Here is a 137,267-nt window from a genome sequence, read left to right as displayed (position 1 = left end):
GCAGAGCAGAACGCCTGCTTCTCTGCCGTGCCCCAATTTTGCAAACAATCCTCTCTCCGATCATTTTCCTTTTAAACCTGTAATTAGCTGGAGTCATTTGCTGCATGCAAATCCTAGCCCTTAATTGCTGGCACTAACCTTGTGCAGCTCTGGGGCTCCCGGCAGCCCCAGCGCCATCCCCATCCCTGGCCCCATGGCCATGACGGACCCCCTGGCATCCCCCAGCCCAGGTCTGGGGCTTGCACAGGGTAGGAGGGCTGCCGGGGCTCTTGGTCCCACCAAAAAGGTGTTGGGATCTCAGCGCTGTCAGCTGGTGACAGGCTCTGCGCCATCCTGCTAGCCCTGGGGAGAGCACATGGAACCTCGTGGTGGGGCATGAGCCCCCCAAAAAATAACCTGCCCTGATGTAGCACTGCTCTGCTCAGGACTTCATTTATAACTCCTGGGGGCTGATCCAGGCTAGCCCCCATGGGGAAGGCAGGGGGTGCTTGTCCAGCTGCAAGGACCCAGGGGAGCTGGAGTTGGGTAGCGGGGCATCGGTGCAGCTGCATGTCAGTGTGGCTGTGCATCAGGGCAACTGTGCATCAGCATGGCCATGTTTTGGGGCAGATGTGCATCAGTCCTGGGAGCTGCGTGCTGGCAGAGGGTGGCTGTGAGCACCCCAGGGCACCGTGAAGCCACGGCTCATCCCAGAGGTGTATTGACCACCATGGAGAGCACGGCATGGACTTTGGGAGGGGATGAACCCATGATCTACACGGCCCTGTGATGGGAGGGGAGGTTGCAGCAGGCTGGGCAGGGCTGAATCCATCCCCTCCACTGCCAGGGAAGGGGGAAGTTTCGCTGCGACTCAATTATAGGAGATTGTAAAATCGCATTAGGAAAGTTGGCATTTAAAGCTTGATGCGTTTGGACAGTGTGTCTCTCCCCGGCTCAGGGAAATCGATTATCCGTCAGAGGGCCAGGCGGGCTGGGGCGCGCTGCTCACACCACGCACACACCGCGCACCGCACAACGCACGCACAACGCACACAACGCGGACACCACGCACACCACGCGCCTCCTGCCAGCCACCACGTGCCTCCCACCAGCAGCTGGGCCCAGGCAGCCCTGGGACCCCCGGCTGGGGCAGGAGCTGGGGCCAGGGCTGTGGGGTCCCCTGGAGTGCCCAGGTCCAGTGTCCCCTGGGCAGGGGAGGGGTGCCTGTCCCGGGGCAGGTGGATGCCTGTGCCTCCGTGCTGGAGACTGGGGACCGGGGGATCCCGCAGGGCCGCTCCCATCCCCCCACAGCAGCAAGCAGCACGGCTCAGCGCTTTTTTATTTGATAGCCTTGATTGTGAATTCCTGTCCTGTTTGCTCACACGTGCGTGGCTCAGCTCGTGCTCCCGCCTGGGAGAGCCCATCTGCTGCCGAGAGACCCCGGCACCAACACCCGCCTCCCTCAGTGCCACCGGGTCTGTGCTGAGGCCGGGCCCACACTCAGTCCCCAACCCGGGTGTGGGGTGGGTGACACCATTAAGCATCACCTCCCCAGGATGACATGGGAAGTGTCACTTTGCCTTAGGCTCATTTCTTTCCACTCCACGTCCCACAACTCTCCCGGCACCTCGAGGCGGTCAGGATCTGGCCCTGATGCCATGTGGATGAGGATGCGCAGATCTGCGGGACAAGATTGCCATTATATTGGGGTGCCCTTTGAGGGCCCCTCTGATGGGTCAAAATCCCCCCCAGGCATAGGGAGAACACCGGGCATCTCTAGCACAGCTCCAGGAACCATTGGCAACGCTGGTCTGTGCCGCGTGCTGGCATTGCCCTTCCCACCCTGGCTGTCCCAGCTACCCGGTGAGCCCCTGATTAATTCCCTGAAACCTGCAGTGCGCAAATGAGTAATAATCCCAGCAAACGCTAATTGGTGAGCTGCATCCTGACAAATTGATTTGCCGGCGCGGTTGCGCAGCGGGGCTGTGTTAACATCGCACGCCCGGCCAGCCCCACACCCGCCACGCAGGGGGGTCACGCCAGCCTGTCAGGCGTGGATCCCCGGAGACGTAGGGTCAGACAGCTCCTTCTTTGCTGGCTCCTGCCTGCATTGGGGTGGCCAGAGACTGTGGGTGAAGCAAGAGAAGCACCAAAGCCCCGTGACTTCACCCCACTTGGGCTCAGAGATTGCTGTCCTCTGGAAAGCACAAGACTCCAACCACGGGAGCACCAGGCAGGGGTTGAAGGAGGCTGGGCCCAGGGATGCTGCAGGGATGCTGCAGGGATGCTCCAAGGGCTGCCAGTAGCCAGCACCACCACAACGCTCCTGTGCCACTGGCTCACACCAGGAGAGACCCGGAGGGAGCCAGGATGCTTGTAGCCAGGCTCAGTCTCAGTGTCTGAGAGCAGGATGAGTGGGGACAGTCCCTGCAGGGATGGGGACAGTCAGAGACAGTGTTGGGACAGGCAGTGTCTGGGATCCAGCACACTGTCCCTGCACCTCTCCTGTCTCCTGGGTGACATCCCCTGGGCTGGCAGCAAACCTCTCCAAATATGCCCTTGCCCTCCCAGCTCCATGGCAGGCAGAAGCAGCCTGGGGAGAAGCTGTCCCATCTCCCTAGTGCCTGGGCGACGGTGTAGCAGTGCTGGCCCCTGCCTCCCCACAGCTCTGCCTGAGCCCCTCCACTGCAGGGACAGGGTCCCTGCCCTCCTGGCGATTCTGGGAGAGGGACTACCCTGACTACCCTGACCACAGGTGGTTTTCTGGGGACAGGGGCTGCCTGGAGCAGGGACCCAGGGGGTTCAGAGTGGGGATGGGTCCCAACAAGAGACATAGGACCACATGGGGGGCACAGGTGGCCCTCAGACCCCCAACCCCCTGCAGGGTGCAGGGAGGGGGCTCAGGTGGGGTCAGCAGGGATGGAAACCTGGGAAGGAGCATCAGACCCCACCACCCTAGCTCAGCCTGGCTCTGGCACCCATGCGGCTCAGCCAGCCTCACCGGTGACTTGTTGCTGCCGAGCTCGGCAGGCAGGAGCTGGGCAGGAGCCTGGGGCTGCACCGCTGCTGCTCACTCTCGTCAATTCTTTATGGCACTGCATCTTTAATAGCTTTACAGAGCCCATTTAATGTGCTCCGAGACATGAAGTGCTGTCTAATCAGCACATTTAGGAGAATTGCCCACATCCTGGTCTCACTGCCATAAAACAGTGCCCACAGAAGCATCTGTAATTAATGCTTTTTTTCACTCGCTCCCTCTCTCTCCCACTGAATCAATTTATAAAGCGCGGACTTCCTCTGCGCTGGAGCTTTTAGGCTGTTTTACTCCAGCATCTGAGGTGACTAGGCAGCACTCATCAATTAAGCAGCTGTGTATAATGGATGCTTCAGAGTAAAAAACACAGTCTGATTCCCAGAAATGATCAATGCGCATTTTTCTCACAAAAACACGGGCTCACACGTACCCACTGGGCTCCGCTCACCCTCCCGGGGCTGAGTGAGGCCACCGAAAAGGAAAGGGGTTGGAAAAGAGCTTCCCTTTTCTCCTGCCTTTGGAAGGGAAAAGATAAAACAGGCTAAGAATTAGGGACAGAGCTAATTACTGTCACCAGCCTGGGCAGGGACATGCCTGCTGTCACCTGGACAGGGTGCGAGGTCCCTGGGGAAGGCACCGACCCCACATTGAGGGTCCTGTGCTGGGGAGAGCAGGGCAGTGTGGCCATGGAGTGTGGGAGGGAGCATGCCAAGACCCCCAGGGGGTCCTGTTCAGTACGGCCCCTGGCATGGCCCCCGGCACCCTGGCTGGGGCTCTCCAGGAACGTTTGCAGGTTTTATTACATGAGCCGGAGGTGACTCCTAATTGGGAACAAGGAAATAAAACGGGAGAGAAAGCAGGGCTGGTGGGGGACGGGCTGGCAGGGAAGGGCCAGCCGCCCCCTCTGTGCCCCTTGCTCCATTTTGGGAGACTTCAAAGCTTCCCAGCGCACAAAGGCGGCTGCCTTTGCTCTTTCGCTATGAGGATCAAAGCCCTGTGGTGGGGAGGACACCCACCAGCGTTCAGAAAGCTCAATAACGCGTGATGCTGCACAGCCCCCGGCCCCCCACCTCCTGGCAATGCCCAGCACCATTCAGCATTGCCGCCTCCTCCCTATTCCCACTGCCATGGGATGCAATGGGAGCCGAGCCCTCCCACGCCTTGTCCCAGCCATCGGCCCACTGCAAGTGTCCTCATGTGCCCCCAGCACCCTCCTGGCACCCCTGCGCCTCGCACCCCCTCCGGCTCCCTTCACCCCATGAGACCTGCTGCCCCACGGATGGGGACAGGGACAGCCCAAAGCAGGGCACCACCCTGGCACTCGACGCCATTGTAGCCACCAGGACATGGGGACACGGCCAAAATGCCTCTGCTCCCCTGCTCAAAGCGCTTTCTGCCTTTGCAGCAGCAACCTGCCATTTCCAAGGCGGCAAGTATGGGATGCTCCTGCAGTGCCAGCACGGCAAACAAGGGCCCATGCTGTCATGGGGGCTCAGGGGTGAGAAGCCACCCAGGGGTGTTGATGTAGGGTTGGGAGCAGCTTCCCCCAGGCAAGGGCAGCCATGGCATCCAGCAGCACCACTGGCACCCAGCCCCGAGCCGCCCTGCCCACTCTCTGGTGGGGAAAGCGGCTGTCTCCAGGTGGTGGCAGCTGATGGTAACCTGCTCCGAAATGAAAAACTTATAATGGTGTTTAAATTGTTTTTAAGCAAGGCCTAATTGGGACCATACACCTGGGCATCGTGCTAGTTTCCAAGCGATAATTGGCCTCATAAAGCTTGTGCCGGGGGGGTGGGGTGGGTGGCATGGCTGGGTTGTAGCAAAGGGGATGCTGGGAGTGGGATGCTGGCAGCAGGGTCCCAAAAGCAGGGTGCCAGGAGTGGGGTGCTGCCAGAGGTGGGATGGTCCTGCCAATCCGCTGGGCTCAGCAGCCCCTGGCTGGGAGCCCCACCAGGCTCTCGGCTCCAGCAAGCTTGCATCAAGTTATCCTGAAACAACAAGGCTCTTGCCCATGAGGGCTATGGCTTTTCCAGGAGGGATTTGAGGGCCAGCTCCACGTGGAGCCCAGCTCAGGGGCACACAGCACCTGATTTGCACGGTCTCAGCAGCACACAAAGGCTGAGTGGCGCCAGTGGTGATGGATGCTCTGGCTTGGTCACCGAGACTTGGCTGCTTCTTCCCCAGCCCCGCTGCGGCTCACACAGTGAGGATGGTCCCACGGGGACAATTGTAGCCCAAGCCGGGCTGATGATGCCTGATGCTGCTGGCTGGGCTGTCAGAGAAAAACAAGGTGCTGCAGAGAAAAAGGTTTTTGAAAAAAACAGGAGAAAAATCCTGGTTTAAATAAATTATCTGCCTTGGAGGCAATAGGCTTGGGAACACCCTGCTGAGGACATGGGCAGGTTTTGGTGCCAGGTAGCAGGGACAGCAAAGGAAGCAGAACCGGAGGCTGGGATGGCATGGATGGATGGCAGAGCCGTGGCACCACCAGCCGAGGTGTCTGATTTCTCTTTCCCCCTGCAATGTTCCAGCCAATGGCCGTGATGAGACTTTTTATTTCTCTCCTGCAAAAATATTGATTTAAATCATTATTACTGTGCCTCCCCGGGGCTCTTGCAGCCTTGTGCCTGCATCGTCCTGCTGAGACCCCAGGCAGCATCCCACAGGGATGGGACAAGCATTTCAGTGCCGTGGCTCAGCAGTGCCCTCAGCATCTCTGTCACATTGTCCCTGGCACCTGGTGAACCCGTGCCAAAGCAAGGGGTCTGACAGTCCAAATTGGAGCATCTTTGGGAGAGCAGGGGCCAGGGGGCCGGGGAAGGGGCTGCAGGGCCTGGGAAACCCCCCAGCATGGCCACAGCCCCCCCAGCCCTCCCCTAAGGTCTCCCCGCCAATGCAGGAGGCTTCCCACTCCTTTCACTTTGTTTCCAAATTCACACTAATAAATCTTCCTGGGAGCCAGAGCCCCCTAACAAATATCATTGGGAAAATCCAGGGAGACAGCAGGGCCATGGATCAATCCTGGCCTGCGCTGCTCCCGCGCCTGCCCCGCTGACCTCTGCTGCTCCGGAGCAGCCGGTGTTCCTGCCTCCTTCTGTCCTCGGCTCTACGGCTGAAACGCCGTAACCGGATTTACGGCTGCGGGCTGGAATTCATCATGTGGGGACGAAGCCGCTTGTACACTCTATATGTCTCCATTAATCTTCCCCGGGCACTGCGGGTCATCGGGCCCTGCTCCTCAGGAAGGGACCCACTGCTCCCAGGGGGAGAAGGGGCCGCAACCCTGCCAGGGGGCAGATGGGGTGGGAGGAGCAGAGCCAGGTGCCATGGCTGGGCTGGATGAGGTGGGACAGGCAGAGGTATGGGCAGGGGACTCCTGCCCATCACTTTGCCGGCGTGGTGCTTGTCCAGCTGCAGCGTTCACCTGGTTGTGGCACGATGCTGCCTTCATGGAGGTCGCAGCTCAGCTGTAATGCCTCACAATGCCTGAATGTGTTTGCCTGCATCAGTCTGCCGAAAATTAATATGCAGAGTGGGGGGGATCCTTCCCCCCCATGCGGGTGCCACGGCAGGAGCCGTTTGAGTGAGGGGAACATAAAGCCAAGCTGAGCATGCCTGCCACGGGAACCGTGCAGGAGACGATGCTCTTATCAGAAAGGCAACACCGACAACTGGGCTTTATACATTTTTAATAAATCATTTCAAATTCTTGACTGTCAGGAGGATTGAATCAGGTGCTTCCCTGGCTGAAAGGCTGAGGGGCTGTGCCGGCTCTCCCAGCAGCCCAGCACTGCTGCTGATGGGGTGCACAGGGGTTCCAGTCCCACCCTGCGGTATTGCTTGGGGCCACTGGGCATTGCTCGGTGCCATGGGCACTGGGCCATCCTGCTGCGGTGGGCTTGGGAATGCTTCGCCTTCCTCTTCTTTCCCGCAGTTGGTGCCCTCCGCCATGCCGGGGCCGCTGGCAGCCTGGCAGAGCTGTGCCGAGCTGGGAGCAGCACAGGGGAGAGGGGGAACTTGCTGAAACAAGCAAATTGCAGTGATTCCAAATGTCAGCAGATCTGGAGGGGAAAGAAGCAAATAAGTTAAAGGTGAAGATCTCCTGGGAATCTCCAGCTCGCTCCGATTTCACTCCCAGAGCCCAGCTCCCAGCACAGCTGCCCACAGACACACACTTCCCCTGGGCTGCACCCTTCGGCAGAGACCACCCTGTAATCCATGCTGACAGCACACGCCAGAACTACTCCATGAATGCAATTAAGCAGTGTAATCGAGTTGTTTGGGGGAGAAGGAAACTAGTTTCAGGGCAACAGAAGGGAAATTTAAAAAATACATGCAGGAGAGAGGTATGTAACACCGCCCACAAGGGATGGGGCAGGAGCAAACCCAGAAGCAGCATCACACCCGGCCCTGATCATCTGTTTCCAGGAACTGGTTGCTCAGAAAGCCAGAAGGCTTCAGCCAAGGAGCCAGTGAATCTCCTGTGATGGAGCTCTGACCCCTTGCCAAAGGAGGAGGCACCCCGGGCTCCGTTGGTCTCTGCGGGATCTGGGGCCGGGGGCCCATTGGGTAAGAGCTGACACCCCACCGGAGAGAGGGACAGTACCCAGCTGGAGGTGGCCATGACTGCCAACCCTCTCTGGGAGCGGAGCATTCGCTGCTCTGTGATGGCTGGGGTGCTGCCCGCTGCAGGTCCCCTCCACAGCTGGAGCCGCAGGGACCCCCGGAGCCCCCTTGGCTGTGACCCCTCCCAGTCCAGCAACACTACTGAGCACTCCTGCACAAAGAGGCTGCAAAACAGCCCCGTGCCGGATATTAAATGTTCCCAGGTGAGATAAAACCAAATCATCTGTCAGTCAGCCCCATATCTCTCATGGCATCAGAGGCTTGTGACTAATAGGGCTAGAAAATGCACCGCAGGCTGGAATCTGCTCTTCCTTGTGCTCCTGTCCCCGCTCATAAGGGCTTTCGCCCAAGCATTTGAGCAAGGTTGAATTTTTTCATAAAATACAAATGGGGAGAAGAGGAAAAGGCATGGGATCTGCTCCGTCGCTGGCAGGGCACTGAGTGCAGGGAGAGCAGAGAGGGAGGACGCGGTGACCCCGGGATGCTCCCTGGGTGCTGCTGGGATGCAGAGCTGGCACAGGGCTGTGCCAGGGCATGGTTGGGGCAGCTGCTCCATTGTGCCCCAGCCCCAGGAGCAGGTGGGTATTTCTTGCACCCCACAGGACAGGTGCTGTGACATCCCCTCTGTGCTTTTACAGGGTGGGAAGGGTTCAGGGGCTTCTCGCAGGAAGCCTGACTGCTCCTCGTCTCAGAGCTGGGAAGACCCTGGGGGAAGTCGCAGGAGCAATGATCCGTCATGTGCCAGTGACCCGGACTGGGATATTTTTAAGCAGGGAATAAAAATAGACTCTAGCTGACGGCAAGCACTCCCTCTTGGCACCACTGTCAAGGGGGCTGGGGGCTGTGCTGGGGGGCAGGGTGCACCCCAGCCCCTTGCACCCTGACCAGCCTGAACCCAAGCCCTGTATAGTTATTCTCCCACCATGGCCCATTGGTCCTGGCACACTCGTAGGGTGGCCCTCATGTCACTGCTTGCACCCTGAGGACCATCACCCTGCCGAGGCACACCCCTTCCTCCTGCAGCCTGCAAATGCCGGGCTGTTTGTGCTGGGCTGCTGATGCCCCCCTAGAAATCGTGCTGCCTAATGTATGGCTGCCTGTGAGATAATGCAGGCTGCTGCTGGCCCCAGGACCTGACTGAAACGGAGATTTGTTTCAGCTGAATAACTTGCTGAATCTATAAATAAACTGGGGTGGGGGGGAGGAAGCAACCACAGAGCACAGGAGCCTCTGCCTTCCTGACCTCTGCAGCACTCAAGGCAGCTGCCCCCAAATACTGCCCAGCTGTGCACTTCTGCCACCTCTCACGACAGCAGCACCCAGGGGGACAGCGAGAAGGATGCTCTTGGGACATGGCTCCTTGTCCAAATGGGAGCTTTCCATGATGGGACCAGTCACTTGCCCTCCGTGTCTCCCAGCTCCGGCTCTCCCAGGCCAGCCCTGGCACTTGGCGCATTTCTGGCCCCAGGGACCCCAGCAAGGAGCCATATGGGACCAGTTTCTTGCCTCGGGCTTCCCAGTGGGCAAACTCTGCTCTCAAACCAGTGAGATTTGGGATCCAGGAGTAAGCCCACATGCAGGCACAGGGCAAGGGGCAGCAGAGCCTTCATGCCATAGCAGCAGCTTGGAGAGACCCCCACTCCTGCCTTCCTTCCTCCTCCTCCTCCCCCTTCACGCCTGGCTGCCCATGGCCGTCTCACTCCCGCTCTCCATTTGCCTTCCCAACAGATGTTGGTGTCTCTCCTCTAACGAGCGTTTTAACGCCAGAATCTCTCTCACCCCCTTGACTGGGAAGCAAAAAGCTTGACATCTCCCATCAGCATCAAAGTCACTCGCCCAAACACCCCGCACCCCGCTGCGGCTGCTGGCGCCTCGCTCCTCCATGCCCACAGCCCGGTGCTGCTGGAGCTAACCCAGCATGGTGCTGAGAGCACCAGGAAGGGGCCCAATGTCCACCGCCCGCCACGTTCCTGGACCCCACATGCCCTGTCCTTGCCTGCAGGGAGTCGCCTCTCCATATCCCCATCCCAGCGGTGTCCCCTGGGGAGCCGCATTTGGAAATAGCCGGGAGCTGGGGAAAACTTCCTGGGATTCCCTGCGGAACAGGGACCGGGGTTGTTAGCTTAAAACTGGCTGCGGAAAGGCACGCAGCCACCTTCATTAGCACCAATAAACCCTCAGCCCCTCGCCATGCCAGGCTGTGGCCGGTGGTATTAATTATGGGCAGGAGCTGGCGGGGGGGTGAAGGAGCCATCACCCAACTGTGTCCTCCAGCATCTCTTTGTGTCCCCGTTGCCAACACGGGAGGGCTGCGAGCAGGGCAGGAGGCAGCGATCCTAAATATCGATGTCGGCCCCGATCAATGCTATCTCCTTTTTCCATGCCTATGAGCTCATTGATTTTTTTTTGTTGTTACCTCTCTGTTTATGTAATGTCTGAACTTTGCACAACTGAACCGTTTAATGTGCAGAAAAGAGCCCTGTTGCCATGAAAACGGACCTGCAAATGACAGCACGAATGCGGAGATATCCCTGTTTTATTGGGCCATACTGAATGTATTTTAACCTTGATAAGTCAATAACTTTTCGTACAAAAGGAACCAAAGCAGCTACGGCTTTCAGAGCCTTGAATGCATTTAAAGCGGAGAGTAATGGCCCGGTTTTAATCCCCTGGAAATCTTTCTCATTCTGAGGGCCAGTCATTTCCAGAGTAGACTGACATTTTGGTCAAAGAATTACAGCGTGCATTTGTCAGGATGAGAGATGAAAACGCTCAGCGCTCCAGATTGCTAGCGCCGGTCAAAAATAATGATATTAAATTAAAGGGACACCATCGTCTTAAAGATCAGCGGTTATGATCCCGCGTATCTCCGCTTTGTGAGCACAGTGGCGGGCAGCCGGCATGGAAAACTTTGGGTGGGCTCCCTGGTGCTGCAGGGGAAGGACTTCCCCGCTGCCACCCCGGATCCGGCCGATGCATTATTTATTTGTGCTAAAGCAGAAGGACTTTTAAAAATCTCTCTCCTCCAGCAGCGAGGGCTGCCCGCTTCCTTTTTGCAATTCAATCCCTCTGGATGTGGAAGTGGAGCTGGTCTCACTTTGCAGAGCTCATTCATGAGCAGATTAAGGCTTTCCTTGTGTTCCCAACATCGCTGGGTGAAATTTATGTTCCGGCAAAGTATTCACGGGTTCCCTGAATCACAAAAGTGTTTCTTCTCTGTAAAGTCTTAAAAAAAAAAAAAAAAAGGGATGTAAATGGGGAGGTCAGAAACGCTTAATAGTATCTTCTTGAAGGCAGTGCTGAAACACCCACCTTTTGAAGTTCGCTATTTCAAGATGGATCTCTTCCCCAGCAAAAACACCGTCACCCTTTCAAGTCCTTGTGAGTGACTTCAGGTGGTTAAAACAATTTCTGAGAAGAATGAGGGCTCCAGTTTTTTGTGCAGAATAAAAAGCAATCTTTCTTCCTGAATTACTAATAGCTTTGATTAAATTATCTTTGAAAAATCTAAGTGCTGTTCACAAATCTATAATGATTTTATTCTTATTGCTGGCCTACATTGCAACAGAGAGAGCAGATAAATAAGCTGCAGAGAACGTACAAAGCTCCACAAGAACCTGCCAGATATATGAGCTAAAAATGTTTGAACTGAAACAAATGAATAGTATGAATAGCCCTGCTCAAAGAAGGAATTTATTCAATATAATGTATTTTCACAGGGAGGATAATATGTATTATAATTACACAGAGGAATCGCTCTCCTGAAAGCATATCTAGCTATTATTTTAATTTCTCAACCTTCAGCATTTGCTGGATCAGAAGTGGTGACTGGAGCATCTCCCCGTGTTCGGAGATACCCAGCCCCCCGAAACAGCTCCTGGGTTTCAGCTCCCCTCCCGCACACCCAAGGCCCAGGATGCCTGGGGAGCTGCTGGGGGCTGCCTGGGACAGAGGAGCTGCTAAGGCCCCAAGAAGTAGCCAAATCATCCCAAAACTTCTCAAAGCCTTGTGGTGCAAGGCAGGAGCCGGGGAGGAGGGAGTGGGAAGGTGGCAAACCCCAGGATCACGTGCTGGGCTTCTTCGGGTGTGCTCGGCAGCGGGGAGCTGCATGTGCACGTGCATAGGGCTCCTCAGTGTCATTATGGGCAAGAGTGAACGGGCTGCTTCTCAAAGCCCTCTCTATCCATGGACGCTCGCGCTCCCACAGCCTATGGCAATGGTACGATGGATTTGGGGAAGGGATAAAGGGGCTCAGACTCGTGCGCGTGCGGGAAGACTCAGCGATGACAGCACTCGCTCTGATGACACAGCCCACGGGGGGCTCAGCGGTGGCTATAGCCATCGCCGCGGTCGGACGGGAACACTGCACTCCTCCAGCCCAGGTGTCACTCCCTGTTTGTCGCGGCTGTGGCACCGCGGGTGGCGGGGGGGACACGCCGCAGGGGACCCGTCCCCGTGCCGTCGGGAGCCCCGCGGGGGGGTCCCCCCGAGGGAAACCCTCCTTCGGCGCCGGGACTACAACTCCCATCAGGCCCCGCGGCGCCGAGCGGGGACATGGCGCGGCGGCGGCGCGCGGGGCACGCCGGGAACCGCAGTCCCGCGCCCTGCGCCGGTCGGTGCCGCCTGCCGGCCGCCCGTTCGAATTTTCCCGCGAAAGGGGCGCGTGCGGCGGGACGACCACGCCCCTCGCCTTCCCGCCCCTCCCCGCAGGACGCGCGGCGGCGTCCCCTTGGTAACGCGCCGGGGGCGGGGCCGAGCCGCGTGCGGCCGCCGGGCCCCGCGCGGGGCGCTTCAGTGTCGCCGCAGCCGCGCGCCGGGCGGGAGGCAGCGCTGAGGGGGCCGCGCCCCGCCACCGCCACCGCCACCGGGCCGCGGCCGCCGCCGCCACCGCCCCCCCCACCCCCCAGCCCCGCTGCGCCACGGGCCGGCGGACACCGATCGCCGCCGCACAAAGGAACCGGAGGACCCGCGGTGTGATGCCCCCGGGGGTCGCCGCGCCGCCTGAGCCCATCTGCGCCGGGTTTATTTTATTTTAATTTTTTTTTTCCTTTTTTCCCCCCGCCCCCCGGATATTTTTCCTCCCCGCCCCGGGGGCAGAGCGCCGGGAGCGCCGCACGCTGGCCGCGCACGGGGCGGGGCGGGCCGCCGGCGGGGCGCGGGGCCGGGCGGGCGCCGCCGCTGCTGCTGCGCGGCCCGGGGGGGGCGGCCCGGCGAGCCCCGCACCGCAGCGGCCGGAGCCGGCCCGGATCCAGCTCTGACGGTAACGGGGGGCCGGCGGCGGCGGGCACCGGGGAGGGGTGTGTGTGTGGGGGGTGTGTGTGTTACCGGCGCGGGAGGGGGTGGGCGCGGGGGACCGGGGGGCTCCGGCTCCCGGGGCGCATCAGGAGGCGGCGCCGCCGCATCGCGGTGCCCGGCGGTGCCCGGCTCTCCCCGGCCGCGCAGCCGCGGGGGAGGCACGGCGGGCACGGAGCCGCCGCCACCGGCTGGGGACCGGCTCGCCCGTCGCTACCGGAGAAGAACGAGAACAACTTTTGGTTTTGGGGTTTTTTTTTTTCTTTTTTTTTTTTAATTTTTTGTATGGCTTTTTGGGTCGCCTGACTCGTAAGTGGAAATAAAATATCCACGGGTGCCTCCACGAGGAAAGCTGAGACACTTCCAGCGTGAGCCGTCCGTGAGCTGCTGCCTTCTCCTGCCGACCCGGCTGCCCGCTTTCGTCTGGGGAAAAAAAAAAAGGGGGGGGGGGAGTTTTCTCCTCCGCCCGCCCGGAGGCGGCGGGGAGGCGCCCGACCCCCCTGGGACACCGGAGCGGGAGGTGGCCGAGCCAGGACACCCGCCGCCGACCCCGCGCCGGTGTGGATACCGCCGGTCACAAAGGAGACGAGAGGAAAAGGAACCACCCTGCGATGTTTTATTTAAAAGCCGGTCTCCCTGGCTGCCTCCCGCCGTGTCAGGTAGCTCTGCCGGAGGAGAGCTGTCTGCGGGCGACGTGCATCCCCCGAAACGAGCTCCGCTGCGGAGGGAGCAGCCCTGTGGCACCTTCTGGACCGTCGGCGCTGGGAATACGATTCACCGGGGACGAGGCGTCGTGGCCCCCGAGAGCCACCGGGCAGCACGGCTGGGCATCCGCCGAGGCCGCGACCAGCTCTGGCCGGGGGCGAGCGGGCTGTGCCGCCTCTCCGGCTCGGCCCCCAACAGAAAATGGGATGTTCCCAGTGCCAGCGGTGGCGGCTCAGCCCCAGCATCCGAATCCGGCTCTGGGGAGAGCCGTGAGATCGTGGGAATTTACTGGCTGGAGAGGCAGGGCCTGGACGCAGAGAGCCGGCAGCAGCTCGGCACAGCTCGCTGCAGGGCACCGCTGCTCCGGGTGAAACCCTGGCGCGGCTCCGGCCCTGCGGGGATATTTCTGAGCAGAGGCAGCGGCAAAGTTTTACAGCCGTGCTTGGTGTTTTCCGAGGGGTCAATTTGCGTGGCGTCGGGCAGTGGTGGTTTGCCTGGCTCTGGCCGTCAGGGCACAGATGTCTCTCTAGGGAGTTTTTGATGTATGTATGTGTGTGTATATATATGTGCACCCTCCTGATAGGGATGCCCTTGTTGAGAGGCTGCAGGCAGCTTGCCTGGGCGGGCGACGTGCTTTCACGGAGGGCAGAGCGCTAAGGGCGTGTGGCCGTGGGGGCAGAGCCACGTGGCCCCTCTCTCAATAAGGAGTGTCCCGTGTCTGGCTTGGGATGGTTTAGTGGGATTTGGCAGTTTTGTACCTTCCCGTGCCCCGGGTGTGGGGTTTTACCCTCCGGCGTGCCGGGCACATGCCACTGCTGCCTGGTCCGGGTGCCGCTCCAGTGGGACCCCGGCTGGCAAAGCCTTCGCACGTGGGCTCTGGTGCTGGTGGGTGAGGTGGGAAACGTCCCTGGCAGAGGGCACTTAGCATCCCGGGCCCTCGGGAGGGACTTTTCTTACTAAGGATCCATTCAAACTTTCAGGAGTGGATTCACAGGGGCTGACGGCCACGCTGGGGCGAGCCATGGTGTGAGCCATGTGCCGTTGGGTCAGGCTGCCTCAAAGCCGTAGCGGAAGGAGAGGGAAGCTCTCACCGTGGTGCCTTCCTCTGACCTTGTATGTAGAGCCGGGGAAGAGAAAGCCGTTCCCCGGCTGTGGGAGCCTGGCTTGTTCTCCCGGATTGAGGAACAGCTTTCCTGCTGGCTGAGTGGGTTGATACCGGTGGGGCGCGTTCTTTGTGCCGGAGTAGCGCCGGCTGCGAGACGGGCCCCGTTTCAGCTGACCTTATTAAAAATTGAAATATCTCGGTGTGAATGTTTATCCCCAGGCTGGAACAGAGAAGGCCGGGGAGGGAGGAGATGGGGTGGCTGCCGTGCCTTGCCCCAGGGGACAGAGCCCCTCCGGGGAAGCCACGTCACCTCATTTTTTTAAGCCTCTCTGGTTATCTGTTTTATTTGAGCCTGAAACATGCATCCATCCCTGAGCAGACTGCGGAGGAGCCTGTTCTCTCCTCGTGTTGTTTTTCAATTGCAGCCTGCTGCCCTGCCTGGGGAAGGGCTCCAGCTCCCAGGGCCGAGGGTCTCCCGGGTCCCACGACCCCGCGGTGGTGGTCCGAGCCGAGCGTGGTGCTCCACGCCGGCTGCCGTCCCCGAGCTGCGCCCGCACTCCCCGCCGTGCGTGCGGGATTAGTGCTGGGCGTTTGCATCCCTGCCAGACGGCAGAGTTAATTTTTGCCCGAAGTGGTTTTCCTGCGTGGCCTGAACTTGTGCAGGAAAACCTACAGTGAAGCCGGGCAGCCCCACTCCCCTCTCCGGCCTGATCCTGGCCCACCTGCGGCACAGGGAGCTACGGCCCCGTAGGTATTTCGTGAGAGCCAGCCCACCCTGCCATCCTCCCGCTATCGGGGTACCGAGGGCAGGGATGCGGGTCCCGCCGCTGAGCGTGGTGGGTGCCAGGGCGATGGGGCTAGTGGCGGGAGCCTCACGGCCCCGCGGCTCCTTTAGGGGACAGAGTGGGGTATCCTTTCCTGGCAGGGCAAGGTCCTTTGCTGGTGGCGTCTGATCCTCGGACGGGGACAGTCTGTGCGCCGTGACCCCCCCCACCCAAGGCTAGCTGGTGCCGCCCGCAGGGATGCTGCAGCTGGCGGGGTGGGCCGGGGGCTGCACCTGCCGGGACCCCGCTCCCAGCCCCGCCGGCATCTGTGCCGCCGCATGTCCGTCTGCAGCGGGCGCATGCATGCAAAAATAAGACATTTCTTCTTTCTCTTCTGCCTGCGCATTCCTCAAAAAGCTAATATTCATGAAAGGTAATTCAATCAAACCGCGATGCCTATCAGCTAATGCAGCAAAGCTGGCGCAGGGGTGAGAATGGGAGCCAGGAACACAAAAGCCCTGTTTTATTACCTCCTGCTTGCCTGAGAATTGCTTTTCTCCCTCGAGTGAGCCGGCTAAAGCTGGCTTTATTATGTTAACCTATTTGCGTGTCAAGAGCTATTGTGCCTCTCTTTATCTGTGTTTGTATTTGCTCGATGCAGGGAATAAAAGGACGAGGCGAAAATGGATGGCTGGTCAGTGCTTTGCACTCTGGGGGCACTGATTGGTTGCTAAGTGATTTGCATCCCCGGTAATCGCTTTTATCTCGGAAGGATGTCGTGTATAATTATAAGCCTACTGACATCTTTTGAAATCTGCCTAATGGGTGTTTTTAATTTACATGGGAAGCAGGGGCTATTTGTGTTGCTCTGATTACAGGTTGTGCGACTATATGGTTTAAAATATAGATATTTCCATAGACGTGGGGGACCGTGAGTGATGAGGCTGTGATTTTTGGTGAGTCCCTGCTCTCCCGGGGATGGGTGGAAGAGCAGAAGTCACTGTACATGAGTTTGGGGTTTAATCTCTTAGCTCACCACACAGCCTGGGGTGCTGCTGGACTGTGTGCTTGGCATGTGTATCAGCCGTTCCTGTAGCTGTCCCGTGATATGAAACGAGGTGGGCTCCTGGCTGCTGCAAGCCAGACCAGGCTGTGCTGCCCCTGGCTGTTTACCCCCAGGAGCTCCACTCCTCAGGCCTGGGATGAGGCATGGGGCAGGGGCCATGCCACCAAGCCCCCGCTCCGGGTATCCATGCCAGCGTGGGGCTGATGGTGCTGAGCAACCCCGCTGTGCTGCGGCTGTGCCGGTGCGAGCCCTGTGGCCAGGTGGAGAGGGGAGCTGGCTGTGCCAGTGAGAGGCAGCCCAGGCTCTGTCGTTCCTCGCTCAGCCTCCCCCCATGCAGAGTGCTGGGTGCTTCACTGGGCCGGGGGGGTAAATATTTAACCGGTGCCCGGTGCTCCAGCTGAGCCCTGCCAAATCGTGGTTCTCAGGAGCTGTGTGATCCTGCGTCTTTATTAGAGCTGCAGCTGGTGGGTTCGCATGGCTGCAGCGGAGCTGCCGTGTTTGCTTATGGCAAATAAAGCTTCTGATCACCTGCAGTCCCGCTGTCAGCTCTGGGCACCTGCACCCGGTGGGCTCTGAACCAGGGGGCACACCGGACCCTGCTGTGGCATTAATGGGGCTCAGGGTGTGCTTCTGGTGCTGGGGGCATTGACAGCGCCATGGGTACATCTCTTGAGCAGGTGGTGGAATGTGGGTGCTCTGAGACCATCCTGTGTGTGCTTGGGTGTGGAGGAGCCCCAGTGGGCAAAGCAGCCCAGCAGGAGCACGATGCCGTGCCAGCCATGCCAGTGGTGCTTTTGGCTTTCCTGCTTTCTGCCTCCACGCTGGTAAATCATTGCAGTGCCTTAGGGGCTGCCAGGGAAAGGTGGAGGTCTGAGGTGGAGGTCATGGTGAGATGAGGGGTGTTGGGGTTCCTCCTGGGGCTTTGTGCACCAGGGCTGGGACATCTCTCAAACATGTAGAGGCCCTGACATGAGGTTGGTGCTCACGATGGGTGCAGGGGTTGGGCTCCCTCTGCAGTGCGACCTGGGTTGGATGAGGGTGCAGGGCAGGTACTGGGGGCAGGTTACTGACGCAGGTAGCTCAGGCCAGCTGCCTTCCTTCTCTGGGAAGGACCACACCTGAACTGCAAGCATGCCCAAGCACATGCCCCGGCTCCCTCTGGCCATGCACAAGGTGACCCCATAGATTTGTGGGGCTGAGGTTGTTTCATGGCAAATGACACCGGAGGCAGCGCTGTTCCATCCTCTGCCGTGCCGGCTGGGGTGCCAGGCTGGTGGGAAACGCAGGGCCCGGGAAGAGTCAATATGGGCAGGGGCGAGTGCTGGACCCTGAGCTCCGGGGTGCTGCACCCTCCTGCGTGGGCAGCCCTGTCCCATCCCACCCCGTCCTGGCTGGCGAGCGGCAGGCACCGCTATTTATGGCTGACTGTAAACAAACTCCCAATGAAAGAAAGTTAATGACCTGAGACTGACAGGAGCCTGCTGGGAATTTTTATAGCCCCTGGGACTCCTTTCGCTAAAGAGAGAATACATCAGCGGTTTAACCCAAAACGGGCAAGTGTGTGGTGCAGGGGCCAGGGAACAGCCCTGATGTGGGGAGGTGTTTCAGAGGGGCTGGTCCTGGGCAAGGAGGGGGGTTTCAATGGGGTACCGGCAGGAGGACCGGGCTCCCAACCCTTTCCCTGTCACGCCATGTGGGACTGGGGTGTGCAGCCTCCTCCTTGACCTGGCAAAGGCAGGCATGTCCTGGGGTCTGGGGCTCTCCAATGCTTTCATCATCTGCCTCTTGTAGGTCATCTCTGCCGTGCTCCAGGCTAGAGCAAGGGTTGGCTTAGCGTTGCTGGTAACCACACAGTAATAAAGCCTTAATACCCTGCAGCGGGGAGATTTCACTATCAGAGATAAATATTCATATTGCTTTCAAATTCAGCCTTGGTTGCACGATGGGTGACGTGGGGGAGACAGGAATGCTCTGGTGTGGGGTGCTCTGCAGTCCCGCTGGCCTGCCTGCCCTGCCTGTGCCTGCCTGCTCTTCCCTGCCTGCCCAGCCATCACGTTTAATATCACATCCTGGCTAAATGCAGGGTATGAATATCGCTGTTGGTTCTCTTGGGGGACAGGATGGTGAGCACAGCGCAGGGTGCCCTGCTTGCTCTGCTTGCTGCCTGCTCCCTTCGCCGCCACCTTGCATGCGCAGCCTCCGTCTGTGTGTGACGCTTGATTTACCGAGAAGAGCTGGCAGTTAAACCTGACAAATTGAAGGCGGTTTTAAGTGGTTCAGGCTAATTAATAGTCAGGGAAGTATCAATTTTTTAAGGGATGCTCTTGGCTTGTGGGGAGAACTGAAGCTTGACTTTCCCTTTGGAAAGTAACGCCATCTGTGCGGTCTCCCAGGCAGGGGGACAGAGCTGAGCTCAGTGGCATTGCTCTTTGGTTTCTGACTCACAGCCTTGTATTTCTGCTTAAATTTCTCACCCTGTGTGGCTGGTGCCAAAGGAGGAGCCAGGACGGGGAGGGATGGGGCCATCTTGTGTGATCAGCTGCAGTGCCAAAGCCCCTCCGCTCCTCTTGGTGCCCTTCAGGGGTCCGGTTATCCTCTCTTTTTGCAATGACCTGCTGCTGCTGGGGTCTGTGCCATGGCAGCAGTGCCGTAGCGTACAGCTGTGCTGATCTGGTAACTGGAGGACTTTGGCCATAGCCACCTGTAGTGGAGCAGCTGGGTGGCCGCGTCATCCCTGCTCTCATGGGGAACCCGCAGGTGAGCACTGGCATTAATGGGACCATCAGGCTCCATCCTGAACTGGGACTGGGAGCTGATGCAGGTGAACTAGAGCAGCACCCACTCCCCTTGGTTCACATGCACGCGACCCAGATGCTCACATCTGCTCGTGTTTCCTGAGCTTGGGCTGTGGGAATGCCATCCAGGGTTCAGATTTTAAAAAATTCATAATGAAAGGACCTTAAACTTTCCTGTAAGAAGGAAAGGTAGAAAAGCAGCAGTGCCTGGTCTCTGGTTGTGTGCAGCACAGAAAGCCTCCGAGCTGAGTATGATAAAAACTTGATGGTACGGGGACCTGAGCAGTGTCTGCAGTGGTCTTGGCATGCTGATGCCGTGGGGTGCAGCAGAAGCGGGCACCTCCAGGCTCTCTCTTGGGGCTGTGTCCCAGCCCGGGTCCCGCAGCAGCACAAAGCCTTTGCTGGGCCACGTGCTCCATCTTTCTCAGCATAGATGGGGTGCGGGTGGAGGTGGTGGTTTTTCAGTAGCCCTAATGCTTGGGGATATGAGAGATTAAGGTTAGTGACCATTTTTTAACTCAATAAAGGGGAAGACAAGCTGGAGTCTGCAGTCCAGAGATATAATTAGTTCGCAGCAGTGGTGCTTTCTTGATTTAGCTTCAGAGAGCAGAACAAGACAAGGATGTTATACCCAATTAGCAATAACATACAGTCTGAGCCTCGCTAGGTAGATAACAAGCCATTTTTATAGCTCTTCTTCATGGACTTTTTTGGGGGGGAGGGGGGAAGGGGGAGAGGGACTGACTCTTTATTTCTTTTCATCTGGGAACAATTATTAGTGAGCTCAGAAAGCCCAAAGCCAAGTGACGCGTTGGCCAACACAGATGACAAAAAAAAAAAAAAAAGAGCTGAAGCATCCTGGAGCTGAGCTGAGGCTGTCTGTCCATCTGTCCCAGGAGGCTACGCAGTGGCCCCAGGGCAGCTGAGGGGAGACTGGGTGGCCTGGCAAGGACACGGGCAAGGGCCACCCACGCACCGTGGATGTGTCCTATCTGCTGCTGCAAGGGTTTATGGCACGTGGACTGGCAGCGCTGCTCGCTGCCCCAAGGGGCCTGGTGCATGCGGGGCCACTGTCGGTGCTGCTGGCAGCCCGGCTGTGCCCTGAGCCGTGTCCTGCAGTGGGCACACTGGCCCCCCAGCAATGTGACCCCCAGCTGTGTCCCCTGCACAGCACCAGCCAGATGCCAGCTGTCTGCCAGCACTGCGATCCTGCTTTATATTGCGGATCGATGGCCATTGATTTTTCCTCACATGTAAACCTGGACGGGTTGGGGCTGTGGAGAGTTTTCGTGCATGTCTGGCTCTGGCTCTGCTGTGGTCAGAGCATCCCGTGCTGGTCTCCACAGCCTGCCCACCCTCCCCCAAGCCTCTGTGCAGTGGTGAAACTCAAGGACATTCAAAAAACCAGCCTTGTAAAAAGTCTAGAAAACTCAGTATCATTAATCAGCTTTTAATAACAGGCTCTGCTGTTTATGTGGGTCATTTGCAGGCTGCTCTCCCCTTTCCTTGCTCCCCAGGCAGCATCACTGGCCTGGCCCCTCCTGCAGTGCCCAGTAAGGATGTGGCTGTGGGAACTGGTGGGGACCCGGCTGCATCTGGGGCACCCATGGGAGTAGGGCAGCCCAGCGCCTCCCTCTAGGTATGGCCAGTGTGGGGCATCCCTTGGGACACCCCTGCCCCAGAGGGGTCTCAGGGTGGGGGACTTTCTCCCTCCTGGTGTTGTCTCCCACCAGTCACCCCTCTGCCATGGGGCAAAGCCAGGAGATGGGGTGCAAGCTGTTCACACCCCTGGGAGGGCAGGGGGCTGCTGTCCCCTCCCCTGTCCTTCCCCTCCCCTTGCCAGAGTGTTTTACAGGTAGATGGGCAGTGTCCCTCCTGGGGTGGCTCTGGCCACATGGGACCGCTCGAGTCTGACAGGCCACACCCCCAGCCCACCCTGGGAAGCATCTCCCCTTGCACACTCAGGGCTGATGGGGACAGGGATGGGGACAGCCCAGCTCTCCTCCCTGCTGGGAGAAGCCACAGAGCCGCTCTCTGGACTATTAACACCCCACAATGATCATCAGCTCTCGTCGTAATCATTAAGACTATTAGAAAGAAATGTTGGCTTGCAGCTAATGTCAGACTTTCCGTTCTGCTTTGCAAACGCGCACAATTAATGCCAATCAGCCGGGGGAGGCAGCCAGCTCGCAATCACGGCTGCTCTGGCGCGGCTGTCAGCTCTTGCCATCCCGGCTTGTACATTTTCATACAATTGCTATAAACATCCGAGGGAAACTCCGTGTTCTTTGGCGGGCGTGGGTATTGTTCTCTGTTCCTTTTAATTACTCGGCATTCAGCAGCTCATCCGGCCTCAGATCGGTGGGGGAAAGTAGAGCTTTGTAAAACAAATACATAAATCTTGAGAGATGCCTTATTTTCTCCATTCGGTGGCTGCATTGGGTTGTCTACGGCTAAGTAAGAAAAGCCTGTTTAATTTTTCTATGGCTTTTTCTTCTTTACCCCTCTATGTGGTTTTCTCCCTGTGGGGACACAGGCTGGCCGTTCTCCCCCCGGGAACCCCAAAAGCAGGGCCAGCTTGGGAGAAGGGGGGCCAAGAGCTGGAATTACTTGACCGGACGGTGGTATAATCCTCGTTACAAAAGTACACATCAATTATAAGAATTCCTACAGTAATCTTAGAAATCTATCTTTTCTGCTGAACCAGCTCATTAAAGAGCACCATTCATTTCCATCTCTCCGGGTGAGAAGGGTTTAAATCTCCAGAGCTTTGTATTACAAAATAGACTTAGGGTGATGGACTCTCGTTAAATATTAAAAGAAAGAAGTGGATTTCCCCCCCCCTTTTTTCCCCTCTTTTCCCCCAGACTGGTGGCGCAGACGAAGCATAACGTAAGGAGGGGGGGGGGGGGGGGGCCCGGGGGGCTGGGGAGGCCCCCGCTGTGAATAGCTTCCCCATCTGTCAGCAGGGTGATGAGGGGCTGTGCTCAATGGGTGCCTTTGAGGACCCTGTGCCTCCCCTCGCCCGGGGACCCCAGCCAGCGCCAGGGGAGGAGGGAGGGAGGTGTCATCGGGCCACCCTGGCAAGCCCCTGAGCCTGTGCTGGCCAGGGCCGGTGGCACAGGCAGGGCTTTTGTCTGCTGGTGGGGCAGCAGCCGGCCGCAGGGCAAGGCACGGGCACAGAGCCCCTTTGTGTGCAGCTGCACCCTGAAGAGAGCAGGGGCAGCGGCGACGGAGCCGGCCGATGCGGGGATCGGGAGTGGTACCCAGGGATGGGGAGCGGGATGCAGGGATGGGGGGCAGCAGTGGGTATGGGGAGCAGGTACCCAAGGATGGGAGAGCAGCGGACAGCCGGGGTCGAGGGCGGCGCGGGGCAATGTGTGCGCTGCCGTGGAGGCTCTGTGCAAACACGTTAATTTGTTTTCTTTCTTGCCTCGCCTTTCAGGGTAATTGGTTGCATTTGAAGCCTTTGTGAAAGCCTTTGATTATAGTAATTTCAGCAGTGCGATCTACCCTGGATTCCTTCGTCAGATTCTTTCACAGCTCAGGCACTCAGGGCTGTAATTACTGAGCAGCGCGCGCCTGGCCGCTGTGCACGGTGAAGCTGGCCGGGCAGCTGGCCGGCCGAGGTGCCACGGTGCTGCCGTGCCAACCGTGGGAGCCCCAGGCCTGCACTCACTGTGGGGGCCAGTGAGCCCCTGGGATGGGGCAGGAGGAGCCATGCTGGGCACTGGGGAGCTTTGTTCTCTGCAGTACTGGGTCTCAGCTGGGGAAGTGGGTGCTGCATGCACCCAGGGGGCCAATTCCCATGCCAAGCTGGGCTCCTGGCTTGACAGGGTCTGGGGTGCTTTTAATTGCTCCTCTGGAGGCTTCCCTGGAGCTGCTTGGCTTTTCTGTTCTTTTGATTCCATATCTCTGCTGAGGCTGAGACCAAAAGTCCATGAGCATCCTAAGCATCCAGCTCTTGCTGACGGAGGTGGTGGGCAGCTTGGTGGGCTCATCACCCTGGACCCTCTCCCCAATCCGTGTGCAGGTTGGAGGCACAGTGTGACCATGTCGTATGAGTGAGGTTTCGTTCTGAGGGCCTGGTGGGGGCCCCCCCTGGGGCAGTGTGTCTCCCACTCCCCAGCACTGGGCATGTTCCCGCCGGGTACCAAATTGGGGAGGATAGGTACATACAGGCAGATCCTGCCTACGTGCTGCATGCTGGCCCTGCCCAGGACCCCCGTGCATGCAGCCAGGGCCGGGGTCTGCCAAAACACCAAAGGCATATGAGCAGGGCCCTGATCTTTGCTAACGGGGCCGCCTCCCCCTCGCTCCTGGCATTCCGTTCCCAGTTCCATGTAATGACCTTCTCAGCAGTGGCGTGCCAGCGTCTGCCACTTCCAATTACCCACGCCTGCTCAGCGCCGCAGCCGTTCCTCACCGGGCTGTGGCATGGGGGTTTCTTCCTCCCCAGCAGGATGGCAGCAGGTTGCGGGGGATGTTGCACTGGGGTCCCCACCCTCCCGGCTCGGGGACCCTCAGGGACCCACTGTTGCTGCCCAGGGCTCTGGCTATCCTGCCCCAGGGCACTGGAGATGCTTGGGTTTCCAGAATCATTATTAACCTGTTCGAGAGCTGTTCCCGCTTGCAGCTAAAATAGATCTTTAATCTCTGCCCAAAATAGCTCATTTGACGAGAGGCCTCCTTAAAGCTGACACATAAATTTAACCAGGCTGCCTGAGCCTTGCACAAGGATGTCTGCAAACACTCAACAGCACTTGAATTGTTGTGGTTTTTTTTTTTAATTCCATCGTTACGGGCACACCTGATACCTTATTTCTTCCATTGGGTCATTTGTATCAGTCAGGAGGCAATTTGCTTGTGTCCTCTGCTCCAGGCTGTGGCAGCCGTGACCCCATCCCAGTCTCCCCGGACCCACTAGCAAGCAAAAGGAGATTTTGTGGGTGCTTTTGATTTTCTGAATTTTCAGGGGTTTCTCCTTGGAGCCACCCTTGGAGCCCTGGTGCTGGGTGGGATGGGAGAGACCTCTCCTTGTTGCTGCCTTAGGGTACTGGCAGCGAGGGGACACTCTGTCCATGTGCTGGTGTGGCCTCGCAGGCATCGCTGCTGGCATCAGTGCCGCTCCTTCCCTGGCAGTGTGCCATGGCCGGTGAGCTCCTTGCTGTCCCAGGGTCATGGCAGCCCTGAAAAGGCACCATCCCACTGGCAGTGGGGCAGCAAAATGTTTACTCCATAAATTAAGGCAGGCTCTGGGGAAGTGGGAAATGGGAATGCTTGCCATGTCAGAGCAGCAGCCGCCCCCTGAGTTGGGGCTGAGATGGGGGTGCAGACAGTGCCTGGCCATGCCTGTCCCCATGTGTCTCCTGGTGTCCCAGTGCTGGAGGGGACTGTCCCGTCCCCATGCAGGGTGCACTTGGGAGAAGTTTGTGCACCCGCATCCCTGTTGGGGTATGCACCCTCTCCTCCGTGGGGTTCTCCCTGCAGGCTCAGTCTCCCAGGGTGAGGAATGATGGAGAAGTTGGGAGGCAAGGGACCCCCAGGTGCACAGCTGAGTGGCATCCAGCTGCCAGGGTTGGACCCTCATGCTGAGGGTGCAGCTCTGCTCAATGCCTTCCAGGTCCTGGGCTCACCCTGGGCACCGTCCCTCGTTCAGCTGGCACAGGTCACTCCCCCAGCCCCCCTGCAGTCCCCCCACTCCCCTGCCGCCCCAGCAAGATCCCAAGCAGCAAAATAATCACTTCCAGCATCATCATCTGCTGCAAACCCCAGCTTCCAATTTTAATCAGAGGAGCTGGTGTTGCTTTAAGATCTGCGGGTTTTAAAGATCACAAGAGGGGTTAGAGAAAATTACCCTTGACTCTTACATGCTAATGTAATCTCTAACCAGATCTGCAGCACTGCAGCTAAAATTGCTTTTTAGATTAACATTTAATTATTAACAGGGCCCCCTGAAAGGCCTGGGGCTGGAGCGTGCGGAGGGGACCGGATTAGCCGGGCGGGATGGAGCGGCGGCCAGGCGAGGGGAAGGTCGTGGCGCGGCCCGCGACACCATGCCATGCTTTATTGCAGCCCTCGGCATGGCAGCGTCAAACTTTCTGCTTTATTTTATCTGGTGCTCCCTGTGATTTACAGTGGGGTGACCTTTCCTGCGCTTGCCCATTGCAGGACTGAGCTGCAGTGTTGCTTGCTGAGCACCACGTCCCCCCCACCGCCTCAGCCAGGGGACCATAAATTTGCTGCTGGATGGGAGATGGGCATGAGCTGGCACGGCAGCTGCCTGCATCACTGCAGTGCCAGGCAGCAGCGCCAGCCAAAATCCCACTCACTCCTTTCTGTATGTGGAGGGGAAGCCTTCCTTCCCTGGCACCTCCTCACCCTCGCAGGAGGGATGCCACCTGATGGGAAACCAGTGTCCATGGGGACCAGGGATGGTGGCAGCAGCCATGCTGGCGCTGCTGTGGGGGTAGCACCAATGTCCCCAGAGCCAGCAGAGCGGGGGAGCTCCCCAGCAGGGCGGTGGGTTTCCCCTCGATCCCAGTGTGAAGGGATGAGGGACGGAGTTGTGACAGGTAGCCCCAGCACCATGGTGGGCAGGTTTGTTGCAATCAGCACGCTGGGGACCAGTGAGGGCTTTTGCCTAATTTATCAGTGCTGCCGGCTTTCAAGGGTTGCTGCCAGCCTTGGCCTTGCTTCCACACTGTCTGTCCGTCTGTCTGTCTGGCACTGTCAGAAGCCTGTTGCGCCTCTCCTAGCTGGGGTGACCTGATCACCTCCTGTCCTTGTGCCAAACCCAGCACTGTCTTTTAATAGCTGGGGGAGCCATGGCAGTGTGACTCAAACAGCTTTTCAGCATCCCTGTTCCTGACCCACTTCCTCTCCCAGACCTGAAAACTCAATTTTTATGGGCTTCCACCCCAGGTGGCCCTGATAGCACCTGGGGAAGGATGTGTACACATTGCACCAGAGCCCAGATGGTGTCCGAGACCTTGGCCCTTGCTTTTCCCAGCAAGAAGGCTGCTCCTGCCCAACCTGCTGCCCAGGGCTGCCCCCGCCCTTCTCACCACCCTTGTGCTGCCTGTCAGTGACACAGACCCGGTTCAAGCTGAGACTTTAAAAGTTCCCTTCCCCACCCCGGTCACATTTTCTTTTATCTAAATCCTCGCCTGTGAAAGCTTCTATCGACAGCTGCGCTGGCCTTATCTCTCAGGAGGGACCTTCGTGGGGCTCTCGGAGGAGATAAGCCCGACTTATCAGCCGCTGATGTCAGAGGAGGTGCCAAACCCTCCCGTCACGGGGGCTTTAGACATAGAGGGTTGTTTTTTTTTTTTTTTTATTAAAGTCACAAAGACCTTGGGCTTATAAATAGTGTGATGTAGAGATAGGGCGTCGAAATTAGCCAGCCCGGGGTAGGGGGTGGGAAGGAGTGGTTGGAGAGGAGCTGGAGAAGGCTGGAGTGGGATGATGCTAGGGCTGGGGACTGGTGCTGTGGGATGTGGGATTGGGGCTCCTGTGAGACCCTCTTCCTGGCATCCCCAAGGGACCCCACTCCTAGTGTTCCCTAGGGACCCCACTCCTGGCATGCCTGTGAGCAGGACACTTTCCCCATGTGCTGCGATGCTGGCGGTGCCACTGGCTGTGTGGTGGCTGGGCCATCGGTGCAGGCTGGGCAGAGGCCGTGTGGGCTTGGGGTGGTTTGGCAAAACTGCTGAGTGTTGTCTTTCCTGCCATGAAAGAGCCCGAGCAGCTTGAACTAAATCGGATTCTGCTGATTGGAATTAGTTCAAATGCAGATGGGGCTAACTAAGCTGGTGCTAAGCGTTTGGACAGCCCAGTGCCCAATTCCCATCAGCTGATTCAGGGGCTTTTCTGAGCGGCATTAACGAAATGCCACCATGGCACAGATGCCTGTTGTGTCACGCCACCCACCCTCTCACCTATGGGTGCTTTAGGGGGCTGGGGGGTGGCCAACATGGTGCCAGGACAGAGGGATCATGTCACGGCACGTGCGGCACTGGGGCCTTTGTGCCCATGAAGGTGGGGTGAAGCACAGCATAGCTGTCGGAAGAATTATTTCCACTGTGTGACACTGGGAGATGGGGGCAGAACTGGGATCTGAGAGTTAATCGTCGGCTTTGTTTAGTTTGGCATGTGGTTCCCATGTCCCCCAGCTGATGCCAATGATGCTCCCGCTGTGCACAGCCGAGGTCAGGACAGCTCCAGGAGGGTGCTGGGCTGTGCATGGGTGCTTGGCAGGGCCTGGAGAGCAGGAGCCGGGAAGCACCCGTGCCATCCTGGGGGAGCCCTCAGAGACCTGCACTGCTGGGTGTCCGGGACCGAGGGTGCCCGTGGCTCCTGTGACCAGCCACAAGCATCTGCCCTTCCATGGGGGCTCAGCCCTGGACTGGGACTGCATCCTCGCCCTTCCCCTGTCAGCACCTGGATTTTGTGCCCCAGGGGCAGCCGTATCCTGCCCCATGGGGGCTGGTTGGCCTCTCCACTCGCCCTGTGCCCCCTCTTTCCCTGGGTGCTTCCTCCTTGTTCTTAGCCCCGTTTTCCCTGGGGCCCAGCAGGAACCTGATGCGCATCCAGCAGTTGCACGAGCTGCCTGCGAAGCCCGTGCCCACCAGTGACTCGGGGCAGCGTCCCGGGGAGGAGCCGGCCTTCCTGCAGGGGAGGAGGCAACGTCTGCCTGCTGATCGGCCAGGCAATGACAGCCAGTGGGACGCCAGCCCCAAGGTCACTGCGTAAGTTGAGGCTCAGGTATGTCAGGAGCTGGTGCCTGGCGTGGCCACCCCCTGCATGCCCATGGGCACCCCAGCCCAGGGCCACCCTGTGGGGATGGGGTCGGTGTGGCAGCTCTCCCCGGCACGGATGCAGCCAAAGCTGAAGCCAGCTGGTGGGCACACACCAGCGTGTGCCGGGGGAGCCGAGGCGCGCTGGGAGCGGGGCTGCGTAATGAACCCCGAGTCCCGGCAGGGAGAGGCGAGCTCACTGGCAGTCAAGTGCGCTCAGCCTGTGAATAAGAAGCACTTCATTCTCTTTTCAAACTGTATAATTTCTGCCTGATTGTAATGGCATATTTTAAAATTACCAGAAATCGAAGCCAGAAAATGGATACGGCTGCTTTTACTGCGAGCTGCGTTAACAAAGGATATGTAATGCATGAAATAAAAACACCTCCCTGCCCCCCTCCTTTTTTTTTAAGACAGTAATAGGAGAAAATTGGTTTTGAAACTGAATAAAAGTCCCTTTCAGAGGAAATCATTTCTTTCAGGGTACCTTTGCTGAAAGTAAAATAGTGAATAATGAAAGGTGGTTACATGATTGTCTTTCATTTAGAGAGCGCGAGGACAGATGGAATCTGGGAGAAATGCACGATTGGAATAATTGCATGGTAACAAGGCGCTTGTTGTGAAATTAGTATCTTAAGAAAGTAGTGAAAAAGGCTTTTACTCATGAATACTTCATTATTAGGAGAAAACAGCACAATTTGGGTTCTCCAGACACCTGCTTGGTATTAGATGACTTCCTCCTCCCCTCCTGCTCGTCACACCTTTCGTTAACGAGTCTCTCCCTTCCCCAAGTTTGGAGCGTGGTGGCAGCAGGGGCGAAAGGGCGAGACCCCCAGCCCCCTCGGGCAGAGCGAGGCCATGACACTGACACCCCGTGTGGGTCCCACTGCCACTGCCGGCCATCCAGCCCAGGAATGAGCCCAGAGGCTGCGACCCCCCCGCCCCGGTGAGGAGGGGCACGGGGCAGGAGCAAGCAGCAAGCACGCAGGATCTGTTGTCTGTGCAGCCGTGGTGGCTGCGAAGGCGGAGCAAGGAGTGCCCTGGGCACAGCTTGGGGAGCATCCGTCCATGCTTTGCTGCCTGGTGGGTGATGGTCACAGACTCTGCCAGTGCGTGCCCGAGGCCACCACACAGCTCCCTCGCATGCCGACCCCTGCACCACTTGCCAACGTTGCCGGGGCATGCAGGAAACATTCTGGATGGGTGCAGGAGGGCATGATTCCTCCATGACGGAGCACGTGAAATGATGTACCCACCTGTGCCACCTGGCCATGACACCCAGCCATCAGTAAATGTTCAGCTGGGAGAGAATGGCTCAGAAGCTGTGACGCCGGAGGATGGGCACTGCTGCCTGCTTTTCTGCTGCTTCTGCCCACGTCTCCCTGCCCTCTCCAAGTGGGAATATTGCTCTCTGCGCCAGCCGGAGCAGTGGGAGGGTGTCAGCAGCAACTGGTTATAATTCATGCCCTCTGCGGCGGCTCGTGAAGGATGTACAATTAGCAGCGCGGTGGCGGCGATGACTTTGGCCTGACCCCTCCAGCTTTTGTTGAGCAGATTTTGATGCCAGCTGGGAGCTGGCGACGGATCCCAGGACCCCAAGCAGGATTTTAACGCCATCTTTCCCCAGCCTTGGCCGGAGCCGGCAGGGTTGCTCTCTGCTGGGAGGTGCTGGCTGGCACACTGGTGGGGTGGTCTGGCACTGCTGGGAGCACGGTGCCAGAGGGATGCCCCAGCTCTGCCCCATTCCCAGCAGGAAGGGCAGAAACCTTTGCAGGAAGCACAAAATCACCCACTGAGACCTTCATATTTATTTTATATACATTAGTATTTGTTTAAGGCTTTCAGAGTTATTTATTTATCTCCAAAGGAGCAAAGGGCTCTGAGCAGTGTGTGCCCGCAGTCAGCGCCAGGAGCTCACCGCCTCCAGCTCCTTTGCCCGGGGAGCAGCTGGGTGGGCAGGGGGGTGACGGGCAGTGGGGCGGGCAGGTCCCCTCGCCTGACTGGCATGTCTCTTCTCTCGCCAGGACACAGGCCAGCAGCGGGGGTGGCGCTGCCCGCCCAGAGGCCCGGACCATGCTGGCCTGCCTGCAGAGGACCCAGAACCCCCCAGCCCAGCACCTCGCCTGCCCCAACAAGGCGCTGGAGCCACGCAAGTGTAAGTGCCTGGGGGATCGCGTGCCCCCTTTGATGCTGCTTCTCTTATTGAAAAAGACATTTATTTAACTGATAATTAAAAAGACCAGGAGAAGCGGGGCAGGGGGTGGGGGGAGGAAGGAGACAAGATAAGCAAATTAAATTGGGTTGCTCTGGTTGATAAGTCAAACTTCAGAAAATGTTGCAGAGCTGTCTGGGAAGCGCGGCGGCGGTAGAGGATGCTGCCATCGCCTGCTCTGCAGCCCCCCAAACCTCCCAGGCCCTTCCCCCCCTAATTACTTTCCCCGTTTTGCTGCAGCTCGCCTTCCCCAGGAGCTGGCCTTTCAGATAAGCTGTAAACTAGTTACATTAAAATGGGATCCAAAAGGTCACTCCAGTAAAGCACCTGTCTCTCCCAGCCTTTGTCTCTCAATCCAAACCATGATTAAATGTATATTTAATGAGCCTGCTTTAGGCAGGCGTGTTTGACCTCCCCGGCTGGGAAAGACGCATTAAGATTCTCAAGTGATGAATGTGTGTTTTAAAGAGGGGAGTGGATATTTTTCTGCTGGTCTCAGTTGGATTTTTAAACATTGCCGGCTGAAGACAAATCAGCTGTAAAGCTCTGCTTGTTAGTCTGTGACAACCCCTGGGCATTTGTTTAATGATCTGTATTTTCCCAGAGATGTTTTTCCCCTCTACCAGGGTACCCCGACACAGCCGAGTGAGCTGGGCATGGGGTCTGGGTGATGCTCAGCCATCCGGGCAACCCCCAGCATTGTTCCGGCAGGGCTTGGGTTACACTGGCAGCCAGGAGGGTTATTTTTTGGGTGAAGCTCCCCAGGCTCCAGTGCAGCCTCGCTGCAGGGAGCAGGTCAGCCAGGCCAGAGGCAGGTTGATGGGCACCCATGCATCCCAGCATCATGGGCGGGGAAGCATTTGTGTGTGCATCAGCAATTGCGGGGGCAGGCAGGATCGGTGGCCCCCAAGCTGTTTGCACCTGGGCGCCCATTGGGGTGTCAGCTCTCAGGGTCTCGGCGAGTCTGCAAAATGGGTGGGTGCGTGTGTGGACCCCTGCACGCTTGTGCTGAATCAGAACTTGTGGTGCCACTTAGGTCTCCTTCTTATTAGTGTCTGGAAGGAAAACGGATGTTGCTCTTGTAAAATTATTCCTAATCCGTCACGCCTGAGCAGCGCAGAGCAGCGCAGAGCAGCGCAGGGCTGGTGCGAGGGTCTGGCTCCCGGCGCGCCTCATTGCCACGGGCTAATTAGTTCAGCCATGCCCACACGGTCTGAGACCTGCAGGTGGGCCGGGCCTGGCAGGGTTTTCAGGAGACCTAGCTGTGGCTCAGAGCTGGGTACCGTCTCAGCCCACAGGGATGGTGAGGAGCAGCACCTTGGCACGGGACCCAGGAGCACCCTCCTGCCAGGGGTTTGCTGCTCCTCAGTGTTTCCCACCCCACCAGAGACCCTCCTGGAGAAGGTGCTAAAACACTGGGGAGCTGGAGCCTGTGCGTGGTGTTGCTACACAGCAAGGCGCCCATCGGTGGGGAGACCTACTCATGGGTGCAGCCACCCATGTCCTGGGAGGGTCCCAGCCCCAGGGTGCCGGGGGGTCCCCAAGCTGCGCTGGTGGGAGGAGAGCAGGTTACAGAGGTCTGACCCCAAGCCAGACCCCGGCAGGCACGGGGGACTGGGGCGCTGGGGTTTTTGGCTGATAGCACTCCATCCCTTGGGGCAGGACAGCGCTCGCCTGGATATCTGAGGCTTCCCCCCAGGGCAGGCTGTGTGTGGCAGCAGCCGCACTCCCCGGCTGGACCCCTGCGCCGCGCTCACCGCCAGCCACTGCCAGCCAGGTCACCTTAATCAAAGTTTAGCTGCCCGTATGTTTCTGCTCATTATGGGCAAATCCAGCACGTCTCGCTCCTCTCTGCCTCCTGCTAGTGCAAATTAAATTGCAGGTGACATCCAGGGCCACGCATCTGGTTTGGAATACGATTTTCTCTTCTTTATTTATGGCACCTGCGGTAAGCGTGGCGCAGAGGGACTGGTGAGCCGACACGCGGGGCCGAGCCTCCTGCCACCTCCTAAATGCCTGCGTAGGTAATCGACAAAGATAGCGTTCTCTTAAAATGAGGCACAATTTAGAAGTGCCTCTGATTACTTAATTTGCTCCTGAGTATCTCAGTAATTATCTTTATGGGTCTTATTTCTGTCCTCTGGCATTGTTTCTGTCGATATTAAATGAGTCTGGCTCTCGGCACATTGGCCGTCTGGCCCAGCACTACTGTGAAATCCTATTATCCTGCCCGCGCCGCTGATTAATTTTTGTATTAATTTCACGTAAAAGGTGAGCTGACTAATTTTCCTGCCCATGCTGGGAGCTGACGGCCCCGGCGCCTTCACCCCCAGTTCTGCCCCTTGGTTCTCTTGCTATTGACCGTCCCCCTATCTTGGTGCCTCACGCACTGGTACAGCCACATCCCAGCAGATTTGCTTCATCCCACAAAATCCATCCCATTAAATGCCGTAGGTGACTTTGCCGCAGCGCTTGCCGTTGCTGGCTCATGGCTGGTAATCCCGGGGCTGCACCGTGGGCACCAGCCCGGCGTGGTGGCCTTGCATCCTCAAGGAGGATGCAGGGAGGCAGCAGGAGGGTGCCCAGAGCCCTGCCAGACCTGCCTGTGTCTGCCTACCTCCAGACGAGGAGCAGGAGCCTGCGAAGAAGCAGGAAAATATCACGTCCAATTAACTCCAGCAGCCTGGTCCCTTTTGATTTTATTCTGTGCGCATTACAGGAATCCTGAGCTTTATTTAAATTATAAATCAAATAATACCACTCTCGGCTTGGCCAAACTCTTTGCTGCTCTTGCTCTCTGCAGTAATGTAGCAGTGGCTTATATTTAATTAAATGTTACTTTCTATGTGCCCTCCTTCAGCCTGCACTGCTCTGCCGTCAGCCTGGGGCTGGGCGCATGGCTGGGGGGTGCAGGATGCATGCTTCCGTAATGGGGTGGGATCTGTATGGAGCTGGGAGTTATGGGGAGCTTCCCGAGCTCCCTCCATGCTAATGTCACGTTTCGCCATGCAAGCATCAACCACCACCTCTCACCGTGCACGTCCTTCTGACGTGGCTGGATCCGGAGCTCAGCCCCACTGGCCTCATGCTGGGGGTCCTGTGGGATCTTGCACCTCGGCCCCACGGGGACAGTGTAAGACATGGCTCTTAGGGGGTGGCGGGAGCCCTCCTGGGGCTGCAGCTGTATTATTAAAACACTAATGAGAGGTGAAGGCTGGGCTCAGAGAGCAGCAAAGCGCCAGGGACCCGGCTCCAGGGTCACCCCCACCTCTCCCCACTCGCCCATGGGGACTCTTATCAGTGATAAAACTGTTTAATTGCATGTGGGATAAAGCCCCATTTAATGGCTTCTCGTTACCCAATTCTACTTATTCCAAGGGCATTTTCATTAAAGTAGCTGCAGCAAGGCTCTGCTTTTGTACACACCCATAAAATATCATTTTAATTTCATGAGGGGTTACACATGAGTGAAATAAGATTAATTCTTTCATTTTCAGTTTCTGGAAGGGATCGGTTAATGATGGTTCTGTGTATTTATATACGTGCCATAAAAAGGAGTTCAATTAACTGCTGTGCCCAAAATGTGCTGTTGACTTGCACTTTCCCTGCCAGGAAACGCTGCAAAAACACTTTTCGATCGGTCACGTGCATAGTGGGAGATGGATGGGGGGGGGGGCTGCTCACCGCTGGGGCAGCCTCTCCAGGCGGGACCACCTCCCACCAGGTCAGAGCCCTGGTCTTTGGGTGGGCTTCACCGATTACGCCCCAGCAGATGAGGGGGTTTTAGTTTGTGTCCAAACTTTCCAGAAGTGCACTAAGTCCATGGCCGCGGGGCAGGTTCCTGGGCACTGGTGGCGCTGTGTGGGGCTGCAGACCCATTTCCTGCAGCCTGTGCCAGGGGTGCCCACCCTGCTCAACCCCACAGGGATGGGGTGCCATGGGAACTGGCAGCTGCGCTTGGTGTGGAAAGCCCGTGTCTTAAAGTTAATCAAATACTAATCTACTGTCGATGACAGAGCGGAGGGGCTGGGCTGAGCTGCGGGGCTGCCGGCCATGGTGGGATCCCTCCTGGTCTCAGGGTCCCCTCGGTGGCTGTGTGGTGGGGTGGCATCAGGGGGCCTTCGGGGTGGCTTCAGGGCTGGGTTGGGGCAGTGTTGGGTGTCAGAAGGGTGGCATCATGGCTGTATTGGCGTGGTACTGGGGTAGCATCAGGATGGCATTGGGACAGCACTGGGGTGGCACTGGGATGATGTTGGGATGGTATCAGGATGGCACTGGGGCTTGCGCTAGGGTGGCAATGGGGTGGCATCCTCATGGCCACGATGCTGCCCTCCCCGTGTGCCTCCTGCCCGGTGCCATTTGCCTTTGCCATGTCGGTGGACGCAGTGGCACAGTGCGCAGCGGCGCGCGGCACTAATACCTCGTGGAGGAGACAAATGGGAAGTGACACGTGTGTGTGTAGACGGGTATTTGTGGTGACGCTTTGACTGCAGATAATAAAGTGCTCGCCCTGAGGTGATCCAATTCAGCAGCCGCCTCGGCAGAGCCGCGCGCCGTCGAGGGGGAGAAGAAAGGGGAGGAAAAAAGGCCCGTCTGAAATGACATGTCAGCCTAAAAAGGGAACGTGTTAACGGATGAATATCTGGGGACGGCGAAGCCCGGCGCTTCCCTTTGTGCTTTGTCATGAATTTTGTTGTCTTTGCAGATTACGGCTCCTGCGTGGCTGCCGCACGGGGTTTGCCACCTACGTTTATTCAGACGGATTTTTCCCTCTATTATTTCTGTAGTTGGTTTTAATTTAAGCCCCCAAAGCCGGGGCGCGTATGTCTGCTCCTCATGACGAGGATGCTCTGCCAGAGGATGCTTTTGTCCTGGCTGCACGCCGGAAGCCGGGGTCCGGCGGGTCCGGCAATGGAGGGTCCTGCAAGCAGGGACGCAGCGTTTCTGGGGGCAGCCATGGTGCTGCCAAGGGTGCCGGGCATGGGTGGCTGCTGTCCCTGCCAGGGTTGTGCTCGCGGGGGACCAGGGACTGCGCTGGTACATGGGCCCCCCACCGCATCCGCCGTGGCGCGGTGGCCTCTGCACCACCCATCCTGGGGACACCGTCACCATAGAAACCACCGCACTTCGCAGGGTGGGAAAGCTGGTGCAATGTGACAGCAGCCCAACCTGCCTGGCGCAGAGTGAGCAGTGGGGATGGGGGCAGTACCGGCAGGCCCCTTCTGCCCGGTTGCACCCCAAAAAAGTGGCCTCCTGCAGCCACTATTACTGGGACTGGGAGCTGCACACCCCCATGTCCGCCCACAGGTCACCCTGGGTCTGGGCAGGGCAGCATCCCCCAGCGACCCCCACGGTTCTGCCTGGGAACCCCTGAGATTTGCTTTGCCCTTAGCAGGGGGGAGCTGGCTCCAGCATCCCGCTCCCCAGCCCTGGCCCCGCCACACAGGCAGGCCCTGCCCTCCAGCCCCGTGGGGTGGGCAGGGGGGTCCTGCCGGGAGCTACTGCCTGCAGGGCAGGGGCAGCCGGTTCCTGCCCAGGTAGCTTTGCCACTGGGGCTCAGACCCAAACTTCAAGGACTTTATTGATTTGTTAAATGCACCAGGTTTTGTTTGTTTTCTTCCAAGTGTTTTCCAAATATTTAGGTTTCTTCCGAGTGTTTTGCAAATATTTAGGGTTTAGCTCAAAATCTGTTCTCAGTGTTGCAGGCAGAGAAAAACAGGATTTTTGATGCGCTTTGAAGCTTGGAAGACGTTGGGATCTCCTTGCTGCAAGGGAAACAGGCAGCCTGGTCCCAAAGCCAGGGGATGAGCTCTCAGCTCTTAGAGTTTAATTCATTTGGAGGCTGCAGCACTATTATTTTTTAATATCAGCCATTGGCGCACCAATCACTGAGTGATGTCTCAGGTCCCCAGCGTCTCCTGCCTCTGCCCGGCACTCTCAGCGTCGCTCCCCCTCCCACCCCCTTCTGCCCCTGCGCAAATTAAAAATCCTGCCTAATAGCTGCCCTTTTGCCCCGCCGGTTCGGGGAGGCAGAGCAGGAGCAAAACACCAGCTCAGCGCTAGAAACACCAGCGCTTTCCTGTAAGAGGGGCAGGGCAGGATGGGGAGGGAAGGTGAGGTCTGGCAGGACGCTTGGCAGGGCAGGGCGACTCCCGGGAAATGCACCTTCCTCCTCGCGGGGAGCAAATGTGGCGACGGGACCAGGTGAAGCCAGGGTGGGCAGAGCAGCCAGGGCATCGCAGCGGGGTTCGAGGCAGAAAACCCAAGGCTGAGCCCTTGGGCGTTCCTCCCGAATGGCTGTCCGAGCAGCAGGCAGAGTGCCAGCCACTGCAGCCTGCCCGAGCATCCCTGGCAAACCCGCCTGGGTATGCCCGAGCCCATCTGTGGTGCCAAGCTGCAACCCTGCCCGGGCGCAGGACAACTCTGTGGGGACAGACGTGCCCGGAGCACCCAGCACACCGCAGCGTGGGGAGGAGGAGCTGGCATTGTCTCGGCCGTGCCGGCAGCGGGAAGCAGCCTGCTGCTACGAAGGTCCCGGCACGGACAGGCCAGATCCCCAGCACCAGTCTGGTCCCACTGGGTGGCTCTCACCATCTCACCCTCTCTGGGATGGGGTGACCCCCGAGGGAGGTGGGTGTCCTATTGACATTTTCCCTCTGTGGTGGAGCAGCCTGGATGTGCCCAGGGTTTGTCCACGGTCTGTGCCATGGCAGGAGGAGTGCGGCAGCTCAGCCCTGGCAGCAGCTCCTGTCTGAAAAGGGTGAAAATCTTCTCCTCTGGGGACGTGGGGAAGCAAGGTCTGAGCAAGACACCAGGTAGCTTCCAGGCACAGCTTTGCCCTCGGCAGCGTTACAAAGATTTACTGCCAAGATTACTTCTTTCATTTGTTGCAAAATATTTTAGTGCTTTCGATGTGTGAAAATAAGGTTTGTCCCATCTTATCTCACGGAGGAGCAAAGGAATGGAGGAGAGGGAGGGAGCTCATCTTGCCTGTCTGTGGCAGGCAGCGCATGTCTTTCATGCCGGCTGTTAACCAGTTAGCTGCCACATGCTGCTGCTGCATCCTCACTCAGCTTGTCCCCGCTGAGTCCTCGCTCAGGGCTGCAGTGCTGCGGACACTGATCCCCCATACCCCCACCGTGCACCCCAACATCCCACTTGCTCCCCCGTCCAGAGTGGGGCAACTGCCTGGGGAGCACAGTGTCTCTTGCAGCATCATGGCCTGAAAATTAAAGCTATAAATTGCTGGTGCATGAGCTCACCCTCCTCCAGGGAAGAGGGGGCCCAGCCAGGGATGCTGCTGCTGGCACCAGGCCGGGGGACACCCGGGGTAGCTGGGCTGTGGGAGCAGTGTGGAGCATCCCTCCTGGTGCCCAGCATCCTTCCCATTACTGAGCATCCTTCCTGGTCATGAACATCCTTCCTGGTACCAGGCACCCTTCCCCGTGTTGAGCATCCTTCCTGGTGCTGAGCATCTTTCCTGGCGCCGTTTTGATCTCACAACTGCTTTAACAGAGCAGACACTGATTGCCAGAGCCCCAGTGCTGCCACTCCTGTGCCGTCACTGAGCTCCTCGGGTGCTGAATTGTTCGCCTGACTGACAGCTGAGCAGCCCAGACAGGTCTATTATTTCTATGGGGCCTGGGCCCCGCGGGCCTGCAATTTAGGTCTGCGCTATTAACCCTGCCTTGTTCTCCACTTTGTAACTGCTTTAGAGTCTTTAAAAGTGTACAGTTAAAATCAGGGTTAATTAGGGGCCTGGCAGCTGGGCTTTGCCTGCACCCATTGTGTCCCAGCGGAGCAGGGGCCAGGGGTAATTGGGGACTGTTGTGGGTTTTTACCAGCTGACTCCTGCACAGCACAAGCCCTGGACCGTTGGCCTCTGGTTAGCCTTGGTCTCTCCTGCCATAAGGATGGATTTGGTTAGCTTCCCTCCCCTTCTTTCTCCCCATCTTTCCTTCTTCCTCGGCCCTTGCAGGCTGTTGCTGCAGCTGGGCACAGCATGGGGACCTCCGGGACGCCAGGGATGCGGGGATGAAGGAGATGCAGGGGATGCAGGAGATACCAGATGCCAGGGGTGCAGGAGATGCCAGGGATGCAGGGGATGCTGGGCATCCCCATCCCTGTCGGACATTTTGCACAGACCCAGCTGCTCAGGGCACGGCGGGGCTGCAGCTCCCCCCCACATAGACCGAGATTTATTCTGGATCGCGGCACCAGTGGGGTCTGGGATTTACATCTGTGTCTCGAACCGGGTTTGGTGGCCAATTTGCTAAAGTAAAAAGTTGTTTAGCTGGAGGCGTAATCTTATAAGCCTGTGCTGCCATTATAATGGCTTCTCGTTTCTGCCTGGCTTTCCAATAATGCTTTGAGCAGAAGCTCGGAGTAATATAAAAAGCCATCGGATTATTACTGCGGGCGATGCATTTTCCATTTACAGTAATAAAATACTGAAGAAACAAAACAATTTAAAATTCCAATAAAATTCAAAACAAATCTTTGGCTGCTGAGCAGATTCAATTATTTAGCTGTTATTGAGTGCAGGCTGGAAAAATAGAGCAGGTCAGGGAGGGAGGGGGAGCCCGGAGCTGGGGATGTGCCGGCCGCATCCAGTGGGAATGCCAGGGAGGGAGGGAGCCAGGAGCCAGCAAAACATGTGGGAGAAGCGGCTGTTGATGGGTGCCTGTCCCTGGGCTGGCATGCTGCCGGCAGCTGAATTTGGTTTAGGGGTAGCGAGAGCTGAGGCTGCTCGTGGTGGCGGGCCTGGCTGAGCCTGCCCATGTGTCAGCAGCCGGTGGAGGTAAACCGCGCCGGCCGGGGGTCTGTGGTGCATCCCACCCAGCCCCGGTGTGATGGCTCTGATGGTTCAGGCTTAAGAGGAGGGGGCAAAGCTGGCGGCGAGCGACTGGTGTCAGGGCTGCCTGCGCCTGACGGGTGACGGCAGTGGTTCGGAGAGTTTGCATCTCACAGTAATTACAGCCCGTTAGAAAGCAGTAATTACTGCGGAGAGGGGGAGCGGCGGAGCCGCACAGCCGCCAGCACGCCGGGAACCACCAGGAAATCGGTCGCTCTGTAATTTTCCTGGCGGGGGTTCGGTGCGTCACCCTGATATGTGACAACACACCGAATTGGTGGCTTGTCACATCCAACCCATCTGGCTCAAAGAGGCGACAAAGGCAGCTCCTGGCTCCCCCCCGGCCGGCTTGCAGTCGGCTGTGGCACTCCCTGGGCCCACGCTGGCACCGGGGTTCATGGGTGGGAGGCCCACAGCCAAGGTCAGCTCACTTGGGCGGGCAGCGCTGCCCGTCCCGCAGCAGTGGGCAGCTCCAGAAGGGCTGCATGGGGCTGTACAAAAGCGTCACCCACAGACTGGTACTCGGGGAACGGGCTTTTGGTGACTCATGCCGGGGAGCCATGGTGCCCGCTGGTGATGCTACCTCCCTCCCTCCAGCAATGGCCCCTTCTTTTATTATTATTTTTACTTGGAAAGGAGCGCTTCTGTGCAATGGGCTCATTAGGGATTCTGCAAGTGTCACCAGCTAATTAGTGTCATGTTAATTGAGTATTCACGATGCTGCTACCTCCAAGGACAGCAGTGCCGGCATGAAGGGGAATGCAGATGTGCATGGCTCGCGGTGCCGGCAGGCCGCGGTGCCGGGCAGTGTGCGGTGCCGCTGGGCAGACGGGGTCCTGCCCGCAGCCCCCTGCACCCACCGGCCCCCAGCGTGCACGCTCGCCTGCGCCTGTGCTGCTCGCTGGCTGCTCTGCAGGTGCCACCCAGGGCTCGGGAGCTTTACAGAGGTTGGGCGATCGATGCCCGGGACGTGCCTGGCAGGGCTGGCAGCACAGCCTGGGACGCTGTGCGCCTGCCCGTGTCCCGCTGTAGGGAAACTGCTGATGCCGTGCCTCCTGCCTCCCAGCAGCTACATTAAATCCTACTCAAAGGCCCTAGTTTTAATTGGCTTAATATACTCGTTAGTAACAATGTCTATTTAAGACACCTGTAAAAAGCCCATAACATTAGCTTAATGGGAGGAATGGCTGGTGAACACTCTGCTGTTCTGCCTGTTAAATTACTGCTGCACCGCTCTGATGGAGAGGATGGAGGGTGGCCATGGCCTCGCTCCTGTGTCTCCCTGAATGTCGTGCTGCTGCCCGGGGGGGTGACATAGAGTCCTGCAGCTGCCAGCGCCCCAGCCTCCCCCTGAATCCTGGTTTTAACGCCGTGCCTGGTTCTTCCAGGCACACCTGTGTGTGCAGGCAGCTGCAGGCACCACACCGGGGCATTGCTCGGAGCAGGACTGAGACAGGCATTGTGGACAAATTAACAATTTCGTTAGGTGTGCTGAATGCACCTGACAGCGCAGGTCTTCCATAGAGACATGGCCATGCAGGACATGGTGGCATCAGGAAGTGCAGGTCCCGGTGGCACCTGGAGCAAAGCGTTCCCCAGCATCCCTGCAGGATGCTCAGCACCTGCAGTCCCCTCCCCCCGGGTGCCGTGGGGCTGTGCTGCCTGGGAACCTCCAAAATTGCCTGGCAGCAGAGGAAGGGGCCCTGGGAGGGCTGGGGCTCCTCGGTGGGCAGTACCAGCCCCCAAACCCCCCGATTTGGCCATCTCTCCCTTGCAAATCCTGGCTCCTGGCAGGCACTGGGTCCAGCATCCCCCGGGTGCTGCAGATGTCCCCCCGCAGGGCCAGAGGTTTTGGGACCAGCTCGGGAGTAAACATCGCCCCCCCATGTGCTGGTGTGTGTATGCATGCACCTGTGTGTGTGTGTGTGTGTGTGTGTGGAGATTTTAAACACCTAATTTATTCCATCTATTAGATAGATTTTGTAGATTTAATCATTTTCACAGTTGGTGGCTCATTGGATACTCAAGATAAACTCCAAATGAAAGTATAATGGGTACGACAAATGAGTTTTCACACCAGAATGGCAGAAACTTGCTCGGGAAAGAGTTTGAAAGGAGCAAAAATATATACATATATAATTTTTTTTTTCTGCAGTGGCTTTTGCTGACTCCAGTAGGTTACCACAGTTAATTTCACCAGTTTTGTTCATCTGTAAAATTGCATAAAAGTGACATTTTTGTGCTCATTATAGGAACTGCTGATTTATGGCTGGTAAATGCAATGCTTTTCCATTTTTGGTGAGGTTCTCGTAGCAGCGCAAAGCACCCATGAAATTGCTTGTATAATGTACTTTAAATCCAATCTCAGAGAAAGATTCCCCCGTTGGGTAAAGTGACATTTCCATTCTCCACACTGAGTTTATTTTAGGCCACTTAGAAGTGACTCCGTCAGTGGGAGGGTGCAGGTTGGTGCCCTGACCTGCTTTCTGCCGGGTGCGGGTGGGAGCCGGGGGGGGGCGGGCCGATGGGTGCTGGAGGACCAGGTCCCCCTCCTCCCAGCAGCACCGGATTCACCCTACACTTTGCTCCCACAGGTGAGACAGCAGCACCCATGCATTCCCCGCGCTACCCCAGCCCCGCCGAGCTGGACGCCTACGCACAGAAGGTGGCCAACAGCCCGCTGACCATCAAGATCTTCCCCACCAACATCAGGGTCCCCCAGCACAAGCACCTTAACCGGACGGTCAATGGCTACGACACCACGGGGCAGCGCTACAGCCCCTACCCCCTGCATGCCAGCGGCTACCAGGGTCTCCTGGCCATTGTCAAAGCCTCCGGTAAAAGCGTGGTGAAGAACTCGGAGGGGAAGCGGACTAAGCTGTCACCCGCCCAGGTCGGCGTCGCTCCCTACCCTGCGTCAAGCACTTTAGCTCAAGGTCCCTCCTGCGCCGGGCAGCTGAGCTACCACGGCGCCCAGAAGCAGCTGGAGGGTCCCGTGCCCCCCAACGTGACGGTGGCAGCCTCTGTGCTGCCGCTGGCGGGCAGGAGCCTGGCCCTGCCGCCGTCCAACCTGCCCTCCATCCAGAGCATCATCTACCAGATCAATCAGCAGTGCCAGGCGCAGGGTGCCCAGCCGGGCTGCCCGGCCGTCGTGGCCACCAACCCCAGCCCGGCCAAGCACGGCGCCTTCCCCGGTGCCGCCGCGTATACCGGCGCTGTCCTGCCGGAGTGCCGCAAGGGTGCCGAGCTGGCGCTGGGCTCCAACCCAGCTGTGGCCCTGGGACCCAAGGCGGGCGTCTACCCTGAGGGCATGGACTACCTGGTCTGGCAGCAGAAGCAGCAGCAGCAACACCTGCGAATGTACAGCGGGGGCAGCGGCGGCGGGGGGGCCCTCAGCAAGTCCCCTGAGACGTGCGCGGGTGCCTCACGCCCTTACGCCCTGGGCAGCGCGGCCGAGAAAGTGAGCTCGTCCCCCTTGAACTGCATGCATGGCAACTTCTCGGTGGGGCAGTACTTCGCCCCTCCCTGGAACAGCATCTTGGTGACCCCCAACAGCGACTGTTACAACCCACCGGAGCTGGGGGCCGGGCCCCGCGAGCTGGGAGTGCCCCCCACTGAGGGGCTCCCCAGCAAGACGCTCTGCAATACCTCCATCCTCAGCAGCAGCCTCCAGTCCCTGGAGTATCTCATCAATGACATCCACCCACCCTGCATCAAGGAGCAGATGCTGGGCAAGGGCTACGAGACCGTCTCTGTGCCAAGGCTCTTGGACCACCAGCATGCCCACATCCGCCTGCCCGTCTACAGATAAGGAACCGATGCTGCTTTTTCCCAAACCCAGGGCGAGGACTTTGGCACGAGCCGTGCTCCCCTCCGGCACCGTGCGGGTACCGGACCGTGGCAGCGAGGGCAGGGGGGACAGGGAGGGGGACGTGGGGTCGGCTGCCAAAAGGGCTCCCGGGACACTGGCATTTCACTGGGGTCCCCAGACTGGATACACCCGCAACCCGCTGGAAGCTGAGGACGAAGGACCGCTTGTCTATATAGCTCAGAAATCATTTTATCTCCACGAATGTGAACAGGGAATCGCTATGAGTTGCTGCTATCCAGGGAGAGGAGGCTCCGCTCTGTGCGCCTGCGGGCGCCCGGCTGGATCCGTGCAGGGCAGAGCCCCGTGCCGCGGCCGGCTGGGAGGCTCACCGGCAGCTGGTGCCAGCCCGGCAGCCGGCCGGCGCAGCGGCCGCAGGGAGCTTGCGCCTGACCTGTAGCTGAAGTCCGTAACTTGCACTGCTTTGATTAAAGCTAATAATTGGGGACAGTCTGGAGGCTATTTAAGAAAAACACTTGAAAACTTGAACAGATTTTTTTTTTATTATTTTTTTGGTTTTTTAGTTGACTAGGCTGTACATCTACGTGTTGGCTGCTACAGAGTCTCCTCCCGCCCCTCTTCCTCATCCTCCTCTCACCTGGCCCCGCGTTGGCCACCAGCTCCTATTCCCACTCAACCGGGAGGTTTGGAGCCCCCATGCTGGGTGCCCAGCGGGACCCCCCGGCCCCTCTCCCACCCCGCAGCACCCTGGGAACCTGCCCGGGTCTTACATTTCCAGGCTGGTTCCCACCCCTTACTGTCAGTTCTACCTTGCTTCTGGGTTAGAGGCGACCACGGTACCAGGGGCACTCACATACCTCCTTTTCTCTCTCTTTTTTTTTTTTAAAAAAAAAAAGTTCAAAAATGCTCATTATGGTCCGTTATTCACTATGTGTAATTATGTGTTTAACAGATTTATTCATTTAAAAAAGGCTTCGCACCACAAAATACAAAGTGTTCTGATGTTTAAAGGAAAAAAAAAAGAAAAATACCCTGATGAAACCCAAGGTGATTGTGCTCAGAAGAGAGGTACTGTATCCCTGAAAGGCCTGTTCAAGCACTAAGTGCATTTACAAATCTCTGAGAATGTTTTTTTTTATACTAAAATTGACCATTATATTCTACTGTGAGAAGTGCTGGCTGCACTATATTGTTTTAAAAATGAGAGAAAACAAATGAAAAAAAAAAACCAACACAAAACCCGCAAGCCGTGTGTCCGGATGGTGTTTTTCCCAAAGTAAAACCAGGATATCGCTGGACATGTGCTCTGGAGTCTCTTTGCTTTGCTGTGGCCTCCCCTGGGCCCCCCCCAGAGCTGGGACCCCCCCCGCTGCCGCTCCTCGCCTCCCTCCCGCAGATTTTTAGGGCACGGAGGAGCACCTATAAATAACCTGCTAACAACGCTGAGCCATTAATCCGGCCCCAGCGCCAGCCTCTGCCTCGCACCCAAAGGGTAGCCAGGCAAGGCAGGCGCACGTGGGTCAGATCCCTGGGGATTAGGGCTGTGGCCCCACGTGCACCCTCAGGATGCTCGCCCCTCATGGGCGCCGGGGGTCGGGACCCACATCCCCCTCTCGGGGCTGGTGGCCACCACGGGTGCAGCAGTGACATCTCCCCTGCCATCCACCACCTGTGACAAGTTTGCCACCGAGCTCCCCCCAGCGGGAGGGTTCCTGGTGCCAGGGCAGGATGGGGACTCTCCAGCACCCCCGCTCTGGCTGGGGGGCTGCTCCCCCAACCCACCCCACCCCACCCCCTGCTCTGCCCTGGCAGCAGCTTCCCAGCCTGAACAATGAGCCTGTTGCATTAGGATAATAGTATTAAATCCCAAATAGCTCTGGGCGGAAGGTGCATCTCCCCAGCCCCCGTGTCCCGTGGCAGTGACATATGGCATGTGGTTATCCCGGCCGGGGAGGGTCTGAGGGGGGGTGGGGGCTCGGCTGCCCGCTCGCACCCCTGCCCATGGCTGCCTGCGACCCCGGCACTGCTGCAAGGGCGCGGGGTGCTTTATTTTCCACTTATCCACCCGCAGAATTGGAATAATTTTTAAACCGCTTCCTGTTCAAACTTGCCCGTGGCCATCGCTGGCTGCAGGACTGGTCCTGGCAGAAACCCACGGCAGGGTTGCAGGCCTAGTGCCGCCTGCTCCGGCCCGTGGCCGGGCGTCCAGCAGCGCGGCGCAGCCACGACCCACACTGGAGCCACCAGCCTGGGATGTGCATGGGGGGGACACCCAAAACACCGCAAGGCCGTGGATGTGGGCTGGGAGCCGGTAACGGGAGGTGGGGGCCTGGTTTGCCTCAGGCAAAGCTTTATTATTCTTGGTTTTTTGCCCTTGTGCAGCTCCCCCAGCCCTGCCAGGGATGAGGACAAGGATGGGGACAGGGATGGGGATGGGGATGAGGACAGGGTCACAGCCACGTGCCCAGAGCCACCCTGCGGCCACGGTTGCAGCCAGGGAACATGGCTCCATTTGTCTCATTTGCTCTCTTGCCATAACCATGGTGCGAGTGGCTCTGCCGATATTTATGGCATGCCAGGAGGGGACCGCTCTGTCACCGGCAGCAAGCGGCGTGACAGCTGATCCAGGGAACAAAGAGAAATTGGGACAAAAGGAAATTTTCACAGAGGTTAATGTTACTGAAGCGGGAGGGGGGCTGTGTGTGTGGGGGGGTGTGTGCCATTGCCTGCCTAAATGTTAAAATTAGACTGGTTGGAGGAAAATATTTGCTCAGATCTTTGTCATTAAAAAAATGCCACATCGAATGAAATGTGAGGTCGAAGCACAGCGGTGCTGGTGGGTCCCTCTGTGCTGGACAGGGGGGTGGCAGTGCTGGCTGCAGACCCTCCACGTGGCTCCCCTCATGCACTGGGGGCTCCTGAAGGAGGGGCCCTACCGAGGCCAGGGTTGCCCAGTGCAAAGAGCCTCACATGGGGCTTTGGGGGCCCCAAGAGAAACTTTGCTCTGTAACCGGTCCCCCTCATTAGCACTGCCTCCATATTTCCCACATCACCATAAATCAGGGTGAGCGGCTGGAGCGACGGCACGATCCATCTTGCAGGTCTCAAAGTCATTACATTTCATTAAGAGGTGCACGAGATCTTTATTATTTAGCAGGTTAATTCTCCCCTCAGATAGCTCCATCTCGGAGGAGGATTTCACTGTGCACAGGAAGACTTCAAACCTGTAATGCAAAATAAATGGGTCCCTCCTTGGTGGGCACCTGCCTCCATCCAGGACTGCTGCAGCGCCGGCTCCAGCGGGTGCAGGTGAGTCCCTGGACACTCGAAGGTCGTGCAGATGCCAGCTAGAGATGGGGCAGGGACCTGCCCTGAGATATGTCCTGGCACCCAGGGTGAAGCCACTGCCACCCATAGCCCCCCTCGCCCCGGTGGGGCACAGCGCCCCACGAGCGCTGCAGGAATGCGCCGGGGGGAAAATGATGCTGTTTCTGGTCTGCAAATATCTTCCTATTAAAATAATAATAACAATAATTTCTAAGGCAGGCATGCATGAGGCTGATATTAAACTTAGCGGCCGCCTTTGCTGTTTGAGAGTGAGGAGAAGAGACAGGCAGTATAAATTGCATGGCTGCAAAAGGACTTAAAAAAACCCATCTCTCATTTTGATTGATATTAGCTTCACAAATTAAGCTTTAGGTTTATCTAAAAATAAATTTGCTTCCGCGCTTCGCATTCTGGATGACAAGTGCTTTTCTCTTCCCTTTGTTGGGTTTGTCATCGCTGGCAGGGTGGCACGGAGGGGGAAGGGGGGGGGCGGGAGGGGGCCGTGCCCAAGCACCCCTAGCCCGCCGGCTCCCAGGGTGCCCCCCGCCTCCACATCCATGCCTGAAGGCAGAGGGTGCGATAGCTCAGGACTTTGCAGGGTAGGGTGTAAAAGAGCCAAAAGCATGCCCTGCAGCCCCAAAGGTGGCAGAGGCATCCTGTGCCAGGATATGACCGCTATGGCCATGGTATCCTCACCCTTACCAAGCCATCGCAGGGCCCGGCATGATGGTGTGGGGCCCGGCGATGTCCACCCCTCCTGCATCCCAACTGCTTTAAACCCCAGGCACACATGGCCCCACAGCTTTGGGACGTTAGACTTTGCACAGGGCAGGGTGGGAAGCTGGAAATTGGTTTCTTTCCAATTATGCTGGAAAATCCCATCTCCAGTGCCGTGGCCAGGGGCAGCAGCAGCACAGCGCCCACCTTTGGCACACCGGGCAGCCAAGCCCCATGCCTGGGCTCCCCCAGCATACTCCCCCAGGTCTGGTGGGGCCCAGCCACCCAGCTGGGTGAAAGCAAAGTTTATCATATTCAAATAACAGCCGGCGCTAAAGTGGGAGCTGGCTCAGCTCCTCATTCGATTATGCAGTGTGAGCCGAGAGCTGAAACCTCAGCCTCTCCTAAGTAGTGATAATGAAACTTATTCATTCCCTCACCCTGGGGAAATACTTAAACCACAATATGAGAGATATATGTAAATCACATTTAAACGGAGACAGTGCAGTTAAAGCTAACGGCGAGTAATCAAGTTTGAAGATGAAGTGTCCCCTTTTCTGCTATATCATATGCTTACTGAGCTGGGCTGCCTCTGGGGCCCTGGCCAGGCCCTCTGCCACCATGTCACTGTGCCACCAGCGCCCACCCAAATCGGTTCTCCAGACCTACACAGTGCCCAGCTGCAAAAGGAAACGACGCTGTTGCAGATGGCTCCGAAGGGAGACGAGCAGAAAAGGAGTGTGATGGTTAAAGACGCACGATGCGCTGGCATGGGGAGCATCCTGCCGAGGTGCCGCCCATCCCGCTGCCACCCCGCCGGGAGCTCATCCTGCTCCTGCCGGGCAGCCCCCGGGCCCCAGACTTCAGCCCCATTCCCTGCCCAGGGCAGGGCAAGGGCAGCCGGGCAGCAGCAGGTCAACGGCCCCATCCTGCAGCCCCACGTCCCACAGGCCGGTGCCCACCCGAGGTCGGGGCGAGGGGTGCAGAGGGACGCCGGGGCGGGTGCCCAGCCCAGCGGCTGACTCTCGGCGCGCCCCCGGTGCGGCTCCCCCCGGCCCGGGGCTGCCCAGCCCCACAGCCTGACCTCCTGCCCGGCCGGGTGTGGGGCTGCAGCCCAGCACGGCCCGGCCCCGGCTCCCTCCAGCCTGCCAGGGCCGGGACCGGCATCGCACGGTGTGTGCTGCCCTCCAGTGGAACCGCGGCCCCGGCGGGGTGCGGCCGCGCATCCCCGGCCGTGCACCGCCGCCACGCACCATCGGCGTGCACCGCAGCCCTGCGCTGCACCTGCACACCGCAGCCACGCACCGCAGCCGGGCACCGCAGCCACGCACCGCAGCCACGCACCGCAGCCCTGCGCTGCACCTGCACACCGCAGCCACGCACCGCAGCCACGCACCGCAGCCGGGCACCGCAGCCACGCACCGCAGCCCTGCGCTGCACCTGCACACCGCAGCCACGCACCGCAGCCACGCACCGCAGCCGGGCACCGCAGCCCTGCGCTGCACCTGCACCTGCACACCGCAGCCACGCACCGCAGCCCTGCGCTGCACCTGCACACCGCAGCCATGCACCGCAGCCGGGCACCGCAGCCCTGCGCTGCACCTGCACACCGCAGCCACGCACCGCAGCCATGCACTACTGGCCATGCACCACTGAATGAGTGTGGGGCTCCCAAGGCCGGGCTCCCCCCTCTCCCAGGCAAAGCAGCCAAGGCCTGGAGGGCAATACTGGGTGCTACAGCCAGCCACGACCCCCACCCACTGCTCAGTGCCACCCTGCCTGTCTCACCAGGTACGGGGTGCTCTGTCCTGGGTCCTGTGGTCTTCTGCCCCCTCTGTACCATCACAGTGCCCCGGCAGGCTGGCAGCAGGCTCCAGGCAGCCCAGGGCACCACGAGAGGGGTTATCTGCAGAAAAGCGTGAGCTCAGTGTGCCGGGTGGCCCTCCGCTGCCCAAAGGCATGGCACAGCGCGGGGAGCAGCAGGCTTCTGCCTCTCTCCCAGCAACCTGCCTGCAGCAATGCTCTCCCAGCCAGAATCAGTCAATGCCAGGAGGAGGTGGTGGTGGCAGGTCAGTCTTTATTACTAAATAAATAGTTGTATAAATCTTGTGCAAAAACATGTGGCAAAAACCATTGGCCTTGGTGGGCAGAAGGGGCCACGCTCGCCGCACCCTGCCCACAGCAGGGCTTCCTGACCCGGCCCGGCTGACAGCCTGGGCTCAGCAAAGCAAAGCAGTGGCGCTGGAGCTCATCTGTGTGAGCTGGATTCCCCCCAGCATGGCTGGGGCAGGGCCAGGACCCCCTGTCTGGGCTGGACACCTGCCACGACAGCAGCGGCCAGAGGGACGGTGGCTGCACAAATCCCTGAGGAGCAGACAAGCACCGTCCAGCCCAGCCCGCAACTCTGCTGGCTGTGCCGGAGCCGTGCCGGGGCCCAGGCAGAGTCCGCTGTCTCCCAGCATCGCCGTGCTAGAGCAGGGAGCTCGAGGCCTGGCCGTGCCGCCGCTCCTGCGCCTCCGCTCTCCCCACGGCCCCCAGTGGCACCACCACCTCCTCCGGCTGGCAGCTCTTGTTGAGCTCCACCACGCGTGGCACCACCGTCGACCAGCGATCTGTGGAGACAGCGGGGGTTTGTCAGAGCCAGGAGCCTGTGGCTGCTCCCCCCTCGCTGGGCAGCCACACACCACCTAAACCCCAAAGCAAAACTGCTCCTGGGGCTCATCAGGGGCTACCCCCAGCCCACGGCACCATGCTCACCTCTCCGCAGCCGGCCCACTGTGTGGGAGAAGCCATAGTACTGGTACGTGTCGCTCTTGCCAGGGTCCTCACTGATGATGCCCAAATTCTGGTTCCAGTGGGACCAGTTCACCTCATCCACCCTGCAGGGAAGGTCAGACCTGGAAGGGCTGCGCAGAGCAGCTGGGAGCCAGGGCAGCAGCTCCTGCATCCCTGCGCCATCTCACCACCAGCAATGCCACCCGGCTCTAGATTAGTACAAACTACCCAGCAAACAAACACACAGTGCTGGTGCCCCAAAATGCTGCTCACTGTGGTGGGAGAGGCTGAGCTGCTCCTGGCCCCCCGCTCCCCAGGGCTCCCAAGGGCACCTGCCTTTACCTGAAGCACCAGCGGCGGTCGGGCGTCCCATCAGTGCCCTTCCCCACAGTGACCATCTCCCCCGAGCGGAAGGCTCTCCGCAGGAAGACAGGGAAGGAGCGTTCGATGTCCAGGATGGTGGTGGCCCACTGCCAGGGACACCAGGGACCCCTCAGCCACTTGGGGATGGAGGCATGGGGGGGCCCTCAGCCAGGTGGTGCTGCTTTGATGGAGCTTGGGGTGCTGCAGTGCAGCTCCCGGAGTGGTACCTGCAGCTTCCAGATGTGCTTGCTCTCCTTGGAGACTTGGCCCACGGTCTCACCCATGAGAGCAATGAGCATGTTGAGGAGGAGCACAAAGGTGAGGATGATGTAGGTGACAAGGAGGATGATGAAGACGCCGGGGTACTTGGCGCTCTCGAGCATCTCCAGGTCGCCCATGCCGATGGTGAGCTTGAAGAGGTCGAGCAGGAAGGTGCTGAAGGTCTGGCTGTCCCGGCAGGAGGGGTAGGCGGGTACCGTGCAGTTGGACTGCTCCTCACTGCAGGACTCGCTGCTGGGACATGGGTTGAGGAGGGACACCAGAGCTGGGGGCAGAAGGACAGGGGCCGACGAGTCCGTGGGGGCAGAGACAAGGATGGGGCCCATGACTGACCCCCCACATGGCTCCGTGCTGGCTGAGCCGCTCTCCCTCTCCACTGCAGGAGGAGACAAAGGCTGAGCCCGCAGGCAGATAGGACAGAGCCAGGGCTCCACAGCCCCCTGCCTGGCCATGCCATGTCGTGCCCCAGGGTTCATCCTTCCCCCAACCCCCGGCTCGTCGGCCAGGCTCCTACCTGACGCATAGCCGATCATGAAGAGCAAGTAGACCAGGAGGAAGCGGAAAAGGTCTTTGAAGAGGATCTGCAAGTGATGGAGAGGGGGGTGAGATGTGCTGGACCGCAGTGCCTGGCCATGTGCCAGGGCACCATCGCTGAGCTGTGCCACAGGGATGGCTGGGCTGAGAACAGGGCATTGGTGAACTACAAGAAACCCTAAAAAAAGCATGGATGGCCATCTTTTTGGACCGCACATCCATAGGACCAGCCCTGCTGGGGAAGGAGAAGACCCCCCAATCCCACCAGACCTTCTGGATCATGATGCTGTAGGTCCCCGTCAGCTTGAGCCCGCGGGTAAAGTACAGCGCATTCATCCAGCCCAGGACCAGTGCAAAGACCATGACGGCCAGGTACGCCTCGATGCCACCCAGGTACAGCCCCGCTGTGATGATCACCAGCACCGAGTAGATGAAGCTGGAGGAGAGCCAGGGTCAGACCCTGCACTGACAGCCACCACTGGCTACTGCCCCTCACAAGCCTGGGGGTGCTGTGGCTTAGGGAGGCCCTGGGGGTTCCCCACATACTAGAGCAGCTGGAAGGAGCCATCTATGAAGAAGGAGTTGACACCTGGGCACTTCTTCATGAACAGATCTTTGATCTGGGGAAGAGAGGGAGAGGTTGGGGAGAGCTGGGGGGGAGCAAGCCCCTGAGCAGCAGGGTCCTGGTGTCCGGGGGGGGCATCGCTGCAGGGCTGATGCCTCAGGACACGGGGCTGTTGCCCTTGAGTCACTCCTTGCGTGGAGATCACGAGGGCTCAGCTATCCCATGGAGGACCCCCCGCCTTGCCGCACTGACGTTTGTGAAGAAGAAGAGGATGCCGGTGAGAAGTGTGATGATCTCCCCGGCCAGGCGCAGGTAGTCGACGGTGGTGGTGTACGGGTAGGGGGGCTGCAGGGAAAGGGCAGAGCTGAGCAGCTCCACCATCCAGAGCAGGCAGGGCTGCTTGGGGCAGAGACCTGGCAAACCCCCTTGCCAGGAGGCGCTGGCCCATGGGGCTGTGCCACGGTGCTGTGGGACTCACGGGGCCTTCCATGGGGCGGTAGTAAGCAACGAGGGTGAAGATGACCATGGCGCAGAGGTAGGATATCACGCTGATGTAGAAGGAGACGGCTCCGAACTTGCGCCACTTGTCACGCAGCAGCTCGTTGATGGGCTCCACGGCCAACATCTCATGGCGGTTCTGGTGCGATATGGGTGCTGTGAGCGGGGACCTGGCCCTGCGGCTCCCCCAGTGGCCCCTGGCCCCTGCACACCTCAATCTTGCTGTTGTAGACGAGGATCTCCAGCACAGACACCTCCTCCCCACAGGTGTCCAGCGAGGAGAGATCATAGAGTGAGGAGTAGACGGGGCCGTACGCCCAGTCCTTGAACTTCCGCGAGAGGTGCCGGGCATCCTCATCTGCAATCTCCCTCCGGATGATGTGCTGGAAGATCTGCTGGAGGGAGGACCGCTCACCCGCAAGCAGACCTGCACCCAGCCCCTGCCTGCTCAGGGCATCCCGCTCTCTTCCCACTCCACCCCAGGCACATCCTCCTGCCGCTGCACACCCCAACCCCACCCCCTGCACCCCAGGGGGGCCCAGGGTGCTGCGGGTGTTCAGGGACACCATCGCAGCAGGCAGCCCCCAGGATGCTCCAGCTTCTACGTTTTTAACAAACCCCTTGAACGCACCGCTGGAGGATGAGGGCAAGGAACAGGAAAGGGCGAGATGTGCCAAGGGCCTGGGGTTAATTAGGGAAGGGGCGGAATGCAATGGGGGGTTAATTAGCCAGGTTAATAGGCTGCGCGTGCAGATTTCCAACAGCATCTGCAGCGGGAAGCCGTGCTGCTCGCTGCTGGCAGGGACATGCACCAAGTGCAACAGAGCTCAGCCGAGAGCTGACAGGGGCTCAGCCCTTGCAGCCGGGGATGGCAGGGCAGACGGCTCCCGGCTCCGGGGTGGTCACTGTACCCCGATCTTGCCAGTCTTGGCAGCCATCATGAGGGGGGAGAGGCCGTCATTGTTGAGCAGCGCTTCCAGGTTGGTGTCGGGGAAGAGCTTGGCGCACTTGACGAGGAGCAGGTCGTACATCTTGGTGACGAACTTGGTGTTCTCCCGGGTGTTGTCGGCGATGGCAACCAGGGCGTGCAGCACGGTGTTGCCGCGGGAGTCCTGGCGCCGCAGGTCCGCCTGCTTGTGCCCGTTCTCCGTCAGGTAGTGCACGATGTGGGGCTGGTTGGTGCACGCAGCCAGCGAGAGGGGCAGCTCGCCTGGGGGGACATCATGCCATCAGGGTGCCCACCACCCCTGCACCGCCATCAGGACATCCCCAGGGTGCAGCCAGTCCCCCTGGGGTGACCCACCAGCTCCTTCCCCGCTCACCGAAGTAGAAGTAGCCACCCTCATCTTTGGGCTGGAAGAAGCGGCCGCGGGCCTGGGCATGCACATCTGCTCCCTTCTCCACCAACAGCTCCACGTAGTGCTTGCAGCGGCGCTCAATGGCGATGTGCAGGGCTGTCTGACCTGCACCACTGACACCTGTCAGCCCCTGCCTCGTCCCGTGAGTCACCCCAGGTCCCCAGCCTTCCCAGGGTACCTGCTGCTCCAGTCCCCAAGCCCCCCTGGAGCCTCCGAGCCTCCCCAGGTCCTCGGTGCTCTGGTCCTCAAGCCCTTCCAGGGTCCTCCATCCTCCCTAGGGTCCCTGCTGGTCCCTGAACTTCCCTGGGGTCCCCCATGCCCAGGGAGGGCCAGGAGTGGCCCCACACCCCCCTACCTCGGTAGTAGACATCCCTGAAGGGCGAGTTGATGAATTCCCGCATGTTGCCCGTCTTCTCGGCAATGTCAAGGAGGACGGGAATGGTGTCGTTCCTGCCCCCACTCAGGTTGAGCAGCGCCTTGGGCAGGCAGGTTTTCCCCGTGGAGGGCTCTGGGAGCAGAGGGTGCTGGGAGGTTGGCCAGGGCGAGCCCCCCAGGCTACGGGGGTGCCCAGCCCTGCACCCCTGCATTCCCATGCCAAATCCCCAGCTCATCCCACACACCACATGTTGCAGCCCCTCAAGCCACGACTGTGCATCACCATCCCCATGGGGACATGGTGACCACCAGTGACATGGCACAGCCCCGGCACCATGGGGTCCCAGGGCAGGGTCAGCCCACGTGCTCACCTCGAAACTCCTCATCCGTCAGGCGCTTCTTGTGGGTGAGGAGGAAGGAGAGGAGCCCGTCCAGGCCACCCGGGGACCCCCGGGAAACGATGTCGAAGAGGATGGGTCTGTTGAAGACCTTGAGGACGGGGGGCGGGTTGGGAGCCGGCCCCTTTGCACCCGGCGCCTGCTTCCTGCAGTAGAAGTGCCAGCGATGGGAAATGGAGCCGCTGCCTCGGTTTCCACCCATGCAATGAGCTTGAGGTTTCTCAGCCACAGGGGAAGGGCACGGGCACCTGGGGCACCCCGCAGCTGGGGTCACCCACGGGGCTGGGGCAGCCTTCCCACCCATAGCAGCCCAGTGCTTCCAGCATCCCACTTCCCAGTAGCACCCATGGGGGCTGGTGGGTGCCTTGCCAGTTCCCAGCCAGGTGCTGCAGCATTTCGGGCCCCCAGCTGTGCCCTGCAGCAGGGATGGGCCACGGGTTCGGCCACGCTCCAGCGACTGGGTGAAGCCAGACCGGTCAGAGCAGTTGTCAGCACCGGGGCAGGCTGGGGACAACCAGCTGGTTCCAGGCACCAGGAACAGGGGGGAGGAGGGAGAGTGGCTGCCCCAGCCAGGGATCTCCGGGGCTGGGGGCATGTGGGGCATCCCAGCCCCCTCCACCTGCCTGAATCCCTGCCCACCCAGGGGACTGAGCTCCCATTGAGGCATAGGGCAACCCACTGCTCCGAGCCAGGCTGCACCCCCGGGGTGGGGACAGTGGCTGGGGGCCCTGGCAGCCGCCCCAGGTGCCCGGCACAGATGAGCATTGTACGCCCAGGCGTGGGCCGCCCCCCCCGGCCCCGGTTTCCTGGCGCAGGGAGGGTGGAGGCCCTCCTGAAAAGCCCTTTCATGCCGGGGAGCCAGACGTCCACACCGGCCAGGGGAGCGGCTGGGCGCACAGAGCCTCTTTCACAGCGCCGGCAAGGGGGAAGGGGAGCCCTGCTCCCGGCCCCACGGCACCATGGGGCTGCAGACCCATACCACGGCACAGTGTAGCACAGCATGGCACAGCCCAGTGCTGCCACTGGGACTGGCTGGGAGCTGCCCCATGTGTGTGGCACCCTCTACCTAAAGCACCCCAAATGCCACTAGAAGAGCCATGGGGGCGATCTGTCCCCATCACCAGCTGCCTGGCACCCCCATACCCACGGTGCTGCACCCAGCGCACCTGGGGTGTCCTCCACCCCACCCCACCACTCCCCACCAGCACTGGGGTGCACGGGCATCCCCATACTCACTCTGCGACCCTCCTGCGCCAGCGCTTGTTCTCGCTGGGGTGGTGGCGGTAGGTGCCGTAATCGAAGAGGGAATCCATGGGGGCTTTCTTGGGTGCGGGGACCACAGCCGACTCATAGATGGTGGCCTCCAGCAGCTCCATGGGCTTCGGGGCACCTTTCCGGAAGGCCCCATGGAATTTCATGCGGAGGTTTTGCTTTCCGTCCCCAGCACCAGGGGGGCCCCGAGCCACCTCAGCAGGGGATGGGGTGTCCTCGTTCTCAAACAGGTTGGCCAGTGAGGAGAGCGGGAAGGAGTCATTCTGGAGGGACCCATCATCCCCAGGGGCCTCCCCAGCATCGCCACCGATGGTGCGTGAGGGGTCTTCAGCATCTGCCATGCTCCCTGGCCGGGGGAACGGGTGCAAGCAGCCTGCCTGGGTGGCTGCAACCCCCAGCTCCTTCCACAGGATCAGGAGACCTGGCAAAGGAAAACCCAACGTCATCTCCAAATAATGCCTGTCCCTCCCCACTGTCTCCCACAGGGTACTGTGCCCCAGCACAGGAGCAGGTCCCATGCTGACCCAGGCAGCGGTTGGGACCAGCTCCCGGGACCCCTGGCAGCCCAGGGTCTCCCAGCCAGTCCTACCTGACCCAAGTGTCCTCGGCGCCCACCTACCCAGCTGTGGGGGCCCCTCACGTCTGCAGGGGCCCCACCGGCTGCAGCGCTCTTGGCTTCAAAGTGCAGACGTAACAGGCAAGGGCAAGCCCAGCCCCGCTGCCTCTCCCTGCTGCGGTCAGCTTGGGTGCAGCCCAGGACAGGGCACAGAGCAGACCCTGTGCACTCCAATCTGCCGCCCAAGGAAAGAAAACATTCCTGGGATACACCCTGTGTCCAGGGAAGCACCCAGAGGCAGCGGGGAGCTGCCACCACAGCGGGGTTGGGAGTGGGACTGGGGCTAGTCCCCAGTGCCCCACCACTCCTGCAGCCCCAGGGGGCTTGGTGGGACCTGGCCCTGGGCACCCGTGATGCCGGCACAGCCACACCAGGCACCAGGAGAGGGACAGACAGAGCACGGGGGGGGGGGGGGCTGCAGCCCACAGGAGGGCAGGAGCAGCGGTTAGGACAAGAAATTATGGGTTTAAGTTGCCCAGAGGGAGATGCAACTGCAGGAGAGCCACGCTACCAGCATGGAGAGCAAATCACTGCACCATGCCATGGGCACCACTGTGCCCAGCGTGCCAGGTCTGTCCAGGCATGCAGCACTGGCAGGGGCACAGACAGGCAGGGCGGACAGGTGAGTGACCTCACATTGTCCCTCAGCCCCGCTTTCCAGAAAAAACACACCCATGAAACACATCAGCATTAAGGCTCAGTGCAGCTCCTGCCTCTGGGGAACTCAGCCCTCCCTGTGGGTCCCGGGACAGAAAAAGCAGCCGGGAAACATATCATTTTCTGCTGGGCTGCAGCTTTGTACAACAAGCCATAATGGCAGGCTGGGCCCTCCTGAGGCAGGCAGGGATCTCTGTCGGATAACGTGCTTCTAATTAAGCAGCGTGTCCCACAGCCACTTATGGCGGCCCCACAGCAGGGGTCCACGATGCTCCCATGGACACGGGGGATGAGGGCTGCAAACAGCCCCTCCTGCAGCAGTAGGGGGGACCTTGGGCAGTGGTCCCCTCCTCCCCATCACCCTGCAGGACACCCAGCAGGGACATTGCAGCACAGGGTGGCACCCAGTGGGGACAGCGCAGCCCCGGGAGATGTGGGGCAAGCCACAGAGCTGACACAATTTCTCCTCTTTGCTGACTTTCCTGCCATCGCCCTCTCTGCAAGAAATTCCACAAGCACCTGCCAAAGCCCGCACATCCCACACCCCAACCCTGGACAAACACGGGCCCTTGCATGGCTGGTTTGTCCAAGGACAACAGAGAAGAGGGAATTGCCAAGCACACCGTCCCTATGGGCTGTGCATGGGGACAGAGCATCAGTCCACTCTGAGCTGTGTTATGAATCCCAGCCCCAGAAAAGCACAGCTTTAGGGAAAATCCCAAACGCGCTGTGGGCTGTCACACGCGGCTGGAGCCCAGGGCAGAGCCAGGAAGCCACCAGCACAGCACGTGGTTCCCCAGTAGGAAGCGGCTGGGGACATTGGCCAGGGGACTCAGCCAGGGGCCAGGCAGCCCCAGGGATGGGTGTGGGCCCAGAGCCTGGGGAGATGTGGGGCAGGAGCAAGGGGACAAATGGAAAGGGCAGGTAGGGCCAGGAGCCAGTGCTACTGCCAGGGACCAGGGCAGGAAGCTCGTGTGGGAAATGACGGGCTTGCTGGCTGGTGCCGTCAGCCTGGGTGCTCCCATGGGCACAGCCGCTGCCAGGAAAGGTGCTGTCAATGGGGTTTTATTTGGCTTGTTAGTTATTTGGCTTTTTATTTTTCAGACTTCCTCACCCCATGGAATAAATGTGAGTCAAGGCGCAGCTCACCACGTGCTGAGGCTTGCCAGCACAGCGCCGGATCTCACATCCAACACAAACCCTCCTGCCCGCTCCCCCACGTGCATTCCCACCTCTCCCCAGCTTTTCACCCTGTTACCTCCCAGACAGACCAGTATCCCCAGTTAGTCGCCCACTCCAGCCCACCATGGGGGCACAGACAGTAGCACCGACACCGGGATGTGCAGGGACATGCCCTGGGCAGGCGGCGGGGAGGGTGCCCCATTAGTGGGTGGTGCAGGCTTTGCCACATTAAAGTGTTCCTCAAACTAAAGCACGAAGGGCTCCGGGTAGGAGTGAATCACTGAAACCACATCGTGTTCACGTTCAGTCCCGGTCGGAATGCTCATCCGGAGTGAACCAGCCACCTTCCAAAATAAACCGCGCCACCAGGGCCACGCTCACCTGGGCGAGAGCCACGAACTCGGCGTGGTGCAATGGATGAACTTCAAAGCCGTTAGTAACCCCTTCCCCAAAGCACCCTGTGGGAGCACACCCGGCACCTCGCCCTCGGAGCGGTGAGCCCCCAAACCGTCCAGTCAGGTCAGGACCCCGCAGTGCCGGGGGAGCCCATGGGGCTGGGCCCTGCCTCACCCAGCTCAGCCTGCAGCCCTGGCCTCACCTCGGGGGCTCCATCCCGCCCCGGGGGCTCCATCCGGCCCCGGTCCCCGTGTCCTGCCCCGGGGGCTCCAACCTGCTCCGGGCCCCGTGTCCCGCCCCCCGCCCCGGTACCTGCGTCCTGGCCCGGACCCCCCCCTTGTCGTGCCGCCCCCCGTTTTTGCGGGACCCCCCGTCCCGCCCCCGGCCCGTACCGCGGCACGTCCCGCGAAGGCTCCCGCAAGCTCCGGCGCCGCCGAGTCGCCGCGGGGCTCGTCCCGGAGAGCGGCCCCTCCCCGCCCCGGCGGCGGGGCCGAGCGGCACCGGGACCCGCCTGCGGGAGCGGCCCCCGCCCCCTCCGCTCCGGGGGAGGCCGGGCACCGGCCCGGGGCAGCCCCCAACAGCCGCCCCGGAACAGCCCCTCCAGGAACAACCCCCCGAAACACCCTTCCCGAAACAGCCCACCCACCAGGAACAGCCCCCCAAAACACTCACCGAAAACAAGCCCCAAAATACCGTCCCTGAAACAGCCCCCCAAAACACCTTCTCTGAAACAGATCCCCAGGAACAACCTCAAAACACCCTCCCCGAAACAGCCCCAAAACAGCCCCCCCACAAACAACCTCAAAACTCTCTCCCTGAAACAGCCCCCTGAAACACCCTCCCTCAAGCAGCCCCCTACCAGGAACAGCCTAGAAACAGCCTCCCCAACACGATCCCAGAAACAGCCTCCCCGAAACAAGCTCCCCAAAGCAACCTCCCTGAAACAGCCTCCACAAGGAACAGCCCCAAAAAACTCTCCCAAAAACAAGCCCACCCAGAAAAGCCCTGCAAATCTCCCTCCCCAGAAAAGCCCCCACAGGAACAAGCCCCAAAACACGCTCCCTGCAACAACCTGCCCAAGGAACAACCCTGAAACACCCTCCACAAAACAGCCCCTCACCAGGAACAACCCCCCAAAACACCCTCCAAAAACAAGTCCCAAAATAACCTCCCCAAAACAGCCCACCAGGAACAACCTCAAAACACTCTCCCCAAAACAGTCCTCAAAAACACCCTCCCCGAAACAGCCCCCCACCAAGAACAGCCTGGCAACAGCCTCCCCAAAACTATCCTGGAAACAGCCTCCCCAAAACAAGCTCCCCAAAACAGCTCTGAAAACTTTCCCACAAACAGCCCCCCCAGACATAGCCCTCCAAAACACCCTCCCTGAAACAGCCTGCCCAAGGAACAACCCTAAAACACCCTCCCCAAAAGAGCTCCCCCCACCAGGAACAAGCCCTGAAACAGCCGCCCAGGCCGAGGTTACCATGAGTGTTTATTAAGTTTTGCTTCTCTGCCCTGCCGGCGCGGGGCTCAGCAGCACCGTAAGGCAGTCGGTTAATAAGGCAACGTGTGCTTCCACAAACACCGTGTCAGGACAGTCCCCCGGCTCCAGCCGGCGCGGCCGTCCCAGCGGAGGGGGCTTGCTCCCACGCAGGTGCTGGAGGAGTTGGGTTCACCCCAGAAGGCATCAGCTCCTCTGCAGCGGGCACTGCCGGCATAATTCGGGAAGTTTCTTACCCAGGCGCCCTTCGGTGGGTGAGCGGCATCAGGCTCTCAGCAGCATGCGGTGGGTGCCGGGCACAGCGCAGCCGAGGGTGCAGCAGTGCAGTCCAAGAGTCAGGGTAGAGCCAAGGCAGTATCGGCAGGACACTGCCACCAGCCACGCTTCATTCCCCGTCCCGCAGTAGGTGTAAACCCAGCGGTTAGGATTAGAAGCAGTTGTTTTTCGTCTTTAGTACAAAAGCTTGGGAAATCCTACGACGACACAGGGTACAATTGTTTTATTGCTGTATTCTCAATAGAAAATTAATTTTTTTTTCTTAAGAAAACAGGTTATCCACTGCAGACCTAGACAAAAGTGAAAGTCCCCTGACAGCCGGGAGCCGCCCCAGCTGCCTCAGTGATTAAGACGCAGGTAGCACCCGTCACACCTTATTAAAGCCCTGCCAGTCCCGTGCGAGCGTTAGGCTTTGTAGCTCAGCTCGGCGTTCATCTTTGTGTACATCTCATAAATTGCATCCAGGATGGGGGTGACCCTTGAGAGGAACTGATGAATCTTCTCTATGCTTTCCTCCTCTTTGACTTCTTTACCCTTCTCTAATGCCTTCAACAAATCTGATTTGTACGGAAGAGCATAGACCGAGCCCTATAAAAAAGGGGAAGAAGCTGTGAGGCTCCCACAAACCCAAAGTCCTCCCCATCCCACATGCAGGACCCCGGTTTGGGTCGTTCCCATGCACCTCTGAGTGACCCATTCAGGACGCTGCAGGGTCTTTGGGCGCTTGGAGGTGCATAGGAACAACCTTGGGGATGTTGGCTGGACACCTGGAGAAGCAGGGACGTGCAGAGAGGGTCCCATGGAAATACTGCTCAAAATAGACCAGCAGCTTCCCACGTTTCCAAGTCCTTATTCCCCTAAAACACATTGCTGCTCGGGGCAACTAATGGAGCAGCTGGGCTTAAAGAAAGGCTGCTTTCCTCTGCAGAGACATGAATGCTCACCGTGAAGAGCTTCTGCAGCATCCAGCCGTGGTATTTCTTCAGTGCAATCTCGTAAGCCTTCATGGCATTCACTCGGATGAGGTTCGGGTGCTCCTCGTCCCGCTCACCATCAGAGATGCTCTGCAGCAACACCAGCATGAATTTCAGGCCCCTGTGAGAAGAAGAGGGATGTTGGGGTGGGGAAGGGGATGCTGCTTCCCAGCCTCCAGCAAGGCAGCCCCTGAACTCAGCGCATCCAGGCCCCCCAAAAACCCACGGCCCAAGCAGGACACCCTCCCCACAGGGCTGATGCCTGCCCCTGGATGATCCTGCCTATGCAGCCAGCACGCTGGGCTGTGCTCCCTGAAACACAGCACCCCATGCTGCCCCGGCCAGACCCAGCCTGAAGGGACCAGGTGGACCCACGCTCCCCGCAGCAGCCTCCGGCTGGCCTTCAATGGACTCCCCGTGTGCTGGGACACAGCCCGGAGCAGCCCCAGACGGCATAAATCACCTTTTCAACCACATCAGCGCCAGTGTCGCGCCTGTCTTGGGCCAGGCCGAGCCGTGCATCTCCTTCTCCACCTCCAGGATGTTCTGCAGCGTTTTGAACTTGGCGGGGTTGGAGTCGTAAACCGCCCGGATTTTCTGAGAGGGCAGAGAAGGGGGGGTTTGCTCCTGGGAGCTGCTGGGCAGAGCGGCAGCGGGCTGGTGCTCAGCATGGGGAAACATGGTGTCTGGAGCGAGCACTGCAACTGCTGAACAGTGCTTTCACCAGGGATCTTCATTAATAATGACACACCGAGATGAGCCACCGCTGAGCCCGAAAGCCCCATGGGAAGAAAAGTCCTTTTTAAACATCTCTGGGACTTGCCTGTCCAATCCCACAGATTCTTTACTTGGGGGCTCACCCCCGCTGAGCCCTCCTGCATTCCTTCTTACCTTGATATTTCCAGTCAGGTCTGCTTTGACTGGTGAGTAGACGATGGGAGTCCCCAGGCAATCTGTGGAAACACGGAGGAAGGACAATTTGTCATTAGGGGACACAGGAGATGCCACAAAGTCCTGAGTCGTAACCAACAGGTTTCACCTTAACCACAGCCAAGGCACTGAGACACATGGCAGCGAGGCTGGGAGTGGATCTTCAGGCTTCATGCATGGCCGTGGCGAGTGGCTGCTGACCCTCCAGGACAGCCCTGCCTCCTGCCCCGGCCCCGCCAGGAACCCCGGCCCCAGGACACGGCCCAGATGCCATGGTCTGGAGCAGCCAGAAGGACTCAGGACCCTCCGTGCCCATCCCCAGGCAGGCAGCCCCACGCCTGCCCAGCCGAGCCCTGCCACCGAGCCGTCACACAATGGCTGACATTGTGGAGGGCAGCAGGACGGCGCAGGCCATCGTGGCACGAGGGCGGCCATGCCAGCACACACCCCCGGCCCAGACACGGGTGGGACCCACGGGCAGCGCCTGCCCCGAGCGATGCCTCCGGCCGGGGCGCGCTAAAGGAAGGTGGCCGGGCCCCGCTGCGGCGGCGGCAGCTCTGCCGGGGCGTGGGGCCCCGGGGTCAGCGGGACGTTTCCCAACGGGGCTGCTCGGCAGGTTTGACAGGACCGTGATGCAACCCCGGCCCCACGGGGCCGCTTCCCCGGCCGACACCAGGCACCGGGGGAGGGTATCAGCCGGGCCCGGGGGTGAGCACTTACCGGGGGCCCAGGACCGGGGCGGGGTGAACACGACCCAGACTAGGGGAGCCCCAGAGGCGAGCACGCCGGAGCGGGGGGGACACCTAGGAGCGGGGAGAGGCTTCCCCGCCCGGCGGGGCCCGAGGGCTCTCTGCCAGCAGACGGCCACGGCTGGGCGCAGCGGCGGCGCCGGTGCCGGGCCGGGCCCTGCCGTAGCTCCCACCCCCGCGGACGGGCTCACCGAAGAAGGGCGGCAGGTGCGCCACGGCCTCCAGGAAGGGCAGCGTCTCGATCTGCTTGTCGGCCGGCAGCGGCTTGAACTCATGCTCCAGCAGCAGCGCCATAGCCCGGCCCCGCACCGCCCGCTCCGCACCGGCGCCAGCCTCGGTACCGGCCCCGTACCGGAACCGGCCCCGCCGCCCGGCCCGGCCCCGCGCTGCCGCCCACGCCGCTCCGACCAATGGCAGCGCACCGCCCACACCCCGCCCGCCAATAGGGCCTCGGGGCGGTGCTGGGGGGCAGGAACAGCGCTGCGGGGCGGGGCGGGGCCGCGCCGCGCTGCCCTCAGAGCTCCCTCGGCCCCAGCAGCCAGGGCAGGCCGCTGCCGGTGGAGGCCAGCTGGCCGGTCCCACCGCCGCTCAGCCCACCCCGGTTCATCCCCCGCTGCCGCCCGGGGGCAGCGCGGCTCGGCCCCGGCCTGCTCAGGACCCTGGTGCAGAGGGGAAAGCCGAGCATCCCCCGCCGTGGGTGTTTACACCGTCTGGGCCCCGCACCGGCCCTTCCTCCCCGGCCCCGGTGCCGCGTTCCAGGCCGGTCGTTGTTGAATTATTTAGAGGACATCAATTTTTCATAGGGAGCAGATGGTTCAGGTAGCGCATCCCTCGCTGCCCTGGCACGGCCTGGCCTGTGCCTGGCCGACAGCCCAGCCTAAACCCTAATGAGGGAGTGATTAATTTTAAACACCTCTGCAAAGGGCTGGGGGTGGAAAGTGACACCGAACTCCGTCCGGGCAGAGCTCACCTCATCGCAGGGGGACACGGGGATCTGGCAGCATAGAGAGAGGGGATGGGAGCGGGGAGAGGCTGGGCTGCAGCACTGGGAAGGGTATTTACTGGTGGCAGGACCCCAAATCTGGTGGTTTTAGCATGAAAAACAGGTCGTGGGGTGATACCAATCCCTGGCTCAGGCAGAGGGTGTTGGCAGAAGGCCGCAGCTGGGAGCCGCATGTCACCAGCAGCAGAACACACAGGGTTCACTGGCTGCTGCCTCCTGCCTCTGCCGAGCCGGTGCCTGCGGTGCCCACGACCCGTCCCCAGGTGCTTGGCACATCCCAGCTCAGCCAGAGCCTGGCCTGGTTGGGGCTTGGTGCGGGACAAGCTTCTGCAGGTAACGCTGGGCTGGTGTTGCCACCAAGGCTGGCAGAAACATAGAATCATAAAGGTTGGAAAAGACCTCTAGGGTCATCAAGTCCAACCATCAACCCAACACCACCGTGCCTCGTAAACCATTTCCTGAACTACCACGTCTACACATTTTTTGAACACCTCCATGGATGGTGACTCCACCACCTCTCTGGGCAGCCTGTTCCAATGCCTGACCGCTCTTTTAGTAAATATATTTTCCCTAATATCCATTCTAAACCTCCCCTGATGCAGCTTGAGGCCATTTCCTCTCACCGTATCACTTGTTACTTGGGAGAAGAGACCAGCCCCCACCTCACTACAACCTCCTTTCAGGTAGTTGTTGAGAGCAATAAGGTCTCCCCTCAGCTCCTCTTCTCCAGACTAAACACCCCCAGTTCCCTCAGCCGCTCCTCATCAGACCTGCTCTCCAGACCCTTCCCCAGCTCCGTTGCCCTTCTCTGGTCACGCTCCAGCACCTCAGTGTCCTTGTACTGAGGGGCCCAAAACTGAACCCAGCATTCGAGGCGCGGCCTCACCAGTGCCGAGCACGGGGTGCGATCCCTGCCCCGCTCCTGCTGGCCACACCAGTGCTGACACAAGCCCGGGGGCTGGTGGCCTCCTTGCCCAGCTGGGCGGCAGAACGCGGTCCCCCGGGGCGGGGCGGCCCGGTGCGAGCCCGCGGGGAGCGGCCGCTCCTCCGTTCCCGCGAAGCCGGGCCCGGCGTGTCCCTCGGCGGCGGCCGTAGCGGCCGGGAGCGTTGCCATGGAGCCGGCCCTCGGTACCGGGCGGCGGGCCATGGCGCTGCGGCGGGCGGCGTGGGGCCGGGCCCGCGCCCCGGAGCGGTGGGCTGCCGAGCGGCGGCGGGAGCTGGAGGCGCGCAGCCGGCAGCAGTGGGAGCGGGCCAGTCGCTCCTTCGCCGAGGCCGCCATTTGCTGCTCCAGGCAGGCGCGGTGGAGCACACCGGGCGCCCTCCCGCCCCGGTACGGGCCGGGCCCGGGGGAGGGAGGCCGGGCACCGGGAGGGGAGGCCGTTTCCCCCCTGACGCTCCCGGGTGTGTCGCAGCACGGCGGCGGCGCGGCGGGAGGCAGAGGAGGCGGCGGCGGCCCGGCTGGAGGAGCGACGGTCGCGGCTCCGGCGGCTGCTCGGCGAGGAGCGGGAGGCGCTGGCGGCGGAGCTGCGGCGGGTCCGCGGGGCGGAGGCCGTCGGGACGCGGCAGCGGAGCGAGGAGCTGCGAGCCAGCCGGGAGGAGCGGAGGAGGCAGGTGAGGGAGCGGCGGGGCCCTCCCGCGGCCCGGCAGCCCGGGCTCCGTTCCTGGGCGCTGCCGGCGCTCGGCGGAGGAGCGCTCGTACGGCTCTGCCGGCGCCCTGGCTTTAGATGTGCAAATTGCACTTGCTGGGGTCTCCACAGAGGTGCCCCCAGAGCGTTTTTCAGCACTTGGTGCGCTCAGCTAATGGCTGCCTTGGGAGGGTTAGAGTCTATAGAATGCCCTGAGCTGGAAGGGACCCGCAAGGACCATCGAGTCCGGCTCCTGCCCCTGCACAGGGCACCCCAAATTCACACCGTGGCTCTGAGGGCCTTGTCCAAGTGCTTCTGGAATATCACCAGGCTGGTGCCGTGATGCCTCCCTGGGGAGCCTGTCCAGGGCTCCACCACCCTCTGGGGGAAGGACCTTCTAATGCCCAGCCTAACCCTCCCCTGGCCCTTCTCCCTGCCGTTCCCTCGGGCCCTGGCGTTGGTCTCCAGAGAGGAGAGAAGAGACCAGCGCCTGCCCCTTCTCCTCCCCTTGGGAGGGAGCTGCAGAGCGCGATGAGGGCCGCCCTCGGCCTCCTCCAGGCTGAAAAAAACAAATTACTTCATCTGCTCCTCATACAGCTTCCCCTTTAAACCCTTCACCAACTTCGTGGCTCTCCTCTAGACACTCTCTAGTAGCTTTGTATCCTTAATATAAAGGATACTGTGGCACCCAAACCTGCGCACAGTACTCGAGATCTCGAGTTCTTCTGTACTCTGACATAATCCAGCTCTTGTGTTTCCAGGTTGCTGAGCGGCTGCTGTGTGAGCACTGGAAGAAAAACAATGCTGAGCTTCGGGAGGTGATGTTACTTTCTTTTTAGTGCATTTATTAAACCAGTTTTTAACTCAAAAGTTATCATACATCTACAGTTGTCATTCATCTTGAATCACAGCAATTGTCCTGAGTTCTGATAAGCAAAAGGCAAAAAAGGAAATGGCTTAACTGTGTAAGAAGTCTCCCTCAAAACTGGTATTTTTCAAAAACAGTCAGGAATCTGTTCTGACACTGAGAGGAGATTTTCACTGCTGTGATGTAAATATCTCAGGTCCTTTTTAAAGCTGTACCTGCATTGTCCTTGGTGCTTCCTTATTCTTTATTCCACCGACCTGCTGCTCTAGCTGCCACAGTTCTGGTTTCAGTGTCACTGTAGTGTTTCGCAGAGCTGGCACATGACATTGACCCTCAGCTTGTGACCTGCTGGGCACCGAGGACACACAGACGAGCCCACCTCTGCAGGAGCAGATCCTGCTGGGACTTCAGGGCTCTGGCTGGGCTGGGAGGAGCTCTAGAGAGTCTGTCTAGATCCTGGGGGACGGGAGAGCCACTGGCACTAATGGCATCTGTTGTCATTTGCAGGTGGAGTCAGAGCTGCACAGGAAGCACGCAGTAGAGGCTTGGGGTGATCAGCTAATGCAAAAAGCCAAGGTACGCTGGGGTAGCCCTGGTGTTACTGGTCACTAGGGCAGACTCCTGAAACACGTGAGCAGGTGGAGATGTGGTGCTATGTGCCTTTTGACCTGCCTGGCAGACAGCTTGCCTTCCTGTACAGACACGGCTCAGATGTGGAGGGAGTGGGAGTTGGCTGTTTGTTTGTTTTTCTCACACCAGTCTTGAACCAAATAGCGACTGAGGTCACCGTGCTCGTTCCCACGGCAGTGGGGTGTTCTGGTGTCTGCAGAACCACAGGAGCTGCTAACAGGAGGGATGCTTCTAATAAAGAGCCACCGTTCCTGTCTAAGTCCACGCTCTCTGTCTCCTGGAAAATCCAGTGTTCTCTGCTGAGTGGGTCTGTTGCAGGATTCGGTGTGGCACTGGGTGCTCGTCTAACAAACAGCAAACTGCAGAGCAGAGCCAGGGCAAAGCTGCAAGAGCTCAGTGTTTTAATATGCACATACTAGATATGGGAATGCAGTGATTTTGATGTGAGAGAATAATAAAGGCCTTCAAATACGGATTTCAGAGTTAACTAAAACAATAGTCTATGTTGTAATAGGAAAAACTGAGTGTATCTTTAAGACCACCTGTGCAGGGTCCTGCGAAGAGTGTGTATAGGCTGATAACCATTTTCAGGCAGTGATCAGCAGGTAGTTTTGCTTTGTACTTGTGTTCCTTCCTAGTGTATTTTGTTCCATATTTTCCCAGTATGTGTCAGCTTGCAGGAGGTTTGATTTGTGGATTTCTTGAGCCGGAGGCTATTTCTTTGTGTTAGCCTAACCTTAAATGCTGTGCTTTCTTTTGGTTCGGAAAGCAAGAAGCAACTGAACTTGAAGAGAGAAAACATCATGAAAATGAATATGAAATTGCACAAAGGGAAGCGCTGGAAAGAATGAGACAAGAGGAAGAGAAGCGTCAGCTGGAAGAGAAGGAACAAGCAGAGACATTGCTTCAACAAATAGAAGAACTGAAATTACAGGAGACTAAGGTAATCTTTGGTTTCTCCTCATTTGAGAAGGAAATTCATTGTTTCACTTGGAAGTACAGCAACACTGATCTGGCCTCTTCCCTCCAGGTTTCCAATAGATTAAATCTGGAATAAAGTTAGTTGTGACCTAATTTCTGTTGGTAAGGTAGACCTCTCCCATGAATGCTGGCATAGTAACTGCATTGTGGTAGCTTTTGTTTTCTCCTCTTGAAATGTGAGCACCCTTTGGTGCGGCACCAGGTGAGAAAAAGATTTGTAGGAACTTTTAAGTGTGACAGGTTCAGGTCAAAGGCTTTTTCTGCTGGGGCTTCTCACAGTGTCTCTTGAGCTGTGAGCCACAAATTAAATTAATATGGAATATTTGCTGCAATGAGGATTTTGATTGGTTGCAGAGGAGAGAACAGGGTACAAACTCCGGTACAAACGCTCTCTCTGGGATGACCTAGCTTTCTGATGTACTCTTTCTTAGTGGTTGGTTTTTTCCTTTTAGGCAACAAAGCTGAAAAAAGAACAAGAAAATTTATTAAAGCAGCAGTGGGAGCTGGAGAACTTGGAAGAAGAAAGGAAACAAATGGAAGAGCACCGGAAGAAGAAGGAACTTGGGTACGAGATTGCGTGTAGCCTGTTTCAGCAGGGCTTGGATAGGACCTGTTCCTATGTCCGCAGTAGTAGCTGCGGCACAAGGAGCTACTTCAGATAGCAGCGGTGGGTTGTAAGTGTGTGGGTTTTGATGGAAGCGCCCAGAACAGCCAGAGAGCAAACGCATTGGTGCCATTACTTCTTTTTGCCTATGGTAGCAGTAGCAGGTACCTCTGTTGCCTCTAAGTTACATTGTAGATATAGCTTCTCGAGTGCTGGTGTACAATCACACAGGGCTTTAGCATCAGTGTGAATGTTTTTTTTTCTCCTTCAGTCGCTTTTTGAGGCATCAGTGCAATGCCCAGCTAAGGAGACGAGCCCAGCAGATACAAGAGGAACTGGTAAGAGAAAGTACCCCATGATTCATATGTTATAGATACTGTGTGCTGAAGAAACTTGTTCTTTGTGTTTTGTTTACGCGTCCACCTCTGATGCCTACAGATAATTAGTTGGAAGCCCCTTCCAGCTTGTGAACAGGGCTGGAGCAAAAAGATCATGGGGAAGCCAGCAGACAGTGTCTTCCTGAGCACACCCTTGACACTACGTCACCAATAACTTGTTTAGAGTAGCCCTGCACATGGGCTGGGAGCCTGTTGGATCATTGTTAATCTTGTGGTTTTTGTCAAGGAGATAGACAGGCAAATCTTATTAGCCCTCCTTGCAAAAGATGAGGATCAGCGCCGCCAGTCTGCACGACAAGAACGAGCTGTTGCAGACGTTGCCTGGATGAAACGTGTCATTGAGGAACAGCTCCAGTTAGAAAAGGAGAGGGAGGCAGAGCTGCAGACTATTTTTAGGTGAGTCTGCCCACCTTTGAACGTCGTCTAAAGAGACCGCATGTGCTGAATGTGCCTGCCTGGTTGGCAGAGCAACATTCGTGTTTGTTAAATAGGCTTTGAAAGCGGACGTTAGAAAGGGGTGCCTGCTTGGCCTTGCAGTTCTAGAAGCGCTGCAGTAGAAGTGAGCTCTGCCCCTTCAGTCCGTGTGCTAATACCATGCTAGGTGGTCAGCGTGCCAGTACAGACCGACCCAAAGCTTTTCTGCCAGGACAGAATCAAAACCTGCAGCTGTTTTTCAGTTACTTTGGCTCAACACCTAGTCCATAATTTCTATTACATTAGCTCTAATGCAGCAGCTTTAATAACAAAAGAAGGTAGTGACACAGAGACAGCAAGAATTACCTTTTAGCTCTAAGTACTTTGTGACCAACTTTCAGTGATTCTGCGGTACTGATGTGGAGGGTTTTAGTCTCAGTGACTCCAAAAATTGGCATATTGTTTCTTTTTGTACCTCGGAGCTTGCAGATGAGAGCAGCCTCAGGTTCCTTGTTCAGATTCAGCTTACGCTCTTCCCAGCTCAGAATGCATCTTCACTGGTGACAGGACACAAATTTATTTCGGTGAAGGTTTTGTTGCAGAGGGAAGATGTCTTCAGCTTTTCCCGCAATGCCCTTAACTACTCGCGTCCCGTGTGAAGTAGTAACCTTGGTAGAGGCACGCTTCCTCCCGAGGCCTTCCTGTGCCTGGTGCAGATTAGTACATCCAAGAAGTCCTGCTACAGGCCAGCGTTTCCTTCAGCGCATTACCTCCTGCTGCGCAGTAACAGGGAAAGCAGAGGGGCTCTCTGGCATAGGCACGGGTGGGGTGGGCACACCTGGCAACAAACGTGAAGAGAAAAACGCAAGCGCTTCTCTAAAGCACAGAGTAGCTCGTCTATGCCCATGGGGTATATAGGGTTTTTTTGACTGCAAGTAGTACCCTCAGAGATAATTATTCCTCTCTCTTTTAGAGAAGAAGCTAGAAAAATGTGGGAGAAGAGGGAAGAGGAGTGGGAAAGAGAGAAGGCGGCCAGGGATCGCCTGATGAATGAGGTGATGACCTTCTTTGATGAGGTGTCTCTCCTGGTTTGGCTCTGACACTCCAGCCTCCAGAGGGTTACAGCCTTCAACACCCAGGGCAGAATTTTTCTGCTTGTCCGATACATTTTCTGAGAACTGTGTAACTGCCTGTACTGAGATTTCCCCAGTTCTGCTTCCAAAACTGGCCCCTCGCTTGACTTACCTTCTCCCTTAATCCTCTTACTTCACAAAGGTCCTTGCAAGCAGGCAGCGCCAGATCCAAGAGAAGATGGAGTTAAACAGGCAAGCCCAAGAAGAGTCTATAAAGTATCGAGAGCAGCTGATTAAAGAACTCGAAGAGGCGAAAGAGCGGGCTAGGCAAGAGAAGGAGCAGGAGGAGGAACTGAGGACGGCCCGCAGGCAGGAGCTGGAGGCGCAGGTACAGCATGCTTTCCAGATACACACCCCACTGCTGGAGGCGCCCAGTCCGTCCGATCTCACCGTAACAGCTCTGTCTTCTCCGTGCCCAGCTGACAGAGCGCCACTTGCTAGAACAGGAGGAGCAGCAGTGCCAGAGGGAGGAGGAGGAAGAGGAGAGATCAGCGCGGCAGCGCTGCCAGGAGCTGGTGCGGCAGGAGACCAGGCGCGTGGCCGAGCAGGGGTATCGCAGCAGGGTAGGTACCGCGGTGCGGGGAGGCCTGGGCGTACACGCACCCTGACAGGCGAGCCCAGCGGGGAGGCGACTGCATCGCGCAACCGTCACTGCTCTGGTCTGCACCTTAGCTGGCAGAAGGCTGGGCCTGCTCCTGGCGCTGTCTCTAACAGAGGTCTATAGTTCTTTCTTAGAAATTGTTTTTCTTTTGCTGATACAGATGCTTTAGGTCCCAATTTTTAAATCATTTTTGAGGCAGACTTGTTGCTACTGCCTCAAATGTTCTAATTCTCAGCATTGCCAGCTGCATTAATGCAGTCGGTACAGCACATCTCGGCTGCTCAGCGTCCTTCCCTCTTCCATTGTGCTTTGCCTAGCTCTTAAAACTAAGCTGACTTTGAGTAACCGCATGTCCAGCAGCTCGTATTTTTCATACTAATCTATGAGCTACTCGGCAGAGTAACTCACCTCTGTCATTTGTTGGACAGTAGCTGCTAAAGCCAGAGAAAGCTGGAAGAAGGTGCTACTGCCTTCAGGTATCAGCTTTCAGACACTACTGATGCTTTTTCTCGGAGGATACGCTGTACCCTCCGCAGTCCCTTCTTTGCAGGCTGAATAGCACACAGGCGGAAGGTTAATTCTAGAGCCCATGAAGTAGTTACAATCTTTGTTTTGGCACCATTAGCTCCACAGTTACCCGAAAGCAGCGTGGACCTGAAGGCTCTTTGCACCCGAGGAACGAGCACTAAATGCAGTTGCAGACTACAGAAAGAGAACTCTGAAGGAACCCCTGAAATAAGGGTGGCTCTGGCAGCCTACAGTGACACTGAGACTCGGCGCAGTAGACTTCTGAAAATACTTAGCTGCAGCCCAGCTGAACGCGAGCAAATTCCTACCGGCTTCCAGAAGGCGGAGGCACAGGTGCCCTTGGCGGACTGAACTGCTTCACTTTCTCCGTGCTTCGGAGTTGTGATGATGCATTTTAGCATGTGCGACACTGGGGCAAGACAGCAAATAAACAGGCCCTTTCGATCCGAACTGTCACAGACTCTGTCCTGCCCTGGAACGGGGACCGTAACCCATGCCATGCCAGGCTCCCGCCGCCGAGAAGCAGGACCTGCCTCTAGGCCCAGCTGGCTTTTCGGAGTTAATTCTTAACACATTGCAAAGCCATAAGATAACGTGTGCTGTGGCAGTAACTGTTAACATGCCCAGTTCCTCTCCAGGAGGTACTGAAGACTTCATTCATTGAACTCATTTCATAAAATAATGAATAACAGCAACGTGAACAACCGTTTGTTTCTTTACGCAAGCAAACTGCTGCCACAGGAGGGGAGGGGTGGTTATTGCACTTGACTCCTTGCTATTAGCACAGGCGCCTGCAGCTGCTGTGGCACGCTCAGAGCCCGGCCTGAGGAGCTGTCACAGGGCTGGTACAGAGACAGGTGCTGCTTCGGCACCGCAGGCTTTACTCAACTATAGGAACCTTTTCCAGATCTTTTCTTTAGGGAACCAGCAGTCACATAACCCCAGATAACTCTGCACACTGAAAGGGTTTTAGCATTTTATAGTAATACAGTAAACAAAAGATTAAGTCAAAATATTGTACAGACAGAATGACACAGATAAATACAAGTTTTGGAGAAAGGCAAAAAAAATTTTACGTTCCTATGCAGCATTTTGTGAAGAAAGAGGAGACCTAGTCATAAAAAACCCACCATTGTTACTCCAGGTACTACAACTCCTGCCCCACAGTGCAGTATGATTTGAGGGCTGATGTACATACTGCTATTTAGTTCCACCATTGTTTTGACCCACTCCACTCGTTTGTGAAAGGAGCTGACGCAGCACATCAGCCCGTGCTCAGACCCCTTCTGTTACCGAGGACATCAGAAAATGGCCTGTTGTCTTGCGTGACAGTCACGGTGGTTCGGGAGCGGTGGTGCAGGGGGGCCATGCCCAGCCTGGAACAAGCGTTTGCTTGGAGATGGGGGAACGGACCAGAAACGCTGATTCAAGTGACAGAAGGGGCTGTCCGTTCCGGGTTGGCCATGCCTTGATAGCTACGCCTTCCAACAAGCAAACGGTTGATTTTAGAGAATCTGGCGTTAGCGTGGCTGCAACAAGGGCTTGCAGTTATTAAAACATCCTTTTTTTTTGGAACAGAGGCAAGTTTAAACAACTGATAACTTACAGCATAACTCAGTGTTAACCTGCTTTGGAAATCAGGTAAGATATGTTAAAGGAAAGCATATAATGGCGTCCTGAGAGATTTAAAAATACCATCCGCTGCCTTTCAATGATGCCAATTTTAAGGAAAAGTTCCTAGAAGACCATCAATGTAGTTAATTGCCAGTAGCATGATTTTGAAGTAGGTTTTGCAAATGCCTTTTGCAGTTCTAATCCCAGCCTGTCCGCATTCCCGTGAGTTTAGAGACAGTCCTGGGAATCAGAAGTGCAGAAAGGAAATAGAAAACCCCACAATGAAGAACATTAATTTACTGGGTTGTCATCTACTCCCTCCACTCCTTCCCTCCTTCAAGCTTGCACTACTTTAAAAAAAGGAGCTAATTACAACATACCAGAATCCAACAGTGTTATGGCACTCAGTGTTTATATATACATATAAACATGGTATGATTTGAGAAGGAACCAACCACTGAACTTCAGTTCACCTAAATATGGCAGGTTTTTTGCCAGAAAGCCTTGAAGAGTTTGTGGTTTTGGCAGACTGCAGGCCTGGTTGTGGAACAGCAGAAAGCCGTTTCTGACTCAAATGTTTCTGTGAAAACCATCTCAATCTTCACATCAACTGCCGCCACGTGACAGCCGCTGCAGTTCCGTAACTTTGCTCGTAACTAAAAGATCGCTTTACGCGGCAGCCAGCTGAAGTGCCGCGGCCAATCCCCGAAATGACAACACGCTTCCGCATCGCAGGAATTAGTGATCCCCCCCTCCACCATGGAATTTAGTTTCCCAAAGACCTCATTTTTGAAAGTATGGACTGACATAGTTCCATGAACTGTTTTGAATGAAAAAACCTAAAACACACGCTGACATTTGTCACCCACCTACCTTTCGAACAGGCAGCCTGGCTTGGGTTACTCCATAGGTAAGTTGTAACATTTTGAATGATTCGCATAAAACTTCCTGGATATCAGAAATCTTTTCACATTCAGATATGTTGAGGTACAGAGGTTACACGCTATGGCAGACGCAGCTGCTTTTGCACTGGCACTCTTTTAACTTCCTTTTTTGTTTAACTATCACAGAAATCTTTAGCAAAATTGCGTCTTGCATTACTGAGCAATGCTGCTGCAAACAAGATGGTGCCTTGAAGAAGACGGTAAAATCCTGTAGGAAACTTAAGAACGAATTATAAAATCAGAAACTAAGGATAATATTTTAACCACTAATGCCCTAAAGCAACAAACATATATTAATGGCATAGTGACAACTAAAAGAAGTAACTACTAAAGTTTCAAATTCCTTCCAAAACAGGTAAAGTGACAAAGACCATGGATAGTTACATGTAATAAGCTCGGATGCCCACAACTACTATCGTTTTAGCAGACTAAAAACATTATTGCACAACAGTTGATATGGGAACAGGTAATATTCGGCTCGTACTCCATGATCAGGACTACAACCTCCTTCTCCCTGCTGGGTAGCAGTTACTGTCCTGGAGCCTTCAGAGCCCGTTCCGCTGCGGGGTCGCAGTCAGCGGCATCACGGCACGCGAGGCTCCAGGACGGACAGAGCAGAGGCAAGATTCTGCCCTCTGATGCGCACAGCTGACTTGGGGGGGGGGGTTGCAAGCAGTATCTGAAAGGAGAACGTGGCCCCAGAGAAACACCTAGCAAGAGCTTGATACAACGCTGGTACGTGATAACAGCTCAACAGCTACACGCAACATGCTATGATCTGTAACTAAACTGGCAACACAGGCACAAAATAAGGCAGTGGGTTAAATTAATCATAAAATTGTTAGAAAACATGCAAAAATAATACTGAGTTTTAAAAAAAAAGTTTCTTGCCCCTTTAGTTTTTCTCATAAAAATGGGAATAGTTCCACACCTATATTTGAAATTCAACCTTTAAAAAACCAGAGTAAAAAGCCAAGTGTGACTCAGTTGTTGTTCTCTTTGGTTGTGATGGTAACCAGCTGTTTAGCAGCCTTGGCGATGTCGTAGGCGCACTGGATAACTTGCTGTGTGACCAGCTGGATGTCTGTCGTAGGGCACGTCTCCACGGGAAGGGTTTTTTTGCACTCGGATTGGAGTCTGTAGGCACTAGATGTCAGCAGACGCAAAGAAGTCCTTACCAGTTCAGATTTGGGTTTCTGGAAAAGGAAAGTAGAAGTTGAACGTGACAGAACAACAAGACCATTTTAGGATCGCTTTTACATTAGCTGGTAGTGGTTCACAAGTGTTCTTCAATACGAAACTGCCGCTGCTAGGGCCCCGCTTTCTGCACAGACTTCTCTGCGCTGTAGGAGATGTAAGACATCGCTGTGGAGATGTGGGGTAGGGATGGATGAAAAAGCTTCCTGGAATTTCTCCTCTCATCTCAGGGACATTTCAAACCACTGCCAGGCAGCACGCAGGGAATATGGCTTCATGCTCTCATTTAGGAAGTTACTCATACAACTTTTCTAGCACCCGTTTACTGCTACCCGGCCCACGTCCTGGCTGCCATCAGGGTACAGCGTGTATAAGACAATCCGTTCAGGTACGCTCAACAGCATTAGATTTTCCTTGCAGTTTTACAGAGGTAGGTAAGACTTTACAAAAACTTAATCACAGAGATTTCCCTCCCTAAAATTTGCTGGAAAGAAACAGATTGCTTTGGTAGATGGGTAACAGATCTAAACATACTTGCAAGTAAGAAATCCAGGCAACGGCATTCAGCTAGAATCTTGAGGGGGACGAGTCTAGCAAAATTCCTGTATAACCACATGACTCTTCAAGCTAGATGCAAGTAGCCTCCAGTTTTGGAGGAACAGCATGCAATTTAGAGTTTGAAGTTCAAGACTAAAATTAGAGGCCTGGATTCACAAAGCAGCCCTTCCCAATTGGCACACTAATAAACACAAAGATGCAAGATTTGACAAAAACACCTCGTCATTTCTCCCTACCTTCGGCTTTTGGTTTTCATTTACTGAAGGAAAATCTACTAAGAAGGAACGAGGCCAAAAGCATTTAAATGCTGAAAGGTACTTACTTTTGGGAACAAGGCTGCCATTTCCGTTACTGCCACATGTATTCTCTCGGAGCATGGTATATAGCTGCAAAAAGATGCAAGGTATTATTCATTATGCAAAGACTCCCCTTCCTCTTCAATTTCACTTGTCAGTGGCTATTATTCGAAAACAACTGAGTAACAAAACCCCCATATATTATCTAAAAATATCTTTGTAGGCTGCACTGAAGGTAACTGAAGCAGGTAGGGCAACACACAATATGGTGACTTCTGGTGTCGCCTCATCACTCCCCAGCATGCTGCAGCACGAGTTTGTATGTAACTATGCGACTTCAGAAGAAGCCAGAACTTAAACCAGTAGTACAAAATCATTTCTTAAGTTTTCATTATTCTTCAATCAAAGTTTGTTTGAAGGAATAACTGTCGTCCACACCTATTACAACAAACGGTGTCAGAAAAAGTCTCAATTCATACGCAATTATGGAAACATGTCTATGAATATGAACTGCACGTTAATTCACAAATTATGTTTCCTAATTCCCCCCCAGCTATTCACATGTTAGAATTCGTCTCCAGATTTTACAGAAAATTGCTTGGCTCCTTGCGTTGGGTGTATGCGCAATCAACACACTGTTACGCGTGGCAGAGCATGCCCAAGCAAACTGGTTCATGTAAGTCAGGCGCAAAGTAAATTCAATTCTGCAGCTTGAAAATATTTAAACAAAATCCGGTGATAGAGAGGTGCTTTTTTTCTTCAGTACAGTGTTGACAATCAAAAGCAGATTAAAAAAAAACACTTTGTATGTGGGATCTGAGTAAGTTTAGCTTACTGCCATTTCAGGGAAATCTCTATCCATTTGTTTTGAAAGAGATTTTTCTGCAGAAGCCAAGAGACTGTAAAACCAGGCTACTAAAGGAAACGTTTTCAAACTGCTAAGGATCTAAGAAGCTAAAAATATCCAGTAATCTCTGAAGAAAAGTTAAGAAAAAAACAACCCACAAAGGTGTTTCAATTGATATTATGTTTCAGAGTTGATTTCTGGCCATCCAAACTCTTAAAAACAATTTAACAGCCAAGTGTTGCTATTTATAGGACACTCTTGTCTACACCTCTGAAGCAATGCAATTTTCTTGCTGCTCTTTTCCATGTATAAGTTACAAAGTAGAAGCCTTTAAAAAACCACCACTTTGTACCTAAATTACCAAAATACAGTAAACTCAAAAATCTGTATTCGAAACACTTGGCAGCAAGACTGAAGTCTGACCTCCGTAAGCATTTAACCCATCAGTTCTCAGCTAAACTCCGAGTGACCTAACACACACACGCCGCTCTGGGTCAGCAGCCGGGCTGGAAGCTTTAGCTTGTTGCAGGGATGCACGCTGAGGATAAATCTCGGAATCAAGGTGTATTTCCATCCCTGCATGAGGTCATTATCAGCTGAAGCCAGGAGTGCAGCACCATGCACATATTTCCCCTTTTCTGTTTAACAGACTGGAAGGTTAGACACCTACTGAGAATGGGGAACGCCAAACTTCCAGTACAGAATTCATACCTTGCTCTTTTGGTAAAGTTTAACTAAGGGTAAAACATCACATGAAGGTAACTTAAGAACACCAAGATACCTTCTCGGATGAATTTATACACAGTAAACAGACAACGCACAATTCTCATATAGCAGCTTACAGATACATGCATCTCCAAACTACCAACTACTTTCACAGCGTGAGTAACTGGCTAAATATTCAGTAATTCTGCTGAGTTAGCTAATAAAACAAATGCAGGTTTCATTAGTCCTCACAGATTTCACTTCTGACTTATATATCAGATGAAAATTGGTCTGTTCAAACTAGATCTGAAAACTATTTACCGTAAGCTGCTGTGAAGTGCTGCGTTAGTGTGGTCTGTCAAAAGTCTAATCTCAAAAGACTTGGTTTTATGGTTCAAAAGTCTCAATTTCAGACTAAGTTAGTTAACATGATTCAATCTAAAGCAAGAGAATCTCAAAATCACAAAGCAACAGCATTCAAGAAAAATATTCAGCATCTGTAGTTAGGAAAGATCATTGCCTTTTCAAGCAAAAAATGTCAACAAAAACCCACCCCCCCAGTTATAATTTATGCAGTCATCTTGCAACACCAAAGGTGCAAAAATAGGTCACTTGCAAATGCACTGAGAAAGAAGCAACACACTGGGGTCATTTTGGCAATGCAGGAAAATTGCTTTAAAAAGGAGTATTTCCATATGTCTCAAACCACACGAGTTCTTCCAAATAAACTAGAAGTGGAGAAAAGACTTCCAAGTCCACTGTAACTCCCATTCTGCTATTAACAATTCATTTGCCCCCTTCAAGACACACTGAGCAGAACCTTCCCTCATGAAAAAGCCACTTTGCTAATTAAACCCTCCACTAATAAGCAGAGAAAGCACCAAGAATTACTTGAATGAAAGAGACCAAGATTAACGACACATATTTCATAATATGCTCTCTAGATGAGCTGCAAAGGTTTCAGTGTGTCTCGGAGGAATGGCTTTCTAGTCTAAACACTCCCTGTAAGCTCACAGAATAAGCTGACACATTTGTTGGGTTTACACACATTCCAGTAAGACATCAGGAGGATATTCAGGTAGTGACAGTCTGGAAAAAACAATCCATCATGAGCAGTAACTTGTGGTTACCTCTTCCTCCAATCCTGATATTCATCACTGTCAATAATACCTGGGGTGAGAATTTGGGAAATTCCGTTTTAAAGAACATCTCTCTTAAATGTCATTTTTATTTTAGGCATTAATAAACAATATTTTGGTCAGTTTGGAAGATACTATATAAACACGTCTTTCTTCACTGAGTCAAGATACAAATGACCTCATTTGGCACGCCAGCTGTATAAACAGCCGAGGGCCTGAGCTGTCAGGTGCAAATGTTGCATCTTGGGGACTGTGAAACTTCTGCTACTTTTGCAGCAGTGCACAGAAGCAGCAACCGCATGTTGCACTGTCAGTTGTCATCATTTATCTTGATGGACAATAAGCAGGACAGAGACAGGAGAATCTTTTACCCTAGAGACAGAGTTCCAGGCTGTGATTCTGTTCCTCATTACATCAATACAGGGAGCTTCGACTTGAACGGGTAATATCACAGGTTTGCAACTCTCTGTACTAGCGATCTGCAGTTCCTTTATCATCGAAGCATTTCATGCATAGCCTTCAACGACCCCTGTGCCAATGGCGTGTGAGGGAAGGAGGCAGCAGAGACAAGGAGAAAGGACACTGTGCCTGGGAGGCAGGGACAGAGGCCAGAGTACCAGGAGGCAGGACCGGGCTGCTGGATGGTCAGAGGCTGCAGGGGAGCTCTCTCAGCCCAGGGAACCAGCGAGCTGAAGCAGCCGAGGCTATGTCTGAGCTTGAGCGTGCCCGCACGCTCTAATGGTCTACTCGGCCAGTTGAGCACAGGAGAAGAAATGGAAGAAAGCAAGAAAGAAAAAAAAAAAAAAGGAAGACAGTGTTTTATTAATAGATTATATCCTTGCAGCATTTTATTACTCTGATTATCTATGCAATGCGTGATTTTTATTTGCAATGTTCTCAGCACTAGCTTGGAAGATGTATTGTACATCCCTGAGTATCTCACTTTGTTAAGGAAGCGTACCCCTACTGCAAGAAGAGAATGGTGGAACGAGCCTACTCTGTCTCCTGAGTGCCCCCGGCTGCGCAGTTCTCAGCCCACTGAGACAAAGCCAGAGAACAGGAAAACAAAGAACAGCAGTTTCACAGTTCAGCATTTTGCAAAATTATACTTATTTAAGTACTGGCAAGCACCCCACTGCATGCATGGTACAGAAGAGGAAAAAACCAAACAAGAACATAACAGGTTGTTTAAAAATGTATTCACATTAACAGCGCAAGCTAGGTATGCTGCATTGTTTCTTTCAGTGATTTTTAAAAAATGTAATTCAAATACCATAAACTGTGATACACATAAAAACCAAACTAATTTAAAGATTCTTTTAACTGTTGCTTCTCTGTGAGAAACAAGCAACGAGGAATTGCAGTGCAAAAGGTTACGGACAAGGGCAGCAAGCTCAGCACAAACACGTTAGAACTCGCCATTCAAAGAGAGAAGGAGAGGCCGCACGCTGTCCCTTCTAAAAATAGAAAACTACAAGAAGGAAAAAACACAGAACAGAAGTGGCCCCATTGTTGTACACTTCTCTCAGCAAGGCAGGAAGCGAGGGCTTAACATAAACCGCCAGCAGCTTCTCAGAGGCACAGACCCGCACAGAACTAGGGACGGGAGGCAAAATGTAAGACCGGCCAGTCTGCAAGTGCAGATCTTCTGGAGACCAAAGCTGTTCCAGCCTACAATGTGTTCATGCCTGGGAAGGTGTAACCCTTATTTACAGTCTCCTACAGGAGCTGTGCAGGAGCACCACCTGACGATCAGTCAAGGGCAGTATCACTTTTACTTGCCACAGCTATTCTGAAAATTAATTGTTCAGTTGGGCCAGGAGTTACCCGAGGGAGCTGAAGCTGTGTGCTACCTGAGGTACAGGTGAATAGTCTCCTGCTTACCCAGCTACGTCTGTGCCTAAACCCAATAGTTCAAAACAGCTTTTGCTGGTACATTATCTGTACTAATACTTCAGTAGGAGAGCCAAATTCTCCCTGCCTTCACAATTTTTCCCTGAAACAAGACTTGGTGTTACTATCACACTTCTGTGGGGTGTCCTTACCTAAGGCCACATGGGTCTGAAGATCCAAGAGAAACTTAGGCCAAGTTCTCTGCAACAAATTTGATTTATAACTAAAACAACACTCATTTTGCAGGAGGACTTCCCCAGTGCTTCGCTCCCCAGCGCTCCCCGTCCCTGTGCCAGCTGTGGGCAGGGCAGGGCAGGCAGGCAGCGGGCAGCACTGCAGCCAGAGCCCACTCGCAGGGGGCTGCACCGGCCTTTTGGACGGGAGCGTGTGTGCCCACCTCCTGCGCTGGTCACTCATCCCCACTCACCCCGCGGCACCAGGTCCAGTGCACCAGGGAACATCACAGACCTACATGTTTTGTAGGTGTGAAATCAGCATCTCCAGCATTCACACAAGTGGCGGTGGCTGCACTTTTGCAAACACCCAAAGAACTTTCTTCGTTTCCTCACAAACTCCAGAGCTTTTCCGGCATTCACACCTCACCTATCATGCTTGTTCTCTTGTGCTGCTCGCAGCAACTCCTGAATATTCTTAGTGATCTGCTCAGTTTTCCGAATCACGTCTTCCGTACTGGGCAAACTGGAGCTGGGGGCTGTGTCGATGTCTTCAGGGATGGAGCCTTCCCCCTGCCAAATGACACTCCTCTGCCGGCCCTTCCTGCCTGACCTGCAAAGTAACGAAGCAGAGGTGGGCCCTGCGGGACAGAACCGGCTGCTCACTCAGCTCCCTACCCTCCGACCGTGCGGAGCTGTGCCATCAGCTCTGCGTCACAGCACCTACCCCGTCTCCTCCAGCTCCAGAGGGGTGGTAGGGTTATCGTAGTCACTCTCAGACACGCTGCTCTGCTTCTCCAGCTTTGAGGCCTGCAACAAATACAGATTTATTTCAGTGTTGTGCAGAAAAGAAGAGCCCCGAGCTGTGCCAGCACCACGTCCTGTGCACACGGGCTTGCTCTTTAGCACAACAGCCCCTGCACCAGCCACTGCCCTGGAGCCCTGTGTGCCCCTCACCCTGTGCCAGGCTCCTGCTGCCAGCTTGTACCAGAGGACATGGGTGCTGCTGGCGCGGCACGGCCCCACCAGACCCGAAGCAAGGGCTTTGCCCCAGCACCCAGCGGGGCAGGACAGATGGCCACAGCACCACATCCTTCCCCTGCCGCTGAAACTGCCACATGGGCTTGGAGAGGGAGGCCCAGAGGGGAGGTGAGGCCACATGGAGAGGGCAGGACCACCAGGGAGAAAGAGGCCAGACCAAGAGCCAGAGGTCCATGGCAGACTGAAGGCCAGACACAGTGTGGGAGGCCGAACACAGAGTGGAAACCAAACCAAGCATGGGAGGCTTAAACAAGAACGGAGGCCCAGCACAGGGTGCGAGGCCGAACCAAGTGTAGAAGGCCCATGACAGAGTAGGAGGCTGGACTGAGCATTAGACACCTGTGATAGAGTGGAGGCCAAATCAAGAATGGGGGTCTGACCACAAAGCAGAGGCTGACACAGGCATGGGAAGCCCACCACAGAATGGGAGACCAAAGTGAGGGTCGTTGCAACAGGAAAGCCAAAATAAAGACAGGAGACTGAAATGATGGTGGGAGGCCAATGGTGGACCGGAGGCCAAACCATGGGTGGAAGACCAAAAGGCATGTAGGAAGTTGAACCGATGAGACTTGGAGGCCATTGCAGATTGGAGGCCAAAATGAGGACAGTTAAGGCCCATTGCAGATTGAAGGCTGGAACGGGGGTGTGAGGCCCACTGCAGATTGGCAACCAAAACAAGGTTAGGAGGCCAAATAAGTAAGAGTTGCAGCCACATGAGCAGAGGGCCACTGAAGAATCTGTGTCAAAAGGAGAAGGGTAGGTCAATTCCAAAGTGGAGGCTGAAACAAGGGCAGGAGGCACACAAGGAAACGAACACCAGAGTGAGCATTGTAGTCACAGAAGGAAGTGGAGGCTGACCGAGCACTGTAAGGACACAGAAAGTGGAGGCCAGACTGAGTGTAGAAGGCCCATTGCTGATCAAGCTGGAGGCTGATCCAACCAGGAGTCTGAACCCAGAGTAAAGAATGAATGAAGAATGTGATACAAGGCCTGGTTAGATGGGGCTTGAGCAACCTGGTCTAGTGGAAGGTGTACCTGACTGTGGCAAGGGGTTGGAACTAGATGATCTTTACGGTCCCTTCCAACCCAAACCATTCTATGATTTTATGATACCAGAATAAGCTTGGAGGCCAAATCCACAGCAGAGGCCCGACCCAGAGTGAAGGCCCACAGCTAAGTGAGAGGCCAGAGTGGGATGTACACCATGGAGCGGAGGCTGAACTGAGCATGTGACTCTGAACTCAGAATGGTGGCCCACCACAGAGTAGGAGGCTGAACCTAGATTCGGAGGCATGCAAAGAATGTGAGGCCAAACAGAGTGGCAGACGGAAGGCCAAAGACAGAGTTGGAGGCTGAACCAAATGTGGTTCAGAGAGAGCTAGGCTCCCTTCTATGACCTGTAGCCTCCTTGGATATTTTATGCCAGGCAATACAACTCTGGAGACTCTGGAGGTTTATGCTATGAATACATACTGTCAGGCTGATCTCTACAGTTCTCATGAATTTGTAGTTTGAAGCCCCTGAGGCACACTCCCATCCTCAGCGAGGCCCCAGGAACACCACACATCCGCCTACTCTAGTCTTAAAAATTGCAAAGCCCATCAGAAGTGCCTACTACAGTTTGTCCATTTGCAAGTACACCATGTCAGTCTCACTCTACATATGCATCAGCCTCTGCAACAGCTCCTGCCTTAGTCACAGACACTGCTCATGTAATAGGGTCCTTCGCAATCTCCATTGAAGAGCCTGCCTTGGAGCTTTACAGAAGCTCTGAAGTCAAGACGAGGGCATCTCAAGCATTAGACTGTAGGGCACACCTTCAGTTTGCATCCCTGATCCATACACTTAGGAAGTAATAGTTTTACCTCGAGGAGAGACCTAAAATGTGACTAGGAATTAGTTTTCATTGCTTAAGATCCATTACATTTGTTAAGCACTCATCTAATGTTAAAACCAACAATTCTTAACTCCGAAGCACCTGGGGGATGAACGCTTTCCAACCATTTTAAAGTCACTCTGCACAGAAGGAAAAAACAAGCATTTTTAGAATGCTCAGCTCTCAGGATAGCTAGTAAAGATCAATTGTAAAAGTGACACATTTTGTAGATATGAAACTATTACACACAGGATCTGACCTCTCCTGTCTCCCAGGTGTATAGAGAAGAACAATACGATTAGTGGCAAAGCTCTACACTATGGTCAGAAATACAAATGACAACAATGAATTACAAGAACAGGATATTATGGAATCAGTAACATAGTACAGATCAGTGTAGAATAAAAACAAACAAAAACTCTGCAAGTTTCTAGTACTACACAGTACTGACATCGCAGCTGCAGCCAAACCTAGATTTGCATTTGACCAAGCTGCATATTCTCTTCTAAGTTTTATCATCTAGCCCTGCTTGCAAATCTAGTATTTTCTTGACTGGTATGTCCAAATACTGTACAGTCAAAATAAAATGGGAACAAAAGAATTTAAAAAGCAGGTTCTTTATCCCGGCAGGAAGAGGCCAGAGTATGGCCACTCAGCATCCAAACCCACAGATTTGTTTTTTGAAAAAATTTAGCATTATATAGTAAAATTTTATTAGAGACTCTGCAATCCTTGCCCAAGAAATGGAATGAGACAGTACTGATATCAATATATTAACTGCACAGGAAAAGCAGAGGAAAGAGAGAGACCTTTTCTTAACTGATTTTGAAAAGATCTTTCAAGTCTTACAAAGAAATACAAATACTTATCTCAAGTTTACTGTCAGAAAGTCTTGTTTTAACACAGAAATAAACAAAGCTTCAATCTTGAACACATGATACAACAAAATGGGTATAAGCTACTCATTATTGTCTAAGAAATGACACATAAACATCTAAGAACAGCCCAAAGGACTGTGTATCGATATTTCCTTCAAAGTTAAAGAGGTTTAGTCACAGCAAGACCTCAAAATGTAATTGACTCATTCTGATGAGGGAGGGTACTTCCTGCAAGCAGTGCAGGCTGGTAGCTCAGGCTGGTCAAATTGCAGCGTAAAAGCTATGCGTTGTTCATCTTCAGCATTCATTAGTCTGTAGCACATTAAGCTGTACCTGTTCAGGGCCCATGACTTCAGTCAGACCTCCTTCACCAAAGGCCTTCAGCCAAAAATGGATGTTATTCCAGAGTTGCAAATGCACTGTGCTTTTCCCTTCTTTTGAATATTTAACTTCCAATTAGTTAAAGGATTCCAAATAAAATATAGTCTAAAAAGAAGCTGTCACAGACAGACTAGTCTATCAAACTGTCTGCCTTGCTAAATGCGTCCTTTGTGCTCACTTCTAGCACATGAATTTGAGTAAGACTAGATTTAAGTGTCCCACTACAAAAAGACAACAGTGTTTAAAAAAAGTTTAAGCTGAACAAGGCTTCCTCAAATAGCTAATAGCTCACATATGAGGCCACAGCAAAGACAGTGTCTTCGGAATAGCAGAAGCTTACAGAACGCATTTCATGTTTCCTGGTAACGTGGCAATTTTTTCCTACAGTCAGTACTGTAGCTAACAAAAACCCTAAGAACAAAGTTTTGTAGATCCTGATGGAACACCAGTATAAGCTTCCCTTATATATTCTCAGTGCCTTTAATCTTGCCCCAAAAGGAGTCTTGCTAAAAACCATTCCCACGGCCCTTCAGTCTTTTGTCTATCAAGATCAGCAGAAAGCAGGCTAGCTGATACCAAACGTATCTGCGGGCAATACAAATGGCTATCTGTGTGGATGTATAAGGAACTCACTTCAAACAAACTAATGAACATCTGCAAGATAAACGGTCAATCTGTACCAGTTTGGATTGGTGCAAACTGACAGCCCCCAAAGAAAGCAGGCTTTAAAGCTAGGACCCAGTGAGCTTCGTATGTCTCATGCAGTGCATTTTAGTCAGTAGGAAGTTATATATTGGCTTATGAAATATCAGTGAGTGCCTGCCAAATTACTTTCCAAACAGCAACCAACTTGTCTTCTGGCTGTTTTCAGTGTTATGCAGTTGATCTAGAGTAACTGTGCATGGTGTTAAATGCTAAAGATTTTAGCTGTTGTGAAGTTAGAGAGAAGCAATTATCCACAGCATGTGGCAAAAGAAACAGAAAGTGATGAAATACTGCTTCATGCAAGCATGAAGGCTAGTCAGCATAAAAGGGGAGAAGACAGAGGCATAATGGCTTCTAGGGAGATTGCCACCTCCTCCAGGTAGAAGACCAATTTGGAAGGTACTTAACCCTTCGTGTGCTTTCATCCCTTGACCAGGAAAGCGTGGAGGGGAAGGAAGGTAGAGATGAAGAGGAGGTCACAAACGCACTCCTCCCGATCTAAAAATGGGAAAGAGAAAAACACTCGGGAAAACCAAAAACAAAACACAAGTAAATTCTTAACTGAAATAAAGGAACATTCTTAAAACCATGGAGATGACAAAGTAAGAATGATTTTGAGAATTTGGCTAAGCTTGAGTAGACTTAATTCTTTCAAAATACAACTGACTTCACGTTAATTCTAATATTGATATTCCAGAAGTGCTAAATTCCTCAGAGAATAAAATACATTCACCATAATACCTAATAAACTAACTCCACGTAACAAATTAATGTTTCAGAACTGCTACTTCTACTTCTATCCAAATATCAAACCAGATGACCAAAGGACCTATACAAAGCACCGTCATGTTCTGCAAACGCTGCTACATACAAAACAATTCTGACTTTTCTTGCTGCCAGAACTGCCTTTATATTGACATGCCAAAATAGTTTAAACTGATCCAGATTTCATAGTTTGAATTCTTATTAATTTAATTGAAGGGGGGGAACCCAGCATACAAATTTCTGCACTGATTCCCTGGTGCACTCAACTGTGTCCTTTGGCATGTGCATGGAACGTTTGTTTGGCCTCCATACCAGGCAAAAAGCCTCTTAACTTCCAAATATGTCTTAAAGGGCTTAATTGTTTATCTGGAAGGAAATACAAGATAGTGTGACCAACGGGGAAACATACTAAAACAAATCCACAAATGATAAATATGTGCCTAAAAAACATTGTCCCATATTCCTGCTCAGAGGGCAATCTATATGCAATAAAACCCTAACTTTAATAAGCACTAGTGTGCGTGTTGGGTCACTTATTGAAAGTGTGAACACATCAGTGCAGGATCCTTGTGGCTAATACTGACCTCCCTCTCCACTTATTAGTGCGTCATACAGGACAATACCAAATCAGAAGAATTTCTTCAGCCAACAGATCTAAACCATCCTCAGCCTCCAGTTCCAAACTCAGAGTAAGAAACTGGTGGCCTAATGAAAAGGTTTGCTTCAATTTTGTTTTATTTTTGAAAGGTAGCCATGAAGTTCCATAAATTGGCACATGCCTGTGTATCTCAAGAAATAAATCCATGAACTTTACGTACCTTCTTGGAATGCTATTTCCCCCCCTCCTAGTTTTCAGACAGCCATACATTGATATTTGGCATATGTATTGTGGTTAAAAGAAACAGCTGAGCAGAAGCCAAAAGCTCCAGTTTACATATTCCAGAATTGTTATAGCTTTTACTTTTCAAAACATCAAGCTCCTGCAGACATGTTAATACAGCAAACATTAACAATTCTTACAGTTCAAATTCTCTCTGAAGCAGACAGTTGAGCGGCTTTGGTAAACAAGCATAGTTGGAATAGACAGAAAAGCTGAACATAGAAGAAATGCAGAAGCATCAGCAGTTTTACTTACATGTGGAGGGAAAGGCTGCAGTCTTGTTATGCTTTCTTCTGGGTATGTGACCTCTCCCATGGGGAGGTAGGGTTTCTGACCTGATCCAGTCTCATACATAGACATGGGTCTGCTACCCCGTGCAGATGGTCGCCGCTTTAAAGAAGAATTGTTGGTAGGGTCTGTGTATTCAGAACCAGTTTGGACCTGATATATATTGGTTGTGGCCTGTCTTCTGAGGTTGGTATTTTCACTCTGTAGCGTTTGAAGCTGAAAGAAATGTTTAGCAGTGGGACTTTGTTTTTCTAATAGCAAGCGTCAAAAGCAAACTGACTACACAATACACGCTTGTCAGCTTTACTAGTAAAGCCAGTTACTAGGAGCTGGGGTTTGATTTCTTTATCAAAATCTACTTGACTTTCTTAGTACAAGCAGAGAAACATCTACGTTCCAGATCTACAAATATTTAGGTGCTGATTTCCAGCACTTTTTGCTGGGATGCAAGCTAAATTAGATCTTAAAATTGGCTGTTGTATTTAAAAACACACACTCAATTTCTTCCAGCCTGGCTGTACTGACACATGAATCGTGTAATATAATGAGGCTGTGGAGGTAAGGATTGCCAACAGTTTTTCAAGCAAAGTGATCCATTTCAGCAGTCAATACAAGAACTTAAAAGAGGACTTTAACATAAGGCCCATGAAATCTGAAAATGCCAGAACTACAGCACAGACACCAGAGGCAGCGCAAAGAAAACTAAAGCTTGCTCTGCAAAGCAAGAATAGATTTAGCTTATGAAAATTAAGTATCAGCTACTGCTTTCTAAGAAGCCAACAAGAAAGAATTTTAAAGCTTTTTATTATTATGTATTTGATGGATAGTAAAAATGCAACAATTCTGATTTTTTTTTTTGTGGATTTACTGGAAGTAAGTTTGCTATATTAACACATCATAAAGAAAAGATGTAAAAAAAGTCAGTATCAGCAATTCTCTAACAAGAATTGAGTATAATATTTCAAACGGCTGATGGCCTTTTAAACAGGAAACTGCATATTTACTATTTGCATTTACTTTGTATCACATGAACTGTCAAGAACATTACAAAAAAAGTCCTATTTTGCCTAGAGCGCTTCCCAGAACCCTAAATTGGATGTGCAGACTTCTGTCAAGATAACTTTTGCTTCTTCTCCCCACTTCCTGTGTGCTCTGTAGCAAGATGCATCAAGTCATAAGATTTGAGCATCAGCAAAGAGCAAAACTGCCCCTTTAAAGTTTGACATTAGAGACAATTAAATAGGACAACTTTATAGTCTCCTTCTTCCAAACTTCCACATTTTGTAAACATGCTTTTGGTGACATTTCAGCCAACAGCTAATGTAAACTCAGACCAAACTCAACCACCTATAAGCACCTAAAAAACCCCACAGGCATAAACCCCCCCTTTTTCCATTAGAATGCCCATTAAAGTAACAGAACTATTTTAATTTTTATTTAGGAAGAATCTACTCTGAAGTGGCATTCATCACGTGTAGCTTTGTCTCTTCTTTAATTAGCATCTTTTGCTTAGTAATTGCCATGCAAAAGATCAGATACACAGTTGGCTAATAAGGTGATACATAAAGTAGGTAGATTTTAAGTTTATGACCATCTAAGCTCTTAGAAAACAAGAAAAAAAGGAAAAAAGGGAAAAAAAAAAAAGAGGCTCTTGAATTACATCTATTGCATTAGAATTGCTGAAGTAGTACAAATATATCGGTGTCTTGCCACAAATAACCCAGCAGAGACTTCCTATATTGCCCTGAAGTTCCCAGTAGCTTAGAGCTGAAGCAGCTGTTACCCCTTCCTCCCATCCTGTGCTCTGCAGCGGCGCAGGGCTGTATTGATTCTTCACCAGTCCAGAGCCACCAAACACGAAGTTAAAGCCCCATAGCTACATACATCAGCAGGACATAAAATTAGTGCAACTCATCTCCAAAGAGAGCGAGCCCTGGCTATGCCTTCTTTCAAAACAAGATCTACTGCAGCACAGCAATGATCTCTCTTCCGCTGCACCACATAACTATACTAAAGCCTCATTAATTTGTAGTCCCTAAAGATTTTTCTTTTTTACCCTAAATAGACTATATCTGTTTAAAGAAACTCAATACAAGTGAAAAGTTAATTCAGTTGACACAGAGAAATGCTTAACCAGTACAAGCTGTTGAAAGACCAAGGAAACACCCTGAGATCTCTTAGGTTCCTCTCAGCACTCACCATTCCAACAGATCTGAAAAGCTGAACACAACTGTAAGAAGGATGGCACTGAACAGACAAAGATGTTCGAATCTGCTCAATTATCTCAGCCTCAGATTCTAAGAGCTCACCAATTCCCACCACTCTCCAAAGCATCAGCCTCTTTGCCCCAGAACAATGGGGAAACAAGTTCTCAGCACAGGATTCACCTCCACAGGACCACAGCTTGAACAACTTTCTCCACAGGGAGAGCACCTTCTGCAGCACATACTGTAAGTCTTGCAGTATTGTAACTATTTGGGAAACAGGATTTTTAACACTAGGTGAAGAATTACTCTGAGGAAGAAGCCAGCCCTTTCTAGGTTAGCATGACAGACAGGATAGTGAGCTCAACACAGATATAATCTCTCCTTTACCCCCCCCAAAAATCTCTATTTACCAGAACACTGGCAAAGCATTCAACAAATTGCTCATTTATTTATGTAAGGATTAGAAGGTCTGGCTCCCAAACTGAGTTTTTGGAGCTTTAATTTCAGGATTTTTACAAAAAATGATGTTTTCTGTTTGTATAAGACTATTTATACACACTAACTCATAGTGTAAATGTGATACCTCTGACCTTATCATTGTCTAGACAAAACCCACACTGAACATTTAAAGCAGTAATTGAGTTTACCTCTATATCCTTTATGTGCTATTTCCCACAGATTTGAACACAAGCAAACAAATAAAACTTGGCCTCCTGGTATACAAAAACTTTATATCGTATTGACACATTTCAGATTATTTTCTACTGCCAAACTGGATGAGGATTTTATTTTCCCTTCATTCCAGCTAGGCTTGTTAATGGAAAAAAACCCCACGTATTTACTGGAAAAGTTGGAAGTGCATTAGATACATATGTGCACACACATAGGATGTGTGCTAGCACTTACTTCCTCATTGGTGAAAACCGCTTTTCTCGAAGCAAGACAGCAAAAACACGCACGACTTGCAACAACCATCTTGTCACTTGGAAAACTTATGTCAACGTGAACTAAGCAGATCACCATCACCTTCACAAAAAAACATTCAAAGCATGTGCTGTACATATACATTTATAGTTTCATCTGATTCCAAAGCAGCTTCATTATTTTAAAATGAGATTTCTTGCTATCCTAATATTGGGCTATTTCATCTTCAGTTTCAGCAGTTTTATCCCAGTCAATTTAAAATACATCAAGAAATGCAGGGGTTACACTACTGCGCCTGTTACCTTTTTCTGCATGATTCTCAGCTCATCACTCAAGTTGATGTTCACTTTCATTAACTGTTGAATCTTTACCTCAGAAGCCACCAGTGCATTTTTAACTTGCATATATTCTTGGGCTGTCACTGGTCCATCTGACAAGTCTGAATCCAGGCTCTATAAACAGTAAGAGAACACCACTTAGACCACTGAGAAACAGACCACCAAAAGAAAACAAGACAGTGAGATTTTTACAGCTTTTCATGTACTTACTTTAAAGGAATCATGGTTCAAATTAAGTTCAAATTAATAAGATCAATTCATTAAAATAATTTTAGTCCAATATACAAGAAATTTTATGTCCATCAACCCTTAGCTCCTCTGTGCACAAAAACAATTGTCTCAGCATTTCAGTGACACAACACTCCTTTGTAAGGATTTTTTAATATGCAACACAGAACTGGAGAGTCATAAAAGGCAGATTACTAAATATCCAGTATGCATGTTACCAGGGAAGATTAAACTAGAACTACTATGTTTATTACCCCCTTTTTTAACCCTGCTGCATTATTTTCAGGAATTGTTTAAAACACTCAATCACTATTGGTCTGCTGTAAATATTTCTTCAGTAGGAAGTGGTAATTGTTTGGTAGATCCAATAATTTCATCTGTGCAATTAGATCTACATCTTAATTCCAGACATGCACAGTGGCACACATTACTTTTCATGAGGACCATTTACCAAAAAAAGTCTTTAACTCACAACACTTACTTTTGTTAAAGTTTATAGACTGAGGTGTGATTCTGAAGTGAATTTGAAAATGAATTGAAATATTAATTTTCTGATCATTTATGCATGTTAAATCCCCTCACAAGGGGAAAGACTCTCTGCAGACTACCTTTACAAATAAAACCTGGTGTATGTATAAGTATTTCAAACCTACCTTCTGTCTGTTTGATTTAGCTGCATTTGTTTCCAAATCTGTATCTTCATCTGAAGCAACGCTGTCATAGTCAGGCTGGTCATTATCCTGACTTTCACTACTATGTTGATTGCTGATTGATTTGAGTATCAGTTCCACATTTTCTGCAGATCAACATACACCATTTAAAATGTACTAACTAGTAAGTATGGAGAAGAAATGGAAGTGCATAGTTTAAAGTAATTAAAAAAAATAAAATCAGAAGAGATCTTCATCCAGAGAGACAATACAAGCCATGCTATAATAAGTACCATCCAACTAGGCCAGTTCAAAAAAGTTTAGATCCATCTAATATGTATGAATTATTACGGTCCAAAAAGTCAAAGTTTTATGGTTTTGTCTTTTCATTTCTTGTAAGTGTTTAGACAAGTTAAAGTAAGTGGTGAGAATCATGGTTTAGCAGCTTAATAAAACTCACATGGGGGCAGGGGGGAACCCAAACCAGACTACACTGGACAAATGGATGTCAACATTCAAATGAAAAGTATAGGCAAAAATTAAAAGTTAGAAAAGATTTTTTTGTATTTTCTCTCCAGAGGGAGAACTAGTGTTCAGATGTTGTTTCATACCGTCATGGCTAGAACTATGGCTGCATCTGGTTGTTGGCATAGGTATTTGTATTCTTTGATACCTATCATGCTTAAGAAATACAGACAGTAAACATTAGTCGAAATAGCAATAAGCTGAAGAGCACCTGAATTACAGCAAAGCACTGCATGGATAGAGCAGCCAGGAAAGCCAGCATCCAAAACACTGACATTATCCTAGCTGCCAATCAAAATAAGTATCACTCTAAAACTGTACAGCAGTACTCTGGAAAACATTACCAAGTTATGATAAAAATCACAACCATCATACAAAGATGTTCCCAAATTGCACATCTCCCACTTGATTTAATTGAATTACAAATACCAACCTTAACAGACAAGTCTTCTGTACTTGGGCATTGTTTTGGTGGCCTAATGCATGTTGTCAGTAGCCTGCTATGCACATGATTTAGTTCTTATTTATGAAACCGATACAAATCTCTTCATTTGGTCATATAGTACTTTTGAATGAGGCTATGGTATTGATTGAACTACTGAAGAATTGCACATAGAAGAGCCAACACCAAAAGTATACTCACCTTTTGAGCCAGTGAGAGGATTCCCTTGTTGTCTTCGTTTGGCATCACTTAAAATATCTATAACTAGTGTAGTAAATTCATGGGCATTAAATCGAGCCAGTTTCTGTCTTCCCTAAGTTACAGAAACATGCAGAAAAATACAAAAGTACATCCTGTATTAGGTGAACAGCAGAGTTCCCAGGTAAAACTAAGACTATAGCACTTACAGCGAGTTGATTGTTCAATTACATTTATTGCAAAAGTGTGATTTAAATCATCCAGCTGCACATTCAGTGCAGGGGAAATGTGAAACTATTTTATCCTCTTTACAACTGGATGCAACTCTTCTACAGTAATGAAGTACAATAAATCAATATTACTTAGAACACCTGGTCTATTAAATAAAAATAATTATACAGTATTAAGATTGCATACCTGATTCCTGGTTGAGGAATATTCAGGATTTACGGGAAGAAAGGGGACCACTGTGGTCTCTGTCACAAGGGTACTATGATTCTGAGTAGCAAGCCAAACTGCTCAAGGAAGGAAAAAAGAAAAAAAAAAAAAAAAAGAAGGAATAACCTTCCTGTACTATTTAACAGTGTTTCTTGTCAAAGAATAAAGCCCACAATTTCAAACACAAACACAATCAATTCAAAGGAAAGCTTTTTTCCCCAAGAGGGTTCTCTACCTCATAAAAAACACGAGATTTTTTTTAAATTAACATCACCTTCAGACAATGCAAGACAAAGAAACTACCTTTATCAGTAATTACCAAATATAAAAGTACTTTAAATAGAAAATATGCTTGTACTAGGATATCTTGTATGTAATCTAACAATTCAAAATTAATTTATACACATTGCAGAAAGCCTCATTCACCTGCATCTGTTTCCCTCCTGTCAACTTCATCATACACATCCATGGCAAGCTCTTCAAATAAGTGGTTGCTTAGCTAAGGGTACAAAAGAATAATTACAGCTTGAATATAAATGAAACCTAATAAGACCTCTATAACACAGAAAATATATGAGCACAACTCTGCTCTCCTGGCTGTTCTTCAGCCTATATAATTGCTTATGTCTCAGCCTACATATAAAGTGATCCATTAAGCAGACGTATACAACCACCTGATTGCTAGATACAGAGACAGTAATACTGTTCTACACTTCTCCTTTACTGGTTAATGGATTTTTTTCCCCTCCTATCCGATCACAAAAAGACCTTGTGTATTTGGGGTGAAGCAGACCTACTGTGGGAATTAGGTATCCAAATGCCACTGCAGGCATGGGCTTAGCCTAACAGTGAAGACTCACAAAATGCTTGCATGTTTCAAACTGTGTTCCTACAGTGGATGGTTCAAGAGAGATACTTGTGTTATGAAGAAGTGAGCTGTTGGAAGATCAGACATGAAATTAAGATGTCACAGGGCTTTGTGGATGTTTCACTTACTGACATACAGTGCATTAACGTTAGTAATGGGCACCACACTTGCTAACTAACTGCCAGCGTAAGCAAGCCTCAAGAGATGGCTGATCTTCCTCCTCTGGGAGAAGCTCGACTAAAAAGGGTGAAAAACCTAATGCTTTTCTAGGGTTCAGCTTTATTTAGAGGAATAAAGGTTTTTCCAGAGTTTGAGTCCTAAATTCTTAACCAAAGAACAACTGCCATCATTCTTGAACCCAGATAAAGCCAGTATGTTTACTTGTGCGCTGGGTTTGCTGGGATGGAATTAACTTTCTTCATATGTTTGCTGTGTTTTGAACTTGTGGCTAAACTAGCGTTGATAATGCTAGCTTGTTTTGGCTACTGCTGAACAGTGCTTACACAACATCTAGGCATTCTCTTTTTTCCCCACCTTGCCCACTCCACCACCCCTCAGCAAGCAGGCTCAGGGTGGGCATGAAGCTGAGAGGAGACATAGCCAGGACAGCTGACACGAAACCACCACAGGGATATTCCATACCATACCATGGCATGATCAGCAATAAAAACTGGGGTGGAGGAAGAAGCAGTTTGGTTTTTGCCTTCCAAGACAGCTGTTCAGACACTAGCTGGGCAGCGGTCTGCCTGTGGGAGGTGTTGAGCAATTTCATTTGCTTCACTTGTTTTTCTTCTCTTCCTTTCACCTATTAAACTGCCTTTATCTCCGCATATGAGTTTTCTTGCTTTTCCTCTTCCTGTGCCCTCTCCAGTCCTGCTGGGGGGGCTCTATCAGTGCTGGGATGCTGGCCAGGGTCAACCCACCACAACTTGCAAAAATACAATGTGGTAATCCATCTGCTTCTAGCTAGCTATGCATTTAAAGTAGCCACTAACAGCACACGAACAGCAGAAAGCCAGTTCTAAAGTAGGATTCATATTTGGCTTGTATTGATTACTATTTGAATACCAGTTATACACACGGTGACTTGCTTAGCTGGAATTTTCATGACCACTGGCATTACCATTAGAGAAAAATGGACGTTGTTGAACAGAAGACTATCACCAGGATTGTTCTTCTCCTGACAGCAAAATTTTTATCCTTTGATACAATTTGCCTCAACTAAAAGCTTTAAGTAGGGAAAACATATCCCCACTCTAACTTGTACAAGGATTTAGTCACCAACACTTTAGTAAAACTAGTGAGCTGGCATTAATATCGACTAATTAGCAGACAGTAATGCACTGTTCTGGCTTTCCAGAAAGTTAAAGGCAAATAATAATATTTAATGTACAGATTTATATAAAAATACATGAAAGCAATACAAACAAAGTTTAAGGTTCTGAACTGGAGAGACAGACCTAGAGATACTAGCCCTAACAAGACCAACAAGTATTGGATTTGTCATCATCTCTGCTCCTCCATTTCTGCCTATTTTCATCTTTTTCTCCAGACTTTAAACTTGTGACAGAGTTGACAATTATTTATGCAGGAATTAACAGCAGCTGAAACCAGCCTGAAAGATGAAGTGTAGTTTGCCTTGACCAGATGTGTCACATGGCACACTGGAAGTTTTACTTACAGACTGAAGCTTCTTCTTAGCTGCTTTTGCAAGTTCTGATAAATCTAGACTGCTATGAAAACAAGAAGTGATCATTACACCTACAGCATTTAATAGCTTGTTTAAACAAATTCTACTTGTTGATAATTCAATTATTAAAATAAAAGCGACATTTTAAACTCCTTAATATTTCAGTATTTTTAATTTCATTTTTAACACATGGATCTTACTAATATACCTGTCAGTATATTCTTAAGCTTTTCTAAACAACAGTCTTCTATTTAAAACAAAAGAATCCCCAAAATCCTTTAGCATATGAATACCCACATTTGCATAGCTCAAGAAGCAGTCAAACTGTAGTGCAACAAAATGCTTTCTGTAGGAATCTGAACAATATGATCATTCAACCAAAACTTGAGTCCACAGGAAACACACAGGATTTGTTCCACTGGACTCTGCAGGAGGTAGGTGACCATTGGGCTGGCAAATGGCTACAGCAATAGGGCCATGCCCAAAATTATTCTGTACTGATTAGTAAATAATCTCTTCTACTAGTTTCCAGCCTTGAACAGGAGACAAAGGAGGAAAATTGTGCAGTTCAACAGAATTTATCATAAAAGCCAGAGATCAGGAAGCTGACAAATTTTGAGTCTCTATTTGTATCACCCAGGCGAAAGCTCCCCTGCCCTAAAAGGAGGGAAAGGCTAAAATAAAACCTCTGTATGATTAACTGATGTGACAGAGTTTGTGCACCTAGACAAGGTGGGGGGTGGGCGGGAACAAAACAAAAAACCCAGGAAAAGGCCAGCAGAGGATGCCAGGCAGAGGTAAGGCAGTCAGGCTGTACTGCAAGCTCTGCAACTGAAGCAGCGTCTGTGAACAAGTCATCTGTCTGTGTGTCAACTTCCTTCTCTGTGTAGTGAGGCAAATGATACTCTACTCTGCAAAATACTCTGCACTGAAAATACACACTACACTAAATACACACTGCTAAACACAGCATATCTAAAAAAATCTACAGATGTTAACACTATTTTACCAACTATTAAATAGTTTCTCTCTATCATGATTTTATTGCAGTTTTTCATAGAAATTTTGCAAGCAATAAGTTGAACAACAGTTTACTTACAGCCGTCTTATTTCCAATTGCATAGCAATAAAAGAAAAATAGGGACTTATGATTAATACTTGATATTTTTAATACAAATATGATTTCATTGATCATAACCAAAAGTTAAAAGCACTCAGATGATCAAAAGTATAAATATTTTCAGAGAAAAATGCAGCTTTCTGGCAAGTATTAGTTTCAAAATGCTGGATCAGGAAACTAACTCAAATCTGTTTCCCAGGAATCCCCATGTGTGTTCCCTTAATATAATTGCCTCACCTTCCCACCCGCATTTCAACAAATACAGTAAACTTCTATAATTTTGTGACTTGTTTAAATGCCAATATTCTTTCTAGAATAAAAAAAGCTTCTGAGATCAATAAAGGCACACATTAAACATGTCAGAATGACAGCAAGCTTCAGTGTTGTTTCAGAAAGGAAAGGAAATGTAATTATTAGGGTTTTTTCTTTTTATGTTTTCAGACGTGCCATGGAATCAGCAACTTACCTGTCTGCCATCTGAGGTATAACAAAGTGCTGTCCATTTTTATGCTCTAGAGTTGAAAACAAATTGCACTTTAATAGCTTGTTACTGGACTATAGTTTTCAATGTTGTCAGGATATACAGCTGGTACTCAGTTTTACTAAAAGACATAGTAATGAGAAACCCAGGAATATATACAACAAGCAAACAATAATTAAAATTCCATTAAAAAATTAATTTCTAACATAGGTACCTTTATGGCACCTAATGGCTAAAAATTTGTAAGCGTGCTTGTGTTCAAAAGCTACCCACTTAATTGAATACTCCCCTGCTTTTGCATTTCAATGAGATGAAACCTACTTCAAAGAGTTTCTACAATATCTCCTGCAGACTATTTCACATTCACAGAATTTATATCTTCCCTGCAATTCACTCCTTGAAGTTAAACAGTATTCATCTGACCTTATATGTAGATTTCTCCACACTTTCAGAGGTATTCCATTTATAGAACACATATTTGTGGAAAAACATAAAAGAACTTAATTTTTAATTTAGGTATACTTAAAATCCTGCAGTTTTATCCGAATTTTGAATGCATTATCACTAATCTTACATCTTATACTTTCTTTAGTTTTTCATGCATAATTTATATAATATTAGACTATTTGAAAGGTATATAAAGAGTGCAGTAACACTGACACAAACATCATATGGCATAGCTTGAAATGTCCTATAAACAACACTAGAAAAAAAAATACACTCCGAGATCTTTTACTTACCTGGTTTCCTGCCACAGAGATAGAAAGCTAACCTGTCTGTGAGCTCATACTGAATTTCCACCAGGCGCTCTGCGAGTTCATGATGCCCACCTTGTCTGGTTTACACATACACACAAAAGTTACATTAGTTATTAATTTTGAGACATATAAAAAATTAAAAAATGGTCAGAGAAATAGATTCAGGACAAGCCACTGTTTGATACTGCACATGTTTTCGTGTATCAACACAGCACAGACTCACACGATTTTCAACAATATGTTCCAGTGGGCAAAAAAACCTATAGATAAACTTTCACGAGCTCCCAAAATGAGTCAGTGAAAACTCTGAAAACCTTTGCCTACTGCTTTGCTATACAAAAAATGCAGATCATATAGGCTATTTTGAATACATAATTTACAATTTTCTAGACAGTTCCTGAGCTTACGCAGCAAACTCGCCCAACTTCACATTTGATTAACAGCACTGGCATATTGTGCTCTGCAACCAAAAGGACTTATTCAGTCTTCAGATTCCACGTACAGCCTCAGTTCAAAAGCAATCAGAGCAACGAGGATGTTTTATTTACACAAACATGCAGCTTCTCGTTGATCAGTCATGTCCAGTTTTGCACATAAACACAAAAAAAATCTTCAGCGCTGGGCTGCAAATCTTGCAGTGCCTCATTACCACCCAAATGATCAGCAGAGACATTCATGTTTAATCTTTCTTGACATGAATGTTGTCTGCCCTTGGGAAACCTAGAGCCTTTCTAAAGGTAGACTTTCCCGAGGGTGCAGTTCTGCAGCTGGATGCACGTAACAGTTCACTGCCACTGAAAGGCCTGGTCCCAACGCCTGCTCCCTGACCCATCACTGCAGTCCAGCCCTTTCCTGCAGCAGCTCCCTAGTTAATCTGCACTCCTGGAGCACACTCAGCTTACTGAACTTGCACAAACTATTCTCCTCAGCTTACTTTCCTGTGAGCTGTTGATTGGCACAGCATGTTTCATTGGGATCACAACCATTGTCTCAAACATCTGGGCGAACATAGGGTATGAAACGATGAAAATGCTTATTTATACTCATTATGCATTCACTCTTTCTGGGAAGAGTACTTATTAGATAGAATGGTCAAATTTTCAGGACAGAAACATATCTAAGCAGGTTCATCACGTGATCTATGAACATCAGTTAACGTATAAAAGCATCACATATGTCAGAGCATTCTACCTTGCATAGTCAACTGGAGTTTTTCCATTGGAATCTTGCGTGCCAGGATCAGCACCATAAACAGCTAATAATTCTGCTTGTAATGTCTGTCCTGCCTTAGCAGCAACATGGAGCGGGGTGTTTCCTTTCTCCTACAAGTTATTAAGAAAAAGCACATCATTCTACTTAATCAACAGGTCTGATTAGAAGACTCAAATGTAATAGGTATCAGCTAAAACCAGTATAAATATTACAAACTGTAAGACTTGATTGTATATCAAAATAATAAAAACACATTCATACAGGATGAAAGAAGTTGGCTTGGGCTCCTAAGGAGAGTAATCGCAAACATGTCTCCAGGTTCCCTGTCCTTACACTGGAGTGGAGTTGCTGGAAAAGAAGCAGGATTGTACTTAATACAGCAGCAATAACTGTGATTCAGCTTTTGTTTTTTTCAGCCATGCTTTTAGAAACAGGTACGCAAGAACTCTTGCTACAGATGTTTTATGTTTTTATCCAAGTTATTTTAAATGGATGCCTCTCAGCCATCCATGTTTCCAGTATCCATATAATATATAATACCCCAAAAAAGTGGCTTCAAGTTGAAGTCAAGCCATATTTGTTTACATAACAGTGCTGAAGAACAGCAAAGGTTATGTCAAGACAAAAGCAACTGATTTATTTCAGTCAGATTTCACTGTTCTGTTACAACCAAGTTGTAGCTTCTGCAGACTGCCAGAAAAACATACCAACCTTACTAAGATCTTTGGCAGTAACACTGTCATCTTCACGGCATGGCAAGCGATGAACAAATGCTAACATTTGATATTTAGCTCTAATGAATTCTGCTTTATTGGGACTGTAAAGAGAAACCCAAGCAACAGAAGGGAAAGAAAACAAATGTTAATTTTCCTTTTCCTAGAGCATCTGTATTATTGCAAAAGTACTAATAAGTGAAGATCACATTAGGCCTTTGCTTGCTACTAGTAGGGAAGTTAGACACAGAGAAATGCTTTCATTAAAAAAACAAACTAACCCAGTGCACATTGTCTAACTAGACAGAGCATACTTTTGTTACAAACATCAAAGCATCTGCAGACTCTAGGATGTAGTGTATATTTCTTATAAGTAAACAATTATGCCAACTTAAGATCTATACTTACTATATGCAGTTATTTACATTTTAAAATGAATCACCATATTCAGTGACAGAAATAATCTCTCAATTTTTTTAAATTCATCAACGAAACCCAATCTTATTAGTAGCATTCAGTTAACCGAAGCACATGGTATGAGAATTAAAGTTTTTTGATTCAAGTACAAGTAAAGGTCATCACTATTCAAAGCCAGAGGTCAGGAATCAATAGTTCAGAGAATTCAAGCAACGTATTTCTATTTTTACAATAAATTTTTGAAAAATTAATCATTGGGAATTAAGAAAAAAAAGAAAGAAAGAATGAATAACTCATTTTCTCCTATTCTCTGCCAGCAACAAAATATACACAGGTTCCCACGGACACCTTGCTGCCTCTGTCGCCGTTGAATACAATAAACACACCTCCACAAAAATAAAAATTCTGTAATTTTCCACTTACTGCACTTTATCCTGCGGGCTAGCTTTGCGCCTTCCGCTCATAACAGAGGCAGGGTCCAGCAATGAATGTTCCCATATGGAGTTAGCACCATTATTATACAGTGTTTCAACCATCTGAAATCCAAAATGTATACAATCAGGCAGCAAGATATTTTGCTCCTAGTTGCACAGATTGACTAATCAAACAGCTGTACTTATTTTCAAGTACAAGACAGCAAGCCAACAGAGACTCATATTCTGTGTGCCAGCATTCATAACCTACTGGGATATCAGAACCAGGCATATCCCTAGGAGGTTATCATGTGGAATGTAATAAGAACCCCTTAAAATTCTCTACTCTTCCCAACAGCTGCTCTACTGAAAAGAAAGGCTTGCTATGTATTGAAAATTTAGGGTAAAGAAGAAGTACTGCAGAAGTATAAAAGAAAAGTTGCGGGCGACCTTCCAAAACAAAGGTATCAAATTAAAAGGCATAGACAATTCTATTTCAGTGGCCCATTGTGGCAAAACAAGAGAAATAAGAGGCGGCTAACGTAGAAAGTTTAAAAGGACCAGCCCCTCTCAAACAAAAGCTTAGCAATTTAAACTTCATTTTAAAAAAATCTTTTAAAAAATAGATCTAGTTTTAGTGAAGGAAAAGCCAGTTCTACTTTTTACCTGCAGCAGTGTTGGAGGCCATGGCGTATGCTTGAGATGTCTCACTTGAGAGATATGACGCCCCAAACTTCGATGAACACTACAGCACTCATCACAGATCAGAATCCCCCTGTTTATAGATGCCCAACAAGGATCTGGAAAAGAGTACATTAATTACAACACAGAAGGCAATGTGACCTTGTATTTCAAACACTGGCTCTAAATGAGGAGCCCTGCCTTCTGACCTTAGCTTTACTGCTTAGCCATTACATGAGCTTGTAAATGTTACAACCTTGCTGGGCCTCTGGATGCTGGGGAAATAACAGTCCTTGCACTTACTGGGGACGTAGGAGTCCCAACAGCAAGGAGACCTGCTGTGGGAACTCTGAAGAAAGCCCCACTGTTTGCAGTTCTTCCTATGAAAACAGAATACTCTCTGTAGGTGTAACAACACACTAAATTTATTACCTTCTTTAAGTGCTTACACGTCATTTAGTGGAGTCCTACAGAAATATTTCTAGTAGTATCTACCGGCTCTTTTGAAAAACTCAGAAGTCTGTACATAAAAGTTATAATAGTAGTCATGCTTTTTCACATACTACTCAGTCTTCCGCTCCATGTTATTACAATGTTTTTTAATTTCCACATTAAATAATAAAAACACTCAAGAGTGTCACAGTGAAAAAAAGAGCAAGATACATATACATCAAGTTAAAGGCTCAGTAAAATCAAAAACTGTCAGGCAAATAAACTTCAGCTCTGAACAGATGCAAACTGAAGTCATCTTATAAGCAAACCAGAGAAAACGGATGGAAGGTAGAAGTAAATAATATATACTAGCTTTTATTTAGCTTCAAACACCAAAAAGTATAAAACCAAGTAGGAATGTTACATCAGATTGAAACAGCATACATGCACAACAGGACATTAAACTGAGGTCCCTCTGCTGCTCTTAGCTCAGCCTTCGGAAGAAACTCCAGTTTTCTGTCAGTGACACATGAAACTCAGTGTGCCAAGAACCCTGCACTGACAGGCAGCTGACTAGCAAGACAGATCTTCAGATCTAGCACATCGCAGGAGAAAGAAAAAGGAATTCAAGATCTATTTTGGAAAATTCTTAATTTCAAATCCAAGAGATGAATTTGAGGCTAAATAAGTGAGTACAACACAAGCCTACATTCTGATGAGAAAACTTCTGCATCCTGTCAGAATACATATAAGCAACTCCACATGATAAAAAAAAGTCTTCTCTGACCCATGCAATAAACATGAGGTCTGATCATAGCAGAGTTGATGTTGTGTGTGTGCTGAAGGCAATGTAGGCAAACCTGTTCGAACCACAGGCCACGAGGGGTGGGAGCATCCATTCATAGATGATAACTATCACAGCCCAGAGCCAAATTAAAGCATATGTTTTATAAAAAAAAATAGCCTAATTTAAAAAACAAATTAATAACAAGCACATAACCTCCTTATTAAATCATTCTATTATTTTAACAACTTTCACTTCTGAGAAGGAAAAAAATATAACAATGAAGTGAGATGCATTAGCGCTAACCTAACCACCCAAGACCGGAGGCAGCCTTCCAGACTAATGAGCCTAGTCCCTTTTCATTACAGCCAACCTTATCCCACACTCATTCATAAACTAATGGGATTCTTCTAAAAGCCATTATGGTCCTTGTTTCTGTCACTAGTTACAGGCTGCTTGTCAGCCTCACTCTGTTTCAACTAATTTTTTTCTTTACACCTGCCTCAATGTCTACCTTAACTGGCTCCAAACAACAGCCATTTAGCCATGACAGAGTCGGCTACTCTTTATTTGGTCATTTCATAGCAGAAATAGGGCTTTATAATTCTTCTAGCTTTAAAATTCTTCTGAAGGAAAAACTGGGGCCTTGCTTGTAATTTCAGCTTGTACATTCTACTCAAAAGGAATCACATTGATGAAAGAGTCCACATTTACATAGAATCTGTCAAAAACTGGCACCAGTGGAAATGTGGATGGTGTGATACAAAAAAAAGACAACAATAAAAGAAGAACAGAAGAAAAGACAACAGACAGATCAGCAAGGGAACTGAAATGTTCAGCACAATGGGCCAAGAGAACACCCTTTGCTTCTGTTAAGTGTTGGGGAGGCCAGAGAGAAGACTGACAGCAGCTCAGGCCCCAGTTTAGTAGCCTAAATGATATAGAACAGAGCAGATTTGACAGTGTGCATGGCATAGAGTGGACTGATCACAAAGCAGTGGGAAGTTATGCACTGCAACCTGTTTTCTGAGTCACACTGGTTTAGCTGAAAGAGTTTTTTAATGAAACTACACAACAATTTGTAGCTCCTCCATTCAATTTATACCTGGGTTAGTACCATTTACTTGTTCTCAAGTAACGGATAGGGATGGGAAAGAGAGAAGGAACACAGTGTTAGACAGCCTAGAGATACAGAGAGCGTGCTGTCAGGTCATGGGAAAACTGATATTTCAAGTTTAAATTTAATTTAATTAAGTGTTTGTGCTGGAATTTACTTGAATCATTTTTAAAAGAGATCCAGTTATGGACACAATCAAAACATGTGTAAGCTGATACCACAATAGAATAGGAGAGAAGCTGCAAAGATAGATCAAATCTGTTTTCAGGAACATGGCAGAGTGATTCAAAACAGGAAGCGTGTGATGAAGACAAGCCTGAACCGTAAGCAGTGAACTCCTGCCTGAGAATAGGAAGTGTACCAGAAAAGTACATGTAAAATCACCTCACGTAAGAGACAACTGTTCATGCTTTGCCATAGAAGCAAAGCGTATATCGATGAAGTTCAGGGGGCAAGTACTAATTATTACAGCAGTCAGGCATCCTGCACTTGCTACACCTGGTGTGGCTGGAAACGCTGCAGTCCCCGCAGGACTCCCGACACACCTGCACATGTAGCAGCTCCCAAACACCCCTCTGACAAATTCCCTTTGGTTTAAGTAAATGGTTTGATTTTTTAATTTATTTAAGAAAGGATTAAGGTAAGATTTCTTTATACACACAGATAAGCCAGCAGATTTCTTCACCAAAATCAAGTAAATACCTGAAAATGGTATAATGTCACCACACAACAAAATAAAAAGCCGGCTTACAGGATTACCCTAATAGTGACTGTGATATACCGTATAGCCCTGACAAGCTTAACAAAAACACACACAGTAACACAACTTTATCTCAGAGTCATAACACCACCAATGTTTAAAAGCATAGCTGGCTACTTTGTATGAGATAGGACAACTGCCTACATAAGATACACAAGCTCTATTTATTGTGAAAACAAAATTCTATGAAGATAAAAGTAACTCCCTGGGAGTTATTTTGAGATTTTTTTTTTTAAAAAAAGTTTTACAAAAGTTGTTATCCCCTCTCCCACGTCATACCTTCTGGCCATTCAGATGTTATTTACATTACAGTGTTTTAACACATTTCAGTATGTATGTAAGTAATTATATTGGAAGAAGTGGCACAGAACATTAACAAAAACTATGTAACTCTGAGAAGGAAAGACAACAAATACACACTGTTCCTAAAAAAAAACAAGTGTAAACTGACAGTTTTAAATATGAGAACAGCAAAACTACAGATGGTCCAAAAAGCAGATGCAACTGACTTTTGTAAAACAAGGTTTCCTTCGATAAGCTCCCAAATTTATCTGCAGCGCAAGACAGGCGATGTGCACGCCAACACAGAACATATGCTGCTCACTGAGCACTTCCAATCCGAGTCTACGGGGCATTTCAGAACACCCTTTCTTCAGAAGTTTGGGATACTTACAACTCCGGTTGGGCCGCGGGGCAAGTCATGCAGTGAAGTTTAAATTTTACTTCCCCCTGACCCTCAGAATAAGGATGTCCCCGAAGTTCGTCCCGCTCTCGTCCTCACAAGTGGCCCGAAATGGCCACCGTCCCCCTCAGCGGCACAGCCTACACCCCCCTCCCGGCTCCGGGGCTGGAAGCCTTCCTCCCCTGGCAGCTGAGGTTGGGGCTTTACCGGCACCCGGAGGGTCGCTGTCCGCAGGCGGCTCCCCGCCGGTCTGGCCCCGGGACCAGCGCCAGGGCGGCCCCAGGGCGCGGAGCCCACCCGAGGGGGCCGGTGGCGGCCGGGCTGCGGCGCGACCCGCACGCCTTGACACGGAAACGACGGCGAGCTGAGGAGCGGGCTGCGAGCGGCGCCGCCACGGAGAGGCCGATACCGGGCACAAACCGCTCTAAACGCGTCCAAACCCGGCTCCCCGCCGCCGAGGGGTCGCTGCCGGGCGGAGACACCCCGAGGAGGTGCGGGCCCGCGGCGGGAGCACCGCCTTCCCCCTCCCCCCCGCACCGGGGCCGCTCCCCAGGGGGGGCGGCCCGCTGACAGGAGCCCCCCACCGCGCAGGGGTGTCGTTACTGGCCCGGCGGAGCCCCGCGCCTCCCGCCCCCCCCTCACGGCCGCCACCTGCCCGCGCCCCCTCAGCGACCGGGATGGGGGGGGGGGGGGGGGAGAAAGCGGTCTGAGAAGAGGGGGATGGGCTCGCGGGGGCGCCGAGGTGCCTTCGCCCCGGCACCGGTGCCTACCCTGGGCGCTGCAGTCGGCGCAGACCTCGCTGCTCCTCAGACGCTTCGACATGGTGAACGGCGGCGGCGGGACCGGGCGCTTCCTGCCGCGCTAACGGGTCCCCGCCGCCAGCCCCCGCCAGGCGGCCGAGCCGAGACGGCAGCGCGCAGGCGTACGGCAACGCCGCTCGCTACGCAGCCGGCGCTATTCACCAAGCTGCGTACGCCAGCCCCGAGCTGCGCTCCGCAGCTGAACGCGGGGCGGTGCGAGGCAGCCCTGGGCCGCCATGTTCGCTCCTGGCAAAAGGTAGTGAGCCTGGGTGGCCACGTTTGTCCCTGGCAGACGTCTGCTTCAGGCTACGCTCCGTTTCACAGAAGTGTTTCGCTTCTGCGGGGAAGCACAGAGATCTCCCGTACGTGGCGGCACCAGCCCGCTCACTGTCCCCTCACGACTAGGGTAAGGGGAGAGCTAAGAGTACCGAGGCTTCGCAAGCCTGGCTCCGTCGAGCCCTGCCCTCACCTACCATGGCGGGCAGGCGAAACCAACACTGGGTGAAGGCGGGGGGAGCAACCATCGCTGAGCGCTGAGTCCGGCCCAAAGCGGCGCTGCCGCTCCCCCCCGCGCGGAAGGGCGATGGTGCAGCTTGCGGGCGGGACGCTCCATCTGCCCTTCCGCGGGAGGGGGGGTGGGGTGGACGGGGTGCAACGACTTCCTCTTTCCGTGAGCTCGCCGGCCGCGGCAGGCTGAGGGGAACGGAGGGGGAGCTTCCCCCCCCCGCGCCCGCCGCGGTGTGGTCCTTCCCGGCCGCTGCCCTGGAGAGACCGGAAGGAGGGAGGTGGGGGTGAGGCGGCGGGTCGGGGTCGGGGGGGTGTGCGGGGCTGGGGGGGCCGGGGGAGCCCGGGAGCAGGGGGGCCCTCAGGGGTGGGGAGGGAGCGGGAGGCCCCCGAGAGTGGGGGGCTGTGGGGGGCTGTGGGGGGCCCCAGAAGCAGGGGGGACCCCTGAGAGTGTGGGGCCGGGCCGGGGGTGGGTGGGTGTGTGTGTGTGGACACGACACCTGTGCCCAAGAGCAGGGGACCCCCAGGAGTGTGATGTTGCGTGGGGCACCCCTTGGAGCGGGGTGAAGGGCTCGTAGGGGGTTGCGGCCCAGTGTTGCCCCCCACGGCGTGGGGCAGGTGGGTGCCAGGAGAGAGGAGAAGCTCAAGGGCTCGAGGCTTGAGTAATCTGGGCTCTGCAGAACAAAGAGGGGGGAACAGTGAGGGTAGGCACCCTGCTTCCCCCGCTCCTGCAGGTGTGTGGCATGATGAGTTCCCCTGGCAGGGCCAGCAGCGCGTATCCCCTGCACGTCCTGGTCTGGAACAATGACTACAGGCGGCTGGACCAGGAGCTGCAGGACAAGGTAACCGGGGTGCTTGGCCGGGATGGAGGGGCTGCCGTGGGGCTGGTGGCCCCAGAAGAGCTCGTGCCGTGGTAGGGGGCTTGGCACCCCTCGCTTACTGCCTCAGAAGGAACCTTGGTGGCGCTCCCGGGCCTGGGGGGCTCGTGGGATTGCTGCGCTGCTTCTTTACCTGTTTGTGGTTGCGGGAGTGATGTACGAAGGCATAGGGATATGCTTTTTGCTTTGTAAAGTATTAAACGTTGGCTTCTTATCTGCAAACCTGTGCTCAGAGCATTCGAGCGCAGGTTGCAGAATAGCTCTATAGAAAGTATTAGGAGTCACTGAAACAGATCAGGAAGAGCAGATATGATGGACGTTAATTTTTTTTCTGTGCCAGAAAACCAATAAATACCACTTACCTTAATAAAAAGTCAACACACAAAAGGTGGCTGCTGCTGCCGAAGATTAAACCAGCCTCTAACTTGCTGAGGACCAGCAGTTCTTACAGCTTCACTGCTGTCCAAGACCGTGGGGGCAGAGCTTTTTAACTGGCTGGAATGTTTTCAGCATCTCTGGTAAAAAAAAAAAAATGGATCATTGTTTCATGCTGTAGAGTAGAAAAATACAAAGCTGTTCCCTTTCTGGGACAGCTAAGCGAGAAACGGTGATGGCGTAAGGAAATGGTCTGAAAAACTGCATCAGAGCTCGAGCAAACATCCTTCTTGCTGAGATGCTGTATAAAAGCTCTGGCGTTCGCTAGCGTGGAGTATAGTTTGCAGGAGCAGAATGTATTAATTCCATTATACCTGACACCATAAGTATGTGAGCCAAAGATCAGCTGTGCCCCTCCTGACTAGTGACTATCATCTGCAATTCTAACGGTACACCACAATTTACTAATGCTTGCTTGGAGCATGCTCCTGTCCTATTTTGAGGAGAATCTTTGGAATGCAGTTACTTTTTAATCTAATTTGTGATCTTATTCTTTAACAAAATCATGAACCTTACTGGCATGTTGCTTCTGCATATTTATTTCTGTTTCTATAATGTTCTCGCCTGTGAAAGTTTGTCTTTAAATATGGATCATTCTGCTTCTTGTTAGTCCGAGACTACAGTTTGCACCTGTGAAGTGCTGCTTCCTACCTCAAATGCTTTATACTGTAAGGAAACGAGCAACATGTTAAGGTGGAATGTATCTGTCTCTTACTTCCTTCATCTGCTTTTAAATAACTTCTTTCTTTAAAGTGTTCCAAAGATCTGTTTCCTCCTGCTTCCTTGGGATAAGCTTTTTGCTGTCGGAGGGGTGCGTGAGGGGATCAGAAGACACTTGCCAGCTGCACTTGGTATGGCAAATGACAGGTAGAATGGAATGTGTGGTTACTGGTTAACAGCAGCAAAGGCAATCGGGAGGGACGCCTTAGAGTCCTCCCACTGTCAGTGCAGTAGGTATTGGAGCTGTAGGAAGTGGGGAAGCAAGTCACTTGTTATTCTGCCACAGAAGTGAAAAGAGAATCTTTAAAATGAAGCTTTCCCTACTCCGTGTGTGATCTTTCCGACTTAATGCTGTCAGATAACCATGTTAACTTGCATAATAACTTTCCTTTCTTATTCTGCTATTGACTTTCCCCTTTTCCTTTAGTTATAGATGCTCTTCTGTTTCAAATCTCTAAGCTAATAGTGAAAAATATGTAAGGTATGAGTATGTTGTGCTTGCATGTTTTGGATATTTATGCCTGTGTAGTTTTTTTCTTTTTTTTTTTTTTTAATGACTTGTACAAAATGCCCTCACTCTTCATTGTGCTGTGTGTGTCAGTCAAATGGATGCTTTGTAAAATACCATTTGCTTCTCTACTTTCAAAAAGTGCTAGACAAAATTGGTGTTGTACGCCCTGTTACTGGTTTTTTTTTTTTCCTTCCCCCCCTTCTTATGTCGTATAATGTTAAACCCTCTATTGGTGTCTCAGGCTGTTGACTGTCCACGGTGCAATGTGCACAGACTAGAGCTCCCGTCTTCTGAAAGAGACCCCTTCTGAAGGGAGACAGAAGGGGAAATAATTACAGAAAAAGAAATGAGAATCATCAACAAGAACTCGGTCATGTCTCCGAGTGATACCAGTCCTTACTGCGTCTGTTTTACAGGCCCTGTTCTGCTTCTCTTTTTATTTCAGTGGGGAAGTAAGATTGCCCTGTACAGAGTGCAGAAGGGCAGTACAGTCGCGTTTGACAACTGAGTCAGCTGTACGCCACAGGCTGATGCGTGGGAATACCTAGGGGATATTGACTCTTGGATTACTGCTGTCAAGCTGTGCTTACATAAACCAGTGTGCTCTGATTAGTTGCGTTTGATAGGACAGCTTCGGCATTATTTCTCTCTTGGATACTCAACAGGATGTTGATCAACGTGATCCACGAGGCCGGACCTTGTTGCACCTCGCTGTTTCCTTGGGTTACATAGAATCTGCCAAAGTCCTTCTTCAACACAAGGCAGACGTAACTAAAGAGAATGCACAGGGATGGACAGGTAAAGATAACTTGGAAAACAGAAGTTGTGTGTTAATACTTTTCAGTTGCATTTTGCACGTTGCATTTTGGCTGCTTTTACATCACGTATTGTGCCCAGAAAGCAAACTGAAACTAGCTTGTGTCTGGATTTCTTTCAGTTTTACATGAGGCTGTCAGTACAGGAGATCCAGAGATGGTACAAATGATTCTGCAGCATCGGGACTACCAGCAAACCTCTATGACACTTGGAGGAGTTCCTGAATTACTCCAAAAGATTAATGAGGTATTTATTTAGTTTAAACCTCTTACTCCAGACTGCAGTTCTCGTTCAAGCAGTTCAGTGAAGTAAACCGAAGTCAGATGGGCAATTGTGTTCTTTGTTTCAACTTGCGTATTCCATAGGCTGTGGGAGATGGAGCCTTTCCCTGACTTTACTTTGAAACCCTTAGTCGTGAACTCCAACATTGGAGGCTGAATCCTGAAGGTGCCACTGCTTCTATAGTAAAATAAGGAAGAATAGCTCATCAGAAAGCAGCAGTGGCAGGCCAATGCCTTTTATGTTTGTTAGTTTCAATTTCATTTTTTTAACATTCATTTATCATCTCCGAGTTCTGTTGTTTGGGGGTTTTTTTGTTTTCCTTTATCTAAAATGTTCCCGAGAAATGCTGTACTGAATGTTAGACTAAAACTATTTCATGAAGTATTCATAAAGTATTTTCCTTCTCCAGACTCCTGACTTTTATGTGGAAATGAAATGGGAGTTCACTAGCTGGGGTAAGAATCCTGGTCATCGTTCCCTCTTCTAAACTGTCGACAAAAGGGACTTGCTTATGTACAAATGTAACTAAAGATGCGCAGAGAAATTATCTGCTCCCTAGAATGCTTACCTCTTCACCTCTCAAAAATAACCTCTTATATTTTTGTTGCACAGTTATTCTTTGTTTCCTGTTTATTTGGTTTGTTTGTTGGTTTTTTGTTTGTTTTTTAACAGAGTTCAGCCATTGTTAGACTTTTCTTGGGGTTTTGTTTACCCGCCTCTGGCTATCGCTGACTAAGACAGTGATACATATCTCACATATAGATGCACAGGCTACTTGGGAAGTACCTGCTTTTCTTTTAAAGGAATGAAGCTAGGCCTTAACAATGACTTAATTTCCAAACAGCTGTTAGACTGCTAAGAGAGGGGGTTTATGCCATTCCACATCTTTTAGTCTGAACTAATGTCTTTTTCCTTTTCATGTTCATCTTTAAATGACGGTGGGTTTTGTCCCTAAGCTGATTGTTCTTAAAGCTAAAGATGATCAGTATCTCACCTCCTCTGGAATAAAAATCATAGTACTGAGCAATCCCGTATCAGGGAAACAGCTTCTGCTTGAGTTCAGACTTCCTGGGCGCTTCGTCTCTCGAATTTCCTATTTACATTTTTCTCATTTTTTCTTTTATAGTCCCGCTGGTTTCCAGAGTTTGTCCAAGTGATGTCTGCCGCATCTGGAAGAGTGGTGCCAAGCTGCGTGTTGATATCACTTTACTGGGCTTTGAAAACATGAGCTGGGAGAGAGGAAAGCGTAGTTTAATTTTCAAGGGAGAAGGTAAATATTTTAGCACATAGGCACTATTGATCACCAAATACTGCGTGAGCCACAATGAGAAATCCCAATTTTGCACAAAAAAAGCCCTATTGAGGCTGAGTACTGAATTTTATAAAAGTTTTATTCATATATTCCATGAGTGTCTTAGAGAGATACTCTTTTGTGGTTTAACATAACACCTTAATTTGTTTCCTTTGAGTGAATCTGAGGTCAAAATTTGGTAATAAGGCTAAAATTTTACTTCAGTCTTTTACTTAGGTTTCCCCCTTCTGTTCTCCTGCCCCCCAAATAAAAAATAATTTTAGATACAGCTCCAAATTTGATCTCAGCTGAGTGCAAAATACAGTGAATTAGCAACCACCCTGATTTGATATACAGTATATTCTCAGGGTTTCATTCTGACATACCGTTGCTAAGTTTTTTAGATTGAGTTGTACCATTTCCAACAGATACTGGAGGTTGGGCAGAACTGATTGAGATCAATCACGATGACAAGTTTGTTACAACGGAGCGTTTTGAGATTTCCCAACACATGAAGCGTTTGACGTTGGGATCTATGACACCAAAAAGAAAAGATGTGGAAAGACGCCTTACATCTCCAATTATTAATACGTGCCTTGATACAAAAAATATTGCTTTTGAAAGGTAAGATACAAAGTTTCTCTTGACAAATAAACCCTTCAAGATTATGGATGGTCATATGTGCAGTAAAGCTTTAAAGACAAACTCTCAAAAGCCCTGGTAATAAAAACTTTTAGGGCTAGATCTGAAATGACTTCAAACATCACATACCATTAGATAAAGAAATTTGGCTTGGTCAGCGTGCCGCTGTTGCTTGGCAAAAAAGTTTCCAGTTGAAAGAACTGGTTTGCAGAAAACTTCGGGTTTTTCATATTAGTGAGATCAGCGTTAATGTCTCATTACAAGTTGGCGTTTCACCCAAATCCGTATGTATAGTGCTGAAACTGATGGGCAAGAACTCGCATCCTGAGGCTGTCAGTCAAATCTCACTATGATACTTCAAATAAAAATACATGCGTAGTGTGCCTTTCCACAGACACACGTTTGTCTTCCTTCTTTAGTACCCGTGATTATCCAGGCATCTGTTGGCTTATCTCAAACAGTCCTTTTTATGAAGCTCCTTTTGGAGTGCTCTGTGATACGGTAAACGACCCCTGTGGTCATACAAAACAAGTGTTTTCAAAGCAAGATGTCTAATTCCAGCATCTTTCTCCTGAATATTTAGTACCCTTTCAAAGCTGTGCAGAATTAGTCCCTGTGATGTTCGCTGAGCCTTAGTAACTGCAGCATCTACACATCTGGAAACCGAGATTTCTTAGACAGAAGTGTTCCTGCTACCCAGTTCCCCAAATTGCAGTGACAGGTTACTTCTGAAATTAAACTGGGTGTTAAAAGTTGCCATGCCCAGGCTGTCAGATGAAGTAATTCGGGAAGCTTTTAGGCTGTCCTCCTCTACATCTCAGTCTAAATTCTCTGAGCCTTTGCACTGTGGCCACGGAAACAGCATGACTTCCTCAGCCCTTATGTGATATATGTGTGCATGGGGACAGATTGACCTGTGCTTGTGTCTGGGGTTAATAAATGACCTATCAAACGTTGTTTAAAATCAGTTTTAGAAAAATGGTCTGGGGATTGTGTAGAAATGCAACTGTATGGATGCCTGTGGTGTTCACTCTTTGTCAGAACCACGTCTGGATTCTGGGTATGGAGGACAGAAAAAGCGGAGGGTGTAAATGGTTATGAAGCAAAGGTAAAGTCCATTCTATTCTATTAAGAGGTCTTATAGCTAACTGAAGCATGATTGTGTTTTGCCTTTATGTCCTAAATATTTCAGGTCTTAAACTTCCCATTGATAGCTTTATTGTGTTGCCAGCAGAACTGGGCAGGAGCAAGGAACTTCAAGGCTGCCAAGCTTGTGGGAGGGATGGTGCCTGTGTGCAGGAACATCAGCAGGGGCTTTAGGGGAGAGGGAGGATCAAAGCATTTCAGAAGAGGAGGGGCAAAAGATTCAGTATAACTGCTAGAACTCCGTTCCATCCAAAAACTGGAACTGAACTCATTCGTGAATGTTGTCATTCTTTCACTGTTTAAAAGACAAGGAACCCATTGGTGCAGTGCCTTGAGCACTCTATGGTAACTGTATTGCAAGAAAATAACAGCCTCCTCCTGCCATGAGTTGCATCATGAATTCAAGTAATAAAAGACTGCTGGTAAATTAAAGACCCTGACCATGCTCATGAGTCATACAGTTGCTTAGATTTGTTCCATGTGACACTGTTCTTTTGTCTTCCATTTCACTTCAGTGAAATTTTTTTGAAGATAGCTTTACAACCTTATTGTTTTAGGAATTTAAGTTAAGAATCGCAAGAATTAAATTCCCCGATTCGTAAGCCCATGTTTCTTCCAAGTTTTGGAAGTTACACAACAAACTGAATTTTGTCATTTCATTTAACAGAAGAATAAATGCTGAATAGCTTGTAGATCTACATTTATATGAAGGTTTTTCTTGTAACACTGCAGGACTATTCAGTTGGACATGGGGTTCTTTAGTGTTCCTTCAGAATTAAACTATCACTGAATTTCATTTGGAAAGTCTTACACATTGACCTGTCTTTGGAAATAGCGTTATCCGACTTTCCTTCCCCTTCTCTCTTAAAATCTCTGCCTGGATGGGGATTTTTCCAGCAAGCTTGGAAATGCCTGTCTGGTTTGAGGTTGGTTTAGTTACTTACAAAGCATATTTAAAAGTGTGTAGATCTGCTTTCCAGGAACTTGGTTGAAAGGCTGACTACTTCTGCCATCAAAGGCAATGACGAAGCTCCTTTGCCATTCTTTTGGCACAGGATGCTGGCGAGATTAATGCCGTCTGCAGATCCTGTGGTGTATGAGTTGAGGGATTTCTTCTTTTATCGACTTGCCCAGCAGGTGGCATGTAGTCTCAGCCTTATCGTAGGTCTGTCAAGAACATATTACGTAGGATCTCCATTATACCAAAGCGAACAGAAAAGTCAAAGTGCAGCATTTCCTGTTGATCACCAGTATGATAAAGGCTAAGATCTTTATCAGTGAGAGGCAGATCCATGCTGCTTCATTCTGTCTTTAGATTGGTGTACGTGGGGTTTCAATAGAGAGAACTCTTCTTTTTTTAAACCTGTGATTCTTTTGGGGTTTTGGTCTTGTATTTTTTTTAAAGGTATATATGGCAAACAATGTGAATGTGGTCACGAAAATCCGAACGGAACATTTAACAGAAGAGGAGAAGAAAAGATATAAAGGTAGTTTTCCTGTAGGATAACTGGAAATAAGTAGAACCTTTTATCTCTCTGATACCCTCTCTGTGTGACTGCAGAAGAACTGGGCATATAGACAAGGGAAATACTTTTCTTGCTGACTTTGTCCTGCTTTACTTTCACATGTTGTGTGTCTAAGGTAGCTCATTACTTGACTCATAGCCTACAAATGAACCAGTATTTATCCTAGCTGTGTTTGGAGGAAAGCAGGGCCCTTCAGAACTGTTGAAAGTTTATTGAAAGTTTTAAAAAGCTGCACTTTTCCATGCTTTTTCCTACTCTGGAATGTGTTTATGCCTTTAGTTTGCTTTGGCCATGTACGCTTTTTTTGGTTGGACTTCTTGTTTTGTTGTCCATTAATTTCTTCTAATATTTAAACTAGAGTAAAGGGTGACCAGCCAGTAACCTCCTATGGAAACACAGCCCTTCATTGGCCTGCTTTGGGGCCCAGGAGGGGAGGCACGGTGAATAACACAACTATCTGCTAATGATAGAAACCACTGAAAATATTTGCCTTTGTTCGGTGTATTGTACCCCTATTATATTGTCACCGTTAGGTCCTGGGCTTGCCTGGTAAAGCTTACAGGAAATGTGAACGCCTTACTTTGCGTCAGAAGCCTTGCAGGTTAGCCTGCTGTGTATGTAAATTTTACAGCTGATTAATAGTAATAGATTTTTTGGTTTTTTCCCTCTTGCTATCTGAAGCTGACAGGAGCCCCCTGGAATCATTTCTGGGTACGGTGGAGCATGAGTACGGTGCTCAGGTGAGTGTCTTTGATGTGGAAACAGGTCACTGCAACGCAGAGATCTGTCCTGATAGGAATTCTAGGTGTGTGGAATTGCCTGTTTCCATAGTTTGGCAGCAGTTTTGATTGAGGTTTAAATTTTCCCTGAGGATGTTTTTGCTTAAGCCCTCAAATATTCTGTATGAATAGCAGGTACCTCCTTCTGAACAATCTTATGAAAAGCACGTAGAATCTGTTAGTACAGTAAGAGCTGGGGCGTGAGCAGTGACAGTAAATCTGAGCAAGCACAGATCTTAGTGGCAACCTACAAGTAATCTGGGAAGACATGTCCACAGACCTGCAGGAGCCTCGGGTCCCGTGGGAGACAGTGCTACCATGGTAATCATCAGGCAAAGATACGATGAGAGGATGAAGTGACGTGTTAGCACGCTGCTTTTCAGCAGCTCAGGGGAAAGCCATATACCCTCTGCTGATCTGAAATGTGTTGGTAATGATTTCGATATGGCTTTAGAAACTCCCTTGCATTTGTAGATGCTTAAGTAAAGTAGGTAATAGATTTGCCAACTGCTGACTCTGTATCAGCCTGGTGTTGCAGATCTTTCATGGATCTAGAGATTTTTCTTTAAAATACCCCATCAAAGCTTTGCCTTTAATAAAGGGTTTGGAGCATAGAAATGCTGTAACTTGTGTGCGTGTCCCTGGTGCGTTTCTAGCTCTAAAGTATTTAAGTAGATTTTCACGTCCCTAAATTGTTTGGAGATTTTTAACCTCAACAGAAAGCAGTCTGAATGTGTGCGCTGTATTTATGGCTGTGCGTCACTGGTGTCTAAAATAGAGAGTTGAGTTACTTCACAAGAGGTAACTTAAAAGTTTTGTATAGTAGCCACTGTCTATTTGTTCTGTTCTTTTGTGGGTTTTTTTTCCTCTCTTTCCTTATAGAGTACGACCAAGACAACAGAGTATGCCGCAAGTAACAATCCTACTGCTATTACTCTGGAGGAATACTTTGACCCAGAATTTGATTTGAAAGGTAGAGACATAGGAAGGCCGAAAGAAGTCACCATCCGAACGCAGAAGTGAGAAATAAAATTTTAACTCTTTCTACTTTGTCCCTTCCCAGTCATCTAATCTCTGGAAACCATTTTTACAAATACCCAGTGTGGTTTTCCCCCCAACTTTCATAATTAATCAAAAGTGAGATCTTGAAGTATTCTGCTGTAGTCTAATTCTTCTTCTAGAGAGTCAAAGAAAAGATTTGGCCTAGTGCTGTAACTTGTTAGCAACCCTCTGTGCTTTGCCTTTAGCCTGACCAGGAATGTGGTTGGGTTTGTCAGAGCAGTAACTCTTCTGACTCATGAAACGTATGGAGCAGGTGACAATGCTGTGTGTTTTGCTTTGCGTCTGTTCCAAAACTGTAAGCTTAAGGTGCCTTTATGCAACTTTCTCTTTAAGATTTAAAGCAACCTTGTGGATGAGTGAAGAGTTTCCCTTGTCTCTTATGGAACAAGTCACTCCAATCATTGATCTGATGGCCAGAACCAGTGCGCACTTTGCCAGACTTAGGGATTTCATCACTCTGGAATTTCCACCAGGATTTCCTGTCAAAATTGGTAATATTTAGCAATTTTTATTGTAGCATCATCTTCATTTAAATTCTTTCTATTGCTTTTGCAGCATATATTTACAAAAAACATGTTAGGTTTTTACTAGTCGTCTCACTGATCTCTAGAACTGAGAACCCAGACTTACGTTGTCTTGTACATCTGGGGTCATTGAATCCAAATTCTTAATGACAAGTACAGAAGTACAATTTTAAAGACACTGTCGTTTCAGTAAGAAGAGGCTGTTGCTAAGCCCTTTCATCTTAGCTTCAATGCCTTAGATTTGGCAAATCTTATTATAAAATAAGAGATTTAGAGAGAGAGTGAGAATGACTAAGTGCAACTTCTTGGTGAACTGAGTTACTATATGCTTTGTCATTATGGGATGGTGCTTGTGGAATGTATTCCATAAACATGTAAGGGTTTGTGGCCGTAGGTGTGGAAGGGAATGAGAGAGTTCTCTTTTTGACAGAAAACTTGTACTCTTTCTTATAGAAATTCCCCTGTTTCATGTGCTGAATGCCCGAATTACATTTGAAAATGTCAATGGCTGCAGGACAGCTGACAAAACATCATCACAAATAGCTGGAGGCGCACAGTGTGATTCAGGTAAGAAGTGGAAAGATGCAGTGATCACATCTTTTTGCATTACTGTCAGTGAAATGCACAGAAGAGAGAGATGGGTAACTGCAGAGAATGGAATATTCGCAGGTGAGAGGAAGCTGCAATGCATTACAACTGATCTAGAGTGTATGATACTGATCATAATGACCCCTTCTGCCCCTTCCATGCCTGCCAAACTGAGTAAACTGAGCCTCCAGCAAGCTTTCCCAAGTACTTGGAGGTCTAAATTCTGCTGCAGGCTATTGCTACGGGAAGTGGAATACAAAATTGCTGTAAGTGACAGCTCAGTCTGCACGTTCTTTTGGAAAAGGGTGGTTTACGTTTGAGTAGGATGCTCATGACTGCATATATCCTGTGGTACTCTGTCCTGTGAGCTGTTGCAGACCCATTCATTAGGAATTACCTCAGAAGAGGCACTGCAGTATTTATCTTTTGCAACCTTTTTTCTTCACTTCTGGTTTATGGTGGAGTTCAGCCACCTTAGTGCTCTGCTGCACACTGGGTTTATTTGTATAACTTGGCAGCATCTTAAAGAAAGACTCCGCGTTCTGTCTTACTGCTGTGCTTGTTTGCCACGGAAGTCTTTCAAAAGCCTGTTGGTATATTTAGCCAGGTGGCTTATCTGATTTTTTTTTTTTTTGAGTTAACTTAATCGTGCATAAACATTAATCAGAATTTTTAAAGTCACAACTTGTAAAAATACACAATGCCATGTTTGTAACTATATTTGGCTTCTGCAGGTGCTAATTTTGAGGTTGACCAGTCAGTGTTTGAGATCCCCAAATCTTACCACATCCAAGATGATGGTAGGAACATACACGTGCAGGATGAAGACAATGAGATCATGCAGTTCGCTATTCAGCAGAGTTTGTTGGAATCTGGTGGAAATAAAGTAAGTGTGCTGTAATCTGTGCAGTTCAGGTCTGACAGTTTTGATAAGGACTATGTAGCAGTAGCTGCATCTCTGAATTACACTGATATGTGGAAAGTGTCATGTAGGACTCTTTCTAAGAACCTCAGAATTGAAAAATACAGGAATGTGTTTCAAAGAAGAAATAAGAATTACTTAAGAGCTACCTTTCAGTGAGTTGCACTGCAGATCTGGTAACTGCTTTGGAATTGTCTGTCTTTCCCCATTTCTAGGAAGTGGGGCTGCATTCCAACGGAGCAGTTGCATATTCACAGGACTTCAATATACAGTATCAGAGGTAACTGATTTTTTTCTAATGTCAAGCCATGCATTGATAGAGCAAAAGTACTTCCAACAGTAGCATGAAACAACTTTGCAATTTTTTGTGTATGCAGGTAGCAGACACACAGAGCTCGAGGTCTCTTTTCTTGTGCTTCTGCTAACTTTTACTTTTCCAAGAAGCAAGGACTCCAAACTGGCCTCCCTTGTTTATGTAATGTAGCTCTTTAGCTCAGCTGTGGGACTGGTCTGCGCGCGAAACAAGATTCTTTACCCAACAAATAAGCATGGTCCTTCTGTTCTGCTCTTAAAACTGTGAATTTGGTCCCTCTGGGTTGAACGGTTGTTTATTAGATGCTGCACACTTCAGGATAGCTCTTCTTTAATTTCAAAATCATTGTGTAATCCTTAAAAGCTTAGCAACATATATTTAAAGGACCCTTGAGAATATGCCGTGGTATCTGTGGGGTCTTCCTGTAGTTAAGTGCAAAGAAATCTTTGTGCACACAAAGAACTGCATCCTCTTGGTTCTTTTGCATGTGGAGAATCATGTTACCTTTAAACTAGGTGAGAATGCTTTTAGAAGCCCATTGAAAATTTAACTGCTAGTACGTATGAAAAATTCTGAGGAACCTTGAAAGAACAGGTTTTACGCTGGGAATTTTACTGATGTTGGAACAGCTGCTCTCTTATCCTGAAAACTGCTTTCTGCCATCTGGGGAGAGATTTTCAGGCTTGCAGTTAGAAAACAGTTGCTGGAAAGGATCATTGCAGGAAATGTGAAGTAGGCTGTTTCTTACTACTTTATTTTTCTCCTTCAGGGCACTGCAGGAGAGCTATCTAACAAGCTCAGGTACCTCACACTGCAGCACCCCTACTGAACCTTCCAGTTTTGAAAAAGACTTACAGCTTGCCATGGAGTTGTCTGTCCGAGAGCAGGAGGAACGGGAGAAGCAACGTCGTGAAGAGGAAGATGCAGAGCTTCAGCAAGTTTTACAGCTTTCTCTTGTGGAAAAATAACTCCTCGGTGATCTCCTGAATCAAGGATGACCAAATCTGCATAAACCTGAAGGCTTTCAGAGCTATCAGTCTGAAGACCACTCCTGGGTTGCCTAAGTAAACATTTCACCTGCCTTCTTAGTTGGCATCATCAGCTACAAAAAGCTGGTTTCTTTTTGTTTGAGGGAGTTTCAGATCACGGACTCTGCATTTGGCTCCCCAACCATGCAGTCTTAGCTTTGAAGGAAGAGGTTTTATCTAAACATATTTATTGAAGAGCAGATGGAAATTTTGCTTAGCATCAGGATATAGGATTGCAGTAAAGCTTGGAAACCTGATTTATGGGGAGTTCAGGAGGGAAACTTCATTACTTACCAAAGAAATACTCATCTGCTTAGTAATTTCTGAATAACTCAAAGCCATTGTCTGTTTCTTCCAGTTGTTACGTGGAAGAATATCTATATGCATATACACACATACACACGTATGGTAGTTCTTCATGCTGACAGTGTACCATGCTGACAGATGTTTTCTGTTAGGTTTGTTCATATGTGATGATCTCTCCTAGTTACTGAGATTTTATCACGTGCTCCTGCTTAAGAGGGATAATTTTATACTTGAACAGCTAATCCAAGGTCAAGCTTAAACTAGTGCTTTCTGAAAAAGGACAAAACAAGTAGCCAGTAAAATTTTAGATCCTAAAGTGGGACCACGTGTCTAGTAAAGTAGCAGCTTCTGCGGTGATTCAAAACCAGCTAGTTCCCATAGTCAGAGGGCAGCAAGAAAATAAGCGATAGATACAGGTGCTTCTTTGCGATCACTTGGTGTGTGTGCATGAGTGCATGCCTGTGTGTGGGTGCTAAATTAAAATAGAAAAAAAAATCAGGTGAAATTTTAACGTATACTTATTGGAACATAAGTTTTAATTCTGTCATCTGAAAGGGAAATGTGTGTTGCTTTTTAAAATTCAAATGCTCATCCTTCATGTGAATATATATTTTTTTATCTGAATATTTTTATTGATTTTAAAACAAGCCAATATGACTACACTCATAAAAATGGTATTGTAACAATTTGCAAGTATGTTTTAACCAGCTTTCCTCAGGTCTTTCGTCATACGATATACTTGTAGCTATTTTATCTGCACTCTGTCAGTGTTTACAGTACTTACACTGTGACTCTCAAGTGCACTCCACAAGTACACGATGTACATCCACAGGAAAGCCTTACAGTAGTGAAACGTGAGCAATACTCCTCTGTTCTGGCTAGCAGAAGTGTGAAGAACCTATGGTACATACGGTTTTATCTTGCTACCTAACCCTGCACTTGTTCCTTGGGCAAAACAGGGCAGTTCTGCATGACCAACTATTAACCAGTTAAAAATCACTATAAAATGGACTTGATCATAACCAGTGAGATGGTTGGTAACTCGGAACCCTCTTTTAAACCAATAACCCATTGTTTTACATAGCAAATGATTAAAATTCCTTCAGTGTATGCTAGAACTGGTATATCTGCGCCATTTTTGTTTAATGATACAGCTTGCACCCCTGAAGAGCTTATTTGGTGTTTGCAGGAATGTTGACTTTCTTGCACGGTGGCAGTGGTCTGTGTTGGAATTGCATCTTTCTTTGAAAAGGGGATTACTCTGACTTTCACAGTTGGAAAAAAGGGAATAAGCCTTGCATTGAGCTCTTGACAAAGCTGTGAGGTAGGAGATGAAACTGTGTTTTTTTTCCTCCAGCAGAAATAAAGAGTATTGTTGCCTTTATAAAACCATGTGTCTGACTTGCTTTATTTCTATTAAGCATTTCAAAAGGGGGTAAATATGTTTTTTTCAAGCTGAGTTGTCCTCTCTTTTCTATATTGTAAAGAACGTTGAGCAGTTTCTGTTCAAGTTTTGTTACGCTCCTGCTTCTTTGACTGTAGCTTTTCTTAAACCCTGTCTTACTCTTTACCCATACAGTGAAAGATGTATCCTCTGCACATGCTGGAAGGAAGAACAAAGATACCGCACAGTGCACGCGAGTATTTTTTTCTAACATGGTAACTGGAGTCTTTTTAAAATAATTATCCTTATCTGCCTTTTTGTTGCATTTTTGTACCTTAAAGGCGATGTTGCCATCTGTGACGCTACCAGAGGTAGTTCTGGTTTAGTCTGAAACAGACACATAATCCCTGGAAACATTTTTCTGACACTTTCAGACAATCTTTGAGCTTCCCTGTTTCCAAAACAGGCTCTGTACACTAGGGGCAAAGAAAGGCAGGGTGGCGGTAGGATGACAGCGCTCAGTTAGGTCCTGTATGTATGTTTTCGTGGGTAACAGAGCTAGAAGAGCAGCAGAGGGATGCTTAGTATGTTTGATATTAATGCCAAGACTTTTCTTTCGAAGGAAACCTGAGGCTTTTTTAGCGTTACAAAGAGCTGTAGTTTGTTCTAAAACTATAACCAGCTTTTCAAATGCTTTAAATAGATGTTTTCAGTGTCAGTGCTGTTTGTTACTGAGAGTATGTACCCTTTTCGTGCTTCAGGACTGTTGTTCCAGTGTGCAACAATGATCGATGATGTCCTCCTTACGTTGCTTTGGCTGACTTTTGATTCAAAGAGGTAGACTTCGTACCTGAAGTTTACCTGTTACTGAAGTTTACCTGTTAATGTCTGCTGGTAATTGCACTACACTTGCAGGATGAGCTTTTACTTTCAGTTTACTTTTAACCCTTCATTGCTAACAAGCACCCATGAAAACAGGGGCTTCACCCAGCACTGCTGTGCTGCCCGTTCCCTCACCATTGAAAAGGGGGTAACAACTGTGAGGTTATCAGAGCTGGGAAATGGGACTGCCTCGTCCCTTCAGTCAGCTACAGATAAGTTAATAACAAACAGAATATGCACAGACAGAGTCCGGGATTGTTTACTGACCTTTTTATTTGTACGAAGAGACATAGCAGGGAGGGAAGAGTGAATGCAAACAACAATGCTGCTCCCAGGAACTTGGAGCCGTAGCTGCAAGCTACACCATCCCCCCCACCATGAACAGCGCACGGCTACAGGCCGACTCGTACATCAGATGGACTGACAAAAATCAGTGATACAGGACTCAGTGATCATAAAAGAAAAAGGATCAGAAAGCAATAGAACAGCACTATCCTGCTTCCTCACTCATGTTTTGCCTAGATTAGTAACTAGATCTGTTCTAGGCCAGCCTCCAATGTCACTTTACTAACAGGGCAGCAGCAAAGAAAATCCCCCATCACAATGAGAGTGGTCAGTGTCCTTTAGAAAAAACCAAACACAGAACATGCCAGATGCAGCACAAGGTTTTAGAGAACAGGTCTACACAATTGTTCTGGAAGTGAAGTTTTAAAACACTAAATAAATTACTAGCCAAAACACCCCTATGTTAAATACCAAAGTAATACTTAATAAGCAAAAATCCAGTTACTACTCATAGCAGTGCAAAACAAAATAGCAGCATTCATATGTAAGTGTGATTTCAGTGTAAACACTTGAATTCGTTACTGAAAATGCATAGAACAGGTCTGTCCAGAGCTCAAACGCAGCATACTTCCAGAGAGCCTGAGCCCAGCAGCCTCAAGCATCTGCCTGGCTTGCAGACATTTGGAGGCTCCCACTTCCAGTGGGACAGCAACCTGCTGAGGAGCACAGATCCACCCGCACGGAGACGGCTGCGCGGCACAAGCTGGAAACCCTCACCCGCACCCCAGTTCGTAACAGGTTCGGCACGGCTGTTTTGGTGCAAGGCTGCTTGCGGCTATTTAGGTAAGAGTTAAAGCAAATAACATCAGGAACGACAAGCCTGTCCCTGAACAGCTACACCAGGGTCTGCTCACGCTTCAGTATTTCTGCTCAGAGGCAACCGGCACAGCTCCGGTAGGCTGCTGAGCTTTTGCCTTCTGACTATTTTTGAAGGCCGCACTACAAACCCTCAAGACTCAGCATTCGAGCGAGGAACGGGCACAGAAAGCAAGGCTAGACGTGGCCTGCTCAACAGACAGCGCCGGCAGCAGCCCGGCCGCGTCCTCATGCCAGCCCAGCGCGGCTCCCCGCACACCCCCCCCGCACACCCCCCCCGCACCCCGCCCCGGGGATGCTCCCGAGCACGTCGTGTCCGATCCAGCCTCACGGAAACGCTGCGTCCTGGGAGGGCGTCGCGCCGCGACGGACCCCGCTGGAACCCGGCCGGGCTCGCTGCGGAGGCGCTCCCGGGCAGCTCCGGGCGCCAGTCCGCTGGGGACCGGGCCGTGATTTCCAGCAGCCGGCCACGCCGTCACCCGCAGCGACGTCACGACGGAGCCACGCGATGCTGCGTGGGCAAAGCGCCGCGCGCACGCCATCGCTCGCGTCCAGCCGGCAGGAGGGGCGGCGGGGGCACCGGGCGGGGGCGGCAGCACCTTCCCGGGGGGGGCCCCCCCCGCCGGGACCCGCCCCGCTACCGCCGCCGGACGGGCTTGTAGACGCAGACGGCCATGAGGATGATGGTGAGCAGCAGGGCGCTGAGGATGCTGCCCAGCAGCACTGCGGGAGGAGGGAGCGCGACACGTTAGGACTGGAACGCCCTCCCCGAAGCATTTCCCCGCGTTAGCTTTTAAAATAAAGAAACAACGAAACCCAAGCAGAAAGGCGCCCAAGCGCTGCCGTATCTGTAACCCGCCCCTCGGCCGCTCCTTACCCAGGTTCTGCTTCTGCAGCACGGCGTAGGGCCGGCTGCGCTCCGCCGGCCCCGGGGCCAGCAGGGCCAGCGCCGCCAGCGCCCAGCCCCGCACCGCCGCCAGCCCCATGGCCGCGCTCCGCCGCCCCCGGCCCCGGCCTTTGTGCGCCTGGCCCGGCCCTTCCTCTTCCTCCCGCCCCGCCCCGCCCCGGGCCCGCCCCGCCCCGCCCCGGGCCCGCCCCGCCTGGCGCCGCCAGCGCCGGGCCCGCCCCTCCGGGGGGCGGCGGGGGGAGCGGGGCGGGCCCGGGCTGTGCGCGCCGCCGTGCTGCCGCTGCGCCCGCGGGGAGGCGCGGGGGCTCGCCCCGGCCGGCCCTGCCCCCCCCCCCCCCCCGTGTGTCCCCCGGCCCCGCGTGTTCCCAGCCCCGCCTCCCCCAGGCCCATGTGCATCCCCAAGCTCTGTGTGTCCCCAAGCCCCGTGTGTCCCGGCCCAGCCCCGGCTGTGCCCCCCTGCCCTGTTCTGCACCCCCCTGAAGGAGAGCGGGAGCCGCCGGGAGGGGACGGTGAGGCTTCGCCGCAGGACTCCCGCACACGGCTGAGACGCCGGCCGGGAGGTGCTGCTTTGCCTGCACCGCGGTGAACGAGGGCGCTGGAAAGTGTTTAATGGGCCAAATAACTGCTGAGAAATGGTGGGATGGCATTGGAAGTGATGTGACATTATGGGGAAGCCCCACACGTGGCAGGTGGCTGGTTCACACCAGCACCAGGGCTGCTTCACCCTGACCCTAATATGTGTTTTTAAAATGAGATATATTAAGATCATTTTTTCTTCAAATGCCAGAGGCTGCCACTTCTCTTGCAGCCAATCCTCCTGGCTCAGCGGAGGTGCCGCATCGCGGGGGCAGAGCCGGGGCTGGGCGGCAGCAGGGACAGACCTGCCTTCCTGGCTTGAGGGGGCCTGGCTGCAGCAGCGTGTCCCCAGGAGCAACCCAAGGGGCCACACAATTTCTCTACTGGACTTGCTCTTTGCAACAGAGCAAGGTATTTGCGTGTCAGGACGGTGGCAGCTGCCTCCCCCAGCCCAGCCCTGCATGCTCAGCCGCACCACGGCATTTCATGAACACAACACAGCAAGCTTCGGTTCCTCTCCCTCGTCTGATCTCCTAACAATTGATATCAGCTTTATTTTCCACATCACTCGCGGCACAGCTAGAGGCATGCACTGCTCGTGCCAAGCAGGTTTGCACAGCAAAGTCGCAAATGTCTCTAAGCAAGGTGTGTTCACAGCTTGTACCGTCAGACAGCAATCCCTGTGCTGTGGCACTTGCAGCTGCGCCTCCGTCTCCACGGGAAGTCAGGGTTCATCTCCAAACTGGAGGATTTTGGTCCTTGGCTTCCTGTGGCGTGTCCTGTTCTCCCTGCTGTGGATCAGAGGCTTCCCTGCCCGCAGCGAGGTCAGCCTCCGGTCTGCCAGCACGTGCTGGTGGCACCGCTTCCACCGGGATGCTCAGATGCAACAAGAGCCAGTGGCCAGGGAGCTGCCACCAGCATGTGCAGCTGCTGGGGCAGATGCGAGGGGCAGGTTGCTGTGAGGAATGTGATGGCAGCTTCTCTTCTGCCTGCGCCATTGCTTTGTTGGGGCAGGGGCAGGAAGCCAAAGCAGTCTCTGTGTCCCCTGGATGTGCCGCCGGGCTACAGGAGAGGTGACATGCACACCGCCTCTGCTTGGGGGTCTCGTGCTGTTTTCTCCGGCCGAATGCAGATGGCGAGGCGCTGGAGGGTATAAAGAGGCAGAGAAAAAAGGCAATGGGTTTCCTTCCCGCACCAAGGCCTGGTGCCACACGCAAGGCTGCCTGCCCTGATGTGCTGAAGCCATCCCCACCGGGATCTCGCTCGCTGCAGGGCCGGGGCTGTTGTCAGCTTGCAGCAGACCACAGTGGGCAGAAGGCGTCCTAAAAATGGGCTGAGAGGAGAGGTGACAGCTGGGGACAGTCTCCTGCCTCCAGGGCCATGCTGACATAGCCCCACTCCTCCTGGCCCAGTCAAAATCATAGCTTCAGAAATATGACTTAAAACAATCAGGCCATGGAGCCATGCTCCTGAGCCCTTTTCTAAGCAGCTCTCCAGGTGTGATTTAATTGCCACATGAACAAAGATGCTGAGGAGGCATCAACCATCTGCCCAGCTCTCCAGCCCTGGTCTCATGCTGACCCAAGCGAGGGTTCGTGCCCACCCCCAGCCCACGCAGGGGCCACAGGATTGCCCACCCCACTCCTGACCTGCTTGAGAGAGCCTGGTGTCCAGACGAGCTTGTACACCATGTAGAAGGGGATGCAGATGAAAGATGATGCTCCTATGAGGTACCCCACTGAGATGCTCCACTCGGGGTACTGATAGTCGAAGAGTGTCAGAGGCGGCTGGTCCAGGAGGGAGCTGATGACTATGAACTGTAACAAACGAGGTGGAGCCCGTTAAGGAATGACGCTCATGGGGCTGGATTACGGCAGGACATGCCCCACTGCCAGCCACAAGCAAGTACAGGGCAGTAGCAGGGCTATATAGCCCACAAAACCCATGTGCACATGACATGGGTGGCCAGGAAAGCTCTTTCGTGATGGCCAGTATCCTTGGCAGAGCAGCCCTGTTGGCTCCCCATGAAGAGCAGATCAGCCGCGACATCTCCCCAGCCCCACAGCTGACACCAGCTCATGCCATAGGTTAACAGTGTCTGTATCCCACGCCACTGTTGCTCTCCTGACCATGAAAGGCCAGGATGGATGTTGCAGTGACATTTCCCAGACTGCCACCCCTCGCTAGGTGTGGGCTGGGAGGTCTTCGTCTAACAAACCCCACAGAGACAGTGGCCTGCAAAGGCTGTACGTCCCCATGCTGAAATCAAATAATTTGCTGTCTGCTTTGATTATAATACTTCTCTCTTAATAACCTGGGCAAAGCGCTTAGAGCCATAATTAATCCTCACAAGGCCTCTTCTGCAGATCTGGCGAGATTAGACGCCTCTGCCTCTCATAGACGGCAGCCTTTGAAGTGTTGGGGGAGCTGGCATTTCAAAGGGGACGGATCCGGCCCGGTGCACAGCGCCGCAGTGCTGTCAGAGGCGCAGCTGCGGCTGGCTGAGCCAGCGGGAGCGCGGGATGCTGCGGGCCAGGAGGGTGAAATGGGGCAGTGAGTACCCAGCTGCCGGCTCCCAGCCTTGCCCCGGAGCACAGCTCCAGAAGAGGCTGGAAAATGCATTTCCACCTCCCTTTCTTGGTGAAACCTGCTATCCCAGGGCCTGCGGGCAGCCTGTCGTTGCTTGTGGCCAGAGCAGCAGCATGGGGAGCTGGCAGGGAGGGCCGGCACAATGTCCTACAGCCCTGGCCAGGATCTTGGTCCACCCTCCTGGCAGCTTATTCACCCCATGCAAGCAAGAGGGGAGCCAGCGGCGCAGGCGCCCGGGGAGCTAAGCAGCAGCAGCAGCCGGCGAGGGGAAGAGCAGGTCCGCTGTGGGGCATTCAGAGGACCGTTGCCAACCCAGGCTTTAATTTGGGCCGTAGGTACTCACCGCTAACAAGGCAGGGCTGATGGCAACCCAGCACACCTTCCAGAACAGCCCCGGGGTGAAGCCCAGCATGACTTTCACATCATGGGAAAACCTCTGTATTCCTGCCAGAGGAGAGAGCCATCACGGCCCTGCAGACCCGTGGGGGACGTGGGTACAGGGTTGTGGACACGATGCCCTCCATGCCCCATCCCAGCCTCGCCAGGAGTCACACACATGCTTCTGCCTCCAACCCCCCTGGCATTTACTCATGTGCATAAGGTTAAACACCTGTATTTCATAACAAAGGCAACTTCTTACCATAAAACCAGGAGACAGCTATTGTTTCCAGTAGCACCACTGCCAGGATTGAGCAGCCAGCACCAAACTCCTCCAGTAGCTTCACCACGTAGGCTCCCCCCTGGAACAGCACGAGGAAGGGGAGGGAGGCTGTAGACCCCGTGGGGATGTGGAGCAGGTCTTGGTCAAAGTCCCACACCAGGGATTGCTGGAGAAACGAGTAGGTGTGTGGTGGGGCCGGGAGTGGAGCGGTGCCCGGTACTCACGTAGGTGAGGGTGCTCAGGGAACCCAGAAAACAGACTGTGATGAGGCCGAGGACGAAGAGCTCCCGTCGCCCAGCCAGGACCTGGGGGTACTCGTCCATCACAGCTGTGATCACGGCCTCCAAGCCCCCAAACTGCAAAGGAAATGCTGGTGTGGGGTGGAGAAATGAGACATGGGGACAGTCACCCTCCCCAAGAAAATCTGCTCCCCCCACAGCCCCTCTGCCTGTGAGCAGAGGGAGGGCATCCCATCTTGTCCCCTCCCTCCGTCCCCACACTGGCCATGCTTGGAGGGCTCAGGCAGGCAGCCCTCCTTCCCGAGGCCATAGCTTCCCTTGTCACCCTGCTATTAGCCATGGGACACGGCCATCCCCAGTCCCTGCTGGGGACACGGCCCCAGGCTGCACGGCCGTGCTGCCGTGCTCCACAGAGGTGCCTACCGTGCTGTCCAGCCCCAGTGTTATCATCATCAGGAAGAATATGATGGCAAAGAAGGTGGATCCCACCATGTTGGCGATTGCTTCAGGGTAGGTGATAAAAAGGAGGCTCGGCCCTAGGAGGCGACACTGGTTTGGTTTGCTGTTCCCTGCCTGCTCTGGCACAGCCCTGGGTGCTGGTGGGAATGCGCTTGGGGAAGATGCCCCAAAGCCAGAGCGAGCACGCCTGGCCCTGGCTGAGAGACAGGGCTGGACACCTCGCTGCCCTCCGCTCCTGGGATCCGCTCCTGGGCACAAGCCCCCGCACCCCAGCAGACCCCCAGGGCCAGCCATCACCCCGGCCCCCCTCAGCCGCAATGGGCACACAGAGCCCTGGGCACCAGGGCACTGTGGGGCCAGGGTGGGGTGATCACGCTGGAGGGAGGCGAACCTTTATCTCTCGCGACATCCTCCACCTCCATGTCCCTCATCTCAGCCATATAGCCCAGCACGGTGAAGATGACGAAGCCCGAGAGGAAGCTGGTGAGGCAATTCACTGTGCTGGTGACGAGCGCATCCCTGGAAAGCACAAAGCAGGGAGATGTGTTCTGTGGCAGAAACCTTGCTCCAGCGCAGCTCTCACCCCATCTCAGCTGCCCCAGTTGCCTGCACCCGTGCTGGTTCCCTCTCCCAACACCGCATACCAAAACCACCAGTAAAATGGGGAAAGATGCTCAGCCAGTGGCCACGGGTTGCAGGAGCTGTCGGGATGTGGCTCCACTGCAGCCTACAGGGACCCATGGCTGCGGGAGCTCACCGGTAGCAGTTGTTGTGGAAATGGTTGTAGCTGGCGAGAGCAAGAAGGACACCGAATCCAGGGCCCAAGGAGAAGAAAATCTGCGCAGCAGCATCAACCCAAACCTGGCAGGAGAAGAAATAGGCAGGCTGGGATGGGGCTGGGCCATGCCCCACGGCATGCCCACCCAATGGCATGCCCACCCACGACATAGGGACGGGGTCCTTGTTGTTACATGCTGCCAGACCTCCTCTCTTGCTTGCCCCATCCCCCCATGAGATGTCCTGGGAGCAGGGGAGCTGCCACAGGACAGGAGGAGCTCGTTTCCACCCTGGGGTTCTGCAGCAGCAGAATTAAGTGATGGCATATGCACTCCCCCATGCCTGGAGAGGGGATGAAGTCGAGGGAAGCCCCAGGACCCCAGTGCCCAATCCTTCCCCAGGCAGGTTCAGCACAGCACGGCAGCACAGCCCTGATTACCTTTAATGAGAATTCTCAAGTACTGCCTGGTAATTACCCACAGGAAGCCTATTGTCAGGCCAGGGAGAGAACAGGGCACAAACAAAACCCAGCAGCAATGAGATGGGTGATTCAATTATAGATTTACATTTCCAAAAGCCTGTCCCGGGTGTCTCATTTCTGTAGGAACAAGGGCCCCATCACCCACACCACTGGCAGCAGGACCAGACCAGTGGGCAGGGGTGGTTGTGCGACCCAGGAAGGGGGCCTGGGTGCTGACATCCCCAGGGCAGGGGGCAGTCAGAGCTGGGGTGGCACGTCCCACCACACACTCACTGCGGTGCTCAGGAGCTTGCCCCAGTCCGGGCGCAGGTAGAAGATGACCCCTCTCCAGGCGCCGGGCAGGGTGGCCCCCCGGACCAGCAGGATAAGGAGGACAACGTAGGGCAGTGTGGCTGTCACCCATACCACCTGGGAAGAGGCAGCCGTCAGCTCCCGGCACCAGCAGAGCTGCTCCACTGAGCACCCAATCCACCTGTGTCAGGCACGGCTGGCTTGCTCGTGGCTGCCTAGGGTGGCTGAGGGTAGGGGTGTGGGGAGGAGGCAATATTCCATGTTTAAACAGCCAGGAGGACCCCACCAGCTGCCAGGCAGATGCTCTGCTCGGTCCCTCCTGCCTGGCCCTGGCCATGGAGGGGATGCTGCGTGCCAGGCTGCGAGCCCCCATGTGCCCAGGGCTCTGGCACATCTGTGCCCAGGCAGAGCTGGCACCAGAGCACTCTTTCTTACCTTCCCAGAGGTTTTCACCCCTTTCCACAGGCTGAAGTAGACGATGGTAAAGATGAGGAAGAGGCAGAGGAGCAGCTGCCAGTGGATCCCCCCCACATCGTACAGACCCCCCGACTTCTGGATCTCCAGAACCTTCCTCCTGCGGGCAGGGACCCCACGGCCGGGGAAGGTGTCTCAGGCCAGTGCAGTGCTGCTGGCTCTGCCCTTGCAGGCAGCTGGGGAGTGGGCTCAGCCCTGGGCAGGCGTCCCATGCTCACCTCTCCCCTGGAGCACAGGGCACGGTGGCCATGAGCTCCCCAAGAGCATCCCCACATGACGGCCGTGGGCAGTAGCATACCTGCTCCCAGGCACCCCAGTCCTGCTCCCCATGCAGAAGACCCAAGAGCCTCTGCAGGGGTGTTCCCCAGGTCAAACACATCATCCACTTATGTGCACTTACGTATAAAATTCTTCAGCAGGGGACCTGGAGAAGTTGGTCCAGGTCACATTGCTCCTCCCAAAGTAGTTGGTGCAGTCAGGTGTGTTCCAGGGGTTGTTGCAGCTCGCCCAGGGCAGGGTGCCCGAGAGGGAAGAGTAGAAGTAGTAGAGAGCCCAGGCAATGATGGTGTTGTAGTAGAAGGAGACATACAGGCCAATGATGCAAATGGCAAAGCCAATGCCTGGGGAAAGAGGGGGGCAGACTCAGCAGCCCATGCTGGTCCAGCCCTCTGGCTGGCCCCCAGGACACGGCTGCAGGAACCTGCACCGCCTGCACGGCTCCGCTCACCAACCTGCGTGGCCCTGAGTGCACGGCGGTGGCCTGCGGCTGGGGGTCTCTTACCTTTAAAGATGGGGCAGATGCGCTTCCAGATGGGGATGGCGCCCATCCTGTGGAACTGCCCCAGGGCCAGCTCCATGTAGAAGAGGGGCACCCCTCCGAAAACAGCCATCAACGTGTAAGGGATGAGGAAGGCTCCTGCGGGGTGAGGAGCAGAGCAACGGTGACCACCGTGGCCTCGCACCACCAGCGAGCACAGGCAGGCTACAGGTGAAGGGCTGCCACTGCCATCCCTCCCAGTGCTGGAGGATGCGTCACGTAGCAGCATGCAGGACGGGCTTGTACGTGTGTTTGTAACATGCTTTGCAAATTATTTGTTCAGGGGGGCTCACAGATGCGAGGACCGGGCTCAGTGCCCCAGCTTTCCGCGCTGCTGTGTTGGTCCCCGCTGGTGTCCCAGCCTTCACCAGGGAGGGATCGTTTGGCCAGGACAGTACAAGGAGCAATAGAAACCATCAGGGTGCAGGGGATGGGACACTGAGCACCTCTCAGGTCTAGGAAAGTTTTGGAGAAAATCCCACTGAATATGCATGGTCACCCCAAGACACAATTAATGCCGTAATCTGCATTATTCATAACAATGTCATCTGTACCAGGGCTACACTTGTACCCCATGGAGGTTTTTGGAACTGGAGCTGCTCACCATGCTCATCAGAGTTGCCCTGCTGGGATTAGTTAATTTAACCCCCCCGGCTCCTCTCTCTGAGAGCCCTCCATGTGCTGGGGGAGGCATGTGGTGCAGCATCCCCAGCATCCTCCCACAGCCCCCTGTTCGCCTGGCAGGGCTGCTGGCCTGCAGGTACCACGTTCCTGTTAATAGCCCTTGAGGGTTTCTCTTCTAGGAGCAGCTCCAGCTGGTGGGTGAGCCCACCACCTGCCTGGATCAGTGCTCCCACTCCGCTCTGCGTGGACCATGGCTGCCCTTTCCAAGAGCTGCTATTTGAACTCCTCACCCTCCTGTGTGCGTGGGGCGGGTAATGAAAGCATCCGCCTGAACCACATCAATGAAGAGTGGCTAAAGTTTGCTCTGAGTCCCACAGGAGTAAACCACAAATAACTGTGCTTCAGTGCGGGCACCTGGGATCCACATTTTAGCCTTAAGTATGGTACTAATTATCTCCTTCTAATTTTCCCAAGCAGCAGAGAACGTTACTCGAATGCCGACTTTAGCAATTAAATCCAGCATGCTTTTGCAAACAGCACCAAATTTTCATTCCTCATTTTTGGTTTCCATGCAAGGAGTTTTTCTATCCAGCTCTATTTAAAGCAATTTATTTAGATGTCATTTACTTGGGTTTTTTCCTTCACGGAGCTTTTATATCTTAACTTTCTCATGATCACTCATAGAGGCGAACATCTGGAGCCCTGTGCGGTGCAGGGCTGCATGTCCCGGGGAGCTGAGGCTCCTCCGTGGGGTCCAGCACTGCCAGCTGGACAGGCGGGATCTGTGGCAGACGGCTGGGATGCTTGCGAGGATTATTTTAAAACACAAGCCATCAGAAAGGTTTGCTTTCACAAAGTCACAAGATCATAAAGGGTACAAACCTCCCACCCCAAAATTGTGGATTCTTAATCCTTTTAGGCAGTTTAGAGCACACTAGTTTTCTCTTTGTGATCCTAGAGCTGCTAACACACCTCTAACCATGCTGAGGAAGAAGCGGATGACGCTGGGGAAGAGGTGAATGACACTGGGGAAGGAGTGAATGGAAGGGGATGAAGAAAGACACAAAACAGAAAAAAGACAGATGTCAGAAGTTGGGTTGGTCTCTAAACCACCCTCTCCAGAAAGGAGCAGCTAGAGACAAAGAAAGAAAAGAAACAGCAAGTTTTTCAGCATCGGAAAGATGAAAAACAGATTTCTTTTCTCCAAAAGAAGACTTAATCCTAGCAGTGTCCTTACCCCCTCCGTTTTGGTAGCAGATGTAAGGGAACCGCCAGACGTTGCCCAGATCGACAGCGAATCCGATGACCGAGAGAAGGAAATCCATTTTTTTGCTCCACTTGTCCCTGGGATGGGTTTGGGGCCCCGGGGGCACGTGGCCAGCCATGGGACCTGGGTGGGGGGCCATGCCCTGCCGGGGAGGGCTGGTGGCGGGTGCCAGGCAGGGCTGCTCTGCCATCCTGCCGCCCTGGCAAATCCTGCAGGATTCAGGCTGAGTAACTTGGGGATGGGAAGGATTTTTCTGTTGCTGATGACAGATCCGAGGAGGGGAGGGTCAGGCTGACTGCGCTTCCCCACCTCCCGCTGGAAACCCACAGCACTGAGAGCAGCCAGGAGAGAAACCCATCCTCTGATCAAAGGCAGGAGGGGGGAGCACAGGTTTCTGAGTGCAGGGCTGAGGCGTGAGGACCAGCCTCACCACACAGGTTCCTGTCCCCTCTGCTCCCCAGGTCTGCACGCAGGTGGGTGCATTTTGGGGTTGGGTTGCTGAAACAGAACTGTATTTGCACACAGGTGGTGCTCCTTCCTCCTGCTAAACACTTCTTTCTTCTTGGTATATTTTGCAATTACTGCTCTGTGAATGATGACACCAGACCCACCAAAGGAGATGACTGCTCATTCTTGCAAGGGAAACTCTGCGGAGTGAGCGGGGCCTCAGAATGCCCCCTGGCTGGGAGGCAAGTGCAGGGCACAAACTCGACCAGCACTCGCCCTGGGCCCACCAGACCCTCGTGGGCTGGGGGCACCTCTGTGTGCTGCCGGCAGCCAGCACCACTCGCATGGAGCTGCCCAGTTTGAGCCATCCCGCATCGCCCCGTCTGTCCTCATTGACATGCTGGGTCTTTCCGTAGCCCAGAGGTGTGAGTTTTTGCAAATAAGCTGCTTGAAAGTGAAATAACTTTTGCAGCTCAGATGCAATCAAGGAGGGGATGGCAGTGTACTGAGAGCCAGTGCTCCCTTCAGTTTGACAGTTTAACAGCAAATTTTGTTGCAAATGAAAGGTGCCTGTGGAGGCTTACAGCCTGGGCAGGCGCCTGCGTCTTGCCCCTGGCCATTGCCTGGGGCCACCGGTTGCTCCCAGGGCCCCAAGGTGCTCCAGCACCAGCTTTTCCAGGCACCCTCATCTGTAATTAAAAGAAACTACAGAAGAGATCAAACCGGGAGCTGCAGTTCTTAGGGCCACGGTTAGCGGGTTGCTGTGACGACGTGACGCCAGCCGCCCGGCGTCTGCCCACATGGGAAACCTCTGGACACTGTTAATCCTTCAGGCACATGCATGGAGACCTGTTAGAAGCATCCAGTTAAAAACACTTTTTTTTCTTTTCTGTGTCTGGCGTTGGCTGCTGGGGCTGTTGGACCTGATCAGTGCTGGGGGCTGGTGCTGGTCCCTGGGCAGACGTCCTGGTGCTCTGGGTGGCTGCAGCGAGGCAGGACAGGCTGTGCCTTGGTGGTTTTAGTCCAGCTGTGGTGGCACAGCCACCCCGGGATGCGGCTCTGCTGGGGGATGTCACCCCACTGGCTCCTCGTCCACACACCATGAACACAAAAGTCCTAGGAACAGGTGGTATTTTTTTGTCTTAACCAGCTACCCCTCCTTGCCCTCCTGCGTTTGGCTGCCCCCAACACCTCGCCACGTGCTCCCAGGTGTTCCCTGCCCTGGTGTGGGGACCACAGCAGCGGATGGTGCCCAGCCCCAAGCAGCCCCATCCCAGCAGGCAGCAATGGGTGGTGCATCCACTCCTGCCACCCACCTGCTGTCGGTCCCCACGCAGGGCAGGCTGCACTCAGCACGGCCTCTCCCTCTCTGCTTATGGAAAAAGAAATTATTGTTCCTTTTAACACCTCTCATTTGAAAATACAACAATTTTCTGCTTGTGTGTTTTCGAGGAGTCACTTGAAACAGCTCTCTGCATGTGCTTTTCTCCAAGCAAAGGGGTTTAGTTGGAAGGTGTCAGGCTGATCCCACGCACTGGTCCCTGCGCTGAGTGGGGAGCAAGCAGAGGTTGGGGGGATCCTGCCGCAGCCAGGCAGAGCCCCCGCTCCATCAGCCTGCGTGCACGTGGCCCCGTGGCTTTGCTGGCGCGGCTCTCCCCTGAGCACACAGGTGAGGGACAATTAATCTCCTGCAGGTTTATACGGGATTTGTGTCACTCCTGGGACTTTGCATAGCTGTGAATTTCAGCTGCAGTCCTTATAATACAGGTGTGGGCGCAGTCCTTGGAAATTAAAGGCAAGGCTGTACTCAACTGCCAGTGCTGCGGGGGGCTGGCAGAGGGGCTGCAGCCACCATGGACTTTGAGTCTTCATCCCTTGCTTAGGGATGAAGGTGAGAAATCCCTGCTGCCGGTGTGATCTGCCTGAGGAGTGTGCTCGGGGAAGCAAGGTTTAATCCCCCCGACTGAGGACCATTTTAAGGGCATAAATGAGAGAACAGAGACAGCTGGTGCCATAGCAACTGTAAAAAAATAACTGCTCTTTCTCTGTAGCTGACCCTTCTTTTCTCCGGGTAGTTTACATGCGGTGGCTCAGTGTGTCAACTGTGGAAACCCTTCTGCACCCAGGTCCTGCTCACTGCTCAGGAAGCCTCAGCAGATGGTCTCAGAGTCACTCCCAGCCCCGACTGGAGGAGCTGGCTGTGCTGGTGGGGGGTGTGAGAGGTGGTCTGCGGGGAGCAGGTCCCCTCACAGCATCCCTCAGCGTGGGGTGCCGTGCTGGGGCCACTTCCCAAGTGTGAAGCAGCAGTTGT

The 137,267-nt window shown here is 52.4% G+C and overlaps 8 protein-coding genes across 19 annotated transcripts; 3 read left to right on the top strand and 5 right to left on the bottom strand.

The window, feature by feature from the left end:
• The first annotated feature begins 12,448 nt into the window (after window positions 1-12,448).
• Window positions 12,449-44,305, top strand: FAM222A (family with sequence similarity 222 member A). Its single transcript, XM_064466307.1, has 3 exons — window positions 12,449-12,899; window positions 30,189-30,319; window positions 41,825-44,305. The coding sequence occupies exons 2-3, from the start codon at window positions 30,238-30,240 to the stop codon at window positions 43,039-43,041; spliced, it is 1,299 nt and encodes a 432-aa protein (XP_064322377.1). The 5' UTR covers window positions 12,449-12,899; window positions 30,189-30,237; the 3' UTR covers window positions 43,042-44,305.
• Window positions 44,306-49,163: 4,858 nt separating this feature from the next.
• Window positions 49,164-58,891, bottom strand: TRPV4 (transient receptor potential cation channel subfamily V member 4). Of its 2 annotated transcripts, XM_064466375.1 has the most exons (16): window positions 58,764-58,889; window positions 55,485-55,941; window positions 54,222-54,394; window positions 53,831-53,983; window positions 53,440-53,580; window positions 53,029-53,327; window positions 52,330-52,509; window positions 52,098-52,256; window positions 51,872-51,964; window positions 51,601-51,674; window positions 51,325-51,490; window positions 51,035-51,101; window positions 50,469-50,785; window positions 50,221-50,348; window positions 49,861-49,982; window positions 49,164-49,715 (listed from the first exon to the last, which is right to left on the bottom strand). In XM_064466375.1, the coding sequence occupies exons 2-16, from the start codon at window positions 55,859-55,861 to the stop codon at window positions 49,573-49,575; spliced, it is 2,592 nt and encodes an 863-aa protein (XP_064322445.1). In that variant the 5' UTR covers window positions 55,862-55,941; window positions 58,764-58,889; the 3' UTR covers window positions 49,164-49,572. The 2 variants fall into 2 exon arrangements, with proteins under 2 accessions (XP_064322445.1, XP_064322446.1); XM_064466376.1 differs by lacking the exon at window positions 53,440-53,580 and having other exon boundaries at window positions 58,764-58,891.
• Window positions 58,892-60,359: 1,468 nt separating this feature from the next.
• Window positions 60,360-63,190, bottom strand: GLTP (glycolipid transfer protein). Its single transcript, XM_064465939.1, has 5 exons — window positions 62,996-63,190; window positions 62,017-62,078; window positions 61,589-61,722; window positions 61,096-61,246; window positions 60,360-60,739 (listed from the first exon to the last, which is right to left on the bottom strand). Exons 1-5 carry the CDS (start codon window positions 63,096-63,098, stop codon window positions 60,557-60,559), a joined length of 633 nt encoding a protein of 210 aa, XP_064322009.1. The 5' UTR covers window positions 63,099-63,190; the 3' UTR covers window positions 60,360-60,556.
• Window positions 63,191-64,820: 1,630 nt separating this feature from the next.
• On the top strand, window positions 64,821-72,284 carry TCHP (trichoplein keratin filament binding). Its single transcript, XM_064465938.1, has 12 exons — window positions 64,821-65,137; window positions 65,220-65,418; window positions 66,194-66,250; window positions 66,808-66,876; window positions 67,700-67,873; window positions 68,364-68,476; window positions 68,787-68,853; window positions 69,140-69,309; window positions 70,301-70,382; window positions 70,603-70,788; window positions 70,880-71,023; window positions 71,687-72,284. Exons 1-12 carry the CDS (start codon window positions 64,920-64,922, stop codon window positions 71,717-71,719), a joined length of 1,512 nt encoding a protein of 503 aa, XP_064322008.1. The 5' UTR covers window positions 64,821-64,919; the 3' UTR covers window positions 71,720-72,284.
• Window positions 72,285-72,551: 267 nt separating this feature from the next.
• On the bottom strand, window positions 72,552-107,105 carry GIT2 (GIT ArfGAP 2). Of its 7 annotated transcripts, none has more exons than XR_010375264.1 (21): window positions 106,618-107,103; window positions 102,058-102,191; window positions 101,402-101,514; window positions 100,560-100,665; window positions 100,110-100,196; window positions 99,828-99,958; window positions 98,619-98,713; window positions 97,864-97,909; window positions 96,269-96,320; window positions 94,146-94,218; window positions 93,699-93,796; window positions 93,285-93,396; window positions 92,120-92,262; window positions 91,203-91,352; window positions 87,737-87,985; window positions 86,245-86,334; window positions 81,683-81,765; window positions 81,386-81,568; window positions 76,225-76,288; window positions 74,077-75,343; window positions 72,552-73,118 (listed from the first exon to the last, which is right to left on the bottom strand). XR_010375264.1 is itself a non-coding variant. In XM_064465931.1 (21 exons), exons 1-21 carry the CDS (start codon window positions 106,667-106,669, stop codon window positions 75,131-75,133), a joined length of 2,400 nt encoding a protein of 799 aa, XP_064322001.1. In that variant the 5' UTR covers window positions 106,670-107,105; the 3' UTR covers window positions 72,552-75,130. The 7 variants fall into 7 exon arrangements, 6 of the variants coding, with proteins under 6 accessions (XP_064322001.1, XP_064321995.1, XP_064321997.1 ...); XM_064465931.1 differs by adding an exon at window positions 79,507-79,632 and having other exon boundaries at window positions 72,552-75,343; window positions 106,618-107,105; XM_064465925.1 differs by having other exon boundaries at window positions 72,552-75,343.
• Window positions 107,106-107,287: 182 nt separating this feature from the next.
• On the top strand, window positions 107,288-122,309 carry ANKRD13A (ankyrin repeat domain 13A). Of its 5 annotated transcripts, none has more exons than XM_064465936.1 (16): window positions 107,288-107,432; window positions 107,915-107,993; window positions 110,361-110,493; window positions 110,633-110,757; window positions 111,203-111,248; window positions 111,920-112,063; window positions 112,513-112,708; window positions 113,768-113,834; window positions 115,278-115,359; window positions 116,080-116,138; window positions 117,060-117,196; window positions 117,573-117,730; window positions 118,217-118,330; window positions 119,086-119,237; window positions 119,489-119,553; window positions 120,356-122,309. In XM_064465936.1, exons 4-16 carry the CDS (start codon window positions 110,668-110,670, stop codon window positions 120,552-120,554), a joined length of 1,509 nt encoding a protein of 502 aa, XP_064322006.1. In that variant the 5' UTR covers window positions 107,288-107,432; window positions 107,915-107,993; window positions 110,361-110,493; window positions 110,633-110,667; the 3' UTR covers window positions 120,555-122,309. The 5 variants fall into 5 exon arrangements, with proteins under 5 accessions (XP_064322006.1, XP_064322005.1, XP_064322002.1 ...); XM_064465935.1 differs by having other exon boundaries at window positions 107,295-107,438; XM_064465932.1 differs by having other exon boundaries at window positions 107,330-107,432; window positions 107,886-107,993.
• Window positions 122,310-123,441: 1,132 nt separating this feature from the next.
• C15H12orf76 (chromosome 15 C12orf76 homolog) lies at window positions 123,442-125,382 on the bottom strand. The gene is made up of 2 exons (XM_064466294.1): window positions 125,225-125,382; window positions 123,442-125,070 (listed from the first exon to the last, which is right to left on the bottom strand). Exons 1-2 carry the CDS (start codon window positions 125,331-125,333, stop codon window positions 124,985-124,987), a joined length of 195 nt encoding a protein of 64 aa, XP_064322364.1. The 5' UTR covers window positions 125,334-125,382; the 3' UTR covers window positions 123,442-124,984.
• Window positions 125,383-126,892: 1,510 nt separating this feature from the next.
• Window positions 126,893-134,699, bottom strand: LOC104043639 (sodium-dependent serotonin transporter). Its single transcript, XM_064466688.1, has 13 exons — window positions 134,480-134,699; window positions 132,583-132,717; window positions 132,202-132,421; window positions 131,763-131,901; window positions 131,310-131,444; window positions 130,536-130,639; window positions 130,170-130,297; window positions 129,743-129,855; window positions 129,305-129,436; window positions 129,060-129,159; window positions 128,763-128,863; window positions 127,480-127,647; window positions 126,893-126,973 (listed from the first exon to the last, which is right to left on the bottom strand). Exons 1-13 carry the CDS (start codon window positions 134,697-134,699, stop codon window positions 126,893-126,895), a joined length of 1,776 nt encoding a protein of 591 aa, XP_064322758.1.
• Between the last annotated feature and the right edge of the window lie 2,568 nt (window positions 134,700-137,267).

Source organism: Phalacrocorax carbo, chromosome 15 (assembly GCF_963921805.1).
Source record: "Phalacrocorax carbo chromosome 15, bPhaCar2.1, whole genome shotgun sequence".
NCBI lineage: Eukaryota > Metazoa > Chordata > Aves > Suliformes > Phalacrocoracidae > Phalacrocorax > Phalacrocorax carbo.
This window is presented reverse-complemented; position numbering and strand designations above follow the sequence as displayed.

What these genes read in the sequence shown, in the direction of transcription:
- LOC104043639 (XM_064466688.1), bottom strand. Translation starts at nt 134,699, where the DNA reads ATGGCAGAGCAGCCCTGCCTGGCACCCGCCACCAGCCCTCCCCGGCAG. An exon ending in CTGCTACCAAAACGGAGGGG is followed by an intron (nt 132,718 to 134,479) that starts GTAAGGACACTG and finishes CTCACCCCGCAG; the next exon opens with GAGCCTTCCTCATCCCTTAC. An exon ending in CCTGCTGAAGAATTTTATAC is followed by an intron (nt 131,902 to 132,201) that starts GTAAGTGCACAT and finishes CCCTGCCCGCAG; the next exon opens with GAGGAAGGTTCTGGAGATCC.
- TCHP (XM_064465938.1), top strand. Translation starts at nt 64,920, where the DNA reads ATGGAGCCGGCCCTCGGTACCGGGCGGCGGGCCATGGCGCTGCGGCGG. An exon ending in GGGAGGAGCGGAGGAGGCAG is followed by an intron (nt 65,419 to 66,193) that starts GTGAGGGAGCGG and finishes TTGTGTTTCCAG; the next exon opens with GTTGCTGAGCGGCTGCTGTG. An exon ending in AGCAGGGGTATCGCAGCAGG is followed by an intron (nt 71,024 to 71,686) that starts GTAGGTACCGCG and finishes TGGCACCATTAG; the next exon opens with CTCCACAGTTACCCGAAAGC.
- GLTP (XM_064465939.1), bottom strand. Translation starts at nt 63,098, where the DNA reads ATGGCGCTGCTGCTGGAGCATGAGTTCAAGCCGCTGCCGGCCGACAAG. An exon ending in GCACCTGCCGCCCTTCTTCG is followed by an intron (nt 62,079 to 62,995) that starts GTGAGCCCGTCC and finishes GTGTTTCCACAG; the next exon opens with ATTGCCTGGGGACTCCCATC. An exon ending in ACCTGACTGGAAATATCAAG is followed by an intron (nt 61,723 to 62,016) that starts GTAAGAAGGAAT and finishes CTGCCCTCTCAG; the next exon opens with AAAATCCGGGCGGTTTACGA.
- GIT2 (XM_064465931.1), bottom strand. Translation starts at nt 106,669, where the DNA reads ATGTCGAAGCGTCTGAGGAGCAGCGAGGTCTGCGCCGACTGCAGCGCC. An exon ending in AAGCCAACTTCTTTCATCCT is followed by an intron (nt 99,959 to 100,109) that starts GTATGAATGTGT and finishes AATAACTTGTAG; the next exon opens with GAGAAAGGAAACACCCCGCT. An exon ending in CTGGAGCTGGAGGAGACGGG is followed by an intron (nt 81,569 to 81,682) that starts GTAGGTGCTGTG and finishes GTTACTTTGCAG; the next exon opens with GTCAGGCAGGAAGGGCCGGC.
- C15H12orf76 (XM_064466294.1), bottom strand. Translation starts at nt 125,333, where the DNA reads ATGGGGCTGGCGGCGGTGCGGGGCTGGGCGCTGGCGGCGCTGGCCCTG. An exon ending in GCTGCAGAAGCAGAACCTGG is followed by an intron (nt 125,071 to 125,224) that starts GTAAGGAGCGGC and finishes CTCCTCCCGCAG; the next exon opens with TGCTGCTGGGCAGCATCCTC.
- ANKRD13A (XM_064465932.1), top strand. Translation starts at nt 107,895, where the DNA reads ATGATGAGTTCCCCTGGCAGGGCCAGCAGCGCGTATCCCCTGCACGTC. An exon ending in ACCAGGAGCTGCAGGACAAG is followed by an intron (nt 107,994 to 110,360) that starts GTAACCGGGGTG and finishes GATACTCAACAG; the next exon opens with GATGTTGATCAACGTGATCC. An exon ending in TTCAATATACAGTATCAGAG is followed by an intron (nt 119,554 to 120,355) that starts GTAACTGATTTT and finishes TTTCTCCTTCAG; the next exon opens with GGCACTGCAGGAGAGCTATC.
- FAM222A (XM_064466307.1), top strand. Translation starts at nt 30,238, where the DNA reads ATGCTGGCCTGCCTGCAGAGGACCCAGAACCCCCCAGCCCAGCACCTC. An exon ending in GGCGCTGGAGCCACGCAAGT is followed by an intron (nt 30,320 to 41,824) that starts GTAAGTGCCTGG and finishes TTGCTCCCACAG; the next exon opens with GTGAGACAGCAGCACCCATG.
- TRPV4 (XM_064466375.1), bottom strand. Translation starts at nt 55,861, where the DNA reads ATGGCAGATGCTGAAGACCCCTCACGCACCATCGGTGGCGATGCTGGG. An exon ending in CCAAGACTGGCAAGATCGGG is followed by an intron (nt 52,510 to 53,028) that starts GTACAGTGACCA and finishes TCCCTCCAGCAG; the next exon opens with ATCTTCCAGCACATCATCCG. An exon ending in ACAGCATCATGATCCAGAAG is followed by an intron (nt 51,102 to 51,324) that starts GTCTGGTGGGAT and finishes CATCACTTGCAG; the next exon opens with ATCCTCTTCAAAGACCTTTT.